The sequence below is a fragment of the Takifugu flavidus genome, chromosome 9, assembly GCF_003711565.1.
Source record: "Takifugu flavidus isolate HTHZ2018 chromosome 9, ASM371156v2, whole genome shotgun sequence".
NCBI lineage: Eukaryota > Metazoa > Chordata > Actinopteri > Tetraodontiformes > Tetraodontidae > Takifugu > Takifugu flavidus.
In genome coordinates this window covers 14,531,504-14,675,682 of record NC_079528.1, presented here as the reverse complement: position 1 = coordinate 14,675,682, position 144,179 = coordinate 14,531,504, and the positions used below count along the sequence as shown (strand labels likewise).

At 40.2% G+C, this 144,179-nt stretch overlaps 4 protein-coding genes across 8 annotated transcripts; 1 reads left to right on the top strand and 3 right to left on the bottom strand.

Moving 5' to 3' along the window:
- Window positions 1-67,370: 67,370 nt before the first annotated feature.
- Window positions 67,371-73,251, top strand: nkx1.2lb (NK1 transcription factor related 2-like,b). Its single transcript, XM_057043958.1, has 3 exons — window positions 67,371-67,984; window positions 69,193-69,364; window positions 72,144-73,251. The coding sequence occupies exons 1-3, from the start codon at window positions 67,724-67,726 to the stop codon at window positions 72,899-72,901; spliced, it is 1,191 nt and encodes a 396-aa protein (XP_056899938.1). The 5' UTR covers window positions 67,371-67,723; the 3' UTR covers window positions 72,902-73,251.
- A 460-nt stretch (window positions 73,252-73,711) lies between these two features.
- On the bottom strand, window positions 73,712-99,758 carry uvssa (UV-stimulated scaffold protein A). Of its 2 annotated transcripts, XM_057043917.1 has the most exons (15): window positions 99,569-99,756; window positions 98,977-99,102; window positions 98,169-98,322; window positions 97,738-97,914; window positions 96,641-96,761; window positions 96,105-96,500; window positions 95,180-95,289; window positions 94,457-94,585; window positions 84,170-84,284; window positions 79,266-79,467; window positions 78,796-78,909; window positions 77,956-78,139; window positions 77,765-77,876; window positions 75,711-75,885; window positions 73,712-74,644 (listed from the first exon to the last, which is right to left on the bottom strand). In XM_057043917.1, the coding sequence occupies exons 2-15, from the start codon at window positions 99,084-99,086 to the stop codon at window positions 74,551-74,553; spliced, it is 2,193 nt and encodes a 730-aa protein (XP_056899897.1). In that variant the 5' UTR covers window positions 99,087-99,102; window positions 99,569-99,756; the 3' UTR covers window positions 73,712-74,550. The 2 variants fall into 2 exon arrangements, with proteins under 2 accessions (XP_056899897.1, XP_056899898.1); XM_057043918.1 differs by lacking the exons at window positions 73,712-74,644; window positions 75,711-75,885 and adding an exon at window positions 76,979-77,061 and having other exon boundaries at window positions 99,569-99,758.
- Window positions 99,759-101,509: 1,751 nt separating this feature from the next.
- sil1 (SIL1 nucleotide exchange factor) lies at window positions 101,510-107,168 on the bottom strand. Of its 3 annotated transcripts, XM_057043951.1 has the most exons (13): window positions 107,019-107,168; window positions 106,428-106,510; window positions 106,109-106,271; window positions 105,838-105,943; window positions 105,658-105,760; window positions 104,193-104,279; window positions 103,966-104,061; window positions 103,771-103,892; window positions 102,730-102,892; window positions 102,495-102,659; window positions 101,882-102,046; window positions 101,589-101,805; window positions 101,510-101,546 (listed from the first exon to the last, which is right to left on the bottom strand). In XM_057043951.1, the coding sequence occupies exons 2-12, from the start codon at window positions 106,503-106,505 to the stop codon at window positions 101,605-101,607; spliced, it is 1,449 nt and encodes a 482-aa protein (XP_056899931.1). In that variant the 5' UTR covers window positions 106,506-106,510; window positions 107,019-107,168; the 3' UTR covers window positions 101,510-101,546; window positions 101,589-101,604. The 3 variants fall into 3 exon arrangements, with proteins under 3 accessions (XP_056899931.1, XP_056899930.1, XP_056899932.1); XM_057043950.1 differs by having other exon boundaries at window positions 101,510-101,805; XM_057043952.1 differs by having other exon boundaries at window positions 101,510-101,805; window positions 102,730-102,826; window positions 107,019-107,167.
- A 1,358-nt stretch (window positions 107,169-108,526) lies between these two features.
- Window positions 108,527-113,760, bottom strand: spdl1 (spindle apparatus coiled-coil protein 1). Of its 2 annotated transcripts, none has more exons than XM_057043938.1 (14): window positions 113,604-113,760; window positions 113,186-113,344; window positions 112,927-113,103; window positions 112,476-112,670; window positions 112,242-112,391; window positions 111,814-111,912; window positions 110,538-110,648; window positions 110,311-110,451; window positions 110,100-110,203; window positions 109,824-109,944; window positions 109,624-109,690; window positions 109,357-109,545; window positions 109,179-109,266; window positions 108,527-108,756 (listed from the first exon to the last, which is right to left on the bottom strand). In XM_057043938.1, exons 2-14 carry the CDS (start codon window positions 113,342-113,344, stop codon window positions 108,651-108,653), a joined length of 1,707 nt encoding a protein of 568 aa, XP_056899918.1. In that variant the 5' UTR covers window positions 113,604-113,760; the 3' UTR covers window positions 108,527-108,650. The 2 variants fall into 2 exon arrangements, with proteins under 2 accessions (XP_056899918.1, XP_056899919.1); XM_057043939.1 differs by having other exon boundaries at window positions 109,179-109,254.
- Between the last annotated feature and the right edge of the window lie 30,419 nt (window positions 113,761-144,179).

The following is a 144,179-nucleotide window of genomic DNA, read 5'->3' as shown; positions in this document are numbered from 1 at the left end:
AAGCCTTTAAGGACTAATGGCTTCCACTAATGAGAAAACTGCCTGTGATTATGACAAATAGGCGGGGAGCAGCAGGCTAAGCAGTGACACACAGCAGCTATTGTTACGCAGCCACAGCATCTCATTACAATGCCTCCTGATAGACCTCCTCCTCCTCCTCCTCTACTCTTAATAGACCTGCCTCCACCTCTCCTGGAAAACTCCCAATGGGTCCATCGATTACCTAAATGTGGAATGATAGGTTTACACTCTAATATGAGAAAGTCCAAAGCAAAGTAAGAAAATTAAAATCCCCTCTGACAAATAAATACATTGTTTAGTAGCAACTTTGCATTGCTGCCACTGATATATTCTACTTAGTATTTCCTAATCTTAATTTTCCTANGTGATTTACCAGTGCATCAATACTTTAATACTTCGCAGGTGTAGTTATTCATATTCTTTAATCTCCACTCCTTGCTTATGACCCCGAGCTCACCCTTTAACCTTACCTCCCACCATCATAACTGCCTTTCACCTCTCTTTCGCTCTTTTACCTTTATTCCTTCTTTCTCCATGCATGTCAGCCCCCTTCGTCAAACTCATTTCAGCATGAGATTATAAATGGAGCCTTGGGAAAATGTGCTAAATCAATTAATCATTTGTAGCTGTGTAGCTTAATGAGTGAACCGAGGTGTCATAATTAGTCCGTGCAGTATAAATCATTAAGCTGCAAGTTTGCAGATAAACATGCAGCTGATGTGTGCACACATGGCTCCAAGTCTGCAAAGTTATGAATGAAAAAAAGACAATCATATGATAACAGCACTAAATGTGAAGTATTAGTGTTTTTTTTTTTAAATATAAGGAAAATCAATAAATAAAATATATATCAAAACACACACACACACATGGACACAAACACAATATGCCATAGCCTATTTAACCTGCTGTAAACATTTATAGAAGTAAAGGTTAATTCATTCATAGTAACTCAACACATTCTGGTAAAAAGTAATGACAAAAGAATGCAAAAAGTCTACAATGTAAAAGAAAACCCCAACTTGAAGCATCAAGCAAGAATTCAATATGTTTGTGTGGCTGTGCATAGAAGAGGCTTGCTAACATTTTTGTGATGGTGTTTCTATTCTGTTTAATTTGTTTTGTGTGTTTGTGAGGTAAAACCACACGTTTTGAGAAATTAAATAAATTCAAGTGCTAACGGACGTGCGCGATGATTTCAGAAAACCTTTTCTTGTTACCAAGCTGGAAACGCTGCTGACAAGTGGCTCCACATGAAGCATATATTAATTTACTTTTGCACATTTATTAGCTTTACTTTACTCTGTGATATCCCTCAAATGAGTCAAGAAAAAGTCAATTTATCGTCCTTTTCAAAATTTACACTATGTAAAAAGCATTGATGACTGACAAAGTTGAATTCTGCTTGTCCTGTCCCCTGCCATCATATAAGCACCAAACAGTCCCTATTTCAAAAAGAGTTGTCCACCAAACATTGTGTTTTATGTCCATATTAAACAGAAAAATCAGACTTCTTGAAAAGTTTCCTACCTTGTACACTGACACGGTGATATTTTAAACACATTCCTTTAAATTCTAAATTTTGGACTCAGCACATTGGACATATTTTGTGTGGACTGAAACCTCCAGACAGTGTTGATTTAATCTGCTGGAAGAGAGAGAGATCAGCTCCCAGTTTCCCACTGCAGTACATACAGTAGATGTAGTGCTTAAGTCTGTGATCACAACGAGCTCAGGCAGAGGTTAAATAAATGGGCCGCTTATTACAGGCCCCGCTCTGAGAAGTTAAGACAACTCATGCATATATAACACTTACATTTGGCGGGGGGTCTGACTGTGTGTGTCAAAAAGAAGTAGGGTCAAGGAAGAGGTCACCAGCTCATAACATGTTTTCTGTGTGTGTGTGTGTGTGTGTGTGTGTTAGAGAGAGAGAGAGGTGGGGTATTTTAATGGTCTTTCCTCCCCAGAAAATGCCCCAGTGAGCAGCCTAAATTATTGAAATCACAACCTCTACGCTTAAAGCCATTATCAGATTCATTTGCATAAAGACTCTTTCAAATGGCTTTCTCGACATCAGGGCACACCCCCCATCCCAAATATGTGTGAATGTGTGCAGTTCCCGGATTCCTTTACATTCCAGTTAAGTCAAAAAGTGAAATTTCATCCCAATATCAGGCCCTAGAGTATTGACAAGTCACTACTGAATGAGTTGGTTCAGGATGTTAATCAGTCAGAAAGTTATGAGTGTATTTAAAGCATTCAGGCACATGACACTTGACAGGAAACAGCACCTGCTGAGGGGGCCACACACATTCCCACAAAGACATGCACCCTAGATGGTAACAAGGCACAAACAAAGCCTTAATTGATGGGCTCATTAACATCTGTTATTAGAAAAATTGATTTCAAATAGCCACTTTTGCAGGCAAAGAGAAACAGACCACAATGCAAATTGAAGCAGCTAAAGTACATAATCGAGCAAGTAATTTATAGATTTCAATTTCACTAATTAATAATTAGAGATTAGAAGGGAGTGTGTGTGTGTGTGTTGTGTGTGTGTGTGTTAGAGAGAGAGAGAGGTGGGGTATTTTAATGGTCTTTCCTCCCCAGAAAATGCCCCAGTGAGCAGCCTAAATTATTGAAATCACAACCTCTACGCTTAAAGCCATTATCAGATTCATTTGCATAAAGACTCTTTCAAATGGCTTTCTCGACATCAGGGCACACCCCCCATCCCAAATATGTGTGAATGTGTGCAGTTCCCGGATTCCTTTACATTCCAGTTAAGTCAAAAAGTGAAATTTCATCCCAATATCAGGCCCTAGAGTATTGACAAGTCACTACTGAATGAGTTGGTTCAGGATGTTAATCAGTCAGAAAGTTATGAGTGTATTTAAAGCATTCAGGCACATGACACTTGACAGGAAACAGCACCTGCTGAGGGGGCCACACACATTCCCACAAAGACATGCACCCTAGATGGTAACAAGGCACAAACAAAGCCTTAATTGATGGGCTCATTAACATCTGTTATTAGAAAAATTGATTTCAAATAGCCACTTTTGCAGGTAAAGAGAAACAGACCACAATGCAAATTGAAGCAGCTAAAGTACATAATCGAGCAAGTAATTTATAGATTTCAATTTCACTAATTAATAATTAGAGATTAGAAGGGAGTGTGTGTGTGTGTGTGTGGTGTGTGTGTGTGTGTATATGTGTGTGTGTGAGAGAGAGAGAACATGCTGAAAGCTTTAATGTAAGTCTATTGTATCTCTGCTATTATTAATTAATGAGTTTTAGTCCAATAGGCAACCTATTAGTCATTATAAATCTCTGTCTATCTTTGTGTGTGTGTGTGTGTGAGTCTGGGTGTGTGTATGTGAGTCTGGGTGTGTGAGAGATTTGTTTTTCCGATTTAAATCCAAGTTGTGTACTAAAATTTGGAAAGTAAGCTTGTAGCCTCGTACCCCGTCTGATCTCTGGGCATTGCTGAGTGCACCTGTCCAGGGCAGCAGAAGGACGCTCACACCCTCCCTCAATGCATATGAATGTGGTCATTTTACTGTAATATGAATATTCATATGGATACTAACACAACTGTAATTTCCTTTTGGGATGAATAAAGTAGGGTCCATCTATTACACCACGTTTTAAAATCTGTTATTCACGTAACGTGAACATTTGCTTGACAGATGTTACTTTCTTTACTCGATATAATATGCAAAAAGTTTACATGACTTAGTAGGTTGCTTAATGACCATAGCCCCTCCAGAACACCACAAAAAGTTAAGGAGCTCTTCCTTGGCAGAGGAAGAGTGGCTAAAAAAATATAATTTGGGTGCAGATTATCAGTGTCGATCAATGCCCATTTAAATGCTAAATGACAAAAAACGACTGAAGTCTTTTGCTCAGCATTCTTCATAATATGCTCAAGACATTTTACTATGAAGCTTTATCATAGCAACTTCAGAAAAACAATTTTTTTTGTTTGTTTTTTTAGGATCTCCAGAAAAAAAGATAATTGCCAAGAATAATTGATAATTAATTTGTCACAGCAGATGCATACCAGGAGATCATCAGGTCATGAGCTACACTGCATTGTGTTTAACCAACGAGCACCAGAGCACCATTTAATCTTTTTTATCAGACTGCACAAATGCATGCACACACATACTCTATCTCTCCCTCTCTTTTGCTCACTCCCCCCCCCCCCACACACACACACACACACACACATTGAGTGTATAATTCCAGTATTAGTGGTGGTATTAGCTAGAGTGGGGCAGGTACTTAACACTGAATGGACTGAAATCACTTCCCAAGGGACCATTTTATACAATATGTGTGTATGAGTTTGTGTGTGAGGGCTGAGTGGTAGATAGTAACCATTGTCAGCATGCCCACCTCTCTGATTTCTGCGTGTGGCTTAAGATGGAGGAAGTGTATGGGCCGCTGAGGGGTGATGACTCCCCCCAACTGTGTTGATTTAATGTGGAGAATTGGCTCCTGCTGTATTGAATCCGACTTGGGGACCATATTGTTCGGCTGCAGGGGATTACACATTTAGCAGCGAGTGATCTGGCTTCAGTTATAATGTCGATCGTGAGGAGAAGCAGCTCTTATCAGGCACTAGGAGCCCACTCGCTGCCACATTCACAAACCCCCAATACACTTTAATTGAATTTCTTTTTAGAGACAGAGAAGCTCAGACAGCTCATGGCATTCAATTTACCACCCCCCCGTCAACGTTTAGATTCCTCATCCCTTCTCCTTCTCCAGGAAAAAAGAAGGCGCTTTCTTGCTACAAAGGGGAAACTTGCAAATACCATATTTATCTCTGTTCCCTCTCTCTCCCTCACTATTCTCTCGCTCCCCTATCCATGTCAGTTATTATATCATTTCAATGAATACTTACCAGGAAATGGGCTTATCTCAATGGCAAAATATCTCTTTCTTTCAGGCGTTGATTTAGTGTGTTTAAAGCCCACGGCAAGGACAGACAGACTGTCAGCTCTTGCAGCAGTAAAGCAATGATGCTATCTGCTGTCAGCCACAATACTGATGAATGGAGAGAATGGAATAGAGGATGGAGAGATGGGAGTGGAGGATGAAAAGAAGGGAGCACCGGATGGAGAAAAAGAGACTGGTGAAAAGAGTAACCAACAAGGAGAGGGGTAGGAGAGGAAGAGGGCAGACAGAAAAAGATATGGAGGATGGAGAAGGGATGAGCATGTGAAGAAAAATGAATTAATGAATGGTGGTATGGACAGGAAGTAAATGAAATGAAGAACAGGAGGATCAGAATGAGAGAAAAGAGTAGCTTCACGAGGAGCTAAACTGTTGGATTTGTTCCCCCGTGTGTGTGTGGAGTGTGTGTGTGTGACACAGTAAGGAGGGTTTTGTTTGTTTTTGTTGTAAGGATTGTTTATTTATTAATTTATTTCCTTTCACTTGCTTCACCATTTGTGTTGAGTGTAGAAAGGTCATGAGTTCCCCCTGGATCAGAGAGACCTTACAAAGCTGATTTTGCATTCAATGTGGGGAAGTACGATTTCTTTACAACAGCATACAAAGGCCCAAATGTTCTGCGATATATTTGAGAGAAATATTTGAGAACTGCTGAGAATGTAGAATATATTGAGAATACAGCACATGTCAATATGACAAAGTGAAGTGTGAGTGATTATAATGTTCACTAAAGCCACTTTGATCAGACAAGAGCTTTATTTCGGTGGGCTTCTCACGTCTTCTCTCTACCTTTTTCTCCAACATTCCAGCTGATGCCAGCACTATGGCCGGTCTCACCAGGTTTATTGGGATAGCAAATTAGAATCCAAAAATGATGAGCAAATTATGCACAGTGGCAGACATTTACACCAATCTCAAGGATGCCAAATGGTTTGTTTAAAAATGCACAAGGTTTATATTGAGTATTTGGGAGATCTTTACTCTTAATGTTGTCATATTTAATTGTGAAGGTGATGTTGCTTGAGATAAAAGATAGCGATCCGGTTTAAGTTCCAGGGGCACCTTGAAATCAAAAACTCAAGAAACCTTTCCAACCATTTTGCTAAGAGAAAAACAGAAGAAAACTCAAATGAAAGGTAATTAAATGCAATGTCTGGACAAAAACGTACATATCAGTCAAAAACAATTTTATGAGTCTTCAAATTAGCCATTTTGGACATATTGGATTCTACTTGTTTTGTATTTTTGCAGTTTTGTTATAGCCTTCTTTATATTTTAGTCAACTTTGTTCTTAAATGAAAGATGTATAATCTGTAGTTCATTTTGCATGTTGTTTTAGCTGCTTTGCTTTTAATATGAGATATAATGTAATGCAATCATATTCATACAGCAATTTGATAAGAAGTGATGTTTTTTGCCATGTCATTATGACTTGCGTCACAATTACAAAGAGAATTTGGAATTATCGATGGTAAAACACTTCATAACACAGAGAACCTTTACAAACTAAAATACTTAAACATGACTTGTATTAGGCGCTGTTGCCCAACCACACACACACACACACACACACACACACACACCACACACACACACACCACACACGATTGAAGCCATTTTCTTCCTAGACTGACCAGCCGAGTGGCCTTGAGATACACCGACATACACAAACAAGCGTGTATGCAGCCATCTCATCTGGCCAGTTTTATTCCATTCGCCTGGTCCAGCAAGCAGGGCACTAACTCCATGAATTATTACAATCCCGTAAAGGCATCTGGGGTGCGCAGCAATGGGAGGCCTGTCTGTCTGTGTGTGTGTCCAGTGTGTGACCTCCATATACCATTTAAGTTACCATGGAAGATGAAATAGTCACACACTCCTGGACACACACATACACACCCTTCCTTTCTCCCTTATCAGAGTATGTGTATCTTCTATCTTCAAATAATGTTTGTCTCTTTCGTTGTGCTATCATACTGCTACAAATGGAAAAACGGCATCTCATTTCTCTCTCTGGGGTTTTTTAGCAGTTCATTTTTTTCAGAGTGCGAGTGTGTGTTATAGGTGGAACAGTAACAGTGGCAGACAGATGGCCATTTCTCTCCCTCCTACCATGTTGAACATTGCCTAGAAAGATCATCGGAGCAAAAAATGGATTTCATTTCAGCTCGTATTACAGGATTTAAAGTACAGAAGACCCTCTGTAATCTGAGAGCCCTTCGTATTATTCTGCAGATTGAAGTTGAGTTTTTGAAGTGGAGTCAGACTTTTCTTTTAGTGAAATGGAGCTAGAGCTGCTACACAGAGGGGAGGGGGGGTCTATGCCTGAAGCAGTATCAATGCCAGTCTGCTGAGTTTTAAAATGAAGTGAAGTGATTTCAGAGTTGTTTGACAGAGTTCAGATCTGAAACGATATAGTGGCGTCTTCAGCCCATTGGCCCAACATTCAGTTACTGTCCTGTAGGATTTATTGATCATAAGAGGTATTTAGTGTGTGTGTGTGTGTGTGGTGTGTGAGAGAGAGAGAGAGAGAGAGAGAGTACGGTAGGTAGTTCTTGTAATGCAGATTGAAATAATTTAATAAAACTATGAAAAGGTCATTATCCTGATTTATTACACTCAAGTGAACACTGAAGGTGTTTGAGTAGCAAATGAGTTTTTTTAGATTATTAGAAAGAGTAATTCTTAAATACTTATAAACTCATTTTAAATATAAATACTTATCTTACATACTTATCAAGAAGTGTTAGCCGGGCCATCAGCAGGAGGGTCCCCCTACATGAGCCTGGTCCTGCTCAAGGTTTCTACCTGTTAAAGGAGAGTTTTCCTTGCCACTGTTGCTTGTTGGGGTCAGGTCCTGGGATTCTGGAAAGCACCTAGAAACAATTCTGATTGCAACAGACATTATATAAATAAAGATTGATTGATTGATTGTTAAAGAAGTTAAATCAATGGGGCGGGGGTTTAAGGGTTAAAGCAGCTACAGGAAAAAATGAACTTCTAGGGGTGGTTTTGGTGCCTGGATCCAAACAGATGCAACAAATATTACAGCTTAATTTTCCCTGAGGGAAAACATCTCAGTAAGCCTGGAGCATGAACTGAAGCATATTTGCCTGATATAATTCATGGGCCTTCCTTTATTAGGGGTGAGTCATTTGCGCTTCATGACCGTAAATCTATTGAAATCATTCCAGCCACATGTAATGCAATCAGGTGATAGCTATGTGGATCTGCGAACCCAACCAACCAACTTAAACTACGGGGATTAAAGGTCAGAGCCAATAAATGCAGAAGTTCTTTGAATTGTATTTTCAAAAATGTCTCTTTAAGTTATAAAGAAGCTAGTAGAAGTAGGAACAACTCATAGGATTACGATAGCTTAAAGCAGAAACTGACCAGCACCTTTTTCCCTTTTTTTTCCCTCAGCACCTTTAAGTATGTTTATTTTTTTTATCACTCTTTTTAGGGGCCAGATTTACTAAGATATCTGATGAGAGCTAAAATTTGTGCTTTTGGTCAGATTTTGCATGCTCGGTTAAGTGTGTATTGGGGCAATCTCCTAAGAGAAAATTTTACCTATAGGTGCAACACGCAGTATTTAAATTACGAGTTTGCTGCTGCTTTTTCAAACATTGCATTTTTTTTCCACCAGTCAGAAGCGCTTGTAGACAAATAAACACCGAAATGATCCCCAACAGAGAAATCTAAACATTACATAATATTTGCCAAAGCAATCATAAAATGGATGAAGTAAAAAGTGGCGAGACCTGAGTTGCAGAACGACAGAAACCTGTCTTGACAAGTCAGGGGTAAAAATATAAAATGGTCTGCAGCCTTTGATCATTAGCTAGCATCCGTTGCAGGGTAGGTGCGAAGGGTGTCTATATGGCTCATGCACTCCAACAGGACACTCCATTTCTTTCTGTATACACTAACCAGCTGGTCCTTGTCGTGTCTGGCCTAGACAACTGATTAGAGCTGATTACTCTCTGTAGGCCAGTAACCGCCAAACAAAGAGTTTGGTTTCATTCAGTGATTCCCAGGTGGATTGAACTTTTATATACCTGCCATTCTGTGCATCATTGCATTGAAAACATCTGAAATCATACCTTAAATTAGTGTAGTCATTGCTCATTGAGCGACATGTTTCAATTTTTTTTCTTCCATCTTTTGTCACTGATGCAAATGAGAAAACAAATATTTTCTCTGCACCTTCGTTGAATATATACTTCCTTTATCTCTTCCTAGTGAAAATAGCAGCCATTATGCATAATGTGATTTCCACCTGCCCTTCCAACTTACTATAGTTAGATGCAATCACAACCACCTCGAATATCACCAGGATCTTCGAATATTTTTTAATCTGCATTTTCTCCTCCTAGTATTTTAATCACCCCGGCACAAACCCACTGTTAATTGCAGTGAAGCAGGCCAAAGTGGTCAATATTGTCTGTTGTTTTCTATTGATATTAGCATGAGTGCCAATCTCTTCAATTATTTCTCTAATGCACTGTTGTGAAACTCCCAGGATGTCTGAATTTTACACTTGCAGGTGTGTGAAATGCACAGCAGCCGCCGTGCACAGACTTCATTGTTATCTTGAATTGAATCTCTAGGCTGCTTCCTTTAATTATGTTGTAACCCGTGAAACAAGTCCATATAGGTCAAGTGGGTGAGGGGTGGTGGCAACTATGATGGTTCATTTGATTTCATGTCAAGTAATTAATTATATTGTTGGTATTTTGATGATATCTCCATACTCCATACCTAAAATAAAATATAAAATTATTTCCAACCGATCTTTTTCAAAGAAGAGTTTTGGCACCCAGTACTTGATTTATCACTCTTCATAAAAAATCAACAAAAAGTGCCAGTATAATATAGATACCTATGCAGCCAATCTAAACTTCAGCACTTGTGGGCAACCCTGTCACTACACGGTGGAGACTAACGATTCTTAATAGCTATGTCGTTTACACTCCTATACCCAATGCATGAGTTCAGATACCCAGTCTGAGCATTTCTGACTGAAAAGAATCAGAAATGTAATCCTTCATCTCCTTCCTCTTTGGCCCAGACAAGACTTAAAGACTCTTGAGAAGAGTTGTACTCAGAAGAAGATAAAGGGCATAGTCATTTGGGTGGTGTGATGGCTCTTGCCTTAGAGAGAACCTCTCCCTGGTCCCAGTACTCTGTGGCCATGGACCTGAGATCAGGAGTATTGGACATATTCTTTTGCCCCTTTTCATATTCAGACCTTTGGAAACAGTTATCTATTACTTTACTCAACCACCCCTCTAAAGACCAATAAATATGGGGTGATTGTTTCAAAACCCAACAGGTTTATAGCAGGGGATAATCTCTTTATGACCATCCCAAGGAATTTAACAGGGATTGTGAGTAATTGTGCTCATGACTTCAAAATGATGATAGAGTCCATAATGCAACCGGCTCTACTTGGAATTGACCCAGAAGTTTGAATGCCAAGAAAATTCTCATCTGCTCCCAAATTCAGCAAAGGTGGGTTTTGACTGGGTTTTATAGCGTGGATAGACTAACTTTGGGGCAGCAGCTAAGCGAGCGATGGGGCAACGTGGGCCCAATTACTAAAAGGGACAATCTTCAAACTAGAGTTTGTATCCATCCCTTCCATGTGGGTAGCTGTTCAAACAGGTTTGTGCTTGTGATCAAACATTAAAGAACAAATCAGACCTTGAATGGAGCATTAACTGTTAAGTGAACTTAATAAGTCTACCTAAGCACTGTGGTAATGGGCAAGTCTTTAATGACAGAGAGACACAGTGTGGATGTGAGGAGATCGAAGAAATGAAAGGCAAAAAATTAGTAGGTGGATGATAATGATCGTTAAATATTCATGTCATTAGATGGCGAAGGGCCACTCTGACTATACACAAGTGCTTAATGCATTAGCTATTATAGACATAATTAAGGCCTGAAGTTAAAGAGAGCGATAGATGAAGAAGGGTGTTTAAATTAAAGCTGGGAGCGTTTAGCTGATAAGACTTAATGGTGTATGAAAATTTAAAAGAATGTTAGCTGTATCTGCAGAAAAAGGCTTGAAGAGATTAAGAAATCATCTCTTTTCCAACGGTTGTAAAAAAAAAAAAAGAAGTAAGAAAGCAGATAAACAATATGAAAATGAAATAATAAAATAAAAACTGTACCATCTGAAACTACCGTTAGCTATTTTGAAATTACTGGTTCTTTTGCTTTATATTATTTGTTAGTCTAATGGTAGTTATTGGTATATTATAAATGGATTAATGCTAGTCATATTGAAGGTTGTAGTCACTCTCCTGGCTCTCATTATAAAAGAAAAGGTGATTCCACTGATTACTGATCACATCATCACTAATTGGTATTTTGGTTTAGCCTGCCAGACAAAGCAGATAGAATTAAAGAATCAGAATTTCTTTGCAATAAAAAATATAAAAATATAGACAAAAGTGTCAGAATCTGCTGACAATTTCTGCTACATTTGTGAAAAAATCACTTTACCAAAAAAAAAAAAAAAAATTATCTTATTTTGGGCAAATTGTGCGTAGTATTTTTGAGGAACCTTTGAGGGCAATTCGAATTACTTGTTGGAAGCATATGATAATATAAGGACAGTAATATGAAATACATATAAAATGCAGTGAAGTTTAGTGGAGAATTTGGGGAGATTTGAGTCATCGTTAAAATTACAATGTGGGTACCCAAAATTCACCTGTTCTCTCTCTATGCTACAACACAGCAAATGATGTCTAGATGAGTGAGTAATTAATTAAACTTTCGTGATTGTTTTGTAAAGGAAAACACATTGAAATATTTCAAAATTGTTTTAGGAAGCAGTAAGCAGTAGGTAATTTTGTAAGTTTAATAAAACCTATCAAAACAAGTGAAAAACAAACCGATGTGGGGTTGTGTTATCATCATTTCATCAACCGTTCATTCTCGTTCCCTCTGATTGACAGTAGATGTTGTGCCAGTGAAGAAAGAAACAGTAAAAATATTTAAGATTTTGGAAATGTTTTAACCCAGCCACTGATGTTCCAATGAATGTATTGTTTGTTGCAAGATTTTCTGCCATTCTGATTCAATTCCAAACCAAGAATAGCAGGCATTTTATTGCCAGATAAAAAAGTGTCTCCCCACATTGAAAGCAGATAAATTAACAGTTTTAAACATTCATAAATTCCACAAACACACATTGTAAAAATTATGTGAGAATTAGTCTCCATCTCCTGTTGTGTCAATCCTCCTTTTGATATGTCCTCCTTCCTCCAATATCTCTCCTTCTTTTTAATTATAAATTAATTTGTAAAGAATTATTAATTCTTTACCTCTTAGGTCCACCTCCCACAAATCATTACCTCCTCATTACCTCGCTTGCATCTCTGTTTTCTTTTTCTTCTCATCTACACACTTTCCTACCCTCTTTTTTCCTCTGCTCACTTGAGACACTTTCCTCATCATCCCACAGCTTTTCTCATACCTTTTTAACAGCTTAACACATTTCTCTTGTCCATCCTCCTGCTCCCTCTCGATCCAGCCCTCCCACTTTCTCTCCATCTGTCCTAATAGCGGTGTGACAGTGGCAGTGTTTCTAATCAGAGGTGAGGAGAGCGAATGAGCAGCCGTCCGATCCTCTCTGCTCTCTCATCAATCGGCTCTAACTGAATGGGAGCAAATCTCAGTTGGGACAAAATTAATATGTAGCAGATCTGCGGCAAGCTCACCTACCCGGGAATTGGAAATGGTTTCTGCGTTGCCTGACCCGTAACAGTCCGTGCCTTTCTATGTGTGTGTGTCTATAGGACTGTGTGTGTGTGTGTGTGTGTGTCGGTAAAGGGTTTTGGTGACAGATTATTGGATAGACAATTGGCTGTACAGCAGTAATCAGAAGAACACTGAGGTGTGTCTATCTTATGACTGCTTGCTGACAACCTCTGACACACACACACACACACACACACACACACACTCACATGCACACATACTGCATACTTTTCCCCCTATCCAATTCAATCAGACAGTCCATCTGCCCTTTGGAGCAATGTGGCACTGCCCTCGTGCATGACAGTATCAATTCAATTACCCAGGAAATGGATCCATATTCAACCCATATAAACTCATACACAGAGCCAGGAGGGGCTGCTGCTGCTGAGACAAAGAAATGCACGTTTACTCTGTAATAACTTTCATTTGGAGTGGCTTTGAAACCCATTCTCTGCTAGGCATTTGTTGCTGTCACATTGCGTTATCCATAAATCAAGTTTACAAAATATCAATTCAATTTCTGCTCCAGCGTGTAACACTATAAGAGAGAGAGAAAGAGAGAGGGGGGCCACTGAAGGGCCCCTTGTGGTTCAGGCTGATTTCCAGTCAGAACTAATCAAAAGCAGAGCAGACCATGCCAATCTCTTCAATTTCATCCTTCACACTGCTGTCTTTTCCCAGGTTGTGAACGTTCACAGGCACACATAAACACACCCACATGTGTGTTTTTACTGGCACGTGCACAGCAGGTCATCAAAATGAGATCTATATCATAAATGTAAGGTTTTATTAGTTAGAGTAGTGGATGTTGACAATAAAGTTAAAGGCAGAAAGTATCATTGATCAATAAATATTGTCAATAGTTGAATCATTCTTGTTCTGTCTTGCCAGTTTGACATTACAAGACATGCATTACTTATGCATCACAAAGCCTTTACCCATAAAGTTGAAAATTACTTTCTTGAAATTAAATCAAATGCCACATTTTCCAACTCTCCTCCATTTGCCATGTTTTTTCTGGTGTTTCATTTTGTCATTTTTTTTAATGATGTCCATACAAATCTTCAGTCCCATCCATGAATCTACGTGTTTTATAAAATCTTTATATTGTTATTATATGCCAGAAGCTTTGTTTGTTTGTTGTTTTTAAAGAAAAAATAATAAACGCATACGTCGGTCCGAGCACTAATGGAGCGTCGGTGAAGGAAATTTGTGGCTAATCTGGAAAGACAAGATTTGACTAATTTTTTAACTATTTAATTTACTGCTCCAGTGATTCGGCTATTAAGCAATGGAGTAACTCATCACAAGATCACCGATCTAGTCATCTTGCCAGTGCACTGCCATAATTGATAAAAAAGGTGTGCCATATCTCTGCCGGAGCTGCAGGTGTATGAACATTTCCTGATTGGTGTGGAATTTCCGAAGGATGATGTGCTTCATGTATGTGTTTCCAGGAAATATTATGTAGCTACATATTTTTTGTTTCTTTGATTGATTGTAAAAACAGGAAAATAATCTCTTCCCTCCAGACATCAGTCATCTGTTGACTGTCTGTCCAGTGACAAAATCTGAACGCGACAGGCAGATACATCAATGTCATCGGGAAATCAGCGCCAATTACAGGTGTGCCGAGCTGCTAATTTCCCGGGACAAAATGCCACAACTTTTCACAGTTCCAAAAAGATTATCACAGTGTAAAAAGGGCTATAGATGTTCTTTCTTACGTCTTTGTGAAAGATAAATATGAAGACATGTCAAGTTGGGACAGACGGCATCCTTTACACTAAGTGCGTTTATGTAACCCCGTGCAAGAAAAACAAATTCCTGCCTTAGTTTGATTATATAAAGATGTAATAAAATGAATGTTAATGCCTTAGCTTGAGTAAAATTGTCCCAGAGAAGCACAAACGAAACCAGACTAACACCCCAAATAGCTCAATTGTGAGTCAGTTTATGGACATGTGGACGGACAGCTGGCCTCTGCAATCTGTGCATGCGACATTTTGCTTATATTTCATTGACTTGGAAGCAGAAGCATTTCATAGAGTTCTGTACAAACAGTAACATTTTTGGAACAATGGAGCGGTCCCAGCAATAAACTCAGCCAGTGATGCTGTTGATTTAGCTGTGGCTGCTACCTTGCTGGCTAACTTCTTTATGAATTGTTGTGGTGTGACATAAAAGTCAAACAATGTTGCCCAAAAACAAAGTAAAACAGTGCAAATCGCTTCCAAGCATGGGAAAGTGGCTTGACTCCACCCATAATCGGACTACTGTAATTTGCCTTGTGGACAGAAAGTCTGGTTGCAGAAATTATTCACACCAATCAAGCGAGAATTGTAGTCCGATTTGATGCGCATGCATCTTGATGTTGAAACCTCGCTGGAAAATTTAAACTCTGTCCAACTGACCATGTACAGAAAATTGTCCATCACTGTTGACTGTTGTCCATCACTTTTTTCCTTTCTCCTCTCCTGAAAATCATTTTGATAGAGCTTAATTGCTTACCTCACTGCCTGTGTTTTACCTACTAATGTCCTGGTGACTGATAAAGCATCTAACACACACCATCGTTCACAATCAGACTACTGATGAATGCAAGGTTACAAGGAAGGGAAAATGTTATGTTTTATTGTCATTGATTGGTATTTTAAAAATGAAATAAAAATAAATTCCACTTGTTAAAAACTCAACAAAGTAGATTAATCTCTCTCACACAAATGTAGATTTTTCCATCGTGACTTTGTACCATTTTGGTAAACTTTGGTAATGTTTTTGTCCTCAGTACAATATCCTCTCCGCAATATCCTGTGTTTCTTTTCTTTTTGCTGCATGTTACATGAACAAACTATGATCCTCTGCTTCATTTGAAAGAGGGAGGAATAAGAGGAGCACCTCATGGTGCTGCAGGTGGAGCTATCTGTCTGCCATTGTGAGGTAAATTCCTGATTAAACGCTCTTATCTTCGATAATTGGACATGTGGAGCTTCCTTCATCTGGAACCTGTTAGCAACACAAATGCAGAGTATTTCATGAAATTACCCACGGATGTACACACACACATGCATGCATGCACACACAAGCAAACCAAGCGTCAGCTCTCACAGTAATTACACAGTTTCAGGGAACACTGTGGCTCAAAACGCTGTTTAACAAATCAATTTGAGAATGCTTACCTTGTAAGCTGTAGCTGTTTGTGTGTGTGTGCTTGCAGACACTTTCCTGAGCTGATCCATTAAGGCTTTAACAAAGAGCTGTGCTTGGCCACACTGCTGGAAATGTGTAATTGGAAGGATAGCTAAGGGCCTACACACACAAATACACTTTATTGATCCACAACATCTTCCATATACAGCTTCAGGCAAGCTCATAGAACCTCAGCAAGGGGTTACAATGATTTTACTCCCATTCTCTTGCCATCAGTGGCAGTTTATCAAACAATCAATAGTCTTTTATTTTCTCATATCTTTAAATGGACGAATATCCTGAATACAATTTTTACAACAGCAGGAGGCATGTGATGGAAGGAAGAGAAGTGGAGAGGAGAGGAGAAGGAAATGGGAAAGGAGGATAAAAAGGACACAATAGGATAAGGGTAGTATGGCTCATAAAAAGAGATGATACTGAAGAAAAGATAGGTACAACATACAACAAGATACAAGGGACAAAATAGAGTAGGAGAAAATAAAAAATTAAAGCTCTGGCTGTTGGCACACAGCCAGAAGACAGGAAGCCGCTGGTTGACCTGAGAACTATTTGCATGTTAAGTGGTGTCAATCTGCATTGATTCCCACCCAAATGAAATGCAATGGGTTTCAATAGAGCCTGTGCTTTACAAGGGCCTCCTCACTGCTACATCCCGCCTATTGGATTTAGATTAACAGGCTCAGTATGGCCTCACACTGAGCAACTTATCTTTAATTAAAATCACTCCCTTCACAGGATCCAGCAGGTTGAGCTAGGCTGGAATGGGCTGGATTGGACTGGACGGGTTCCTGCAGAACACATACACACACAACGGGTGCAGGGTATGGGGCGCTGAATGTAAAAATGTCTTTTACAACTAATTTTTTCATATTTAGCTAGAGGTGTCTAAATGTAAATGTGAAATGTAAATATCATGCATAATTACAAATTTTAAATGTAATGTAACACACACATCACACAATTGTACGACATTTAGTGTCTTTGAATGAAAAGAAATCTTGCATCCATTCATTTAAATTTTCTTTTATATTAATTATTGATTCTTTACTGTCTTTTAAACACATTTATTTGTAGTTATTTATGTTGGTGAAGTGTATTTCCTTTGCTTTGATTCCAATGTATAATGCCTTCATATTTATATATTTAGATTTCATATTTACTTTGTGACTATGTCACATTTAGACAAAAGTCAGTAGATTAGTTGTCTCATTTAGCCACATGTGAGAAAAAAATCTAGTTGTAAGTGACATTTTTATATTCAGCTACCCATTCAGCTTGACTAAAAAATGAAAGATTAGCCTCCAGTTCTTTGGGAACTTTTCTTCTTGCCCAGTACTGTGTCGACTGCCTGCTTAACAAGAAGTTTTAGCAAGCAGCATTAGCAAAGTCAATAACATTAATATATGAGGTTGGATTAAAAATATGTAGTCAATCAAGTATTCAATCAATCAATTTACCAATCAATCTTTATTTTATATTATAGCGTCTGTTGCAATCAAAATTGTCTCTAGATGCTAAAGAATCCCAGGACCCAGTCTTTCCCATCAAATGGAGTATCTGTGAGTAGAAATAGGAAAACGTCCTGAAAGTATTTGTTTGACTGGTGGGGTTGTTAAAATTCCTTTTCACTTTATAAGAAAATGCCACCTTTTCACTTGTGTCTGCAGTGTAAGTGATGAAGTTTTCCTTATCTGGTATAGGTTAGAGTTGATATCTGATCAGTTTTGCAACAATAATCCTCGGAAGGATTAGAGTTGAAGTCATGTCTAACTGCTGTAGGTGACACTGGAGGTTAGCTGAAAGGACAGGACAGAAGTGGCAAATGAAGGGTGAAAGTAGATTTCAAAGTGCTGGGATAAGTGATTCAAAGTAAACATTACTGGTCATTAAAAAAAACAAGGAACTTTCAACACAACACATTCACAAACACAACTGCTAAATGACTTAAATGTAAATGTAGAAATGTTTGTTGAAGTTCTGTATATCTAAGAAACAAGTCAAACATTCCATTCCAACAAATCTGTAGATTTTATATATTTTATAAATGGCAGAATAGCTGCTATTAAATACACAATGTCTATGCATAAAGTGCTGCTCACATAAAGTGTATGAACTCTACAGCAAGAGAGATCCTAATCTAACCATATAAAACATTATATCCCAACAGCGACATCCAAATAACGGATTCAAACATAAAATGGATGGGTGGATGGATGAATGGATGGATGGATGGATGGATGGATGGATGGATGGATAGAATTCAGTAGCACATTTAAAATTGTAGGTTAGTCACAAGCTAAAACAAACAAGGTTCGAATGGAAGAGGGTTTAGATAGTAAACATATACTGATTATAAAATGACTAAACATATATTAAATAAATGAACAAATGCTACTTACCATAAACCTAAATAAAACCTACTGTAAATAATACACGTCTCTGAATACCCAGAGATGCGTTGTAGAGTCGAATGGCCAGTAGCAGGTCAGAAACAGTAACTTGTTGCTAAAAACACTTCTCTGACTGTCCTGTGCAGAGGGTGGTAGGCCTAGTCCATGGACCCTATCCATGGTCCTTTTCTCTGCTACTGACACCAAAAAGTTCAGCTCTGTGCCCACCACAATAGTGCCCTCTCCACCTCAGTCCAGGCGTGTTGCATCACTCTTCTTAAAGCAGTGTCTAGAGCACACCGCAGACCTCTGTATTCTCCCTCATTTTTATTCACAATATATCCCATTATCACAGTATCATCTGAGTACTTTCACATGTGGCAGGGGTGCCCTGAGTTGTTCCGATGCTGCTCAGCATGTTGTCAGATGTGATAGTCAGATGCCATCGCCCATCTAAGCAAAGGTAGGGTTGTGCGATGGTTCTGAGAGTCCTGGGGGTGTTGAACCTGGAGTCTAAGGTTGTGAAGCATCAACCGTTCCAGTGTCTTCATTGGGCATGACATTAGAGCCACAGGTCTGAAGTTGTTATGGTGCCTTCGGTGTTCTTTGGGATTGAGTCGAGACAGGATGTCCTCTACAGGGCTGGAACTTTCCCCTGGCAAATGCTCATATTGAAGACATGGTGGAGGGGCTTCCCCAGCACCATCGCATGGGCCAGGAGCATTTTCAGGCACACTGCATTTGAATTGGCTATCTTGCTGGGAAGGAGTTTCTTCAGCTGCCTGCTGAGCTGGAAACAGGAGATATTGATGGGGGTGGTATCAGTGGCTTTGCATTGGGATGGCCTCAACCATTTTAAGAACTTGTCCATTTAGCATGGAGATGGATGTTGGACCATTTTTGGACTATTTAGCATGGGGACGGGTGTTGAGTGGGTTGAGGAGGGCGTAGAAACTATAGCAAGAGAGTGAAACCTGCTGAAAAACGGCTCTCTCTATGTCCTCTTCGGCAGCATTGCGGGTCTTCCTGCAGCACGTAATGGTCTTCATCCCTTCCTAGACCTCTCACATGTTGTTTTCCTGTATTTTATGTTCCACCTTCTTAGTATAGGACTCCTTGATTTTGTGCAGCTCTTGAGCTCCCACTACACCTGCTCACCTCTGTTTTGTTCCCTGAACTTCCTCTTTTTTCTTTGAAAGACATCCTTGAATTCAGGGCTTGTTGGGGAAGCAGCACATAGTCTTGATGGGATGGATAATAATGTCACTGCAGAAATTCACACAATCCATGAAACAGTTTGTGACCCCTACCTTGATGTCCCAACTGTGTGACTCCACCAGCATATTCAAATCTGTCTAACTGAAGCAGTCACTCAGAGCCTTCTCTGCCTCAGGGGTCAAGAAGAAACATCAAGTTGTAATCTGCTTTTCCTAGTGGGGATAGGTGGGGGATGGCCATGGTAACATGGTTGAAATCCCTGAATACAAGAAGGTTAGGGTTAGGATTAGGTTTCTGTGTTTTGCCTATGTAGCCTGGTAATTATGTACTAAATGACGTCACACGCCTTGCCATGTGCACTCATGGTGGGAAATAAACAACAATGGCAATTGCATGCAAGCACTCACGGGGAAGGCAGTATGGGTGTAGACTAACTGCACGCTCTTGGCTATTCTCCTTCACAATTACACGTCATCCTCATTTCTTCTTACCACTACATTCCTCATCTCTGCCCGTTCACATCAAATAGAATACTAGTAGCTCCACTATGGTGATCGGCATGTTGTTGCTCAACCATGTCTCATAAAAGCAGAGTAAACTACATTATCTCTAGGTTCTCTGGGTCTTAAAGAGGTATCATTTAGATAAAGATAGCCACCAACTGAACTGTAGGCTTGCATCTCTCTAATTAGCCTTAGGTTAGCCTCTAGCTTAGCTCCAGTTCGGCACCACCAGTACCGCTGTCATAGCTCAGCCAGAATGGGGTCAACGATGACAGTTCATCCTTTTACCCTTGTTTCTAAATTTGTGCCATATCCATAGAATAGAGCAAATCTGATGCATATGAGGGTTCTAGGGAGAAGAATAAAGACTAATGAACATAACTGCTGGAACCACTGCTGCTCCAGTAGGCGCCGGGGAAAAACAATGTAGAGTGCCTGTCGTAGATGCAGCAAGAGACGTCTGTAAATCTCTACATTTTTTCTTTGGGGTGTCCTTTACATGAATTATCATTTTCCTTTTCATTCGTCTCCATTTATAGATTGGTGGCCTCGTGGCAAGACAAAGAATGAACTCTCATTTTAAATGACTTTATAGCTTTCAGCAGGCAAATGTGCTGTCACTATCTTCTTTCTGAGGACCTCTGAGATCTTTCTTCCTCTCAGCATGATTGACCTGTATGGGTTCACCTGGGTAAGATTAAACTTCTCTGGTTTAGCTCTGGTTCAATCAATGATATGCAATTACTTCACTAAACACCTCTCAACTCATTGGCCCATTTCAGTGGTTGATTTACCCTCAAAATTGTCCCATCTGATTCCACCTAATTACTTACTTTTGCTCCAATATGAATTGACCAAAACTCTTGACTAAACAATTGTTTCAAACAGTACAGTAAAAGATAACTTTACACGTGTTCTGTTATCTTAAAATCAATCAATCAATCTTTATTTATATAGCGTCTGTTACAATCAGAATTGTTTCTAGGCGCTTTCCAGAATCCCAGGGCCTAACCCCCAACAAGCAACAGTGGCAGAAAGAAACTCCCCTTTAGCAGGAAGAAACCTTGAGCAGGACCAGGCTCATGTAGGGGGACTCTCCTGCTGATGGCCGACTGGGTAGAGAGAGAGAGGAGAAGGGGAGGACAGGTAGAGGAGAGAATAGGTAGAACAAAGAAATACATTATACTAATTAAAATAAGCTGCCGGTAGAGTCAGGTTGGATGGGTCAGTGGGGTCGGAGGTCAGAAGGTCAGTATACAGCTTATAAAGGCAGCGATACCTGTAGGTGAATACAGAAATGGGGGGGGGCAGAAAAACTACACAAGAAATAACAATAATTCTGTTTAACATTAATTGTGCTTATATGTACACTGCATCTATACAATGGGGGACATCCCGAACTCCTGAACCTTAACATGGTTGCTTGTCCCACTCTTTTGTTTCTTTGGCAGTGTTTTGAGTTAAAGCTATGCTTAATCACCCATCCTTGACTCTGTGGCCCAACTTCAGTGTTTTTCCTGAGGTAAGGAGGTTTTCATTCCAGATTTCACAGTACATGGCTGCTTTCATTTGCACCAGTGGCACAAAGTTTCCATCTACCCTATGCAGAAAAACTGCACCAAAACCTGACGTTCACATCTCAATGCATGAATGCGTTGCTAGTCTTGTTTCGGTCATTATTCCATCATTCAGCAGGTTGAGTAAATGCCAGACCTCAACTTTGGTTTCATCAGGGCAAAGCACTTCCTCCCACGCTCTCTCATGTAGATGTTGATTGACAGACTGAAAAATGGGCATTCAAAAAGGGGTCCTTGCAGTCACTGCAAGATTTCAGTCCATTGTGGTGCACTGGGTTACAAATTGTTATTGTGTGTGACTGAAGTATTAAGTGTTTCAGATCATTAACAAGCTTCTGACATGTGGTTCTACTCTGTTCCCTTACTTCCCTCATGGTCATCCTGAATCCACAAGGCAAGATGTTGCATGGAGCGTCAAGCCATGACAAATGATGGTCATTTTGTGTGTCTTCCATTTTCAAATAACTGCACCAATAGTTCTTACCCTATCATCAAGCCTTGATGGTTTTGTAAGTTCCACCTTATGCAGATCTACAAGCTTCTTCCTGGCATCTTTTACAGCTCTTTGGTCTTGCCAATGGCAGTAGAGAGATTGGATTTACTTTCACGCTGTCTCTCATACAATAATTAAACTTTATCTGTTCTGTGCAAAACAATCTGATCATTAAATGTTTGCATTCACAAATTTTATATTCCTGGTTAAACTATTACAATATGCAGGAATGCATGAAGCAGTTTGTTAACGTGTTGTAATCAATATTGGTAATTCACTTTTCTTCAAGTACATGTAGGTTTGGAAGATTGAAGTGTTGAGTCTTTAATGATTCTATGTTTAAAATGTTTTTTTTCCTGAAATAAATCAGAACAGAACTGAGTCTGGAATACCAAAAAACAGAAAGACAAGTGTGAATAATTCTCACAATTCCCTATATCCTCTAAATTTGTTTTACACACACAAACAAATGTGTGCATGTGTGTGTGTGTGTGTGTGTGTATGTGTGTGTGTGGATAATGCTGGGGTAATCTGGAGAAGACTCATTTGTGGCAGGTAATTGATGGAGCCTGTCTAATTAGAGCACTCCTGTGATCGAGGGAGATAATTAATGATGAGAGATCTGAAGTAGTGATCACTGCTTTGCAAGTTGCTTGTGTGTGTGTCTCTGCATGTGAGTGTGTGAGAAAGAGAATGAGAATATGTGCGTAAACTGTGGGCTGGGCATAACTTGTGATTATGCACAGACATACACAAGTCTCTTGTGTATTTCAAGTCATGCATTACGAGTATGTAATGAATACCTTCTGATTAGTACCGCTAATTAGGAAAAAAACACTTGTTAAAAAACAGAGTTTCACTCATTTTCATTATGTCACTTGGGCAGCGTGAACTGTACCACCTAAAGGTTAATGGCTTCACTAAAAATGTAAGCATCCTTTAGGGAACAAAGCCAGATGAGCAGTCTTTTTTACCAGCTTATGATAGACACAAGCAATGTTGGGCAATGGAACACGTAGTGAGCTAAGATATATTATTCTGCATTAAATGAAGCTTAATTGCACTTCAGAGAGAGATATCGCAAACCAAGCCACAACAAATTGACAAAAGTAGCTTGGACTAGATCAACGCTTTTTCCACTTCATTCCACGTCATCGCTTTTCATTGATCAATAGACAGCAATGATGTTAAGTCAATTTTAAGTCACTAAAGTAATCTCTTTATTTCCTTTTGGAAAAATAAAGTGGTCTTGCTATGAAACTGTCGGGTTGTGTTTAGTAGTTTATTTATTGTTATTTCTGAGTAACATAAACTAGTTAGTGAGTGTGAGTTGCTGTGATCCAACTTGTGACTCCCTGATCAACAGAGAATCTCGTATCGCTACACTGCAGGTGGGTCTTGAACACAGCTGTTTCATCAAAAAGCTTCAGTACAGCAGTAATACATCTGCTCATGTTTTTCAAATCTTTCTATTTTGTAGATATTCCTCTGTGACTCAGATCTATTACAGACTTGAAAATGAATGTTCTCACTCATCAAGGTTGAAGGGAAATCTTGGCTTCAGAGAATTTAACTGGACTTCCCTAAGTTTTTCGGAGACATTTCACCTCTTATCCAAGAGGGTTTTTCAGTTCTAAATTAACTGGTGGATATCCAGTTAATTTATGGAGTTATTTACTGTGCTGGTTTGCTAAATGATGCTGTTAGTATAGAACCATGGCCCTCTGGATTTGGTTCTGATTTGAAAAACACACATCCTGGCATTTTCCCATATACTGTTCACAGGACTGCTGAAATGCATTATTTCCCCATCCTTCTGTGAAAACCTAGAACTGGACCTTGTGGGGTAATCTTCTGGCTCCATGTTAAGTGTTGTGTTTTAACCTTGCTCAGATTTATATTTTTTCTTTAAACTTTGCATTTGTTTGTTTGGCTATACTTATGTCTGTATTTTTATTGCAATGTGTGTATAATTGTCTTTTAGTGTGGATGTACCTGTCCTCTCTATAATAGCTGCACTGCTATCAGCCATAGCCTCTCACAGCTTCTGCGGGACAACCAATTCCCTTTATCAGGCTACTGATAACAGGCTTTAGCTGCCCTCTTCCCACATACACACCAGCACACACAGGACACTAAATAACTAATTAGCTCCTCTCTGGGGGTGGGGTGTGGCAATGATGAGGGGGTGGGCTGGGGTTGGGGGTGACCCACCACTCTGACAAAGGCACACAGTGTTTTAATGTAAAAAAATTAAATCAATAATGGTGTGGGGCGTCGGGAACTAGCATGCGGACCCCTCTTAACATTAACAATTATAGTGATTAACAGTGATACCCAGAGCTCATTATTCACAGGCAGCAGCAGGAGAGAGAGAAGAGATAAGCTTGTTTATTGGAGAGGGCCCTTTTCACAAGGTGCAGTCGTTCATCATTTGGTCTGATGGGGTTGGTGGGATATATATAGTGTGTGTGTGTGTATGTGTGTGTGTTTGCACGTGTGTGTTGTGGGGGTGTTCAGGGAAACTGCAATTAAAAACACATTGTGACCTTGTGACAAGGCACTACAGAGGTGGAATATTGAAAGAGATAGAAGAGTGTCAGGAAAGAAGAGGACAAAATGTGTGTACATTAAATATCAAAGTTTATCATATATCAGTTTGTGTTTTAAAATATAAGTATAAGATAAATGTCCCCTAAGATAATTAAATTATCTTATCACTCAAGCTGGAACAGCATCATTCAATTATTTTCTATGTGTTTTTTCAACAGCTAAAACTTTTACATTTTAAATTTCACCTGTGAAATATATAGTCATAAGGAAATATCATTCTTGAGCATTTCACGCAATCAGGTAGAGCTTTATCAGAGTCTAATCATCAGAAATGTCATAATTTTAAATTTCACTTTCCAAGTACAAGGCCACAACAAGCAACCACAAAAATGGTTCCATATTATTTATTTCAAATATTCCAAAACTTCTGTCTTGTTTACAGTTCTGATCTCAGCAACAACATTGCTGAAAGGACTAAAGCAATGTTAATGTTAATAACAATGTTATTTATGAGAAAGGCTTTGAACGTGCCTATTACACAATTCCTCAGTTTACACATCCATGCTTTGTTCCATCTGTGGGTATAATTGGTAATAATGAAATAGATTTTTTTCATTAGTGAAATAGCCATCTTCTTTGTGGAGGCATCTCTTAATATTTCTTCACACATATTCTTACTTTTCACATCTGTTTTTCTGTCTATGTCTGAGAACTGTTTAATGGACCATAAAATATAATCTATAAATGCTGATCAGATGAAAGTGATGAAGAGGTGAGAGGGGAAAACAATCAAGTGTTATTGGTGCTTCAATATCAACAAAATCTATTTCTAAAAAAAAAAAAAGATGATCCATATGTATTATTTCAATGTTAAAAAATAATAGTTTTGTTAGCTGGTATGATCACAAATATGTTCTGGAGATTTGGGAAACAATATGCACAATAGCAATTAGTCAAGTAAAATAAATAATGTGCAAACATATGGTTTGCTTTCAGCGTGAAACATTATTCATTATTTACATAAATTCGAGATTTGAATACATCAAAAAGCAGTATTATGGCAACATGTTCTATTGGCAGGAAAGAGATCAGGGTTTATTAATAATGTGACTGCAGAAGTAAATGGCTCATTTCTGAGGTGCATTGATATTCTTTAATGTTTCAATCAGCTGATCTCAACATTAACACCATTGTGCCATCAAACTGACAAAAAAGGCCACAAACCAAAGGTGAACGCGGGTGCAGCAAAGGACTGATATTCCCCGAGACAACATTCAGGTTAGGGTGTTTATGACATCAGGGTGCCCCTGCAAATGAATAAAGTAAAAAAAGAAGAAGCAGTTTAGAGAAAATAACCAAAAGTGTGTCTTTGCTCAAATAATTCTGCCCATGACAGTGAGCACACACTGAGCAAAGAACAGACCAAAGAAAGTTAGGAACAGAGAGACAAAGACCAATTCATCTGAGCTTCTATTTCTACGTGTTCAGTGGATTCCAATGAGCCACATTACGTAGCTGAAGCCAACGATGTCTTCAGCAACATAACCTATTGCAGGGTGACAATAGAAATCTTTGCCTTTCTGACTCAACTCCGCTGCTCATGCTCAAGTTATCATCGGCCTTCATGTACTGGTGATGATGGGTGAAACAGCTCTTATTAGGTCCTGAGAGAGTGGAAGTCATACTTTAAATGTACGACTGTGCCAGACTGCCTATTGTGTTCTTTTACCTGAATATCAAGATAAATGAACAGTCAATTCAGTGCCCTTTCACAGAGGCACTAGTTTCAACTAAACCTCACTCTTGCTTATTAATTAACTTCACTGTGCTTTCAACAGTGCAGAGGCCACTTTCTAATTTACATACATTCGTTTTTATATCTTGCCTCAATCGAATGCCATTTGATTTAGCCTGAAATGTCTATAACTACTAAATAAATTTAATAAAAGATAAACATTTCTGGTTTTCCTGTTTAAACCAGTGAAAATTCTTGTCCATGCATATAATGAAATGATTAAAATGCAAAACTGTACACCAATAAATGTAAATAATGTGTGCAGCAGAGCAGTGTCAGCGTGTTTCCTCGCATTACTAAAGTGAGGACAGATAATCTTTTACTGCAAAGTTACCTGTCATTGGTCAGTTAATACTCAATACTGAGAGAAATTGCTACGCAGGTACAGCTCTCACAGCTCTAAGGAGCCAGTTTCACAGTCACTTTGTATGTTTTTGCTGTCAATCATTTTAAACACACAAGAGTGGTTTATTAGAAAGAATCACCTTCTTTGGCTCACAAGTGACTGGAAATGATTCTCAGACCAAGACTGACAACATTCTCTCCATCATAAATCACTTCATCCTTTCTACACTCATCTGAAAGACATTGCTTCTCTCCTCCTCCCTTCTCTTTTTTTTCTATCTGTCTCGGTGAAAGGCTGAGGAGAGCACAATCGCCTGCTGGTAGGCCCTTCTGGATTTCCATTGTCACACAGTCTTTCTCTATCTGCCCCATCTTAATAAGAGCAGTCATCATTTAGAGTCTAAGTCGCTCTCAGCCTCCTCGCTGTAATTATGACGTATCGATTGTCTCGTTAAGTCTAGTTTGGCTAAATGAAATCTATTGTTACCTCTAATTCTTTCTTCCATTGTCCAGCCCTGAAGCACTTGTGTGGATGTGGAACTGGGTCTTCTTTGTGCCATGTAATCAGACTGTGTGTCTTAGTGCATGTGTTTTAGCTTTGCCTTTTCTCTGATCTTATGGCTTTTGGTATGTTCTGTTTTCCCTCTCATAAGCCTTGAACTTGTTTGTATGTGTGTTCCTAAAAGTGTGTTTGACTACTATTGTGTCAATGGGTCCCTCACTCTAAAAAGCACTGCTGTCACCGTTTATCTGCTGTTTCCTGATTCCCTTCCATCGACTCTCAGCCAATCAATTCACTAAATGATGCAATTATTCGGCCTCCTTCTTTCCCCCACCACCACATTTAAAGTTGAGAGGTTTATTTTGGATCAATCCAGACCACTTTGTGTGCAAATTACACAATTCCATTGGCTTCAGATTCCTTAGGCGGCCCAATTGAAGCAAGCCCTTGGTGTGAATGCCTAATGAGAGACCCTGTCCTTCAACAAGGGCCTGTCGAAAACAGGCAGAGACAATTAGAGAAGTACCATGGCTATTCTGGGGTTTGTACAGCGTTCCACTCTACAAGTAGTCTTTAAAATATATTGGATTGGCCAGCAACTTCCATGCACCAAATAGTGAGTTTAAATGGTGCTTAAACATCGATACCTTGTCAGTGGATTTATATATGCTTCAATCAAGGGATATATGAATTTATTCTCACAAGTTTCCACAGCTAAGCAGTTTAGACCAGTTGGAGTCCACTTAAATTTGCCCAGTGGCAGGTTGGTGCACATGGAGGAGCACCTCCACATGCAGAAGCCAATAACCTCAACTGGTTGATTAACTCATTATGCATTTTCTCATTTTTAAACCAATGTGGACCATTGTGTGGACTAGGTGGACGGCCCACGTTTGCTCTACTCCATATACAATAACATTATACTGGACAATGGTTTTGTTTCCAGTGTAATTTTAAATTTTAAAAGAACACTGGAATTATGTGGACAGTGAATCAAAACTCATGTCTTAAAAAAGTAAGAAAGAGAAAGTGGCTGACTGAGCTTTAGCATTGTTCTAGCTCATTAGCTTGACCATTATTCTTTGGATCAATTTATATTGATTAATTACAGAGTATGTGTTTCATTGGACTATAATGCATTACTAGTGATCCGATCAAACTTTAGCAAAGGTCTCATCTCATATTTCTAACGCAGTCTGAGTTGAACACAGTCCAACAGTAGCTAAATATATCATTATCGTGTTATCTTACCTGCTATTTGTTTGAAAATGTTTTCCGATTCATACCTGCAACCAACAGCGTATCTAGCCTCTAAGCATCCCTGTGGATGACGCACAGCCTGATGGCTCAGCAGCAGATCCCGGGCTTTAAAGGAGTCGCTCACCCAAATCCATGTATGACCTCAGGCTTTTGCTCTTGCTTGGTCCAAGCTCTAACACCCAGTCAACTAGAAAACACCCTGATCCTTGGCCATGACTAGAACCCCCGTGTGTGTTTGCGCGAGTGTGTGTGTGTGTGTGCGTGTGTGTGCGCGTGCGAGAGAGAGAGAGCTGGACAAATCTACCAATCTATTCCGCAGCAGCAGTCTTGAGCAGTCAAATATGGCTGTGGTGCTGGCTGGCTGGACGGATGATGGATGGAGGCTTGGTTAGCTCGGCATCATGTCTTGAAAACCAAGAGTGCACAACAGCCCTGTGGTTCAAAATACACAAGTGAGAACCCAAACACCTCCAAGAAATCCTGAAAGTGTGGAGAGACCAGAACATCAACCTCCAGTGACATTCAATCAGGCTGAAGCAACAAAGGTTATCTTGGTTAGCTCCCAGTGGGCAGAAGTATAGACTGGGTTTATACTGGGCAAATCCCAGTGTGCAGAGGTTTAAGCTTGGGGTGTTCTGGCCAGGCCCCAGTAGGCTGTTGTATAGACTCAGGTTAGAAGCATCTTTTTTCTGTTAATTTCTTCTCTTTAAATTCATTATTAAAAAAAACCCCTCTTGAGACACAGCAGAATATTGGTTATAATCAAGGCCATGCGTAATACCAGTGCCCAAGTTAAACAGTCATGAGGGTTACAACAGTCAAAAAAGCAACCACCAAAAAAACCTGCTCACCTGTTGAGCCAGATGAATGGATGGGTTGTTCCTGAAGACAGGCTGATCCTTGATCCAAAATATGTCTGTATCTAATGCTGACTGCAGTCCAATGAGTATAACTGGGCATCTGTAAAAGAAGGCCTCACAGAACACAATATTTTCCCTGACAAGAACATTCTACCCGAGATGTTTTGTACAGTGTAGATTTGGGTTGTGCAGGGGTGTCTAATGACAGCTGGCTATGTGGAGACCAAGGGGCATCATCTCTCCACTATTTTTTAGTTCTTTAAATTAATAATGTTGCAATTCATGACACGGTTTGTATTTGTGAATGGTTAGCAAGAGGAATTTACCACAATGGATGTGAGTTCCACAGTGTGGGACCCTTTTGTGAAGTCATTCTCACCAGATGGAGCAACGATCCAATAAGCCTCCTGGAAAAACTAACATTTTTTTAAAGTAATTGACAAGAGTAGCACCTCAGCCCTCACCTTTTTTTTACCCTTTTTTTGGTATTTAGATTATTTATTTATACAATTTTCACTAAATTGCCTGTGCTCCTTTTTGTCTCTTGCTCCTGTTTCCTCTTTTTGCATCTACATGTTCTTCTTTTTCTTCAGAAGTGTATTCAATTACTTCAACTTTGATTTAACATGGGAATATCTTCAGACATCAGTCAGTACTGGAATGTTTTAGAATACTTCCAAAACAAAGTAATCATTATGTCATTCAGAAAAATTATTTCATTTGTATTTCACAGCACTGTCAAGCAGAAATTCTAGGCAGTTACTAGAGCTTTGGTCAGGGATTACGCTGGAGAAGATGAGCAGATGGATAACAGAGAACTTTGCAGTTTGGCCTACATCTTCCTGAGTTGCTGCAGAGGATAATTATTTTAAAAGCCCCCACACAATGATGATTAAAAACAGAAATGTAACATAAAATCAGTGCTCCAACTGTGAATACCATCTCCTCACAGGCATTGAGCTTCACATTCACTCACCCAGCACAAATTTATAACATCGTCCTGCACACTGATATTGTTTAAATTATGGACTGGAACAAAATATAAGGCTAGATCTCAAAGAAATCAGTGCTGGTTAGCTGCCTAAAAGGATTCCTTACTGTGCAATTGCATGCTTGCAACACTATTATTTATTAAGTTTTAGGGTCATGGATGTTGATACAGGTACAGAACAAATTACATCACTGTCGTGATTTGCTTTTTTGTGTATGATTCAGTTCTTTGAGACGTGGTTCTCTCCATTGATTTTCTACAACAACTTCCTTTTACAGAAAAACTGCCCTTGACTAAAAACAGAAGAGAGCAGAGATGATAGTAAAGGTGGCTTAAGAAATTAAATAAGATAAAATAAGAGAAGATGGGCTGTATCGTCTGGGGAGAAGATAAATGGAAGAGAAAAAAGGGATGAAAGAAGTAGAAGCACAAGGGAAACGTGTAAAGCCCAGAGCCAGCTGTATAAAGGAAGGGGGAGCAGAGGGAGGAGGAGGCCCAGTAAATCAGCCAGCCTCTTGTCAACACCTCCCACCAGCTCCCCCCAGGGACTTCTGAAGCCACTGAGCTGAGAATAACAAATGGCCGTCATTGGCCAGGCAAAAAGCTGTGATTATAATTATCACATCCCACACTGACCTTGCATAAACCTTAATTCTTCTCCAATGGAGCATTTAAATAGGCTGCCAACAGCGACAGAGATGAGGAGCACAGGGAGAGAGGGGAAGAAGGAGGAGGGGGGAGGCGATGAAGGAGAAAGTGGAATGTGGAGAAGAGTGCAGAGAAAGGAAGCGAGGAAAGTGAAAAGATGGGGAAGTGAGAGAGGAGGAGATAAAGCTGCACATCTGGAGGTTCAGCAGTTCAACATGAAGAACAATGAGGAGGTGAAAGAGAAACTCAGTAAATCATAAGTATAGTCTTTAGTCTAAAACAACAGGACAGAAAGGGGCTCATTAAGAGACTTGAATCAAAATGACCTCACACAGACAGATATGTGAGTTATTTTGGAATGTTGTTGGTTCTGCCCAGCTTAACTGGACATGTTTTACTGTAATGGTGTAAAGGCATATTAAGGCATTTTCATCTCAGAACTTTTTCATACACAGAAATCGACCAAGCTCATTTCCTCAGATGGTCTCTTTATTTAGGCAGATGTAAAAGCTCATCTGAACTCTGTGAGGATCAGAGAAGCAAACTCTTGTCTGCCTGAAAACGTGAGTCTCTGTTCGCTTGCAGGTGAATAATGGTGCAAGCTATCTAGCTAACTAAAGACAGGGAGACCCAAAGCGAGGAACTAAAACAAAAAAACATGCAAAGTACAATGTATTGAAATAAACAAATAAATCCCATTAAGCAAACAAGCAGACAACCCACAAGACAGTCAACAACATTTCCTCCGACACACATCATGCAGTAAAGAGGTGAATGGTTACGAGGATATTTGATATTATCAGGACAGATTTACACTTTTGTCACTCAATGAGCTGGGTTTTCCTCTTTATCATAATTTTCCCTGTTCTTCTTGTTCGGTGCTCATTTAGGGCGAAATTGTAGCTGTTGTAGCTGTATGATGTTGACCTGAAGGTTTGGTCTGCTTTCAAAGCAGTGTGAAAGTGAACTAAACCAAATCAAGCTGTGAGACCTGTGAAAGCACCTTAATTCCATGTCAGCTCAGCAGTGATTAAAATTCTAAAATTACTCTTCGAAGATTGTGATTTAGTTCTGACTGTCCTCTGACCCTGGAAGAACAGCATTTTAAATTTGCTGGTTTCTATTTCTTTTGTTGGCATATAAAGCTAATAAAATACAGTATGTATCCTGCTAATTTCATAGCATCAAATAAGAATGGAGCTATTATTCAGCTATTGTAAGTTTATTATTCCGCGTTCCTCTGAATTTGAGGGGTTTTCAGAAGTGGACCAGCAAAGCATTACCTCTCCTCAGCACTAGATGGAGTAAAACTAAAGTACTTCCACATCTCACGTTACTGGATCCTGGCCACAGATAAGTTCTGTCTAACACATCTCCAGCAGTTCTAAAGCATCAGTCCACAGAAAAATCAAAATCTGATTTAGCTGTATAAAAAAAATCCAAACATGTTTACAGTACACCTTGTTTTCTCCCTTTCTTCATTTGGGTGGGTGCAGGGTGAGAGAAACAGAGGTCAGAGGTCAAGTGGTTTGACCCAGAGGTCAATTGAGTGTTGCTGCCCTCAGTCCTACCACATTTTAGCCACATACACACTGATAGATTTGCAGGCAAATCATCATAATACGATGTGAAGAGCTGAAAATGTGTTGAAAATAACACCAGATTTCTAATCTTCCTGCTGCCGGACTTCCTCCTGAGAACATCTCCATCATCATTGTTATCTACACAGTGGGTCACTTTTTAACAGCATAAACAGTAACATTTAAACCTGCAATGCACAGGTGTGTGTGTGTGCGCTGGAGATACAAATATTTTGAGTGAAAATGGAAAGCTGCTCTTACTTCCCTTTCATAGCAGATCAAATATATTAGGCATCTAGTAAATTGAATGCTTGAATGGCCGGACCACAACAGCCAGACTATCACTAGGTATCGTCAAATCTTATACTGTTATATCTTATGTGATATATAACATCTTCAGGGTCGCAGCTGTAAACAGATGATCATTTATCGCATCAACAGAATAAACAATAAAGTAACTTTATCCTTGTTTTCACTGTAACTGTTCACACTAATTTATATCATGCACAAATGCAAACAAATAGTTATGCATGCTGTATTCTCTAATTACACATGGATAAAGCACCTTCATGTTAACATGCACACATTACACTGAACACACACACACACACATACACACACACATAGATATGAGTGCTATAGGCCACCCTGTTTTGCTCCAAGTCCATAAATCATAATGTTTCAGCAAAAGCAGAATTTCATTTCCCTGTCGCTGTCTTATCAGTTTGAGGAGGGATATACAGCCCATCGCCACGCTCATTTATTATCTCTGTGAATAGGCTGTAGCAGGGATAGGGCTATAACCTGGAAAAAGCAGGCACAGGACTGGATTAGACTATTAACTGGAATAGCATATCAGGCTTAAGTCTATTACTGAAAGCACCAATGTCATGCTCCCCTCCAGATATTCACTATCCTGCTGCAGCTGGGAAGTCCTTCTCATTTATGCCATTATTATCTTTTCAATTCCACTGATTCATCAGTTATGTGGACTGGTGTCCACTGCAAACTGGGCTTCAAACAGACCTTGTTATAACACCCAGCTTCTGCACAAGCCTGATACATACACATATGATCAAAGAGAGCCCAGAACGATGATTCTGTGCTTCTGTTCAGTGTGACATCTAAGAACTGGGGAAGGAAATGTTTGTGTGCCCTCTTTATGTTGCTCTCCTCATTCCACTCAGGAACATCAGAGAAATGCCCTCTATTTAGCACCATGACTTAGTAAATTAGCTCAAAATAATCAAAAGATACCTCCGCTAAGGTTGTTTGACAGCTGGCGTTTGTTAGCAAAATAACTATTAATGGAATTTAATTAAATTTTTAGGGAATGTTGATAATGGGCGAAAGAAGAGCAGTGCATTTTTGGGAACTATGGCAGGACCTTGACCTTCCAAACATCTTTGGATCTTCCAAAGTTCATAGGCCAAAGTCAAAGCCAAGCAAACTACTATGTTATGTAACCTTGTATTACTATTGCCTAGTTACTACATACACCTTACTCCAAGTTTGTCACAATATATGGTTGATTGTGTTCGTGTTGATCCCTCTGAATAATGAAACTAGAAAAAAGCAGTACCATGAAAACCTAAAGTATCTATAGGCATCACTGCTGCACTTGAATCATGTTGCTCTTGCTCATCTTTTCATTATAATTTTGGCTGTGGTGTTTTTGAGGAAGAGTGTTGATTACTGACCTCTGACCCCCCCTGACCCACTCAACTTGACTCTACCGGCAGCATAATTTACTTAATATAATGTATTTCTGTAAGTATTCTCTATGATCTATGCCTCTCCTCTCCTCTCCTCTCCTCTCCTCTCCTCCTCTCCTCTCCTCTCCTCTCCTCTCCTCTCCTCTCCTCTCTCTCCTCTCCTCTCTATCCTCTACCTGTCCTCCCCCCTCTCCTCTCTCTCTACCCAGCCGGCCATCAGCAGGAGGGTCCCCCTACATGAGCCTGGTCCTGCTCAAGGTTTCTTCCTGTTAAAGGGGAGTTTTTCCTTGCCACTGTTGCTTGTTTGGGGTCAGGCCCTGGGATTCTGGAAAGCACCTAGAAACAATTTGGATTGTAAAAGACACTATAGAGATATCAGGGAAATGGAAAATCCTGCTTACTATTAGTAAGCATCTATGGTATCTTACTTCCATGGAATCTTTTTATGGAATTTCACTGTGAATCCCATCACTTTTCACATTGTAACATCATTGTTTTGACAATGATGTAAAGACTGAAAATCATCTGTAAAACGATATTCCTTGAGGACTGATCGTTGTCCCACAAAAAGAAATGTTTTATTTGTATTGTATTGTTAATTTAAACATTGTGAATCACTGTGATGAATTTTTAGATTTCCACTGATTATTTTTAATGAGGTGCAAATCGATCAAAAATCATTTCAAGTAAAACCCCATAAAAAGTAATTTTCCATTCTTTTTAAGCACAACTAACAAATTTCTGTTATCATAAACAAAACACAATGTTCAGGCGACATGGAAAATCCACAAATCAATTCTTTAAATGGTTCAGATTTTGCCAGCATCATGTTCCTCACAATGATATTATACACCCAAAAGGAATTATGATCGCAACAATTTGTTTCCAGAGTTCACCACCTGCAGAGTTTGACATTAGTTCACCATCATAGCAGTGAGATGGAAGTCAGCAGGAAGCTAATAGGAGATTTTCATCGAGCAGGACACACTGCCTTTTAATCAGTTCGTTTATTAGAAATTAGGCTTGCAAACAAAGAAAATGTGTAACTCCTTCAAAAATGTGTATGGAAGAGTCTTTCCGTGCCATCCATTAGAAGTCAGCCCCACCTTTCTATCTCAAATCCAATTCATTCTTTAAAAAAGACCACGTTATAGAAATGCAACTTCAGCAGGTACCGATTATTTTAACTTGTAGATCCATCAAGCATTTAAGTGTAAATCGTCATCAGCAATTCCCTGATGATAACCATATAACACTGTACTGAATGCTGACTTAAGGAAAAGCATAATGACATAAATGGCTGTGGGCTATAAAAAAATTACATTAAGCAATTCAAGTCATTTTTATTTGGCTTGCTGCATTTAAGATTGTCGAGATATCACTGTAATTGGAAGTTAACAATGATACAACCTGGGAACAAATATTCTACTAGGAAGTTGCTAAGTGGTCATTAATTTCACCCATTGACGAGCAGGAGGAAGCATTGAAATGAATACTAATAAACTAAAATCACATTTTTAAATCTTCAATGAAAGCCAGTCGGAGGTTAAGGAAAGTCAAGTCAAAAGCTAGCAAACAAAGCTGCTAATGATGGCAATGACAACAGAGAGGAATGTTCCAGATATTTCCGAGGAGAAATTGCTCCTGTATGTTAGGACAGAGCTTATTAGGCCTGCACCTGATCAGTATCAGCCTATCCAAGACGAGCATCATAAAATTAATAAATACTTCCACCATTAACAGGATGAATAACAATTTGTTGTTGCTATTTAAGCAATCTCACCCAACTATTTAATTTAGTTTTTACTTTGAGCTGCCAGGACAATAACTTCATATTCTGCTTACAATCTGTTCTAGGTAAAGGCACCATAAAGTTCAGTCTCACTCTTAAAAGCAGACATTTTCCTGTGTCAGTAAGAAGAAAGAATTTAATTTCAAACTTAATCACTTAATCACCAGGACCCTTGTGAAGCTCATGTATATCATATGTCACGAAGATCATATTTTACTTCCTACTCTATCTGATCATGACATTTCAGTCATATCTATGCCTTTTATAGCAACTGTTCGTGTGTGAAACATACTCCAACGATATGTTTTGCGCTCTCAAGTGTTCAGGTTCTAACTGAATGCTCATCAGCCTAAGAGGAGGAGACATTCATAGCTCTGACAGTTGATTGGCTGTCTGAAGCCCCTCCAAATGCAGCCATGCGTTGGATTGGCTGCACGCCCCTCAGTCAAAGTGACATACTAATGTCATTGAAGTAGACAGTGATAATGTCATTCCAGGTAGATAATGTGTTTTGACTAGGCTGTGATCATGGGATTATTGCTGTGATAATGAATCAGGACAATGAAACTGCAGTTAAAGGGGGATGATCAACACTGACAACTCAACGATGAATAACTTTATTATTTTCTGCCCCGAATCAACCTTTTCCTCTAATTTGTCTCCTTTAATCGAACCTTTATCTACCCGGCCAGACATTTAAGGATACATTTTGATTCACAATGACAGCCAGACTGTTAAATTAAGACTGCAGAACCACCAGAATTACATTGCATTACTATGTAAAGGAGATCTGTATAGAAATACATCACAGTGAGCACTGAGTTTCCTCACTAAGACTTGATTTTAATTATATTTCTCTGTGAGCTTGTTTCTCTAGCAAATTAAAAAACTGAAGCTCAAATTGATGAATTAATTTAATTTAGGGTGCAGTCACAAGTTATACATTCCCATAATAAAAACATTATAATATATTTATAATTATATGATATTTTAAAAACAAGAGGTTGTGTGTGTGTGTGTGTGTGTGTGTGTGTGTGTGTGTGCGCGCGCGCGCGCGCACGCGTGCATGTGTGTGTGTGTGTCCCATTCGCTTCATATTTCTACCGTAATTTCCGGACTATAAGCCGCTACTTTTTCCCTACACTTTAAACACTGCGGCTTATTCTACGGTGCGGCTTATTAATGGGTTTTTTTTCATGGCGCACTATCACAACTATTGTGAATCAGTCATTTTTACTAACCCTCATCAACATGGAAAATACTAGAAGAAAAGCATATGATGCGACTTTTAAGTTAAAAGCGATCACTCTGGCGGTTGAAGAAGGAAATCGAGCTGGTGCACGTAATCTTGGCATACATTACGGTAACCAATGGCAAGAAGGTGGAGACGGCAGCATAAATAACTCATCCAAAGCAAAAAGACGACAAAAGCTTTTAGACGTAAACATCGCAGGTGGCCCGAGCTTGAAAACGTTCTGGAAGACTGGGTCAACACACAGAGAGCAGGCGGCCGCGGTGTTTCTGCTGTACAAATCAGACGGAAGGCATAAGCAATCGCCACCGCGATGAAAATATAAGATTTTAGAGGTGGGCCATCGGGGAGTTTTAGAATTGTTTGTGTAAAAAAGCTTAAACAATGTAATTTGTGTGTAGCTGATACAAACGTATATTTCAAGGTAGCTGCATTACAGACACCGTTTGAAAAAAATAGCATTTACCGGTAGAATATATTTATGTTGCTAAGCGGATTAAATTAAAAGAAAAGTTAAAAAATCCTGACGTAATGAAAATTGGATTTAAGGTCTCTGTATAAACATACAAGTGAAAAGAGTGCCTGTCTGTTTGTCACTCATCTGTGACTCGTCTCTTACGGTAATAAAAACATCTACCGGTACTGAATGTTTTCGATCTAATTTTTCATATTACTACGTGGGATACCTGCGGCTTAAAATCCGGTGTGGCTTGTATAAGTACAAAATTGATTTTCTTTCTAAAATTAGATTATGCGGCTTTTAATCAGGTGCGCTCTGTAGTCCAGAAATTACGGTATGTCTTTTTGTACGCAGCAATTTTACATATCACCCTTCTACCTTTACATCTTTGCATCAAGGTATTACTTTGTACGGGAATTTTAGTACTGCATTTATCTTGATAATTTAGAATTGCAGAGAGGACAAATAAGGAAAAGGAAAGTAAGCTTGTTAACCAGTAAATTATTAGAGTGAAGCAGTTCATAATAACCTAGTTGCTTACATTAAAACTATTATTAGGTCAAATACGAAGACAGAACAACTTGATTTTATGTCTCATTTGTTGGAAAATTACAGACACTATATAGGGACAGAGACAGATTCTAATTAAGCATATGCACACACATCCATGATGGTGCTATGGTAAGCAATTGATTCAAAACAGTGTCAGTGTGTGTGGGTTTATTGTAACACAGAACAGTAGTAAAAATCTAAACCTGCACCCTAACACCCTAAGTTAAATTCATACAGAAAATATTTCTGACAGGTGGTTTGGCCACCTGTATATAGGACCCAACCTTATCTTAGAAAAGGATTACATTCAAATATTTTCACCTCAATTTTCTGCACAACCTGAAGTGTAAGTAATGAAGTTAGCCTGTGGTCGGTACTGCTTGCTGTTCACATTTTAATGCACATCAGAGCGGAGCTGAATTAGAGGCCTGTTCTGTAATGGTTTCTTCTTTTATTCAGCTGTCTTGGGGGAATCTCTCAATTCCATTTGGGAGGTGAAACTTAGGGCTGCACAATCACACCACACATTTGTAACAGTTACTGTGGCTGTGGCTGCACCCAGAAACGTAGCAGCGATGAGCCATGGTGGACAAAAGTGCACCTATTGAGATGCAGATCTGTGCTAATTAATTCTCATGTTTAAGCAAATTAAACATGATTCTGGAGAAGAGTGGCCTGGTGAGGGCTGTTTTAATATGTAGTCTGGATAAAAGGTGGAATGTATTTTTCTTTGAGGGACACACTATTTTACATTTCCACATCCAATTTCATTTCAATATAAAACGAGGAGATTAGGTTAGAGAGCACAGAGAGGAAAGTTGGCTAATAGAAAACAATGACCAGTGTTTTATTTGCAAGAGGCTATTCTGCTGTTGTCAGACTACCCCCCCCCCCCCCCCCCCCCTACACACACACACACACACACACACCCCAGAACAGAGACAAAGACAGAGAGCAGCAGGGCCAAGTGCCTCTTCTAAAACACACAGCAGCTTATTAACCCCAACATGAACACACTGGCACACACACACTCAGCGCTGCGGTAGGCTGCAAAGAGATATCAGCGGGTAATATATTGAGGTTATATTCAGGTTGTAATGGTGTTATTTAAACAACACGCTCAGGCTGAATAGAGAGAAAATCCTATTAAAATAATTATAGAATCATTTTCTCTCTCAATACCCGTGTGTGTGTGTGTGTGTGTGTGTGTGTGTGTGTGTGTGTGTTTCTTGTCAGCCAGAATGTATTAATCAGTGGTGGACCACGTCAGAGCTGACAAGGACTTCTTTGCTGGCCTAAACACTATCAGAAGCACTGACCTACTGTATATTTACAACCTAAATTGTAATATTTTTCAGTGAAATTGTATTGATTAATTCCTAAAAGTCTGTTTCATTTATTAGCATTTTTCCTGGCTCAAATGATTCCAGTATGTATGCTATATGAACGTTAGATGTTGTGTCCAATCAGATTTCAGCCTCTATGCGCTGTCATGTCAATTTATACTGCCTCATCTTATCAAATATGATGACTCTGTGTGTTATGCTGATGTACACATCCAGGTGACTTTGAGTTTTTTGCTGCACACAGTCAATGTGATATTGTGCTAATATTTTGAGAATGCCGAGTTTAATTGAATTGGTTGTAAAATTCTGTCTGGCAAGGGTGAATGAGTTTTGTGACACCATCCTGCAAAGGAAAGTAAGGTGAATGTTACATCCCTGCCCTGACAAGAAAGGTCAGGTATTATGCTGCTGGTCTTTACCATAGCTTGGGGGATTATATAAATTATATCAATCAAAGAAGAGAATTTAGTACCAAATCTGAATCTCTCAAGGGCCATAAACTGATAGAAATATTCTATTGTATCCAAGGCTTTGTGGGCATCTAAGGAGATCACAATCTCAGGCTAAGTACTATCCTTAGCATTGTACATCACTTTAAACAGGCGACAGAGATTACTGGAAAGTTGTCTACCAGCAACAAACCTTGTCTGGCCAGGATATATTATCTTACTGATAAAAGGCTCAATTCTAGTGTCCATTACTTTAGCCAGGATTTTATAATCATAACCAAGCAAACTTACAGGGTAGAATGATTAACATTTAAGTGAATCCTTCTTTTTCTTCAGGAGTTCAGTGATATGTTTAGGGTAGAGACTCAGTCTGCTGTCTGTTGGTGTGTTGCTGACATGTCAGTGTGGGCAACATCTAACTGACATGTGGACGTAGTCAAGCACTCACTGACAGGGCCGGGTGGTGGAGCAGGCAGACCGTCAACACTTGGTTTCGGCTGCACATCAGTTGCGGATTGAACAATGCTTGGGTTATATGCCATCATCTTGTCAGCGTGCCTATTCCACAGGTGTGTTGATCCCCCAGTGACCTGGAAAAATAGCAGATCAGCCTGTGATGCAACGGTTCCAGAATTCAACTTTTCCTGTCCCTTCTTGTGTAATCTTGGGCAAAGACAGGATCTTAGACACTGAATATCTTGGCATTAGAGTGCAATGATATGTGCTATGGTGCACTGATATCTTGTGCCTTGTCCACCACTGCTGCCACACTCAGTTTTTGCAGGTCAAGGAGAGTGAGAGCTTTCGGCGCATTGAGGATAACCATTGAAGCAGAAAGGCATCAAGTCAGTTTTGAACAAATGATGTTCCCCTTGATGACTTCAGAGAATTTTTAAAAGGCTGAACAAATTATTCAAATAGGCCAATAGGTGTAGGGCGCAAGGGAGCTGAGAGCACATGCTAAAAAAACTGGCAAACTTCATCAATGTGAACGGCAGTCCATTATTGCTAACAAGCATCTCTGATACAGACACCATCTTCATGAACCTGACAGTCTGATCTAGTTTCTCACCCTACATCAGTACAGCGCACGGGCAGACTTTCCAGATGGATAGTAAGGAATGTGTCAATTTTCCTCTCAAATATCAATTGACAATTGTCTCCCTATGCTGCTTGGGAAGTGGCAGGCAAGACAGTTTTTTCAGCGTGCCATGTTTAGCAGCACGCCCATATTTTATTGTTTAATTGTGCGCCGCTAATAAGAGTGCCCATGGCTGCAAACGCACTCCAGCCTTGCTGGGCTCAGTGTTGTTAGTGGGCGCTAATCAGTTAACAAAGTAAAGTCAAGGCTGTTCAGATAGCAATGAAAATGTGTAATTCCCAAAATGATTTCCTGTCTCTTTCAGAATAGTTTTTTTTCTGTCCAACTCAATTTTCACCACTCTGCAATTCATGGGAAATGACAGCTCCCACCCCATAAGGCAAAGTAAAACTGGGAATGCTGTATCCATTTACAGGTATCCACTTCACAGCTGTCAAGTGGGCAATACCTCTTATACTGATAGCCTGTTGTAATTATTGTTTTTGCATGATTTATGCCTGTTCTTCTCTGTGTCTGCCCCTTTCTCACTCCTCCTTCCCTGGGCAGCCAGTCATCAGCAGGAGGGTCCTTCCATATGAACTTGGTCCTGCTCAAGGTTTCTTCCTGTTAAAGGAGAGTTTTTTCTTGCCACTGTTAGTTGTTGGGGGTCAGACCCTGGGTTTCTATAGCGCAAATGGACAATATTGATTGTAAGAGATGATATAGCTTCGACTTTCAGTCTCAATGCATATGGGGCTACATGACAGAACTTCCAGTGTTGGCTTGGTTTCAATATCATGGCGGTTTCCTATTGTGGTGGCAGTCCCTGAACCCTAGAAGAAAAGGAGCCTGTCAAGTTGAAGGAGTCTCATCAAGCCGGGTCGGCGTGGTGGACTCTAATGTAGCTGACGAGTATCAGCAGGCAAAGCTGAGGTAGTACTGGTGGTCACAGAAGCAAATATGTGGGTGTGGGAGAAGTTTGGGGAGGCCATGGACGTGGACTAATGGTCGGCCCCAAAAGAAGTTCAATCAATCAATCAATCTTTATTTATATAGCATCAGAATTGTACAATCAGAATTGTTTCTAGGTGCTTTCCAGAATCCCAGGGCCTAACCCCAGACAAGCAACAGTGACAAGGAAAAACTCCCCTTTAACAGGAAGAAACCTTGAGCAGGACCAAGTTCATATGGAAGGACCCTCCTGCTGATGGCCGGCTGGGTAGAGGAGGAGAAGGGGGAGGACAGGCAGTGGAGAGAATAGGTAGAACATAGTAATACATTATATTAATTAAAATAAGCTGCTGGTAGAGTCGGGTGTGTCAGCGGGGTCGGAGGTCAGTAGGTCAGTATACAGCTTGTGAAGGCGGCCTATAGCAGCATAACTAAGTTCTGGCAAAACATCCAATGCCTCAGGAGCAGGAAGCAATGCTCTACCAACACTGTGTACAGTGGAAGTAGGGAGCTGTTGACCTCAGCTGGAAACATTGGGCAGTGGAAGAAAAATTCCAAGGATCACCTGAATTCCACTCACACAGCTTTGATAGAGGAAGCAGAGGCTGAGGACCCAGGTCAATCAATGTTTCTACCCTCACCTATGGTCAAAAATTTGGGTCAGGACCAAAAGAACAAGAACAACTTTAAAAGAAGTTTCCTCCACAGGGTGGCAGGACATTCCCTTAGAGTGATAATAGAGTGAGGAGCTCTGTCACCAGGGAGGAGATCAGAGATCAGAGTAGAACTAGATGAGCCAGATGGCATCTGTATCAAATGAACCTCGGGCATTCTCAGAAGTTGTTCCAGGTATATCCAGCTGGAAGGAGACTCCGGCGAAGAGCCAGGACATGCTGGGGTGACATTGTCACTCAGCTGGCCCAGGAATGCTCCGGGATCCTCTCAAAAGCTTTAGGTCAACTTAAAACTTGTATGTTTTAACTAATGTATTTTAACTGTGGTTTTTAACTTCAGGTGTATTTTATCTTCCAAATTTTGGATTCAGGTATTCAGTCCATTTTTATTTTTGAATGTTGCAAATTATTTCATTTCTACACCTTTTACTTTTAATATCTGATTTAATTGGTTGAATTTGACTAATGTTTGGATTGTATTTGATTTGCTCTTAGTTTTGTCCTCTCTTGTGCTCAAGTTTGTTGTGTTCTGTGGTTCTGGCTTAGGGAACAGATCTTGTTTGGAATTTACAAGAAAACTAAAGGAAATGATTGAATTGAATTCAATTGAATTGAATTGATGTGTGTGTGTCTGTCTGTGTACCTACGTGTGTGTGCACGCGCATGCGTGCGGCTCATGTGTGTATGTATGTAAAAATAGATAAACTTCTGCACAAGTGTTCCTACAGATTTGCAAATGCAGATTTGGCAATTAGTTAATCAGGCAGGAGAGATACAGAGAACAGCAATAAGAGTACCGGTAAAATAAAATGGGGATAATTTGGATCAAAGGAGCAAGAGACACAACTTTGATGACAGCTTAAGCTATAACATTTATTAATTTGTGTGTGTGTTTGTGTGCTTTGTTATTCAGTACATGTAGATAGCAGTGGGTCTTGCAGCCTTGAGCATCAATAACATCAGGTTATCTGCAGTATGGTCTGCTTCTCTCCCTCTCATCTTTGTTACACAGACACATACACAGCACACATGCGCACACACCCGCACCCACAGACACACATGCTGTGACTGATAGCGGTGCCACAGAGGTGGCTGTCCGAGGTTAGCGCAGCTGTGTTCAACAAAATGTTGTAGATTTAAGACTGTGGCCAGAACATAAGATGTGAAGCAGATTCAGCTGCAGTCTCCACTGGCCACTGACACACAGGACAATCTGTGAAATGAAAAGCAGACAGCTAAGATGCTTCTCCTTATATCAGCACCATTATATTCAGGTTTCAGGTATTCTGATTTCTAAGATGTTGTTGAATAAATTTTAATAATATCCCAGATAACAAACTAGCTGTATGAGGCAGATATTTCCAGGCAGTGCTGGATGGTATCACTACCTGCTGGACCACAGAAACATGCTCATTTATAGAGATAACTACATTTATATGTATATGTATATTTATTTATTTATTTTGCTGGACTACTGTTGTCAGTGATAAAAGTGTTTGAAATTAACATGATTCCTTAATGTCTGTTGACATATCATATCATTTGATGGTTACTTTATAAGAATATTTTGCATACGGTTCCTTTAAACTCAGTCTACAAAGTCTAACAAGATTTCATGTGTTGGTTTCCACACTACTGCTAAAAATGTGTGAAATTTATTTTAGTTCATTTTAATGAATTAAATGAAAATGCATACAAGTGCATATAAATATCAAAGATTGTAATTCTAACATCATTTGAATTTGTAATGTTTTTAAGTATAACAACTAATTCTCTTACGATTTTTTTTGTTAGCATTTCAAAAAACTAAATGGTTGGTTGTTTGGTTTGTGTGACTTTTGTGTTGTTGTGCACCTCCAGCATGTTGAGTGGTGACTGACCCACAGATGGAGACCTTTAAATGTGTAAGCTTTATTTAACACTTGAGTCAAGTCTGATATGGCCACTTTGCTCAGAAAGAAAGCCTTTTGTCCTGGATAATGTGATCAGTCAGGTGCTCTAAATATGTGTTTGTCAGGTTGACTGACAACTGTAGACTGCAGAGAAAGCGAGAGAGTCAGTTATTCAATGACCATTCCATCAGTCTGGACAACGCTTGAATCACAGAGTCAAGCCTGAAAGACCATGTGAAAGATTAGTGTGTGTGTGTGTGTGTGTGTGTGTGTGTGTGTGTGCACGCGTGTGTGTGTGTGTGTGTTGTGTGTGCGCGCGTGCGTGTGTGCTCAGGAAAGAGTGCGTATGGATAAGAGAGAGACAGATGGACATAATGAGATATTTAATATTTTCTTTGTTTACAGTGCAAGAAACCTATTTATTTGTATTTTTCACATTATCTTATCCTCTTATTATTACCATTGTTTTAGCATTCTGTGGTCATATCTGGCTTTATTTTCAGTTGCATTTTGAGAGTGACCCATTTTGGATCAGTGGTCTCATGTGCATACCTATGAGACTCCAATGTATGCAGCTCTTCTTCTTTCTTACAATAACAAATTAGCAAACTCTGCTTCAGTCCATCCATTTGAAATGTACATATAATTATGAATATATACAGACCAGATCAGAAAGGGGTGATTAAATGGTGTGTTTATGTCCACACATCAAACCTTATGCAAAAAAGAAGTTTGAATGTGCAGAAGCAGTGGCTGCTGCTTCAGTGTGGCTCATACATGATATGAATTACAGTTTGTGCGGGTCTATATGACCATGTGTGTTTAGATGCTATTTTGAGTTGTGCAGGTGATTTTCAGTGATAGGGTTAAGGTTGGCTAGCTTTCCATTAGCCTGGACAACATTCAGTCACCTTCACTTTCACCCTTCCTCGGGCCATATATTAACATTCACTCCATTTCTACTCTGTGTGTGTGTGTGTGTGCGTGCGTGTGTGTGTGCGTGTTTGTGTGTGTTATTGGTGCTTGTCTCTTTGTCATTTCCCCTGTTTATTTGCTTCAGTATTTGTCTGTGTTTGAATGTGAGTGTTAATCTCCTCAATATTGCCTCCATGAAATTGACATTTGACAGTAATTGTGATCCAGGCCTTCCTTTGCTCTGATTGGATGATATTACATGCACACACACACACACCACACACACACACACCACACACACACACACACACAACACACACACACACAACACACACACACACACACACACCCACACACATTTTATTGGTTAAGTGCAGAAATACCCTTTCAAAATAAATTCCAGCAGGTTTTTGCCTGATGGAGACATGGAGCAGTTTGGAAAGATAAATAACATGAAGAAAGGATGAGAGAGTAATGTGGACATCGTTCTTCCTGAGCACATTATTTATGTGCTTTTGATACTTTCTGTTGACCATGCTTTTATGGCCATTGCTCCTTCAAACACAATGATAAGAAACTGTACTTCTTAACTATAGTCAAGGTCTTTGTGAAAATAAAGCACATTTATGGTAAGTACAAATACAGTAAAACAAATAAGAGTAATTAAAAAAGCCTGATTGAAAGCCACAGAGAATAGAATCAGCAGTACTAGTTTGAAAGTATCAAATGACTGAGCAGATCTAACATGTCATTCATGCAAATCCACCTGAATGAGAAAACGAGCTTTTATTGTGCATTAAATTAGAATTGTGACAATAATTTAGCAAATGTAAGCACCACAGTAATCTTTGTGCTAAGTTAGATTGTAGAACTGCCATGCATTACTAACATAATAAATAATATATGTCGATGATATATGGAATAGCATTACTCTGGTCACTTCTGTGTGAAATTAGTTAAATTAAAGACAATTCTCCCCTCTCTCCACATTTTCTTCCACCTTTAAGCACCTTGGACAGGACCCACAGCCATTCCTCCAGTGATTAAAGTTAATAATTAGCTCTGCTTCTGTGTGTGAGATTTTTATCATAGATTTGAGGACATCCTGTTCTTCTGCAATCATCAGCCAGCTCCCTCTGGGTAGATGCTAATTAAAATCAATAGTCTTCTCTAACTGCTGAGGGTTTAGCTGCAATGAAGAAATACACCTGACACAATATTCACTCATCTTTACATTTCACTGTCATTGCAAAGAAAAGGTCTGATCAGAACTAAATGCTGGCAAATAGAGTCAATGGCTGTGATATATAAAAACCACCAAATATTATGCCAAAAACCCTGCTGCTGATTATCTGAAAGGTGTTTCAGCCAAACAAGGTGAAAAGACAAGTGCAAGAGTAGGTGGAAGGTCACAGGGAGCTTCTTGATCTGGTGATGTGCTCCAAGATAGTAGTTTGTATGAAGACAACAGGCAAGTATGCTCAGCTACATCTCTGTGGCAAGTAGGAATGGAGATGAGTCAGATAAATGGCAGGTGTAGATAGATCGGAACTGATCTTGAGGCACAAAGAGAAAGATACATCAGCAAGCCATATGCTGATTCAAAATAAGCTTGGTCATGTGGATCACTGTAGCATTAGGGTCAAAACAATAATCTGTGCATAAGTGGAGACAGCAAGAAAGAGCAATCATAAACATGGTTATGGCCAAAAATGAGGCTCTGCGAAATTAAAGGTAACATTATGGCTGACAATGTTCATTGGGTCTCTCTATCAAAAGTGACACAAATCCTGGGGAAACAAAATTGGCATCAAATGAAACAGCTGTATCGAGTGCCTTTTGAGTGGAATTTAGGAAGGGCCAAACAGGTGTGGCTTAAGTACATGTATTGTTTTCTATGTTCTGGGACATCGCTGGGATAATATATTGTTTAGATCCATGCTAAGCTATACAATCTTACAATCCAGCCTGTATTGGTGTTTAACAGATGGATACTGATGAAATTCCACAAGAGATCATCTACAATAATTAGGCTGGGTTAAACTTCTTAAAATCAAGAAGGCAGAAATGTCAGTGGCCACAAGGCTGTAATCAAAGTCCCAATGAAGTCTGGACGTAATGTCACCCTTTGCATTACACAGAATGGGGTCCTCCATGCCAGTGTTGAGCCTTACAAAACATCTCACATTCTGACATTTTTGGACCAATAGCACAACATTAATGTGTACTAACAAGATGCGACAGCTACAATAAATAATGTGACAATATCATCACATTGCTCTGCACAGGTCCAAAATTGGTTTCAGCAGTAACCTCAATTTATGTACTAATCTTTTACCATTCTCTCCATTTCTGAATACATTCAAGGAGTTGGAAATGTTATGATATCCAGCCCCAAGTAAGGTCCCCCTCTCTCAGGCCATAGAGGAGGCATGTGACCAAATTGATGCCACAGTCAATCCAGGATGGATTTGACACTCCCTGGGATACTTCCCTCATCTTGCCGATGAAGATATCCCCTCTGAAGTTGATTGAATTCTGGTGAAAACATTACCCTGGTGGATTTTCTTTTCTGTTGAATGGATCTGTTGAAATATTGACTGATTTGGGTTTATAAATGATATTATTAGTCTGTAGCACTGTATTAGCTAAATTTTCTGTATTGTATATGTGCACTTTCTCTATGTACTTCACTTGCAGTACTTGCTGAGAAGTATAATTGCTAAAACGGGCTTAGGTTAAGAAGAGCAGTGGGTAACTGGTTGAGAAATACCGTAAGTCATATCAAAAGTGTGTATTTTCATACAGCATCAAACTATCATTTTTCAAGTAGTGTAAAGGGTTTTCAAATAGGCAATAGCTGACTATATAATGGTAAACTGAACAGCAAAAGACATTTCCGAGCTTGATCATATAATCTGTCTTGTAATGATCATTTTGAACATCTATTTTTTTCATAAATTCAGCAAGAATTTTTAATGTCTTTTAGTTTTGAACAATGTACCACTTTTTTTTTTTTTTTTTTTTTAGCTTTGATAACATTGTCACCTAATTGCAGAACACAGCTTTTTGGCAGAAGGAAGGAATAATGTTTGCTGATATTGTGAGAAGTTGTACAGCAATACTGTACATGATGCTTCAGTGACTTTGTGTTTAGTCTGCTAAATGACTCTTTTCTGTAGCGAATTGCTACAACTCCCTGTTAAATATTTCAAAAGGCTTCGCCATCCAACTTGGGTGCTCGATGTCAAAGTGATCCTGGAGTTGCTGGTAGCATACTGTCATCACTAGCACCTCTTTACCAATAACACGCAATAATAAAGCTAAAGATATTGAGAGTAATTACCTTTGGCCTCCAAAGCAAAATGTGCTATGTGCCTCTTGCACAGTGAATCCGTGTAGCACTTGTGTTAATAGTAGGATGGGTGTAGGTGATAGCAGTGTAGCAGTGTTTAGTCCCATCCCACATATTAGCAACTGGTTTCTTTTCATCCATCACTCTGCCAGAAACACACCACCAAATAGATACATTTATCAATGCCTCTCATGTTGGCACCACACAGTAACACACACACACACACACACACACACACACATACACACACACAGACTAGCCCCCTGCTTAGTGTTATGGATGGAGCTGTATGTGATGAATTGTTTATGTCTAACAGATTTCAAGTTAATTTTCTGAAGAATGCTGCCCATCGAAGAGGATGATTTTAGGATGTTGTTATACATATTAGAGATAAATATGTTATAGTATATTATAGATATTATATATGTATATCATGTTCTATCTATTTCCTGCCTTATGGTGTTTCCAAGGCAAACTGAATGCACTCTCACTTCTTTGTAGGGTATACACGACAAATATGGAGACAAATGAGGATGATTTTAGCAGCAAGGAGATGCATCAAAAAAAGACACACAAATCAAACGTGTGGCAGTATTTGGGGTTTTTCAAACAAGGTGGTAAACTTGTCAAGACACATGTAAACTTTGCTGTGAGTTAGTTGCACTGTGATAGTTTTAGACTTAAATTGAATTTATTTGGTTTGCTTCATAAAAAACAGGCTGATAAACTCTCATATTGCAACTAAATATTGATCGATCATGTCAAATCAAACGGAGTCATTATCTAAATTGCACCGTACCTCGAAGAGGAGTGAATCCTATCACAGCATATCGATGGGTGTTTCATTGCATTGTTAATGCACTCCAACATCTTACAAGTTGGCTTTACTTTTAAAAAATTTGGAAACCGATTGCCTTAAAAAATACAAGTAAATGATTAATAGTCTTTACCGTACTTTATAGTCCCTTGTTCTGTGTACTGGGTCATGGTTTCCTCTCCTCTCCTCTCCTCTCCTCTCCTCTCCTCTCCTCTCCTCCTCTCCTCTCCTCTCCTCCTCTCCTCTCCTCTCTCTTTACCCAGCCGGCCATCAGCAGGAGGTTCCTCCTACATGAGCCTGGTCCTGCTCAAGGTTTCTTCCTGTTAAAGGGGAGTTTTTCCTTGCCACTGTTGCTTGTCTGAGGTTAGGCCCTGGGATTCTGGAAAGCACCTTGAAACAATTTTTTGTAAAAGACGCTATATAAATAAAGATTGAGATTGAGATTGAAGATTGAGACTGGAAAGCTTGTTCTATGTACTCAATTCTGTTAAATTAGTGTAACTTGTGTTAAGGAAGTTCTGCCAACTTAGAAATGTCAATTAGTATCAACTTAACTACACAAAGTTATTCTGACTTACATGAGCAGTTCTGTTTTTTAATTGGAATCTAGGAAACCGATTGCCTTTAATAAATAAAGTAAGCACAACAAAAAATAGTTAGTACACAAAACCAATTCTTTATTTTGTACCAAACATAACTGAAGTGTGTGAGTGAGTGACTGAGTAAAAATGACAGCCTATGGAGGTGTATGCGTGTGTGTATGCGAGAGAGAGAGAGAGAGAGAGAGAGATGCGTATTGAATCGTCATCAGTGGTGAAGAAATCAAATTGTAGTGGAACTTAGAGTGGTGTTTAATAGTGAACCTAAGAACTTTTCCACAAGCATAATGTGAGGAGGTTGAGCCTGAACAACTTACAACAACTTAAGCCTTGTTCCAACTACGTGATTTTAACCCAAATCGAGGTGAGGCAGCCATAGGCTTGGTGAGCACCTTGAAGACAGCAGTTGCAGACTGCCTGGCTCTAAGTCACTGATGAAAAACTGTATAACTAACCTGCCTAATATCCAGTTGGGTTACAATGATATAAAAAGCACTACAGCCAATGACAGCAGACATGGAGGTTCATAGAAATGCAGTGACCAGAGCAGCAGCAGAGCAGCAACAACAGAGCAGGGCAGCGGCATGAAGCATGAAGAACAGGATGATAGTATTATGCACAAACCCAGAGGGGTCTTTTGAGCTCAACATCCAAGTTTGCAGTGAAAAACATCAGCCCATATGGTCTGGAGACCAAGTACAGCAGCCGGCCACATCAACTGATGGACAGTTGTGTGAACAGCCCTGTTGAGGGCCAGTTTTAGTGTTAATATCTTACCTACCTCAAGAGACCTAGCCAAATTCAATCACAGCACAGCAACCCAACATGTAGTGTGAACAAGTCATTAAGAAAACCACTAATCGGTGAGGCTAATCGGGGGAAAAAGGTTTGAATTTGATAGGGTGCATCAAGATTTGTCCAGGTTTACCCTGCTCCAGAGTGATCGGGCTTCAGGTTTAGAAAATAAGCAGATGAAGTTATGCACCCATCATGCTCAGTGACTACTATAGTTATATATGGGTTTTGAGAGTTTTGTGTTCAGAATCAGAATCATTTTTTAAATTTAAAATGAAGACAATATTTTTTCTTGATAAATGTCTGCAAGTACAGAAGAGCAGGAAGCAAAAAGGATTTTCCTTATTTTCTCTCCCAGCGGACCAGCTTAGAAACAACTACCTATATTGTTTTACTTTCTCCATCTCTCCATCTCACACACTTGCTCATTTGCTTGTTCACTCACTCACGCACACACACACACACACACACACACACACACACACACCACACACACACACACAGTGTGACAAAGCGCTGCTATTATCATCCCTCTGACAAATACCTCTCAGGGGCAATGTCTAGAAATAATTTTAACAATGGACCATGCCAAATGTCAGCATTTGGGCCCGCTAATTAGGCCTATGCCTATTGTTAATTAGTGTCTTAATGGGATTATCTAAATTAACAAAAAGACTGCTGCTGCCAAAAAGAAAATTGAATTAAGTGAGGTGTGTGTGTGTGTGTGTGTGTGTGTGTGTGTGTGTGTGAGAGAGAGAGAGAGAGGGGGGGGGGGGTTATCCCAGTATGAATAACAGCACATAACCATTGATGAAGATGGTAATATTAGCTTCAAATTCAACATTCAACTAGACTTCAGGTAGTTTTTCAAGGAGCTTCACATCAGACATAGTTTACCATCACAGTAATTACTATGTCATACCAATGTCATTCTGTGTAATATTTCACCTTGATGTAAGATAGAAAAAAATCAAAACCATAAACTCCAACTTGCATAGGAACGGAACATAAGGGCCCTGTTCCGTACAATCACTACAGTGTCAACTATATTGTACATCAAAACACGTTGTTATGATGTGGTGGGATGATCTATTTTCCTTTGGGGAAACTGTTATCCAAGATATAACGCGGGGGACTCCAAGTGAGCTCCTCCAGAAAGCTCTCCAGACATGGAATGTGAATTGGGGTCCTCGTGGAGATGAAAAACATGTCAGACCAGTGGATCCCCAGTCTCTGCTGTGGAAGGGAGTTTTATGAGAGCAATTAAGTTGATAGCTTTGGAAAAATGATCAACCACGGTGAGGTTGGCGTTATTCCTGTCCTATGGGGAAAGACCAGTGAAAAAGTCCACTGCGATGTGTGAACAGGGGTGCCGAGCGGTGTATAGCGGATTGAGAAGGCCAGCAGGAGGTTGGTGTGAGGACTTTCCACAGGCAAAAACTTGACAGGCTGCTATGAAAGCCTTGGCATCTCAAGTCATGGAAGGCCACCAGAAGCATTGCCTAAGGAAGTGCAGAGTCCATGAGAGACCAGGGTGGCAGGTAAGTCTGGACCCCATTGCAAGACGTCCGAATGGGCAGAATTTAGTTCAAAGAGTCAGTTAGTTGGGCCGCCCCCAGGGTCCAGAGTCGATCGCTGCGCCTCTAGGACCCTCTCCTCCACCTTCCAGGAAGCAGTTCCAACAATGCAGGAGGGGACCTGGCTCTGAACTGGAAGGATCTAAGGACAACTGATGAGACAAGGTATCTGGCTTGACATTTTGGGAACCTGGGCGGTAAGTGAGAGAGAATTTAAAACAGCCGTGGAAAAATGCCCATCGTGCTTGCTGGGACCACTGAAAAACCCTTACTGAGGAAGTTAGCTTGGTGAGAGGAGCAATAACTTTACTATAATTGGAAATGAAGCACCAATAGTAATTTGCAAACCCCAAGAACCATTGGAGCTGTTTGCGGGAAGCTGAGGTGGGCCAATCCGCCACTGCACTCACCTTGGCAGGATCAGGAGAGCGTTGTCCCTGTCCAACAATGAATCCCAGGAAGGCAATGGAAGTGGTGTGTAAGTCACATTTCTCTTCCTTAATGAAAAGCTTGTCTTCTAAGAGGCGCTGGAGAACTAGGCGGACATGCTGCACATGTTCCTCCTTCGTTTCAGAAGAAATGAGCATGTCATCAAGGTAAATGAAGAGGAAATTAACATGTGGTGAAGGACATCATTAACCAGAGACTGGAACACGTCTGGGGCATTGGTAAGACCAAAAGGAATGACCAGATACTCAAAGTGGCCCAATGTTGTTTTAAACACCATCTTCCATTTATCACCTTGATGGTAAGCATTGCGACGGTCAAGCTTAGAGAAGATCTGAGCCTTGTGTAGAGGGCCAAACACCACATTGAGGAGGGGTAATGGGTACTTGTTCTTGGAAGTGATGTCAATCTGAGTTTAATAATCTATACAAGATCAAAGGGAGCCATCTTTCTTCTGAACGAAAAAGAACCCCACTCCCACAGGGAAGGAGGAAGGGCGGTTCAGACAGTTTGCCAAGGACTCACAGATGTACCTTTTCATTGCTTCCTGCTCTGGCCGGGAGAGGTCGTATAGCCGACTCGAAGGCAAAGAAGCCCCTGGGAGGAGGTCGATGCCACAGTCATAAGGGCGATGAGGTGGCAGAGAAAGAGCACGCTGCTTACTAAAGACTGCTCCCAAATCGTGATATTCTGCAGATACTGTGGAGAGGTATGGAACCTCCTGGGATGGATATGGGATTTTAGTGCAGAGCGAATACTGTTAGTGTGGCAGGAGACACTCCAACTGGTAAGCCTACCAGCCGACCAGTCGAACTGTGGGTTATGGCAGGCTAACCAGGGCACACTAAGGACACCAGGGGAGGAGGACGCAGGAATAAGACAAAGCTAAATATGTTCCCTGTGGTTACTCTAGATGACGAGAGTTAAGGGTGCGGTTCGATGAGTTATTTTGGCCAGGATTTCCCCGTTTAAACCGAGGATGGTCTTGGGCTTGGACAGAACTTCAGTTGGAATTCTGGCCTGTGTAATTAATCCTGGTGGATGCAACTGTCATATGCACCGGAATCGACAAGGAAAGACAAAGAGATGGTGTCATGAGACCAAAGAAGCGTACCTGGCAGCATCAAATGGGCCGGAGAGAAACAGGAAGATGCTCCACTCACCCCAACTCCTGCATGCACTGGCGAGCTTGGTCCTTCTGGCCGAGCTGGACATGCAGCAATGAAATGGCCTGGTTGACCGCAGTACAGGCAGACCTTGATGGTCATCCTTCTCTGCCTCTTGGAATGGGAGAGTCTGGTTCATCCCAGCTGCGTGGACTCAGTAGCTGTGACTTCAGGAGGAGGGACATGGCTTGGTGTTGGTGGTTCAGCTGCAGTGCCACTCAACTAACCAGACACCATTGGAGAAACCGCATAACGTAACCTGACCCTGTCTCTCCGTCTTTCCCTGAGGCGATTGTCCATACATATGGAGAGGTCGAGTAACATCTCCAAATCTGGCATCTCCTCTTGAGCTGCCAGCTCATCTTTTAGTTCCTCTGCCAGCCGCTGAATATAAACCCCTCGGAGGGCGGTGTCATTCCAACCACTGTTGGCCACAACGATCTGGAAGTGGATGGAACAATCAGCCATAGTACTAGCCCCCTGGTGCAGAGTAAAAAGCTTTGATGCTGTCTCACTGATCCGGGCCAGGTGGTCAAACACACACCTGAGCTCCGTGGTGAAGGAAGGGTAGTGAGTAGATGCAGGGGTTTGATTTTCTATGATAGCAGTAACCCATTGCACTGCCCTTCCGGATAACAGATTGTTTTAAAAGCAATCTAAAATGTATTTCTCAGGTAAGTTAAAGTTTGAGGGATTACCTTGGGTGAGGAGGCCAGCACCACTCGAGGTGAGATCCTGGAGACAGAACAGTGCAGAAACGGGGAAAACATACCAAAGAAACCCAAAACAAACAGCTAGAACCCTGAAAAATCCCTTCACAACAATAACAACTCTTTGCACTTATTAAAGGTCAACTGATCTCAGTCCAACTTTAGCAGCAGTAGACAAGTCGTTCGATTCAGCAGGATGAAATTTTGAGTTGAGAATGCCCAACTCAAACAGATGGAGCCCTTAAAACCTCCTCCACAGAAGCTGTAACGACCATATAATTGAATTAACTTACCTGCCTTGAATCATCAATATTGGTCCAATATAGAACAGGTTGCACCCACATTATCAGCCCGAGCTTTTTCAGCACTCTTAAGCCAAATAATAACTGCAGCCAATCCCTCTAACGGTGCATAAACCGCAAGCCTGGGGAAGCAAACCAATAAGATGCGAACCCACCCCTGCAGCCTTGGAGGTACCCCCCAAGACAACTGCTTCAACCATTTTTTGCACCACACTAACAAAGCCCCCCAATGGTTTCCAAAAGGAATCCACTCTAAAGCCTGACATGGACAGAACAGCAATAATTGACATTGACTTTCTTTCTAAAAGCAAAAAAAACCCAAACACTATGGTGACAGAAAAAAGCCCTCAATAAAACTCACAGGTGTTGGCACCTGGGTGAGCAATGGAGGGCCACCATAAATAACCAAGGTGACCACATGGCTTTCTGCTTCTTGAAGACAAAATAAAGCACCAGAACCCTAAATGTCTCAGAATCCTTCAGGTCTGAAAACCTGATCCAACAGTCACCACTGGTTGACTGTGGCATGTGACCCTGAGGTAATCAGGTCATTTGTTCTCTCTATTACCTCTCAACTATGACCTTCTTCACTCTTTTCCGCACTAACATTAAACTTTCATATTAAGGTGGGGGCCACAAACTATCGTCCTGGGGGCCGCAGTTGGCCCGCGGGCCGTGAGCTTGAGACCACTGTTCTAAAGGCTAAACTTCTAGGCAACAGAGCCATCCAGGTAGCTGGCAGTGAGCTGCTATGAGCCACCTCAAATGATCCAGCAGTTTACAGTTGCCAGTGTGTACCACCAGGACCATACGGCATGGAATTGCAACTTTTCCCAGCTTGGCTCCCCCACCAGGATCCCCAGATGAAAGACCAATGATCAACTCCCTCCAGGACTGGTAAAACTACCTGGGCCTAGTTTAGGTAGGAAAAGCAAAGAAATTGAAACTCAGGGTCTCTTACATGCTAGACTTACTATCCTTCCTCTAACCTTGCAAATCATGAAACGAACACTGCTTATCAAATTTCACATGTACACGTGAACTCAGCCAGCAAATGGTCTTCATTCCTGGCCTCAATACCTCAGCAGCCCCTTTTCTCTTTCTCTCTCTCTGACACACACACACACACACACACACACACACACACACACACACACATGTACAAGTACACTATATGATTTTTCCTTTATTCATAAATGTAGGAGGCCCCCAGGAAGACCCAGGACACGTTGGAGAGAGGGAAGTCTGGGCCTCTCTGCTTAGGCTGCTGCCCCTGCGATCCGACCCCAGGTAAGCGGTAGAGGATGGTATAGTATGGTATGGTCATCTAAACATGCCTGCACAAAGGTAAATTCTGGCAACCTCTACACTGTCGAGATCTCCAAATTCTGGAACAGGTGTGTTTTTAGTGTGTAGGCTTAGCATATCAACAAAATAGTGATGCTAGACTATTCCAGGCTTTCAAAACAGTCTGTTTCACAGTGTACTGTATTTAAAAGGGAACCAGGGCAAAGCTGCCCTTTGTGATGTGTTCACACTTCCGTGTACCAGTCAGCAGTCTGGCTGCTGCATTCTGGACCAGCTGCCAATGTGAAAGGAAGATTTACTGACTGAGGTATAGACTGTACTGCAAGTCTGGTGGTAATTAAAGCACGTACTTTCCCAAAATCTGGTTCCATTCAGAATGGCTAATTTTGCAACTGTTTTGAGCTGGAGAAAGCTACCATTTGCTCCAGAATTTAATTGCTCGTCAAATTTAGTTCAACGTCAAAGCTCCAAGACTTTTAACCCCTGTTTAAGTAAAAGGAGTCAAAGGCCCCAGCTCTTCCTTCAGACATTCAGTTTACTTAAGGGGAAATTGTGTTTAATATCCAAATTACACTTTTTAAAGATGAGTGCTGTAAGGTGGATCCATCTATTCTAGTTTTTATTATTCTTGGGGGGGGCTCATAAACAGCCAAATACATTGTGTTGTGGAGATAAAGATTCGATTGAACAGATCAATAGGCCATATCAGCCTGCTGTTCTGTTAAATTACTGATAAGACTATTTTCTTTAGTTGCTTTTTTCTCAATTGCTGCACACTTGCAACATTTATCTGCCTGAAGCTCTGACATCTTTCTCTCTCTTTTCCTCATCCTCTGTTCATGTGCGGTAAAGTGCTAATAAACTCAGGAGAAAGAACACAAGTAAATGGTCCTAAACTCTGTCAAAACCACAAGTTATGCATGTATATTTAACCAAGTAAAACATTTTGAATGATCACTTAATTAATTGTCAATCAATATTTTGAAAATTGATGTAACCCTGGTGTTTTCCACACCCATTTCAAGTTAAAATGATATAACTTACAAACAAGGCCTTGTAATTACAGCTAGATAGCTAACCCAGCACTTTGCATTGAAATTTTGTGGTATACTAATGTAACTATTTAATTTATTTGTGTAAAATACTGTAAATATACTGTAAACACATATTGGGTTGGTGTGTCTGTGTGCCACATAAGCAAGAGTAGCTAATGTATGCACTTTTTAAAAACAACTCAGCTCTATAGTGTGTTGTCTAATACTGTTTGCATGATCATAAACAGGTGACAAGGTTTTTTTGGACTTGAACCAGATAAAGTGATTTGTAGATTATGAACAAATGTATTTCATGTATTGCCATTATACTAAGAGATTAACAGTAATTTGATTACAGCAACATCACATGTCCAGTAACAACAACTACCATCCTGAATCTGAATTTCACCCTGTTGATTTCCCTAGTGTGTAATGTAGGGGAATGTAAGAAAAAAAACTATTGAAATTTATGATTGAATTTCATTTATGATTAAATTTCAATATAAAATTTACTTTTTAGACCTATCTTCTGTATATGTGTCTTTTTTCTCCTTCCTGTGAATATACTGTATATTAAAGATAATAAATTTGAACAGCTTGTTTTGTATTGTTATATTTATTACATATTATAACAATGGTTATTATTATTACTATTATTATTGTTATCATGAAAAGCTGCTCTTCCGCATGTAATAAATAGTAATATAATAAATGTAATAAATTGTAAAGTGATTAAAAAGTCATACAACTACATTTGCAAAAAAACATGAATAAATGGACAAAAAAATTGAAACTAATGCAACTTGCCCATTTATGAATACCCTATAATTCACAACATATGAGACAGGAATATGACCACATTAAAGATGATCACATCAAATATTCTTAAAGCACGAGAGAACATGACTACTGAATGCAGTTGTAATAATTTTCAACTAAATAAAGATGTGACTAACTTTTTTCGTGCTAAAGGTGCCATGACAAAGAGATCAACTTCTGTCAATTCTAAATGTAGATAAGTTGACAGAGTGTGTGTGTGTGAGAGAGTGTGTGTGTGTGTGTGTGTGTGTGTGTGTGTGTGTGTGTGTGTGCATGCGCGCATGCACGCACTCGCGGGCATGTGGTAAAGTGTTTTATTAGCATTAGCACTAAGGTCAAATAAAGCAGATTTATTTGTACGGATTACTAACGCTCTGCTAGCAAGTCCATAAAACAGAAACCAATCACTCACACACATGCACATACACACAGCCTCACGATGACAATGAAGGACTATGCCTGAGACATATCAGTGACACTTTTAGCCACTCAGATAAGAACAAAAGTTGTTTTTTATAGGGAATAAATGAGGCTGGTCCTGCTCAAGGTTTTGTCCTGTTAAAGGGGAATTTTTCCTTGCCACTGTTGCTTGTTGGGTGTAAAGATGATTTCATTTGATTTGGTTTATTAAAGCATTTTGGCCCTAAAACGCTACTGAAGCCTCCAAGTGAATTTAAGTTTTAGTGTTGCACTTCTCAGAGAGGCAACTCTCTGACATTCAGTACAGTAGAACACATTAATAGAATATAAAAGGAGGCGCTATTGTAGTGCAAATCAGAACAACTTTAAGAGTTGGATTCAGAAGCCAACACTGCTGAATGTAGAATATAATATAATGTATTATTTTCCAGTCTGCACAGCAGTTCAACCTGCTGCCTGCCTAAATGAGAAGTAAATTTTCAGTAACATCAAAATTAAACTGAATTACCTGAATCTCCTGAGAGCCAATCCACCAAAAAATGAAATTACAACCAACTTTAGATTGGAGGACACTTATACAGTTCACACTGGTTGAATTTGTGAGATCTCACAAAACAAACTCAAGATTTCGCAAAACAAAGTTGAGGTATCACAAATGAAGTTGAGGTCAGGCAAATAAAATAAAAACAATCTTGCAAAACAAATTCAAGAGCTCCCAACAGTTTTATTACTCACTTTCTCCATTTCATTTCAGGACCATACTTGTTCTCCAGTTTGGACCACAATGCACAGTTTTGTTTTGTTTTGTTATGTTAAAAGCTTGTTAGCAAAGTTAGTATTTATCACTGGTGTGTTTCCATCATCTGTTTTTGTTTTTTTTAACATATTCTTACTTAAGTTAAAATAGAGTAGAGTGGAAAAATTAGTGTATTAAAAATATATATTTATTGTGTTTTTATGCTTCAAAATAGACATAAAAACAAGATCATAGGCAGATTGGCAGCCTCTATAAAAGTCCTGAAGAAGAGGCAGCAGCACCAAATCCATTCAACAAAAGAGCCAAGTCTTCATGTGTTACTTCTGTATGAACTGCACTGTCCACCATGCTTCAGTTCACTACTACTTTCTTCTGCCATCATCAATGATTTTCACACATCAGATGCTCTCACCCGGGTGACCCAGCTGGGGATCCAATGGGCCCTAGGTTGTGTACAGGTAGGGCTGTTCCACCCATAGTTCCCATCTTGTTATCCACAACCTCCTTCTGCTGCCTCAGTGACCTTGATTCCTTTTCTCTGAGTGCCGCTGTGATTCCTTGCTGGATGCCCTGCAGAGAGACTAGCCAGCAAACCCTCTGCATCCCACCTCAGCCACACTCACACCACATTCATCGCCCATTGTTCTAGGACTCCTCCACTAGCTTAACATCCATTGCCTCTTCTCATTGGACTCCTTGATATGCTCCTTCCAGGGTACGGTGAATTGCACGAGAATGATCTGCTCACCCATGACTTTCAGACAACACTTGAGGACGTGTTACAGGGTCCCCCTCTTCAGGCACAGTTTGCAGGCTGGTGACTCACCAATCCCCAGCTGAACAGATTGGATGGGCTTGGTAGTACATCGTAAACAGCCTGGATCAGGAATCACATATGATTTGGCTCTGATTTCCACAGCTCCACCCATGAGACTTTGCAGTCCACATGATCCCATCTTGCTCAGTTCTACCACTCCAATCATCCTGCTGGCCTGCTTCTCTTACGACACCAGTGATCTCCTGTCTTTGCCAAGCACCTTAATGTAGGCAACTATCCAGGCCAGCCCTTCCATGAGTTACTGCTCCCACCAGTGCCCTGGGCCATAGATGTAACCCACCCACATTCACAGCTTCTGCTACCTTACGCCTTTGTCCTGTCCTCACTTTAGTCCTTGCCTAGGAGACCTGGGAGGTCCTCTGACTCTCTGTATTGCAACACCTCTCTTACCTTAAACTCCTCATTGAAGTTGCTAATGGGGAGCTTCCGCTTGATCAGATCAGGGGGGCGCCGAATATCTTTGGAAGGATGCTACACCGCTAAAGGCAAGCCTTGAACTTACCAAGTAGGGCTGAACTGTCCACTGTGGATAGCCAAGCTTCTAGTTCAAGGTTGGCTTAGCTCAAACAGCTTCTCCAGGCTCTTTAATGGTTTCCCATTTTTCACCACAGGTCATCTCCTCCAGTCCATTCAGGATCCACCTGCTCCCTGGGATATGTGATATTGTCTCCTTGAGATCATCCATGAAGGCCCTGATAGGCAGCTGTCACACACCACACTTGGTTAAGAGATTCTGCACTGGACCTCTGCAGACTTCACCAGCATGTTAATGGCAAGTGCGAATAAAATCACTGAAATGGTGCATCAAGTGATGATTCCTGTCTCAAGCCTTTACCTGTCAAATGTTACAGACTAGAACCTCCAGAATGGAAGCCATCTAAACTTGACTGGGATGTGCTGCCGGTGCAGGGCCTCCTCAACCAGCTTGTGGGGCATGGATCCATGGGTGTCTGTGAGGTCACCCACAGCACCACCAGGTTCCCCTTGTTCTCCTGGGATTTCTTGAACAGCTGTGTGACCACACCTTTGTTATCCAGTACCAACAAGATCACTCATTTCTGGACCGAGTTGTCAATGTACATGTTACCCGTGAGAGAGTTCCAAACTGATCAAGATAAGCTTGGTCTGGCCTTCTTGATAACTTCCTGGATCTCCTTCCGACTGGGCTTCATCCTTTGAAGTCTAGAGTTGGTGCAGGTGGATCAATCAGATGATGGCAGTGGTCTACATTTTGCTTTCACAGCAGGTGTCTCTGAGGTGGCGGTCGATCTCACCTTCAGCACAGGTGAGCCGGCTACTCCGCTCTTTCTGGTTTCTAAGCAGTTGCTCTGAGAACCAGAAAGAGATTTGCTCTGAAGTTTGCCTGCTTCCTGGCCCTCTCTTTCCTCCTCGTTCTTTACCACTCCACTCTGCTTGTGGAAGATGTTGTGGACCTACTTGTCGAGGATGTTGGCAAAGTCAAGGCAAGGTCAAAAGACAAAATGTCTTAATTTGTCTCCCTTGAGACAAATTTGAAACAGACAAATGTGGAACGTGTTGCGTGTTGCACAGACAATGCATTCAAAAATCTTAATATCTTCAGAAATAATGAAAAAACTACACAATCAATCAATCAATCAATCTTTATTTATATAGCGTCTTATACAATCAAAATTGTTTCAAGGCACTTTCCAGAATCCCAGGGCCTAACCCCAGACAAGCAACAGTGGCAAGGAAAAACTCCCCTTTAACAGGAAGAAACCTTGAGCAGGACCAGGCTCATGTAGGGGGACCCTCCTGCTGATGGCCGGCTGGGTAAAGAGAGAGGAGAAGGGGGAGGACAGGTAGAGGATAGGATAGGTAGGGGAGGACAGGTAGAGGATAGGATAGGTAGGAGAGGAGAGGGGTAGAGGAGAGGAGAAGTAGAGTGAAGGGGAGGTAGAGGAGAGGAGAAGGAGGAGGAGGAGGAGGGGAAAGAGGAGAGGAAAGGAGAGGAGAGGAGGAGAGGAGAGGAGAAGGAGGAGGAGGAGGGGAAAGAGGAGAGGAAAGGAGAGGAGAGGAGAGGAGAGGAGAGGAGAGGAGAGGAGAGGAGAGGAGAGGAGAGGAGAGGCACAGAGCACAGAAACACACACAAAAAATATGATATACAATCACTTCAGCGGGGCCGGAGGTCATTATGCAGCTCCGAGGGCGGCGATACCTGTAAATAAATAGGGGGGGGGGGGGGCAGAAAAACTACACAAGAATCAGCATAACTAGTCTGCTTGATGAGAAGAGGAAAGGAGAGGAAAGGAGAGGAGAGGAAACCATGACCCAGTGGGGTGACAGAGGCCTGTCAGGTGATCATGTTTTCGGACCCCGGCAACCTTGGCCTATAACAGCATAGCTAAGATGTGACCTAACGATTAGACGACCCCCTAAGTATGATAATTTGTCTGTCTATGATAGTAACTGGAACTACTGAATTAGTGACAATAAGCTTTTTCAAAGAGGTAGGTTTTGAGTCTGATCTTAAAAGTAGCGATGGAGTCAGCCTCCCGTACCTGGACAGGGAGCTGGTTCCATAGCAGGGGGGCCTGGTAGCTAAATGCTCGGCCCCCCATTCTACTCCTGGAAACTCTGGGAACCACAAGTAGACCAGCATTCTGAGAGCGGAGCAGTCTATTGGGCTGATAAGGTATCACTAGCTCCTCCAGGTAGGATGGAGCTAGGCCTCTGAGGACCTTGTAGGTCAAAAGAAGGGTTTTAAAAATTATTCTAAATTTAACGGGCAGCCAATGAATAAATAAAATAAAATTCATACAAAATAAAATTCATACAAAATCTAAGGATCAAAAAAATGAAAAGCATTCTAGCATCTTAGTACATGACCTCTATCTCATCTGACTATCCTCAGCAATCCGCTCATTGATGAGGTTAACTGACAGTGGCGTGAACAAGTGTTTGTATCTGATATGTTTACTAAAAACAGCCCTATATCTTCTTCTACAATTGAGTAAAACATATTCAGAGTTGTGTCTACGACCATATTGTCTGCCATAATAGAATTCAAACATCCTACACTTTCACCCAGGTGACCCAGCAAGGATTGATCGGACCCCAACTTGTTTCTCCTGTGGTTTTCAAGAATACCTCAAAGATCTGAATTAAAGTTTGGCAATGAATTAGTGGCATGCAGGCACACAAATTCAGTTACATGTAATTTCAAGAATGATACATTGAATTATTGCAAACCCATTAAGGACAACATTGTTTGAGGTACAGCTGCACCCCTACAACAAAACCCTTTTTGATGTAACATGAATTCATTTGCTTGCTTTGATTTAAAAATGAATTTTCCAATCTATTATGACATTGAAATATACAGTATAATCGCAATTTCAGAAATGGCTATGATTTATTTGTATACTGTTTTTAAATTCTTACAGGACTGATTTTTGCGATTTTTTCTCTTAAACCAAGTAAGAATTACAGAAGCAAAAGTGTAGATTTAAGTATATTATGAAAAATAAGTAAACGGGAAGGAGGGTAGGAAGAGAGTAGAGTTTAATGATTCCAGATGAGCTGAGTGGTCTTCCTGACAACTGAAATGAACAGAAATCAATAGTGAGAGCGTCTGTCTGCAGCAGATAAGACACACACACACACAATGCTGACTATTAAAGACGACAGCTTGAGATATTACACTATTAGTTATGCTATTTTTAATCAGCTATCATATTTAATTAATTCTTCAGGTCAGATGCTATCTGAGAGAGAGCGCGCGTATGGGTGTGTGTGTGTGTGTGTGTGTGTGTGTGTGGAGGATGGGGCTATTACACATCAAAAGGGAAAAGGGGAAAAAAAAAGCTTATTTAAAATATAGCTCTAGTGTGGAGAACTTTTTTGTTATAATGTGTTGTTTGGGAATTTTATTTAATAAAAGATGATAGTAAGATGAAAAAGAATAGATTATAACGATTTTAAGCAGTAATAAAAAAGATTTTTTTTGTGTATTTTAAAAAGTGCATTTGATAAATAAGACCCACTCCTGGTTTATGTGGTTCTTTGTGTATGTGTGCGTGTATGTGTGCACATTTGAGCGCTTGTGAGTGCCTGCATGTGTGTGTGTTTGCGTAGTATTTTTTCTGTAAAGAAATTGTGTTTAAACGAACACAAACACAATAGAGAGAAGAGTGTAGAGAAGGTGGAGGTGTATTGAAGGCTTCAACATCATCACCTCACTCTAACTGGCCACCAGTTAGAGATCAGACAGCTCAAGCTGCTAATTATAGTAATTATGATTCATTACTGGCTGGAATTAATTCAATAAAGAGGAGGCTGAACAGAGCTCATTAACCTTCATTACAATAACTATAGATGCACACACACATCCACACATGCACATTTACACACATATTGTATTTACTATCTGTAAGGGGAGCCTGGTTTTGTGCGCACGCATTTTTTTCTATCATCGTAATACAAATTATTATCATAAAAATAAATGCAAACAATTTGCAAATTCCACATTTTACTGCATTTTAATTGTAGCACCACTCAGAAGCCTGTAGGAACCAAGATTACCCCAAATCCGTACCCCTAATCTGAACCCTTAAAGATTTTATTCTATAGATTCTACCTTCAGCTTCAGTCTGGACATCAAGTAGAAAATTATTTAGATTTAGAAACACACAAACATACACACACATACACAGACACACACACACATGCACTCACACAGTGTTTCTAAAGTGTTTGATCACATACATTGTTTCATTTTTAATATCTCTTTGTTTCTATCACAGCTTTGGTTGTATTCATTGTAACGTTTTTGCTGATCATTTCTGTTCTACTCATCTTCGCTTTAACATTGTGTTTGCTCTGCTTTATAGTTTTCTCCCAACATTAAAATGCTAATATTTCCCAAGGTGAATAAGCTAATGTGATGTTTATGAACATTAATATATTGACTGTTTTAAAATACTGCAATGAATCCTGCATGAGCAGAAGCAGGAAGTACATCAAAAGGCTTCCGTTAATGGCTGCGGTTCTCTGATTGGTTGACCATGTTTCATTGTTTCAGCCATTATTTTGCTCAACTTCTAATTTCTTCTTCCTAAGGATCATTGAGCAAGCCAATTACATGGAGCTGACCTTGTGTATTAGGGCCAAGGAGGAGGACAGAAAAGATGTCCCATCACTTCTTTTTCTTTCACAACAATATAAAAATGTGGCATCCAAGCTCCCATCATGATTTTGTTCTCCTCTGTGGCTCAAAATGAGAGTCAATGGAATATTAAGTCCCTAGCATTTGAATAAACACGTTGTGTGTTAAATCAAAATCCAATTCTCTGGTCTATTATTTTCTGGCATAGTAATGACTGCCAAGGATTAGGAATCAATATTTCACTGAAGTGGGGACATTACGGGCTTTATTCAGACTGTAATTGAGTTTTGAGCAGAGGCCCTGCCCTGAAATCTGCATTAAAGATAAGTGGTCCATGCATGCACAAGTAAAGCTATAGCACCGGGCAATATGTCAGCTACACGTCAATTATAGTGTATGACAATTAACCTTGTAAGCTGGGCACCCTGTAAAGGGGCAAGGTGGATCACATTTATACTAAATTTTAAACAACACTACTTAAATTTGGTAAATTATTGTATTTAAATCCATATCTCCATTTTAAGTCATTTAGAATGCCTAAATCACGACCTGTGCTGTGGTGCAGGAGCACTCTTGGCTTAAGAAAATTCAACTGGACTTCTTGTAGTTTTTCAAAGACTGCTCACCTCTTATTAACTGGTGGGAATCCCAGAGTTATATGTGCTGCGCTGGTTTACAGAATGCTGTCATGCAGAAGCCATCTGCATTATCCCAAAGAGATGGGTCCTGGAAGCAACCAGATGGGTCCTGGAAGCAACAGAATAACTGCATGAAACATTTCCCCACCAAAGTGACATCTTTGTGTCTGAAGGTGCAGTTGTGTGAATCAAGTGGTAAAAAGTGTTGAGGCTATGTACAATATAACCAAACCACCTTTGGTTCCACAGTGACCCCTGGAAGGAAAGGGGGAAAGAAGTGTTTTATTTATTCCTGCAACAGCATTGCAATAAGATGGTTGACTAATTAAGACTGTGGTATTTATCTAAACAGCATTAAAACCAAAAAGCATTTGATCCTTCTTATAGTACAACTGTGAGAGTTTACTAGAGAGCCTAACCTAAACATCCCCAGCTGTTAAAGGATAATATCCCCTACTGGTCAGTCTGGGGAAGGCTGCTTCCATGTGCGATGGTCATGAGAGTGCTACAGCCAGAGATATTAGACTATTGGGGAAAATTGGAATATGTTGCAACCCAATGCAACCAAGTAGTTTAATAGAAAAGCATAAATAAGCATTAAAACAATATAGAGAAAACAAACATACCCCCACCCCCACCTCCACCCACACACACACACACAGTATATAAGTGTGTGACCGTGGCGTCCTTAAGGGGGATGGTTTAAAATAGAGAGAGGGCGCGACAGAGAGAGAGAGAGAGAGAGAGAGAGAGAGAGAGAGAGAGAGAGAGGAGAGAGAGAGAGAGAGAGAGACCGTCGTCCTGCACCAGCTCGTCCCATCAGGCTTCTTGAGCGCGTGCCCTGCCGATGACCAGACAGATCGCGCGAGGCTGGAGGTCGGGACGGACGCGCTGTTCGGGTGTGTAACACGGGATAATGGTGCGGCTACAAGACACATATTAGATCACCGGAGACGTTTGCTTACTAAGGCAATGACTGGGAGAGAGTGTGGGAGGAGAAGCACGAAGTCTGTGTGGAGCTAGTCCACATTAGTCTGTTACACATGGAAAACTTTTGCGGACCGGAAACATTATCCCATTTTGGATGATGACGGGACTCGAGATCTGGACTTTGGTGTGAATCTATCAGAATAAATGCTCCGCAGTCCCTCAAAAACGATTTTCTCTGACTCGTTTACTGTGCTTTAATCCGGATTTTAAACAGACTCTGTAGTCTATGGGAAAGGGAGATTAAAGTGATGAACCGGGATAGGGCAGCACCAGGGCCCGTGGCAGACGCGGTTCAGCCCATAATGAGTCGGGACAGAGCAGTGGCAGCTCCGTGCGGGGACGGGGTCCAAACCGTGGTTGGTACGGACGGAACAGACATTCTGGATGGAGGCACCGCAGGGGAGAAGAGGCTCATCTCCAATGTGATGGCCGGAAGCAGAGAGGTCCAGGCTGTGGAGAACCCCACGGAACCACCGCCGACGAATCCAGTGTTAGTTGCGCCACAGCAGGTACAGAAGTTTAAATTGTCCCGAGAAAATGGGTTGTCAGCCGAGATGGTTACCACGTGGATGAAATAACATTCGAAATAATTTAAAAACTGACATTATATCAAATAGATCCATAGAAATACGTAAAACTTTGAATCTTAAGCGTTCCGCATTAAAGATCGAACATGCGCCTTATACAAACGACAGCCGAATGAGGCCTTAATTATGATTAATTTAACTGGCATTTATCTGGAATAATGTGCCTGAAAGAATAAAAAACAGTAAATGTTTAGTATAAACTCGTTTTATTGTAATACGAGCTATTATTCACTTTTTGCGCTGAAATATTTTTTGTTACATAAAAACACAGAAAGTAAGAAATTTCAAAACTTTGGATGAGAATATCATTTGCTGGGATTTCCCTTACCAATTTCAGATAGAAAAATTAAAAATTAAAACGCACTCTTGTATTTAGAGTGCTGTATAATATGAATATGATTGACAAGACAAGAATTAGTCTTTGAACATAAAATTGGTGTAGAAAATCCCCAAATTTAGGGTTATTCCTGTGAATCGCAGCGTGGATCAGGGAATGCTGTCATTATTCTTATCGTAAGATTTCATAAGACCCCTGCACGGATGCTCCGTTGGATTACATTCTAGAAATACAGAATTATGATAGTAATTATCATGGGCCTGATCCCATCTTTTATCTGTGTAATACAGGTGGTAATTTTATTTACTTGGCATAAATATTAGGACTATAAATCCGCTGCACATATAGGCCTACTGTTTTTATGCAGTAGAACATGTTTAAGCCAAAACTGACAGCAATTTATGGACCTCACTCTCTCACAAAGAGTATAAAATATTTCTTTTTATTCCACAGATCGAAATAAAGACAATCTCATTTACACTGATTTACAGGGGAAAAATGAATGGTCTGTAGAAAGAGGATCGATTTCCGGAAAGAAAATAACAATTTATGTTATGCTTGTACAGTTACGACCCGATATTTAACTGTTCATCAGTATATTATTATTATTATAATTATTATTATTATTATTATTATTATTATTATTATTGATATATGGCTTAATTGAATACAGTTCTATGGTTTCTACTTATTCCATGAAAAATAAGCAGAAAAATCACACATTTTCATATACATTTGTAACTCTATGGACTATGATAAAAACGAATATTAATGTACCGCATATGTGCACCAGGGACCCACCGGACATCGGACCACGTCCTTCTCCGTCCTGGACATTCTAGACCCCAACAAGTTCACGAGCAGACGGAAACAGCAGCTGGACGCGCACGGAGCCGAGAAGCCGAGAGGAGTCAGGCGTGAGCTGGAGGCTGGGATGGAGCCATGCAGCAAAGAGGAATACCAGAGTGAGTCCGGCCTCGGCCTCTCACGCTGTGGCACTTATCTTTTTATCACCACTTCTGCTCTTTTGATTTTCTAAATCAATGTTATTTTGCTATTATTTTAGTTATTTAATCTATATTTTCGCTGCTAAAATATTAAATGTTGGTCCTTTTTTTTAAAATCAATATCATATATTATCATCGAATTGTTTTCTGTGGCCGTTTTGAGTCTGAGTTTTCTAAATTAAAAAGTAATCGTATACAAACGTAAAAAGTTAAGAATTTAATTAGACGGGCGGATAAAATGTTTACCGGAGAAAAAAGTGCCGGGCAAAAAAAAAAAAAAAAAATCTAACCATATTTCCTAAAATAAACCAAAAGAACAGAAACGGCAAAACGTTGCAGCTACAGAATTTAGAAACATTCAGTCTCGTCTGCTTTGACTGTTGCGAAAAGCAAATCGTCTGTAGTTGAAATTTAATTTAAGAAATAAGATGTAATTGACCACGGTACATGTTTGTGTTGCGTGTGAAATCGATATTATTGATTGGTGAATATCAACTAACAGCTCAAGTCAAGTAACATCAAATAACACGCACGGTGACTCAGTTGGTCCATACGTTTTTTGTCTGGTATAATAATACGATTTGTCTCATTCATCCAGCTCACGTCATCCATTAAATGTATTACATACGCTACGTTAAATGCATTTAATTGTATTCCATCCAAACATGCTGTTCCATCATCTTATTTAACTTATTAACTTATTTACATCAATTTCCCGATTTAATCAAGATACCCTGTAAACGAGAAAGTATGTGTGTGCGTGTGTGTGTGTGTGTGTGTGGTGTGTGTGTGTGTGTGTTTGTGTATGTGTGCGTGTACTACTTAAATTTTAAATCAATATTAAAAAAAACTCTAACATGAAATCTTGTATTTTTAAATATTGACTAAATTACCGTTAGCTTTACTTTAGCAACGGAAAAAGTACCCAGCTTACTTTTTCTTTTTCATTACATTTCAATATATGTATTTAAATATCAGTCATCATTCACTTTTTCGACAGTAAAAGCTAGCTTTATTTTTACAAAGTACCCCTTTCGATGATTTTTAGAAACAATTGCTATGAATTCAAACATTATTATTATTATTATTATTATTATTATTATTATTATTATTATTATTGTCCGAGAGATGGACAAGGTCCAGCAGGTGAGGACCCTATTCTAATTTAGTGTTTAACATTCTGCAAGGCACATGGGTTAGTAATATTAACATTTAGCAAATGCTTTTATCGAAAGCGGCTTACACATGAGGGACACAATCATGCTACAGCAATTCTACTAAATCCAAGTGCAGCTACCACTTTACAGTGCAGAGCTATGAACAGGAGAGAGAGGAAAAGGAGATATAGATAAGAGCTGTTAGGAGAACAGGTGCTGTCAGAAGAGTTGGGTGCAGAGGAGCTTTTTGAAGAAAGACCAGTTTGCCCCTGTTATGACACTGCTCAGAAGATTGTTGAGGAACAGGGTATGAAAATAGTCCGGATTGCTGTGCTTATACAGAGGACTCTGCCATTTGTGTGTCATGTGGCGGACCAGGGTTATATTTGGTCTAACTTGATATATTATTATTGTTGTTGTTGTTGTTGTTATCCACAAGCAATCACATTTTCACTCCTTGTCAATACATGAAAAATTGCAGGTAAACCTTGAGGAGAAATTTGATCTTTTGAGAAATGGGGAACTGGACATCTGAAAATGCCTTAGCAGCGTCCCTTTTTGGCCAGTTTGTAGAGGGACAGTGGAAGAGGCAGGTGTAAATTATATGCACCCCATTGAGATCTTTATAAAATCATTGTAACCCAAGACCTTAACATCAACAGGAAGTTGACTATTTGGGTTAGAACAGTCAATTTTGGCTTTTTTAGGCCTATTTTGGCCTTTTCCACTGAGGATCTCAGCATGGGGTTTATGTCCAAAGATGTGTGGCTGTCATTAAGGGTTTCTCTGTGGAAAGTCAAAATGTATTAAATGACCCTAGGTTTTTGGTGATTGTTTTTTTAGTACTGATACAGGTATTTTTTTATTTTTGAGTTGTCAGAAATGTTAATTTCTTACATCTCATACAGAGCCAGGGGAAAGGCTCACAGAGGAATGGCAGCAAGGACCTGTTCCAATTGCTTGGAATTTGTATTGTTATAATGATAATAATAATACCGCTGGCATTAAGAACATGTACTAATTTAATCTTGGACCAAGGTTTTGTGTGCGCATTTTTAAATGTTTCACATTCTGGAGAATTTAAAAGTTGTTTTTAGAATAGTTACATTGTGGTGCTTTAAATACATTCAGGTTTATTAAACCCAAGTAAATAAACATAATTTTATCCTTCATATGTACGTGTCACAGTAGTAGCTACTGTACTGTATATGTAAGCTAACTTAATGTTTGTAGGTCAATATGCTCCATGTGGCGCAAAAGAATTCCTACATAAATAACTTTTTTAAAAAATGCTCAATTGAACTGAACTAAAATTTTGAAAAAAGAAATTGTTGTATTGAGAAAATACATATTCTTCTCACCGTGTGTTGCCTTCCAATTTACTGTTGTTAAACTTCACAGAAAAGTGACGAATCAAAGCAGATGGCTTTTCAGGGGCAGAGATCTAAAAATCTACCAATCTAAAAATAGCAATCACCGTCATTATTACCATATAGGCCTTTCCAAAAAAAATTGTGTAAAAAAATCCTGGTAAAATAATAAAGCGTGTGTTATACTTACACAATGTGTTTTGTTTTCAGAGCAAGGCTTTGTATACAGAAGCCCAGATGAGGATGACTACAACAGATCTGGGACCCCAGACTCAGAGGTTCCAGATGGTCCCTACAGCAGCGAGGAGAGCAGCTCAGCTCTCCCCATTAATGCAGATAAAGATCTGGAGCAGCACAGTAACCAAGACCCTAGCAGAGACACAGTAAGCCCTGGTGGTGGCGGCCCTGCAGGACAGATCACCCACATCCAGAATAATGAGGTTCAGGGATCACAGGGTAAGCCCAAGAGAAAGCGCTCTGGCTCAGACTCCAAGTCAGGGAAGCCCCGCAGAGCCAGGACTGCCTTCACCTACGAGCAGCTGGTTGCTCTGGAAAACAAATTCAAGTCCACACGTTACCTCTCAGTGTGTGAAAGGCTCAATCTGGCCTTGTCCCTCTCTCTCACTGAGACCCAGGTAAAGATCTGGTTCCAGAACCGCCGGACCAAGTGGAAGAAGCAGAATCCTGGAGCTGACACATCAGCCCCCACTGGCGCTGGAGGAACAGGAGGTGCAGGAGGGGCAGGGAGTACAGGAGGGGCTGGAGGCCTGGGGAGCCTCAGCCCTCTCAGCCAATCCCCACCAATGAGTGGACACCTGGCCATGCATGCTGGGTATGGCGGTCACCACCACCCCACCACAGGCGGCCTAGTTCAGCTGCCTTTCCTTACTGCCAGCCATGTTCTGTCCCCCTTCATGCTGGGTGCCCAGAGCTATGCGGCTCCTGCCTTCTATAGCACTCACCTGTAGACCTCCACACCACACACACACACACACACACACACCGAACTGTTCCAGAGTGTGAAGGATAAGCAGCACAGCAGCGCGTCCTGCTTGGCTCTTCTTTCTACTTAGAACATTAAAAGGCTTTAAGTGGATTATTTTGATAGATTGTGAATATCTACAAAAATGTATATAAATTTAGCTTCCTATTCTGAATGCAGTTTAACACCACATAAAAGACAATTAGTCCATTTGTTAGAAAATATGTATAAATATTGGATGGTTATTTGTACGGCTTGGTCTATTGTCAGTACTGTGTAACAGCTGTGCTCATTAACATTATTGTTATTTATTCCCTTTCTTAACAGTTTCCATACAACCTGTGAATGTACTGAATCCTCAGCTCAGCATATTATTGTGTTTGATATTAAAACAACGATAACAACACATCAAATCCACGTCCCTGAGCAGTCATTCCACCGGTGTCAAACACACAATCATATCCAACTGCTCACAAATGACAGTTTTTTAGGCTGTGGTATAAAATATGGTTCATTTACACCTTTGCTGATTAACAGAAAAGAACACATTAACTGAAAGTGAAGCATTTTCATACACAATATCATTACCGATGTATGTTTGCAAAAAGTGGCAATTTTTTTCAAAGATTTCTAGATTTTATGGTTGATAGGTCCTTATATCGTGGAGTCGACCTTCAGTGTTTTGGATGGTTAAGCTTGATATTCTCGCCTAATTTCTAATAACAGCAAAACACAAGCATTCTATATAAGACTTCTCAATCCACAGATATTCAAATCAAGTTTCACAAATGTGATATTTGAGGTTGTTTCCATTAAAAAGTTCCTAACAATGACATTTATTTTTTTAAGCTCCTCAAAAAATACATTTAATCACATTTGACTAAACAAATTGTTGAATCAAACTAATCATGGCAGGTAACAGCTAGTTATTCAACACAGTCTAACCAAATTTTGAAATATGTATGACACTGTGGAGGTTTGAAGCCTTATTAAGTGAAGAGGATGGCAAAGATGGGGCGGACAACTCAGCCTTTACTGAAGCTGCTTTGTAAAAAAGGTCAGTTTCGAAGTGTAATTCATATGTAATTTAAGATTAAAGGCACAAATTTGTAAGAAAATACTTGCAAATTGATCAGTAAAAACATAAATAAAATGCACTTGTAAGGAAAAAAGACATGATCATGTTCACACACTGATTGAAGTTGTTTTCTACTTTGATTGAACTACTTTCATGTTAAACCAGCAGTTATTCCAGTCCAGAGTCATAACATCATAATTAGCCAAGAGTGCCAGTTCCCTTAACTTCACTTATTTAGAAGCAATGACGAGCTGAATTTATTCACAGATCTATTTTTGTAACATCATAAATTTCCTTAATAACCAATCCAGCTATTGTTTCTTAACTTAACATATAATGCTGTAGTATATCTTAAATAAACACTGCAAAGTAGAAAATACTAACTCTAACTTCTAAAAAATGTACACAGATTTTAATTTGTTTTATATTAAGGAAACATACATTGTAAAGGTTTATGCTGCATTTTTACAATCTTGTACAGTAAATGTGTGAGGAAATGTGAGGTTAGAAGAGGTCAGTCCATCTTTCACAGGAGTTCATTTTAGGCAGGCTTCAGGTTACTTGAGAGCATAGTTGAACTGGTTGGAGAACTTGTCATGTTTTCTGCTGTCAGCTTTATTCATCACCTGAGCAACTCGCCGCATGGCGCTCCTGGAGGAAATTACAGAACAGAGCAGAGAAAGGAAGACAGAGAGAATATCAGCACAAATCCTACTCTTGGACTCATGTCTGAATGGCCCTTTCATCACTGCATATTTTGATAGGAAATACATCGTCACTAGGTAAAGGACTTTCTTCTACTAACCCTAACTAGAGCTGTCTTTTCATTTTTTTGTTGGTAAGAAGATAATTGATCAAGCGATAATTGAGTCTCCAGGAGGAAATAGTGAATTTGGGCATTTGACATGAAGTTGTCCTGGCACCTCACATACTAACAGAATACCTCCCATGTTTTGTCTACAATGGGGCTTGAACCAGAATATTAGAGGATGACTTTTTATTGGTTGGGCAGTATGTAATCTTCTGATGTTAACTGCATAAATTAACCCTTTTCTCCCATTGGATCAATTTTCTGCAAACATTACTTTCAACTTTGGAACTTTGGACTGTCATCTATTGTTGGCTGCATTGTTAGCCACTTTAAACCCAGGGCTGTTCCTAGCCTTCCCTTGGAACATCTCTTTACTAACTTTTAGGGGCCAAAATAATTAGCAGCCACAAGAATGATGAAATTCAACTAGCAACTCTCTATATTCAAATCTCTAGTTTGGGAGGTTCCTCTTTTTTCATAGATTTGAAGTATCTAGCGTGACAAAAACCTATGTCGCTAGAGCATTCGAAACTATGATCCTGTACACATACACACACGTTACAAGACAAAACTTTGAGCTGATTTCAGCATTTGGTTAATATTACTCCTCCTAAATAAGAGACATTCACTTCGAAAACCAGTAAAACAATGATATGATATCTTAGTGTTTCATTCAAAAGAGACTTTATGCATTAATAGGCTATATCACCTTATCTATTTTATACAAACTAGGTCTTGTATTAGATCCACTAAAAATTTGCCCTTTGGTCTGTTCCAGTGAATAAACAGTTTCGATTGCAGCCGCTTAGATTGAAACCTGTTGTAAATCTATCTTCAGCACCATAAAATAATATTTTTATTAATGAAATCTCAACTGGCTCACAGACAGTAATATAAGGAATTTACTTGTTGAAGATTTTCTTCTCCAGCCTGAAGCGTGATGTACTGGAACTTTGCTTCAGATCAGTGAGGTTTGGGTATTTCTTTTTCTTCCCTTTGCCTTTTCTGGCTGCCCTATCAGAACCCAGGTCTTCTCCTGTTGCCAGTTCGATGTCTCGCATCAGTTCTGGATCCCGCCAGTCTGCAGAAAAGGTATTTTTCCAGATGAAGTTTAGTTTTCAGGCTAACTGTGTCCTGCTGCTGCTCAGTATGCTCATACTTATATAGAATTATACAGCATGAGCTCATGGGTGTACTGGTATGCACATACACACACCTATATATATTTCTATGGGCTTTCATACATATGTGTACAGACTTTTCAAAGTCACCTAACCTTTCCATCCTAATTTGTAAGTAATTAAGTCAAGCTCCTAATTCTTACAGTATAATGCACAATTACGAACAAACAAAAAGACATGTCAATGAAAAATGTAAGAAAGTAATTTCAGCTGATTACTCAAATGAGCGCATACTGTATCAATAGTAAGCAGCATGAGTCCGACTCATTTGATGATGAGTAATAATGATGGTGTTAATGAAAAGTGTCATGTCAAAATTCTGGTTTAAAGTGACTGCAGTGCAGAATAGGGATAATCTAAATACACAGACACATTCAGTTAATAAGACGGTGGAATCAAGGATAACTCTGCAGTAATGCAAAGTAATTACACTGTGACTGTGATGGGATTCAAGTAAGGCTTTACTATGTCAAAACACTGACCCCAGCTCAGCGTGGGGGTGGCCTGCTTTTAAAGCCCGTCTGATTGTCCGTCTGGACCGTCAACCATCCCACCACAGAAATGAGCAGAAGAGCAATGATTGAAAAACAGCTGTTGTATTTAAGCAACTCATTAATGCTAAAGGAGAGCAGGCTGCATTTGCACTGAGCACTGTGGTGTGCATTAAATGTTTGACATTTTCTGTGGTGCTCTGAGATGAGGGTTAATTAAAAAAGGGAAAAAGAAAACAAATCGAAAAGAAAAATAAAGAGGTAAGAAAGATGAAAGCTAGTCATCTGAATTTAATCAGTGTTACATCAGTGCTCTCTTTTCTGTCAGCACCTCTTAGTCCTTCCAGCTGGGGTCTGTGTGTGGGGGGGTGGGGAAGGCAGGCCACACACATTTACAGAGACATCTGAGGGAACTGAAGTTTGTTCAAACAAACCCCTAAGATTATATGTATGTGTATTATTTTAAATGAAGATCAGATACAAACTTGGGTTTTTGGCAGTTTAAGCACCCAAAACTTTATCTGGTCACCACAGTGGAAAGAATGAAAACAGGACATTTTCTTGAGGTGCTGGATCTCTTCTGTTCTGCACAGGCAGGGATAAGGATCGCACTTGTTAGAAGTTCTACTCCTGAGCCAAAGACGGAACAAACCCTTTTCTCTTGCAATGGCTGATGGGATGCAGTATTCAGTAAAAGTAAAACAGTCAGTGACCATGACCATAACCAGGGTCCAGATCGTCCTGCGTTTAGAGAGATGGACATCAGCACCTGCTCCCATTTATCTGTCAGCCTGCGGCTATATCAATGCTCCATCGTTTACACTGATCGTATATTTAATCACTATCCAACCGGTCAATACTGGATTAAAACCACAAAACCCTCTGCAGTAAAAAAGGAAATTAAGTAGATTCAGTTTGGTTTTTATTTCTACTGCATATTAAAGCAATTAGCTTTTATACTTTCCATTTCAATACATGTCAAACATTACTATTCTTTTACCCTCTAGAAAACAGATTAGGGTCTCAGCTGCTACTGTGAGACTGATGTGTGTGTATATCTGCGCATGAGAATGATCAGCAGTGTGGTTGCTAACAAAAGATGCTGTTTCAGAATTCACTGGGCTGCGTGTCATAGACAGACAGGAAGACAGGAAGTGTGGGAAGAGAAAAGAGTTGTTTGGGCGAGATTGTGCTAATGTTTTAACAATGCACTGACATTAGTATACAGGCATACCCTGCAGACTTTTTTGTAACATGTAGGCAAGTGTTTGCTGGTGTGTTTCCTCACCAGGCTCCTCTTCCCTTTTTCTTCTTGCCTCTCGCTCCTCCCTCAAACGGTCACCCTCATTGAGTGGTAGTCCTGCTGCATCTCGAGGAATGATGCGACCATGAAATGGACACTGCAGAAAAGTAAGAAAATTAAGGTAACACTGTTAGAGAAAGATAATCTCTTTGTTTGCCTCTTGTTCATCCTGTTACCTTAAAGCGGTCCTGTCTCTGACACAGCAGCCCATTATCCAGTCGAGCCCGACAGAAATGGCTGACAGGAGTGAAGCTCCCTGGAAAGGATATATATCTACTTCTGCTTTCTGCCAAGAGCTCTTTGTTTTCCACCTCCTCCTCCATTGGTGCATGAGCCCAGAACTGATGCTGAGAAGATGACCTGCACAAGGTAATGTTTAATCAGAGTCTTGGTGAATTGGGATGCTGCAAATATGGATGCTCCTATCTAAAAAACCTTTTGATTTTTTTCCCATTTAATTTTATTTTCTTGACCGTATCATCCCTTTCAGAGTCATGCGAAGAGTGCTGGAGCCAATGCCAGCTGCAGGGCCCTATGTGAGTATTTGTGGTACCTTGCTCAAGGGTACCTGGGGGTGCTCTGAAGGTGTTCTTGCACCTCCCCCTTCTACCCCCTTCTACTGTTTTGTCTGCACTGGGACTTGAACCTAGAACCGCCCGCGTCTAAGCCTAGTCCCGCACAGTCTGAGCTACCACGACCATTAGGTAAAAATTGTAAAGTGCAAAATGACACTTCTCAAATAGTAGTGTGGGTAATGTTCTCACTAGAAAAATATCTGCAACTATTCTAGTGTAATACAATGAGTAATAATATAAAAACACCTATGCAGAAATAAATGAAAACAGCCACATTCCTCTGTCAATTCCCATTGATACACCAGTAATTACCTTTGACCAGATTGAGTTTTTGAGAAAATAAAATAAACTCTATTAATAATAAATCACATTGTCATTTAATTAGAAGTAAAATCATTATGTTGATAGAGATAATTTAATGACAATGGTCATGAGTCATACTTGAAAATCTTGCCAACATTGGGCTGTTCTTCACCCCAGTAGTAGAGATCCAACCCAAATGGAACCACTGGAGCAGCTTTAGAAGATCTCGTGCTAGAAGTGGACTGGAATGAACTGGTTAAAGTGAAAACAGAGACAAACAGGGTAACTTTCAACATATTTCAGACATTATTTTGCGTGACGACTGTAAAATGTAGACATGACATTTATTTGTGTTCAATCTATACTAAACCATAGTGGGAATAATTACTTGATCCCCTGCTGAATTTAAGCAGTGTTTATAAGTTTTCTCACTTTAGTTCTTTTCTATAGGTTTTTACTGATTATAATGACAGAATACCACTCAAAATAAATGAAAAGACAGTATATAAATATACACAACATTGCAGCTACATTTTTTAGGCAGAATTCTAGGTCCCACAAATTGTAGCTCCAAAGAAGGGAGCCATACCAAGCCACAATATACATGCCTTTGCTCTAATTGTCGTCTCAACTGCAATGTGGCGGCTACACAGGTTGGATCACTCTGCTCTTCTAGAAGTCGCTTTAGTCGTCTGGCAGAGGCGGAGGAAGAGGAGGAGGAGGAGGAGGGCAGAGGAGTTGAAGAAGCCATTTGTTTAGAAGATTTGGTAGTGACTGGTGCTGTGGAGGTTGAAGGAGATGGATCCAAGCCTGTAAAAGAAACAAATAAGTATGTGTTCTAAATTTGTTGCTGCAAGATGCCTTTGCGCTGCTGTTACTATGTTCTTACGCAGTACACAATACAACGTTTACAGTAAAATTTATTATTACACCCCAACAGAATGGTTTAAAGAGCTGGAAAAAGAGCCCGCAGCATTGAGCAGAGCAAAACATCAGATTCCACATAATGCAAATCAGTCACAGACAACCCTAACCCAAACCCTAACCCTAACCTAACCCTAACCCAAACCCAAACCCTTTAACTAATGAGTGCCGAAAATGTACACAAAATGTTCTGGCCACATGTCTGAAAAATCTGTGTGTGTGTGGTCAATCACCAGGTCAACAGGGGATTAAGGAGACAGGCATGGCGACATTCTCAATGATATGAATGTGAGATCAATGACTAATGCTGATCCTCAACATTAGAATGCTGACATTACTGCATGTTCTGTTGCATCATGTGCAAACACACACTCACTCTGATGAAAATGGAGGACACATTTTGTTAATCCAACATCAGATTCACTCACAGCAGCTTAACATGTCAAGCTCATAGCCACGAGATCATTTCATTATTATTGATAACCAATCAACAATTCTAAATTAAATGCTCTCTATACACCACAAATCCCAAAATGCAGTGCAACAGCTCCGTAACACGAAATGTAAACTTCATGGAAGCCGAAAGTTCACATCACCACCAATTCCAATCTTTTTTGGAGGTAATACACTCTCAATTTGTTGGCGTTCCACATTAAATAAAGTTGTAACATCTTAGTCAAGGAATTATGCTTAGTTTAATTTCTGAGTCACATAGGAAAGTTTGTCAGGTCACGGAAAGTCAAGGCAAAGACTCCACAGTGCTGTGGGATTAAAACTTAAAGTTGGGGCTGGTTTTCCCCTGGAAATTAGCTATGCTTCTCTCTGAGCTGAAATCTTCAGCTTCAGGTGTGGGACCAAGTAATCGGGCCCATTTAGGCTTTTCAAGCTGAGCTGCACTTGTGGGAGGCTGAGCACAGAAACTTGGTTAACTTGTGTGAGCACTTCTGGACATTGGTTTAGGTTACAAATCTTACCAATGAATATTTCTGGAGCTGTGTCCACAGATTCATCCTTTATTTGCCCTTTCCTGTTTTGAGATGCTCAGTATATATATTAATAAACTAAGAAAAATTTAGAACAAATGTTTTTTGTATGTGAATTTTAAAAAAAATCATAAAATTTGAGTCCAACTCAGTTCCAGGATTCAATTTGCCAAACCTGAAAACTCAACAGGACCACATTTGAAAAATTTGGAATCATATTCATTAATTTACCCATTGAACCAATTTGTAAATATCACGGCACCTTTCTAATGTGAAGCGTTCCAAAACTCAAGCATGTTTAGTGTCCACCAATCATTCATCGACAGGCATTAGAAGAATAATTGTTTAAAGCTATATTAAAACAAAGAGAGTAATGTTTTAAATCACATTAAAATGGGATGCATAACAAAGGCAGTTCTTGTGTTTTTTCAAAAACGTCCCTCGTGGATTCACTTGTTTCGGCGACATCATCACTACATCACGTTTAATGCCAAGGTTGTATTTTTGTTGGAAAACTCCCCAGTCTGATAATCAAACAGTTGCCCTGTCTATACAATCCTGCTGCTTTTAAGTGACATAACTCTAGTGTAATGGCACAGTCACTGTGCTCTCTCTGTCTGTGCCAGTCTGGAGCTGCTCTACTCTGGAGCAGTGTCTGAAGTTAGCACGGCTGCCGTTCCAATATGCCGAGTACGCCGAGTGCACTTATCAGGGAAGACCCACACAATCAAGGTGGATTTTAAAAAAAACATGATTATATAATAACATTACAAAAAATAGATCAATTACTTATGAACTGGCTGACCAATGACGTTGTTTTTAAAAATTGTGTATCCCATCACAATCCAGGCAAATGTTTTTACCTAGTATATGAAAGAGGGTTGGGGCATTAGGCATGAGGGCAGTAACAGGCCTATTGATAGCTACATGTACATTTTCACATATACATTTATTCATTACATATATAAAGACGTCAAAATTTAATGTCAATGTTTATATCTGTTGGGGGGGGTCTCAATGGTGACATTCTAGATTTTAAATTTCTATTTAGTACAGAACATTGCAGCTACAATTTGGCTTTTTCCTGGAGTCTCTATTTCTGTCTGATTTGAAATGCAACAGTCTGGAGAGAGAAGGATTTGTGTACCCGCTGGTCTTTAATAACTGCAGACCTGTCACCACATCAATTCATCTTCACTTGCTGAGTTGTCATGAATTAAATCTGAATGCTGATTAATGGCAATGTTGCTTTCATACATTGTGGTTACTTTACACTTTTAAAAATTATGTTTAGCCTCGAGGAAGCATGCCTAAGCTATAGGTCAACTGTTCAGGTCATTGAATTGCTATATTTTTTTGCTTTGTCAGCTTTATTATCTATTTTCATGTATATTAGATTGTAAATGAATGTTGATAATACTGTATTGATTCATTATCAGTAGACAAGTAAGCTTAAAGCAATCAATGGCACTACTCTGTCAGTCACAATTCTGCTTTTAACATCACTCAAAACATCTTGCAGAGCACACTGTTATTGCACAGTAAGCCTTGTCTTTGTGGCTGAGCAGTTGACCTTTGACCCCTGGTGAATGTTCCCTCGCAGCCTCGTACCTCGGTTACATTCAGACTGAGCTGCTTCCTTACCTGCAAGCCTACCCATTACTTCCACCTTAATCCATTACTAGTCAATTAGATGGAAAATGAATTAGATGCTATCGGTTGCAAAACAGTATTGTGTGTGCGTGTGTGTCAGGGAGATTAGTGGACTAGGTAATGATCTGTTGGGTCACTACTAAATTAACAATGCAACCTCTTAATGAGCCCCCATTAGCCCTGCACCTAGAATTTTACAACACACCAATCAACCCAATCACACACACCCTCACACAAACATTGACTTCCATCAGACCTATCTCTAATAATGTCCTCAAGATGTTAAATCATGGGCAAAACATTATTTAGAAATTACGATGTTTCATATATTGAATGCTTGACAGTAAATCACTTTAATGATATTTCCAACCATCAGGGTTTAGATTACACTTTTTTTCCTTATTTTTATAAGTATTATAGCTTAAAAAAGGACACTCCTCTGAGTGTTTCTCCTATTTATCTACAGTATCTCTCTTCCTCCCTCAGCATTTTGCATCCCATTATGCATTCTGGTTATCAGCCATCTTATCCCTCCCTCTGCTGTCAGAACACTATCTCTCTCTTTCTCAAATTAACATTTTAATTACGGGCCCTGTTTAACCTGGGAAAATCAATATCCCTCTCTGGCTTTCCTGTCTTGCTTTTGTCTACGACTGGAAAAGCCATTTTTTCCCCTTTCTTCCGTTCCCCCACCACACACACTCACACATGCATATAAGCACGCGTGTATGCATACACACAGAAATATAGCAGTTTTTCTGAGCTTAACCTCGGACTAGATACATATATATATAATTTTCAAACTGGGAGGCACGCACCCAGGGCTGGTTGTTATGATGGGTGGGGGGAAGGGGGGCAGGGGGGCTATCAAGTCATGTCCACAAGATGGCATTACTTTTGATAGTAACCACCAAAGAGGGTTATTTAATCATTTAAAAAATACACAGACATTTATTCACTGCTAGTAAGTGATACACTTGTGAAAGGATTACTAATTAAATTTTAAAAATCTGCAGCCCAAGGCAAGAACACACCAGCCACTGAAAATAACTGACTTTAAATTCTCATAAGACAGAATTGAGAAAATACATAGAAAGCTACAAATGAGAAATCTTTTTAAGCACATAGTTTAAAAACCTAAAAGTGACACTTCCTCTGTTTTTCCAGTAAGATTAAAAGAGAAAATAATATAATTGATAAAATACACTAATATTACTGTGAAGGTTCTCAGCCATCCAGGTCAGATTCAACTACCAGAATATACTAATACTAATTATAACTGTTGCTGAATTGTATGTACATAGTAGTCCACTGAGTAAAAATGTTATGTTGTCTCACAAGTTCTACTCTGGACTTCTGCAAATTGCAAAAAAGAAATATTTGCTTTGTGAAACAGCTCATTCTGAAGCAGTCTTTGGGTGGGTTTATGCATTTGCTACTCATTGACCCACATCTGGCAAATAGTAACATGTGGCATTTATTACAATATTTATTAGAATTATAATATACTTATCATAGAAATACTGTTAGTTAATTATCCTTTACTGTTCAGTCTCCCACGTTGATACTGTGGTGGTGTCACATGACCAGTGGTGCGTAACTTGATTGGATGGATGAATTGAGGCAGGGATCAATTGTATCTCCTTGGTTAATGGGATGTTCGCAACTCAATTTAATTGCAGCTGAAGTTGAATTTTTCAATTTAAAAAAAAAAATCAGTTGTAAGAATTACAAATTCAAACTATGATGGCACAGATGTACTTCCATATTCAGGGAGTTATTTTTAAAGTATTTCAAATTTAGTTAACCTTTGCATGTTTGCTAGCAAAGCACATGTCTGTATTTATTTAAGAGCTTTGGGTTGGTGGCATCAGCAAAGGATACACATTGGGATACACTGTCTATAAAAGCATCCGCAATTGCTATGCCTGTCTTTATGAAGATGAACTTACCATACTCAGCTCTTAAATGCTCTGGGATGTTTGGTTCATATCCTTCTTTCTCTGGAACCTCTTCAAAATCATCATCATCATCGTCGTCGTCCTCTCCATCTGAAGAGGCCTTCATCTAAAGAAAAATAATTTAAAAAAATTAGCTATTGTTGGTCTTTTAGGTTGAATTTCAGCTGTGAGATAAGACCAGGCATTTTGATGGCAACGAGGAAACATTTCATTAGTAAAATGTGTTTATTATGTCACAGAATCTTAGAGCAAACCATGACTATGACTATGACCTCAAAACAAGCGCAATATATAGTGACATAAAAATGTTGCTTGAGGAGGCCAGTGTGTCTAGCAAGCATGCTGCACAGTTGTAAACATTGCTGGACACGTCACAGGGAGACAAGCTGACATTTTTCCACATATTAACAACTTTAAACAAACTAAGCCATCAATGATTTTTCTGATTTTCGGATTGTCTTTTATTAACAATGGTTAACAAGAACCATCTTACGGTATAGTGACAAATATTGACATCATTTATTATAGTAAAATGTGTCCTTTTGGAAGGTGTGTTGACGACTGAATTGAAAGAATCTCCATATTACTCTTCAGATACGTGCACATTCGCGCAGAGACACACCCAGTCCACTATTCAGTCCAATATTAAAATATTAGTGTATTAGGAACAACCTCAATTTTTCATTAATGGTTAATAACTTTGCATGTGTCAGCGTGTAAGAATAAGGAAATAGTAAAATTGTGTTAAAGTTACAGCTACACTGTACCCCAATGGTGTCTTTTCTCACTAATAAAAAGGAAATGAAAAGTGGCCTTAATTGTTCCCTTCAGGATTTGTAGACCATCAGTGAAAATATTTTCATGTCTGAAATCTGTCTCATATACATACATGTGTGGCAGTGAGGATTCTGTGACATATGGAACTCGAAATAAACAGACAGACTTATCGAAAAGTTAAGGCCACTGATAAGAGACTGATAGATTATATTTGAAGTGTCATCCAAAGATAATAAAAGAAACTGTTGAATACAATACTTGTGGTCAAAAGGACAAATCCATTCCTTTCTAAAGTACTTCATACATGACCAAAACACTCAGCGTTATCTGTCACAAATAAAAGGGCCACAAAATGGAACACACAAAATCACAAAAATCACGCTCGCAAAATCATTTGGACTGATAATAAGAAGCTGTTAATATGGCAAATGATACTTTTAATCTCAAATGCAGATTGTGTAACTTGATATTGCAACTTAATCTCATCGTTTTTTTTTAAATAAAAGGGGGAAAACTGCATCTAAACTAAAAATGTAACATTTTAAACAATGCGGCAAACTTTTGCCATTATTCTGCTTCTAATGTACACTTATTCATCATCACAGCACAATACATCCAACCACAGCGCACCAACACGTAACAAATGGATGTGGAGGGGTAATTTCTCGGTTTTCTGCTGTCTGTTTAATCCTTGCTGCTTTAGTCTGCATTAATCAATGACAGAAGACTCAAAAGTGATCACCTACCTGCAGGAAAGTCTTGCACTAACATCATTCCTTTACCCCCCTCTTTCTGCTTCTTGGTCTCTAATTCACCTTAATTTAATCCTGATAGCATCAAGTGCTGTCAGCATGCCTGGGGGAGTTGTAAGTCTCAGTAAAATTAGCCTTTCTTCAGAAACATTTTGGTGACGGAGAGAACAGCGGAAAATATGGCCTCTATTTTTCATGGTTACATGAGGAGGACTCCCTTGCATTTTAACTGAGAAGAAGAGAACAAACACATGGCTACATTTTTGTCCCTTTTTACCATTTGGAGATAAAAATGTCTTAAAATGGAATTCAAAATTGACCAGACAAATTAGATGTGGAAGTTTAAGTAAAGCAAAGCCATGTGTCATTGTAATGGGAAAAAGGCAATACAGATATCGGTCTCCCTAAATAAAATAGTTACACACACACACACACACATGTATATACATACATATGTGTGTGTGTGTGTACACGTACAAATACATACATACATACATACATACATACATACATACATACATACATACATACATACATATATACATACATACATACATACATATTACATTTTTAAAATGTATTTATTTTTTCACTTCCTCCCCCTCCTGGGCGGTGCCTCCTTCCTTCAGACTCGGGTCCTCTACCAGAGGCCTGGGAGTCTGAGGGTTCTGCGCAGGATCTTAGCTGTTCCTAGGACTGCACTCTTCTGGACAGAGATCTCTGATGTGGTTCCTGGTATCTGTTGGAGCCATCTACTCAGGTTGGGTGTTACTGCCCCTAGTGTCCCGATCACTACTGGGACCACTGTTGCCTTCATGCCCTACGTCTCTCTATCTCCTCTTTCAGCCCTTGGTATTTTTTCATCATCTTGTATTCTTTTTTGTTCTTTCCAGTGGCCAGGGTATTATGCCAGCAGGGTATCTGATTACTGGCAGGGCGTAGGTGTTTATGGCCTGGATCTTATGATTACTATTCAGCTGACTTTTCAGGACCTGTCTTAACCTCTGCAGGTATTTGGCTGTGGCTGACCTCCTAGTTGCCTCCTCATGGTTACCATTTGCCTGCGGGATCCCCAGGTATTTGTAACTGTCCTGCACATCTGTAATGTTCCTTTCAGGCAATTCAACCCCATCAGTTGCGATCACCTTTCCTCTTCTAGATACCATCCGCCCACATTTATCTAGTCCTCATGACATCCCGATGTCTTTGCTGTAGATCCTAGTGAGGTGAATCAGGGAGTCGATGTCACGCTCGTTCTTGGCATACAGCTTGATGTCATCCATGTAGAGGAGGTGGCTGACGGTTGTTCCACTTCGGAACTGGTACCCATAGCCGCTCTTGGTGATGATCTGGCTGAGGGGGTTTAGGCCTCTGCAGAACAGCAGGGGGAACAGGGCATCTCCTTGATATATGCCGCATATGCTCATGTATTGATCCATGTGCCTACTGATCTTAGTTGCTGATAGGAGCTTCTATGTGGTGCTGAGGCAGGCTATGGGCTGGTAGTTGGATGGTATTGTGCCCTTCATCCTCCAACCTGTGGGTGGTTTCCCGATGTTAGCAGCTGGTTCATCTGTGCTGCCAGGTGTTCATGGAGTGTAGTCAGCTTCTTAAGCCAGTAGGTGTGAATCCTATCGGGCCCTGGTGCTGTCCAGCTCTTCATTTTGGAAATTCATGTTTGGATGTCTGCTAAGGTGATGACTACTGGTTCCTGTTGTGGAATGTAAGCTGTGCTCTTGCAGCCATTGGGCATTAGTGTTGTGTGTTGCCTCTTTCTCCCAGATAATGTTCCAGTATTGCTCAGTCTCACTCTCAGTCCTGGGGGTGGGGGGAGTCTGTTGTCATCCTGTTAAGTAGACACTAAACACTAATCACTGTGATTGTCTGTCTATGTTACGGCCTAGCGGGTCACTTTATCTCCTGCTGTCCAGTAAAAGCCTGGGCCCACCAGTAGCAGAAGTACAGGTGAGCCTAACCGTTGAACTGTTCCCCAAGAGAATCCCTCTCTGTCACACCTGCTTACTGCTGACAGGGGATTCACATACCGTGGCTACATTCATCAACTTTGAAGCAGGTGTCTCCATCATCAACGATGAACTGGCACGGCAGCTTACCACTGACACGATTCCATCGCCCCGACAGCAGCCTGGGTGATCATCTTCTGAGGATTTGAACCATTGAACAAGACCTGTACAGATGCTCCTCTCCGGGAACCATCAGGATACAATTAGGTCAGCCCACAATTAAGCCACAGGTCTTCAGCAAGGCCCAGTCCACCTCGCTTCTTCCATTGCCACCCCTACGACTGCACCATCAACTGACAACCTGGCACCATTCCATCACAAGGTCATCTGTATTCCCTGTCTGCACTCAAAACAGAGGCCATGGAGAAATACATTAACAACTCTCTAGAAGCCTGCATCATCTGCCGCTTGGCTTTCTTTGTGGAGTGGAAGGATACAACCTTGAAGCCTTTTCATTGACATTATCAGGGCCACAGTGAAGAACTGTCTCATCTTGTCTGCCTTCAACCTCCTGGAAAGGGGCACTGTCGTCACAAAGCTAGGCCACTGCAGGTCGGTAAGAGGAGAACCGATGGAAGACGGCTTTGAAACATGCCCACTGAGCACTATGAATACCTAGTCTTGCCCTCTGTCCTCACTAATCCTGCCTTGCTCTTTGACATGTGCAACAAACATGTCCTCATCTACCTGGATGACATCCTCAACTGCTCCCAAAACGAAATGGACCATGTCCACCATGTCAAGGTAGTCCTCCAAAGGCTATGTGGGGTATGTGGTTGGTCAGGGGAGCATCCAGATGGACCCAGCCAAGGTCTCCACCTCGACTGTCTGTCCACCTCTGAGACCCAGAATTGGCTACAGAGGGTCTTTAGTTTTACCAATTTCTACTGCTGCTTCATTCAAAGATACAGCATGGTTGCAGCCCCTTTCATCATCATCCCCTCTTCCAAGATGCCCTCCTACTTGTCCCCTGCCGTCACCTTCCAAGCCCTTAAACCCCGCTTTACCATGGCCCATTCTTTGCATGCCAGAGCCTGACAGACAGGTTCTAGTGGAGGTGGACATCGCTAACGTTGGGGTTGTCCTCACCTAGTGGGCAACTGATGACCAGAAGGTCCATCCCCGTGCCTTTTCTCTGCGATTGTCCTCAATGGATATGAACGACGGCATTGGGAACTGTGAGCTACTGGTAGATAAGATGGTGCTGGAGGATTGATGGCACCAGTCTGGACTGACCACGAGAACTTAAAGTACATTTGGCCGGCCAGGAAACTGAACCCTCTCAGTGGTCTTTATTCCTCACATGGTGGAACTTCACTCTCCTCCCAACCCAGAGGCTCACAACTTGAAGCCCAAAGTCCTAGTTTCTGAAGGGGTAAACTGGGGAATCTCCTTCTACTGCCTCTCCCAATGCTCTACTGCCTCTCCCATCATCGTCGGTCACACATCTTGTTGAACTCTTTGGGCTTTGTCACCAGCCTACTACCATCTCGGGTCATACTTCCATCCTGGCTGCTGTGGACCGGTTCAGCAAGATGGCTCACTTTATTCTCCTGCTCAAGGTCCCTTCGGTGAAGGGAGTGGCTGAACTGGTACTCCAACACGTCTTTCACTTCTATGGCGTTCCTCTCAATCAGGGACCCCAGGTCTCTTAGTATCTGGTTGACTGGGAGTGGTATACTCCAGAGGAGGGGCCATGGGTTCCCAGCAGTTTCATCCTTAAGCCCTGCCTCATTGCTTTCATCAGCACCCAGATCAGGAACAGGGGATTTCCGGTTGTCAACCTTGCTTGTCGTCTGAATCCTGAGGGGAACCATGAGTTCTGCTTCTGCCCTCCTTGTTTCAGTCTGCTTGTTGCTATATCCTAATTTTTTGTGACAGTGTGAGTTTCTGTGCCCTAACCTGTGACTCCCTGTTTAACAGAGACTCTTGTATTGCCGCACTGGTTTCAGTGTATATGTTGTGTGGATTTTCGCCCAGTGGACATTTCCTCTTAATTGCCCTGTCTCTGCTGCAAACTTCATTCAAGTCACTACCGAGTTTTAGTTCTCAAACACACCTTTTTCATGTAACACCTACAGCCCTGCTGACCAACACGGGACCCCAAACCCACTTCTCAAATACTTTGACCACTTCTCAAACTCATCCTCTGACTGTCTGAGATATTGTTCCTGCCACACACACATCAAGGCCATTTCCCAACCACTTGGAACCTTCACCGCAGAAGCAGTGAGAGCAGACACATAAGTCCAGGGAAGTCTGAGCCAATAAACATGTGTGCGATTGTCACTTTAGATATTCATATTAAAATCTGGAAGTCCACATCTTTTGCATCAGTTAAGTAACTTTAAGTAAGATTAACAACTGAAAAGAATCCTGCCTAAACATAATTGGGAACTAATGTATGTGCTGCTACCACAGGTTTATCACTTATTTGGCTTTTTAAAGAACCATCCTATTTCTACCTTCTAACTCTCACCCCCCCTCTTATCCTTTATAGAAACAATGTGAGGGCACCACCTCAGACAACTGCTCCCATGACTTCATTTGTCTCTTGGCAAGTTTGAGGGTGCTACATTTAAAAACCCATTCAATCTTATAAACCAAAAATTAAATGTAGTCGACTGTGATAGGCACTCAGTGCATCTGCTATTTATATGCTAATGTACACTCAGCCCTGCCAAGGCCTGGCAGATTATTAGTGCACAGCCATAAGTCAGCTGTATGGCAGGTTAACCATCACACACAGAGGGAGAAAAAGGGTGAGAGGAGGAAAGTAAACTGGATGGAGTAGTGAAAAAAGGGTAAATGGAGAAAAAAAAACCACATGAGATGTCACCATTGTCTTCCTGACAACTTATTTTAGCCCTCCACAATTGTTGACCACATTATTTTATTCTATACACTTATTGTGTAGGAAAACACTGAGTGTCTCATGCTGCTGTTATTTAATGGCAAACATGCATACATAAACGCACGCAAACACGCACAAACACAATCAGGCACAAGACAACAACAGCACATACTAGTCAAGAATCCAAGTCTAAAAATAATTTTCGACTGCTACTTATTTAGGACAGGGTTGGAATTCTAAGAGTTGAAGCTTGATTAGACACAATTGATTTGATATGAAGTATGATGTCCTACAACTTTGTGGTGAATCTAAATTGAATAGGTAATGGTAGCAAAATGGTGACAAATGCTTCTAAACAGATTTAGAAGATTAGTCAACCTACAGGAATAAAACTAATCAAATTGTTTTAGGCAACAGAGATTTTATCTGAAAAGTCTGTAACTGATCCAAAAGCACATTTATTATCTACAATAATTGTGCATTTAGCTTTTAAGATAATGAATTTTGTATTTAATGATCACATAATCATGCATTCAATTTTACAATATTGTATTTTTAGCTTTATGTTGCCACCAATCACTTAAATTGTTCTTTTTTCCCCCCACTACATAATATATTGGTCTTTGTTACTTGTAATTGGGCTGAAAGTTCACTGTCACTGAAGAATTTTAATATATTGACCAATTAATTAGGCCAAGAGCTTCCAGCAGAGTCTGACCAGTTTGGTCTTGATTTGCTACATCTCACATTTCTATTACCACGTTACAGGATTCATTACGATCAAGAAAGGATCCCCCGGGATCCCTTACTAATGAGGAAAAAAAGCTTTTCACGCCCCTTTTGAAGCATCTCTTTTGCTTTGGTTTATTATGCAGCTCCGCCTCATCAGCCAACATCAACATACTCACAGATGCAACCTCTTTGTGTCTGGGGAGCAGTCAGCTAATATGATGTATAAGGTGACATCTTTATTTCGCTAACCTTGCCTGGCAGGTCTATTAGCAAGTCCAGAGCTTCCTGAATTTTTTTCTGTCAGTGAGCTTATTTTCAGCTGTCCTCTTCAATTCCCACCGTGTCTCAATCTATGATCAAAACAGTCATTATTATGCATTCCTGGCTACTGCCAAAGTGAATTTACACATTAAATTCTTTATTTTCGCCTGAAGGCTCTGGTGTAACAGTCCTGTAGAGACCACTGTGGGTTTGTTAAGATCAGCTGCTAGTTTGACCCTATGGACTGATGATAGAATTGTGGTATATAGGTTTCCCCCTGTACCCCTGTCCCTGCTGGAACCTGACTATGACCAGTCAGTAACCGCACTTTGAAAAATAGTGTTTCATTTTGCATGAGCATTGTTTAATATGCTGTTAAACAAATGCCAAAGCTCATAAAATGAGTTGTTACAGTTTAAAAAAAAAAAAAAAATTCCAGGGCAATTTTCTCTGCATCAGTCATTGTGACATTTTTTGAAAATAATGTCATTTTCTAAGCTAAGATGCCCTTGATTTTAAACAATGGTTAATGATCACATTTGTTTTGGTGAATAAAAGATCCTTTTACAGTTTCAGGTTAAGAATGAAGTTATATCCTGTAATTGCATTAATTGTTGGTTGATTGCTTGATGTAATGATGCGGTATTCACTTTTTAGGCTGAACAAATCTGTATTTAGAAGTGTCATTGAATAAGGTTCTAAGTGTTCAAAAAAAGTGAAACGCAAAAATGTGAAATCCTTCAGTAGTTTTTGGTCCAATATATGTGTCTCTTATTTCCAGCATTTACTAATAGAGCAGGCTAAAACTGTATTAGCAGATTGAAAGTAAGTAGAAATGAAAAGAACGGAGTTGGAGGTTCATAAATAAAGGCATTCATTCTTGGTTTATCTTCAGTTAGGAAGAGGCGGCAACATCCATTGTTCTCTGATAAGATGGGTTATCAGCAGTAACAAGACTTGGAGCTGTATGAATGGAACCCTGCCTGACTGAATACACTATTCCAAAAAGATATGTTCAAATAAGCTTGATTCCATGCTAAAACATTGCTAGCAGTACATAATAGATTCATGTGAGATTCTCATGGTAATAGGTTTACTGAAAACTTTCTTACAAAAAAACTTACACCTCTAACCATTCATGTGTAAAAGGGGACTTAAATTGGACTGAATAAAATAAATTGTCATGCAAGAACTGGAATAGTGTATATCACAAATAAAATAAAGCCTTATCAATAAGTTCACCAGTGTTGATAGATAAAAGAAGGGTTTTTAGCAGCAGGAGGGAAAATTTCTCAATACATTCTCCTTAATCAACATACTGAACACAAATTGCCGTGCATCTTGGATACACGCACGTAAAATGGTTCCGAGCATTACCAAGCAGAAACTGCTGCCATCAAAATAAATTAAATCAATTCCAAACATACTTCACATGCCATCTGTTAGAGGTATGAAATTTAGACAGTGTAAAAGAATTCATGTCAAAACAGAAGAAATAGAATTTATTCCATTATTCCATTTCAATCTTCCTCTAATTCAATGTCAGGTTCATCTTTTAATCCTTTCCCTGTCTTTACTCAAAATAATAAAATAATCTATCCCATTTATGAGGGAATATATTGAGATGCCTGATGAGGGAAACAAATTGTGAAGTATATCAGTAGTCTGATAGAGTAGGACCCTGCACGGGAAGGTCTTTTAAGGCTAAAAAAGTTAATTATGATAAAGGGGCTGTAAGTTGTATGGTTATCGCAGCACTGGGCCTGCTGGTGCAGCAGGATGGTCCCTGACAGTGATAACCAGGCAGAGCGAGACACCTTGCGCTTCGTCACTGTCAGTCTGGTCTTCAGTTCAGATAAAAATGGATTCACAAGCTGTAGCTTTTATGTCTTTTTCCCCTAAATGCATATAGCACTGTGCATTCATTGATTCTATAGAGCTTATAGTTGCTCCTAGAATTGTCTCTGTCAACATTGGGCTGACGTTTTTCCTCAAATGACAAGTCGATGATATTTTGCCTCAAACAAAAAGGAGAATAATAATTTAAGTTAGATGTATAGGGGCTTCCAGCTATATGCATAAGAGCATATTAGTAGAAGTCAGGAAAATGAATGGGTACTTTCTCCTCCTTTGTTTCCAAATGCCTTTTGTTTGTTTCTGTTGCATTATGCATTATATGGATGAGCTTTGCTATGTCAATTCGATATACATGTTCATGACATCATTCCTCTGGTTGCTGAAAGAATTGAACAAATAAGCAGGAATGTTTAGATCCAAAAAATGTAAAGGTAACTTATGACCACAATACCAATGGGAAGTCATTTCATCCAGAGCTTGTTAAATTACTTGCAGAGTATATGTGGGCAGCTCAGTCTTAACTACATCAGGTTTCAGCTGAAAAAAGGCTAATTCTAATGATTTCCATTTATCAGCAAGTAGTAGTTGAAATATAGTTATTTGAATGGACTCAGAGTTAACTATCACACAGAAGTCCTCTGCAAGTTCTGTTTCAACTATTATCACTCCACCAGAAATAGAACTACACTACACTATCACATTACAATAGCTGGCCTAAATCATTTTTGTACGACGATGCCATCTGCTGGCCAGTTTTATTTATAGTAACAATGGACCCAGTAAAAGTTGGGCAAAGGCAAGTAAATATGGAATTTTCATAAACTCTGTAAAACGCCAGTATGAAAAAAAATAATTCCTTCATCAAACTATTTCCCCAGTTGCTGCGTATAGTCTAATGATTATTACGTTTTTCTTTTTAAAATAGGGAATTAGTCACTGTAAATTAAATATGTACACATGTACAGTAGTTTTGTGTAGGGCTGGATGTAGTTCATAACATGTCAAACACTTTAGAACTCACCACTCTGCGAACTCTGCTCTTGTAATCAATGTGAAGTTCTTCATGTTTCTGCAAAGCAGCTTCTATAGACTGCTTTAGATACAGAGCTCTTCTTATAAGCTGCTGCTCAGCACCTGACTTTGTGAAGACCTAGACAGACAGACAGACAGACAGACAGACAGACAGACAGACAGACAGACAGACAGACAGACGTTCAGATAACCATCTCTGAACCTGAAGAGCCAGAGCCATCATTTAATTAGTTTCAGAAAGGTTCCAATACACCCTGTTGCCTGCGTTGTTTGAATTCCCTGATATAAAGTCCTTCTGAGAAAGAGGTTATAAGCACTGTTGCGTGGTCACTGTTTCCAGATTCGATATGTTAAAGTATGAGACCAGGAGCTGTCCATTTTGAGGAAAATTACTCCATATCTAAGATGCATTCCAATGTTGGTCGCATTCATCTGCTTCACAGATTCATGAAGGCCGTCCAAATTATAGCTTTATATAATGCAGTATCAAGATGAATTCACATCCATTCCCCTCCTATTCCATTATATAATGAGGAAAGAAAACATTATTCTTCTTTATCGTGATCTATAAAAACAAGCAATAATTATTTGTAAAGTAGCTGTAAAGTAACCAGTTCAGTCAGTCAGCAGTTGTTTAGTTTTGTATCATTTTATCACAAATTCAAATTATAAGTGATAAACTTTCCCCATAATGAGGCTAATGTGTCTGTACCTGAATCCAGCCCTGTACAGCAGGGAGGTGTTTGGAGGATAGTAGTCTGTGGAGTTCTATCAGTGTGGAGACCACTGCCTCATTATCCTCATTTTCTTTAATACGAAGATCTGGAATAGAAAAGCATATTAGAAACAGATCCAAAACAGTATTCCAATTTATTTTAAGGTACATTTACACTACATGCAAAAGTGACCAGGTCAGATTTTTTTGTGGTAGTGAGCACACTCAAATTTATCCCAGACCTGATATTTTCAGATCAGATTTTTTAAAGTGTGACCGCAGTGTGAACCACCAATGTGGATTTGGCAACTTTGACATCACTCTAGAAAGACATTTGTCAGAATTATCTTCGGGGTGAGACAGCCTATTTTCAAAATAGAGGACAGCTATGATACTAAATTTACAACCACAGCACCACAAAGAGACAAAATATAATATTTGGCTTTCTTTTTCTTCATTTTTGCCCTCTTCAGCACCTGCTCACACATTTTCTGGCCTCCACAATGCTCCGGACCTCCATGCTTATTTTGGTGTAAGCATGACGTGAAGCATGACACTATTGAGGGACTTTGACCTTTGCTCTTATATTATAGTTGATGACGTAGCCAAGTTCTTGCGACCTAAGGGTCTATGTTACAATATGTGGGGAAATGAGCAGCTTGTTTTTTAAATTGAACAACCTCCATTAAAGGAAGACAACTCAGATCTCTCTCTATGTGACTTGATTCTCTAATTGGAATCGCAGTCTATAATCTGCTACCTTAATCGGCAATTCTTTCACTGAGGCTCTCCTTGAATACAAGATGAGCAATACACGATGGCAGACAAACTTATTAAAGGTATTCCTACTGATTGCTGCTGGTTATGAGTCTGTTACAACCTTTTAAAATGTCGTGGACTATATATTAACCATTAAACCCACCAGGGTTGATGGTGAGGTCTAAACTGTAGGAATGAGAGATGAGTCCAGAGCTCCGAATAAAGGAGTAACCCTCATCTTCATTGTGTCCTTCTTCTTCCTCCTCATCATCTTCTTCCTCCTCTAACTTTTTTGCAGGTCGATCTGTCATGTGATCATCTTCGTCTCTGGTTTCCTCTGCACAGATTTTCTCTTCTTGCTTTTCTTTTATCATTGTTTCTTTCCCATCTTCTGCCAGGTCTCTGCTACAGCAAGGTTGTTCATCTGCAGATTCACATTCACTGGCTGATTGGAAGATTTGAGGTCTGCTCTGGATGTCTGTGTCGTCAAACTCAGGGAAAAGAAGCTTCATACAGGATTCCATCTCCTTCAATGTCGTCTCTATTTCTTGGTATAAATCTGACAATGAAAGAACGATGCAATATAAATACATTATCAAATAATTTATCTCAATTTACTGAGTTTGTGTTGCATTTGAAGGCAACATAAAGTTTATCAGTATTTCAATAATCAATAGTGTTCATCTCTTCAGTATTTACCCTCCATGTCTTTGGATGCTGCTTCCACTCTCTCCTTGTAGATGGCCTCCATTCGTCTATGTCTCTCTGCCTCCCTTGTCCTCTCCACTTCTGTTCTTGCCTCAGTATCCTGGAAGTCAACCTAAGAGAATGGACAAGTGTCATAGTTCCAGAAGGTAACAGTAGTTTTAGATACTACTTAAATTGAATGATCTGAAATTGCAATCTATTCATTAGAGTAAATCATTCCACAGTAAAGAAATTCTTGAGAAGGTGGTGGTGACTCAGTTACTGGAGCACCTGCAGAGGAACAGCCTGTTTGAGATGTTTCAGTCAGGCTTTAGAGATCACCACAGCACAGAAACGGCTTAAAGTTACTAATGATCTTCTCATAGCTTCAGATCATGGATCCAAAAACCTGATCACCTGAAAGACCTCTGTCACCCCACTGGGTCATGGTTTCCCCTCCTCTCCTCTCCTCCTCTCCTCTCCTCTCCTCTCCTCTCCTCTCTCCTCTCCTCTCCTCTCCTCTCCTCTCCTCTCCTCACCCCTCCCCTCCCCTCCCCTCCCCTCTCTCTACCCACCCCCCCATCAGCAGGAGGGTCCCCCTACATGAGCCTGGTCCTGCTCAAGGTTTCTTCCTGTTAAAGAGGAGTTTTTTCCTGCCACTGTTGCTTGTTGGGGGTTAGGCCCTGGGATTCTGGAAAGCGCCTTGAAACAATTTTGATTGTAACAGAGGCTACATAAATAAAGATTGATTTAAGTATTTATTGAGAATTATACTGGAATAGTTCAGGTATATATCGCTGTCTCTAAAAAAAGCTCAGAAACAGTGTTGCAAAAAAACCCTCTTTGAATGCCTAACTTTTGAGAATTTACTACTGCAACAGTAATGCACTTAAGCATTTGGAAACTAATATGATGCTATTTAAAAAGCAACATTGTGTTTTTTGGTATTTTGGTTAGTTGTTGGATTTTGTGATGTGATGAAAAAATTCAATGACAATTTAAGGCCATAGGGAGCCAGACTGGCAACAGCCACAGACTAACATTACAACCTATCCCTGGTTGCTATGTGTATCCGGTGATTCATTCGGAAAGAATGTTTTACATCTTACCTTCTTAACTTTTTTGAGAAAATGATAGCCCAAAGCTAACTTTTTATAAGCCTCCCCGTACGAAGAGTACCAAGCCTGGACAGTCTGGATAGCCAGTGCCCTCAGCTTTCTGGCTACTTCTTTTGGAGGGGGGAGGGGCTGTTCTGAGTCCGTCTCTACCGTCAACTCCAAAACCTCCTAAGGCAGAAAAAACAGAAGTAGTGCCGTTTTTATTTTATTACAGAACACTCTTTTCTTTTTTTATTTAAATATAGGCTTAAATGAAGGTTTCAAATTATGTTGATGTGACAAATTAAAAACTTGTGACTAAACATAGTTTTTTACAAACTCTCCATGTCAAATGCTTCAGCTCACAGTTCTTCATAAAGTACCTGATGTGTAATCTCATAACAAGACTGACATAGGCAAGTATGCTTTGACATATTTCAAACCTGGAAGTTGTTCACCACTAATGTCCTGAAGTGATGTGATCTGGAGAAAAGCTCACTGGTTATCTGGAGAGCTGAGAGTCGGATCTCAGAGTGGTCCTGGTTGAGTTGGGACATTACCAAGTGGTACACATGGTCTATGCAGTCATTAGACATTCTGTGAGGAAATACAAATGATAAAATCTTATAATTGTACATATTGTATCTAAAATGATCATAAACATATTTTTGACAGTTCAAAACTAAAGTTGTATGACATAAACTGAACAGTAAATCAAAATCAACATTTGAAAAAAATGTATTTTCAAACTGATTTCAGTTAATTCATAAAAAAATAAAATCTGAATGTTGTAAATATTATACTGACACCTTACTTCTAAAATTGAATTCCAATACTAGCAGCACTGTCAACGATAAATTCTTTTAAAAATAATTACTATAGTTGTCTTAATAATATTAACTTAAGCAAGGAAAAAGATGATCAGTTATTATATTAGTTATCAACATATCATCTTTAACCACATAGGGGCCTGGGATGAACTGGCGACTCATCCAATGTGCACCCTCCCCGTGACCATGACAACAATAAAGCGACAAGATAAGATGAGAGAAATGTTTTCCACTCTTTCTCAACCCATACGGTCAAGGCATATGGTCAAACATAGAGCTGAGGTTGTATTTGTATTCCTTTCCAGTGAAACTATGTGTGCCTAATGTGACTAGGTCTTTCTTGTAATATGTCCACAAAAGCTTTTGCCTTTTTGTACCGATGTGTCAGAAAATAACCATCACTAGCCAGACTGTGACACACTTGCAAATCTTCTTGATTTCCTTCATCTTCTCCTGGTTGAGCTGCAGCTGTCCTGACATAGTCAGCTCCTCCACCAACTGAGACAGCCTGTCCCGCTGAGATGGATCCATCAGCCGTCACACACACCTGTCAACATGAGACATTACACATATTACCTGAAATGGTAATTACACACGAGATATAACAAATGTTGGCTCAGACTGTTGTGAACTGGGCTGGGAAGCTCTGGGCCAGACAAAACGTGGAAGATGTTCTGGTAGTAGGGGGAGGTGCCAGAACATCTTCAAACCACTGCTGAGGTACCCTCGAGCAAGGTTTCGAACCCACAAATGCGACTCATTCAGGACAGTCGCCCTTCGTACCCTCCCCGTCATCCCGGAAGGGATAAAGCGGTTAAGAAGACAAGATAACAAATGCTACATATTTCAACGTTATTTTATCATGCTTTATGTTCATTAAATACGGGCGATGGAAGATTAAAAATCTTTGTCAGTACTAACATGCTGTGCTTGTTGGAACGTTATAAAACTACACAGCTATAAAGGTAACAATGCTAACAAACGTAAACACGTCTCTTTGACCGGTTAGTTACCTGCTAATAGCTTAGCACTAATTGAACTGCTGGAATAATAAACCATCCGCCTAGTAACTCCGACTGTCCAAGCCAAGCCAGAAGTACTTTTTTAACAAAAATGTCCTTAATTTGAGCTAAAACCTTCGTTTTGTTTACAAATGAGCCTGCAATCATGGCTTCCTGACAGTGACTAACATTTATTTCCGGTGTCTGATAGTTTTTCCGGTTTAGGTTTTCAGAATGAAGCACTGATGAATTCCAAATTCAAATAATTTAAAAATCACACATCCCATTTTCTTTCAGTCGTTACTGAAAAATCTAAGACAAAAATAAATACAAATTACAGATACATTATACCGTACAATATAAATTTTTGAATAAGGTTTGTCTTGAAATGCTACAACAGGATTTTCTGAATTTCAGTAAAGAACGTCTTGGGGTCGTTGAGTGAAGACTATGAAGCTTCCCAAAATCGAAAAAAAAAAATTCCCATAATGTTCTCATCGTTCCCATATTTTTCACTTTGGTATACATATTTATTGTTGAGATTAATATTCCATGAACAATTTCAGAATTACTGAACCAAAGAAATTCAAAAGAAAGCCGATAATGCCACGTATACGCAAAAAAAAAAGGCGCCGGGGGGTGGGGGGTGTTATGATGTAATTTAAAATAATAAGATACTTAGTCGAAATAACGACTTAGTTCGCTAGCAAAACAAACAAAAATATCCCATCGTATCATTAAGAATATATGCAAGTCATGCGAGTTTGCTCCGTCCCACCAGTCTCAATTCGACGTTTTAACTTGAGGCATAGCAGGATTTGTCTAAGTACAGGTGAAAAAATTAAATAGTATTGATTTTTTGTTTTTAGGTTAAGTTGTTAGATTAAAGTTATGCTTTGGACGCTTGTTGGTGATATTCTTCCACATATTTGTTGGGGGTTAGATTCACTGGACTTAATTGGTCAGCAGGAGCAGAAATTTGTTTTACATTCATCTCCAGCTCACAATAATGCCATAATAAATAATAAAATGGTAAATTATTAGATCGCAGTTATAGGGTGTGTTTTATGTCCTGCTTTTATTTTGGCACGTGCAGATTTTAAGAATTGGCAGTAGGTGGCAGTGTTGCAGCAATGTATACACTGTCGTTATTTGTGCCGTTATACGCATGTACATAAACGTTTTTCTTTTTTTTTTAAATTAAAAATGGCTAAAATCCCACGCAGATGCATCACACCTGGTTCTCACAATTAGGACACAACTTCTAAATTAGGACTGTCCTCTTTATACTTCAGGCTTTTAGTTTGGTGTGCTCCTGACTGTTGAGAGTGGACCATGTTGAGATTGAAAGAGCAACTGACGACATCAGAAAGAAGATGGTTACAGTTTATGAGTCTGGTTAGGGATTTGATAAGTTCTCAAAAGAAGCTCAAATCAGTCATTCTAGTGATTGGATAATAGTCCACAAATGGTGGACCTTGAAAATAACTGCTAACATTCCCAACTTTAATTGAAGGTGTGCAGGGTAGGTTGCACTATAAGAAAAGTATGAGGGTCAGTCTTATGTTTAAGACAGAAGTAGAAAAAGACTGGAACTTCTGGAGTCATGTTCCGTGGACAATTTAGTCTAAAATTGAACAATTGTAACACCAATTAAAATAAATGCTGAAACCACAGGGACTCTTACAGTTGGCGCCACCATGCATCAAAAAAGTCCTGTTAGCATCCACGTCAAGACCTTACATATTGTTCCCCATGCAGAACTCATCCACAGAGAGTAAATACTTCAGTCATCAGTCGTGTAAAAAACTTATGTAAATACAAATGTTTTTCTTTTGGGTAAGGCCAAAAATGTAATTTTTAAATATATATTGACCTCAAGAACTCATTAGGTTCAGATGTTCCTTGATATTCACATGCAGCAGTGTGCCCCAATCCTTATGCAGAAGGTAATGTGCTTCAAAATAGATCTTTAATTTTCACATGAAGTGATGCTGTGTGCTCATCTCTGTTTCTGTACCCATATATATGTTACTCTACCGCCCTCTTCATCGCTTTATTTGGACTTCTAGGGCATCTATAAGTTCAACAATCTCTGAGAAATAGCCATCATCTTCTCCCATTATCCTTTCTGCCTGCACCATTCCATGGTACTGGTCTCCAAGAGATATCAGGGACTCCAGCAGAAAGTCATCAGACCGGTACTGGTCCAAGCATACAGGAGCCATCACTAACAAAGCCCGCAGAGTCTGCAAAAAAGTGACACAGTGCTGGTTTACTCAATTACTGTGAATTTTCTACAAGTTAATGGCTTCAAATAAGCACCTTCTCTCTGTAGTCATGTTCAGAAGACTTTAGTTGCTGTGGGACCAAACTGCACCAGCCATTTTCCAGCAGATCTCCCTTTAAGGACACCTCAGCATACTGACGGACAAGTTTGTCATGAGACGGGTCATGCACAGTTTTCTGTTCAGCCTGGGAAATCAGTTCCTGGAGATGCAGGACAATCACTGTCATGTTGTTTAACATGTTCAGGTAGGTAAAGGTCCAGAACATTACAAAAAAACATTATTACATCTAGCTTTTATTAAGCTGGTCAAACATCCCTAAAAATGCCTGATACAAATATGGAAAACATGGTTAAGCAGTGTGGCCTTATACCTCCATCCCCACAGAAAACACTACTACTAGTTTCTACCCAATGAGAATACTGTATATACTGTATATACTGTACTGAATGGCATATTTCCTTAAAAACACTTCACAACTGTAAAAGTGGGCCATTTTAATCCATTTAGGCCTGTAGCAGTGCCATCTAAACAACTTGTTTAAATACATGCATGTTACATCAACGTCAGATCTTAATGGAAGCACTAAAAATTGAATGTTACTTCAAACATAACATAACATCGATAGACTGGCGGGTGTTTTTTTGTACCTTTTCACTTATCATGTCATACAACATAGTGACAATGCGTGTACGCAGAACTCCACCTTCATCTGCCCTAAATAATTCTGATAGGACTTGAAGCCCTCCATGTGACAGGAAATGACTCTGTGCATACGGGAAATGACGTAGCAGAGATGCTAAAGCAAAAAGAACCTGAAACATGAAAAGACAAAGAAAAAGTTAGTGTTTACTTTTAACTTCAACTGTGTACAGGTTTACTTACCTTCTTTTTAACTTGCTGTGGGTGGGTAGTGGCCAGCAGAGTTAACAATGTCTGCAAAGCTCCACTCTCCACAGCCCTCACCTGAACCACAGGGTTACTGCAAAAGAGAAACATGAGGCACATTCCCACTGTGGAAGTTCCTGGTAAATACTGTGGGTAGGAACTTTATAGGAAGTGCCATACTGTTATTCTCACTTGTCCCTCTCCATAGTCATGTCTCCACTGCGGGGTAGAACCCCTCAACGACCTCACGAGTTTCAATCGAGGCATACTGATTTTGACTTGTAATTGTTGTAATTGTGTACACAGCAATGTGTTAAGAACTATTAGCACACATGTTGCATTGTGATACTTATTAAATACAAAACAGTACAAGGGATTGCCATGTTTCTGGCCTGAGTGTTTAGGTAAATCGTGGTAAATCCTATGAATGAGGTGTCTGCTAGACTAATGCCCTTCTTCTCCTGGGTTCCAAGTCAAATCTTGCTCTGGATTTAGCCACTCAGTTCTGAGTATACCTCAAGTCCCCCCAGGTGTTTTGCAAGGACAATTATCGCTCCTATGATGGAGCAGGGACTTGGTTAGGCCCCATAAAAGTTCTTGTAAATGGCCGTTGGGAGAAGGCTGCTACAGTGGAGACACACACCAATGACCCCATAAAATTACCCTAAAGTTCCTGCAATGGAAACACACCTTAAGCTGTTACTGGTTACAGAGGGACTTGACATCTAAGTAGAGGTACTTAAACTAAAAGAAAATAGGCTGACAAAACCCTGACATAAAATAATTAAAAACAGAAAAAAGTTCAGCAAATGGTCAAAAATTCAACTTTTGTAATTATAAATTGAATGTCCAAAACATCCCTAAAAGTGACTGTTAGCAGTAAACAAAACAATTCAATAAACAACCACATGGTTAAATGATTGCATAATACTTACTTCATAAAAATAAGCAATTGTCAATATTACTATGGATGGGTAACACAATTAGGCTGATATTAACTGCATAAGTTTATCATTAAATGATCCATTCATAGTTTACCTGGCTAAGGCAGATCCCAAGACAGATGCAGAACTTTCCTGTAGTTTGACATCAGAGCTGTTCAGACACTTTAGAATTAACTGGAAACCTCCCAATGTACACAAGGTCTGACCATTGTCCACCTAACACACACAAATAAGAGTCAGACACACCCATGAAGACTAATATGACTTAGCTGTAATTGTGTTACTTTACTTGATGGACCAGGTACTCAAGCTCATGCAGGATGTGGAGCTTCTGCTCTGTAGTTGACAGACTGCTGTTCAGCTGCTCCAGCAGGCGTTTTATTATCTAAGCATTTCAGTGAACAGATTAAATGAATGCTGAACATAGATGTACTGAATTGGGTTGAGGGAATTAGTAACACGAGCCAGGGTGTAAAACTAGCCAGGGCCACCACTGGCTATGATAGTCTACTGTACCTGAAAATCTGTCTCCACCAATAGATCCAGCTGAGCGATGTCTTTCTTTAACTCTTCCAATGAATGAAATTTCGTAGTCATGCTACCCTGCAATGCAAAAGCAACACAGGAAGCTTCATTTACAAGCAGGAAGAAAGTGCACAGTAAAAACACCACATAAGAATCATTTGACCCCATGCTGTGATCAGGTTGCAGTTCCCACGTGTTTCAGTACTTGTGTAATTAACGTTCTGTAATTAACGTGAGTAGCAAACAGATGATTCAAATTATGAATCAACTGTCATCTAATGCTCAAGGTTTCACAGACAAGGCTCAAGCTTAGTCCCAGAATAAAATGCCTGTTTAAGATGTCCTATTATAAAGCCATTTGCAAGAAGGAGGACTTGTTGTGGTTCAGTTGTTTTCTGCTTTTTGTGAGTTTTTGATTCACTACTTTTCTGTTTTTTTCTAGGAGGTGCGGTTGACTGATTCTCTGGCTCACATCGGTGACAGCCATATCTAAAGATTTTTACTTAATTCTTCCTTACGTGCTCAGTTTCATACATGACACAGTTTGGACAGTGCATATGGTCAGAGTAACTTTTTTTTCATACATAGATAGATAGATTTTTCATACAAAGATACAATAGAGCTTATATCTGCACCAGAGGGCTGGACAAGAACATCTTTAAAGTTTAACAGTAACATTATTGTTATTGATTATTGTTAATTTTACAAAAAAAAATTATATCTCTGCAATTTGGTTCTTAGCTGTGTTGATCGAAAAGTGCTGAGAACAGTTAAATGCACTTTTTGACAACTAGATCTGCATGCATTTTCCTCCTCTCCTATAGCTTGGAAACGGGCCGACCAGCTGGACCGTGATCTGGCGAGGTGCAGGTGGTTCAGCATCCAGTGTGACGAGTTGGTGGATGGCAGCAGTTTGAACTGTCAGTTGCAACTCAAAGGTAAGACTGTTGTTGATATAGTAAGTGCTTTAAATGTTTCTAAAGCCAAGATGAGCTTTTTCTCTGTGCATTTAAAGAGAAAAAAGGTGCCGCACTTTCCCTCTGCAGATGGTGCTGAAAGACAATGCTTCTGCATCTGAGGTTTTTGACAGAGTTGCAGAAAAGTACTCTCAGGTCATCGAAAGACTTGGACAAGAGTTTGAGAACAGGTTTTGTGACCTGGGTCAGCTTGAGCCATGTGTGTCATTCGTTTCTAATCCTTTCATGGTCATGGACAGTTAATTATTTTAAACTTTGACAGTTTTTAATAATCATTTATGAATTATGCCCTAAAAAGCAATCTACAAAAGCTTAAATGTCTTCATAGTCTGGGTTCTCTTTAAAATCTCAGACCATTTACAGTGATGTAAAAAAAATAAATCATACAGACAAAATTCTGTTTTTTTTTAAGTTATACTAACAATCAACCTTCTACACACCAAAACACATAAAAGATAAAAAGTTCAACATTTTCTCACCCGTTTCTCTGTATCTTTGTCGGCCATCTTCATGTCCTCTTTTATTTTCTTCATTGCTCTTTTCAGTTCATTGGGACTAAATACATATGTCTTCTCTCTTTCCCTGCAAACAAATCCTTTTACTACAATTTTATTACATTTATTATTAATCTGTATTAATCGGTTACTCTGAACACAGACCTGTGATCTTGTGTCCAGTATTTCAGCTGCTCTTCTCCCAGCCTCACCTCCTGCTGACCAGTCTGCAGATTCAGCTTAACATGGGAACCTGCTGGCACTGCCTGGCCTGTATATCAGAGAGAGATGCGCACACACACACACACACACACACACACACACACACACCACACACAACACACACACACACACGCACACACAGAAATAAAGTAGAAAAATCAACCAGTTGACCTGACTTTATCAAATAAAGTGCGACACATGAAAACAGCAGTACCTGGTTTAAGTGTTTGCCAAACATCACTTGGTTGGACCACTTCTAAATGTCCTTCACTATCAGGAACACTGGATTGTTCTTGTTCATCACTGCCTGCTTCGACACCATCTACATTCTCCACCACTACTAATGAGGTCAGTGGACTTTTGGTGGCTGAGGCCCTCTGAAACACACAAAATATAGTCATATTTTCTCCATTCTTATTATTATTAGCATATAGTATGACTACTTGTAATAGTCGTAGTAGTACTACTACTACCACTAATAACAAGAAGAATAAGAATGATGAGTGTTTGACACAGAGTACAGCAGGACAGACCTGTTCTACATTGCTCTCACAGTAGTGCAGCAGCAGAAGAACGGTCAGGTTTATACAGCTGAATATTGGCTTCGTCATCGTGACTGAAAGACAGAAATGTAACGCATAATGTTTTCAATCATCCCACATTTTCAGTTTAAGAACTGCAGTCGTCTTCTGTCTCCGTGCGTTTACAGGACAGTCTGCAATACGGGTGAATGTTGGAACTCTGGCTCGGAGCCGCACTGCAACCGGAGCGAAGAGGAGGTTTGCCCATAGGGAACGTCTGTCCAGCAGACAAACGTCTGTCCAGCAGACAACTAAGTCCACTGCGTTAATAAAATAAGATCAGAAGTTGTCTACCGACAAACGAAGACGTGCGTCTAGCTGTGCTGTTCTCCACCAATCAACTTCCTGTTTATCTTTACAAGCTTCTTAAACTATTGTCAAAGATGTTTAAACCCAATTGGTGCAATTGGTTCAAAACATCTATTCATAAAGATGACTTGTCACGCACAAAATAAAAATTTAAACCGGCTAACCGAATGTGATTATACATCAAAAATTGATTTGTGCTTTTAAACAATCAATTTACCAAACGTATCAACTCACATGTTATTCAGTTTGACACCAACATGCCGCGGTTATCTTCTTTTGCGTCATCATTTTCTAATATCTCGTTATGCTACGTAAATCGGTGACCAATCATAACCCGGAAGTGATTTGTTATTTCCAATGATGACGTCAACGGATCTAATAAATATTCGTGAAAATCGTCATCGATTGGCTCGGCGAGGTCCGGGGATCTCATAAATATTAAATAAAAACGCCATGTGATTCTCCTAAAATCATAAATATTCATAGTATTTTCGTAAAACGATTGGCTGGGACGATAATCCCGGAAGTCGCATAAGAATATATACGACAGGCATGATAAACCCAGCAGATTTATAAAAAAATATTGACTATAGCCAAGGAAATGTAAAACCCATTCTTCATTCGCAACAAAATTCTAACCTTAGTCAGTTAATGTCCTGAGTCTTTATAACTGAAAATAGGTATCTTAGCAAAAGAGCAATGTAACAGTGAAGTTCCGCTTGAGGAGGGAATTCTTACCGTTGTCAGGTGATGACACAAATGGAAACAAATATGTCTAAGTATACATATATGTCTGAATCAACCCTGCTACATTCACCCACTATAAATAAACAAAATCCTGGGCAGTTAAAAAAAATGTCAGGCACTGGCCTGACTTTACAATATGTGCACAATCAGCTAAATAAGCATCCCCAATAAAGGAAAGGAGATTCAGAGATTCACTTGACACCTAGCAAGTCCAGAATATCCCACTTACAAACGCATACATGCCAATTTAACCCCATGACAAAACAGGAGTTTAATTTAAATGGAAGTGATTTTATATATATATATTTAGAGAGAGAGAGAGAGAGAGAGTGAAGTATACAAGTATATAGTGAGGTGAATCAGGGAGTCAATGTCACACTTGTTCTTGGCATACAGCTTGATGTCATCCATGTACAGGAGGTGGCTGATGATTGTTCCACTTCAGAACTGGTACCCATAGCCACTCTTTGTGATGATCTGGCTGAGGGGGTTTAGGCATATGCAGAACGGCATGTATGCCACATCTAATGCTCATCGCCGTGATTGGCTTTGAGTTGGCCTCCAGTATCCATGACAGTGCCGTGTCCTACAGTCCTGGGCGATTGCCCTATCGACCAGTAGCCTGTGCTGTGAGGTTGCTGCACCTTCTCCAAATACTACTCTTAATTTTGTGATACCTCTCAATGGTGCTTTACAAGACAGAATCAGGTCCCTTACCACTGTTGTTTATCACTTCCCATGGTTTCATTGCATCTGGAGCACTAGTTCACATCAACAACTCTACGTCAGCATTGATAGCAGGAATGTTCACTGTGTTATTGAGAGCAGCCCCTCCAGCCCTGAGAGCTTTAATGCCGACAACTCTAATGAAAAACAACATGAATTTGTCATTTCGTCTTGTTTCAGGCAGTACAAAATACCCATACACTCAAACATCCATAATAATGGTTTGAAAACATGGGTCCTAAATTGAAATAAAAAGCAAGGATGCAAAATATTTCAAAACATTTTTATATACCCATCATTTAACAAGTTTGACGGAAAAATGTCAGCTAAAGTCACCTTAAATTTATATAAACCAGAAAACTCCAAATGGATCAGCCAATATCAGGAAGAGCATTACTGCTGAGCACACTCGTTCTCCATAGTGCTGACTGAGCCCACATGGATCATCTCCACTTTTTCCTTCCTTTCTTGCTTCTCTTTACAGTCATTTACAGGAGACCTGAGGCAGGATGAGCAGAACAATTGTTATATTCATATACTAAGGATACATGTCTCCAAAGTCTTGTTGATTGTGAAGATTACATTTTGTACAGTGCATATAAAAATTCTAGTTTGTGATGATAAAAAAAAAAATTAGACCAAGTAAAATCATGTCCGAACTTTTCCTCCTTTGCATGTAACTTATGGAGAAAATTCAAACAAGACAAATATTGCTTTTTTGTGGGGAAAAAGACTTAAACTAATACTATATTGCACCTTGCAGATAAACCTTTCGGATAACTTCTCCTCTTGTGGCAACATTGGTCTGATTTTTTAACATCACAATCTAATGACCCTGCACTCAACCTGGGACAAAATGCCACAACAACCCTTTCAGAGTGTCACATCGTCCCATGTCAACTTGCTATTTTCGATACTAACCTGGGATTGGGAATCTCAACAGGCACATCTGTATTGGTCTTTACGCACTTGGAAGGACGTAAGCCAGATTCAGAAACTGGAAGAGAAACTGACCACATTATATATTATATGAATATTTTGTAGTGGCCTTGCTGCTATAATGGATAATGGAAGAGGATTTCACACAGCGGAGTCACACCTTGGGTGGAGCTCAGTATTTCAGTCTTCGGAACACATTGCACCTCCGTGTCCGTAGTCTTTGTATTTGTTTCCTCCATCTCCACAGAAAGAACCTGCTCAAACCTCTTAAGCGGCTCCTTGGAAGATGGCGCAACATCAACAGGGAGCTTCACTTTTTTTCTCTTCTCAGTCAGATTCCTTTTGGACTCTAAATGTAAAAATTGATAGCAGCAGCTAGATCAGCGTTATATCATGTTGCTAAGTCCTTCATTAGTAGCATTGTTACCTTTTGGCTCATATTTGTGCTGGAGCTCCTCTACACGTAACTGCAGTTTCATCTTATCACTTTGAGCCTGCAGTATTCCAAAATGTACAAATATATGAATACATGTTAGACACACAGTAATATATTTTAATTAAAGAAATATTAAATATTAGTCTTTTTAGAAATTGGCCCACTGTACATGAAGCATGCTCTTATGTCACCTGTTGGAGCAGCCGTTCTGATGAGAAGAGTTTTCTCTCAAGTTCCAAAGCTCTTTGGCTTTCTGATAACGATTTCATCCTCTGTAATGAAAGTTCATCTCCTAAACGCTCTGTATCCTTGCTGAGAGACAGACACAGAATATGCAGATTTTTAATAAAACTAACCCAGCACGTAATGGTGATTAATAATAGAAGCTAATGTTGGAACACTTTTACTTGACAAACAACTTCCACATAACACACTGAATGAGTGCACAGTGCTGCATTTCTACTCACACAGCGTTATCCAGCTTCATTTTGAGCAGGTCAGTGTAGTAAGTGTAATCAAGGCCATCACCAGTTTCTGGTGTAGGATTGGCAGACTGAACCTTTAAAGTCAGCTATAAACAGAGACACAAACTAATTTAATTTGTTTTATTTACAGAAACTGTCCAATCTGAATGGGTTTTTTTTTTTCTAATTTTTCACTATTAAAACGCGCCCTTACCTCCACTTTCTCTAGTCTCTGCAGTTTGACCATTAGATTTTGAATTTCTCCATTTTTCTCAGACAGCATGGACTGGAGTCTTTCCACCTGTGCAGAATCAGCCCTGGATCCCTGGAGCTGCATCAGAGTGGCTATCTGGACCTGCGCCCAGCCATCCACATGCAATTGAATTCAATTCATCTTCATTTGAACAGGAGAAGCATGATATTTCCCTTCAAACACAGTACCTTCATGCGTTGTAGTTGCTGCTTGCTGAAATCTTGCTGCTTTTGCAGTGATTGATACTGGACCTTCATACTAATGAATTGTCTCTCCATTTCTGCCCGCTTGTCCTCCAACTGTAAGTAAAAAAAAACAAAACTATGACTTTTAAACCAAGGTAGTTTTCTGTGTCAACTGGACTGGGTTTGATCAGAACTCTCCAACACCGGGCCAGAGAAATACCCACCACATCCCAAGGCAGAAAGAAGGAACAGGACCACATTAAGACAGCTCTCAAAACATGCGGTTACCCAGACTGGCCCTTCACCAAAACCTCAAGAAAGCGAGACCCCAGCAAAGGAGAGGAGGAGAGAAACAAACGCCGCAGCATTTCCATCCCCTACCTGTCCGGGGTCTCTGAGAAGTTTAGGAGGATCCTCCAGAAACACGACATACCGGTTCAGTTCAAACCCAGGAACACTCTCAGACAGAGGTTAGTACACCCAAAGGACAAGAAACCAAGACCCAAACAAAGTAATGTTGTTTATGCTGTACAGTGCCAGGAGAAATGCAAGGAACTGTACATTGGGGAAACCAAGCAACCTCTCCACAGAAGAATGGCACAACACAGACGTGCCACCTCTTCGGGTCAGGATTCAGCAGTCCACTTACACCTAAAGGAGAGTGGGCACTCCTTCGAGGACAGCCAAGTACGGATACTGGCCAGAGAAGACCGCTGGTTTGAGAGGGGTGTCAAGGAAGCTATCCATGTCAAATTGGAAAAACCATCCTTAAACAGAGGTGGTGGCCTGAGGCACTTCCTATCACCTACGTACAATGCAGTCCTCCACTCCTCCCAACAACAAACCAAATGTTCACACCATTCCAGGAGACCCAGTGACTCACCACCATGTGATCCAGCAGACAAAGGGGAGACACCTCAACAGAAACTAGGTGAACGACCCGACCAATGACCCTGCTAACGACTCTCAGGTGACCACCCAGATCATTAGCATGCAAATGGTCCACAGGGGCTATATATTTTCAAGCTCTCTCCCCAGCGATTTCAGAACTGAAGAAGCCTTCTGGATAGAAGGTGAAACGTCTTCAAGAGAAGAAACCCAGTCCAGTTGACATAGAAAACTACCTTGGATACAATGACCTGGATGATTGAGAATCTACACAGACATGACTTTTAAACATTCATTTAATTTATTCATTAAATCTTCAATGGCAAGACATTTTCCTTTATATGTACGTATGTACTGTATATTTATATATGTGTGTGTGTAGGGAGATTACCTCTGCAAATAAGGAGTTCCCTTTGCTGTTGGGGTCTTGGGCCTGCTGCAATACCTGGTCTAACTGGATTTGAAGGTCCCGGTTTGCCTCCCGAGATTTCTGTGAAGGAAGGTGTACTTACGTGTTTGGAAAAATTTGTGCACAAAGTTAATATCTGAACTCTTTCACCATCTATAGCTACAGTACATGCCACCTCTTCAGTGATTGCCAACATAAAGCAAATGAGGATTGCCTTTTCTGGGTAGGTATTGGTGTGCCAACAATGTGACATGACATAGTTCACTCTATGGATTAATAGCTGTACTAATTTAATGGGAATGCATATTGACAGGAAACCATGCACACAACTCACTTAACTTGTAGCTCACAATAAAAAACACTGGATGTACAGAATATCCTTAGTCCAGTTTAAATGGATGCTGTGCTACCTCGAAGGCATTGAACCAGGACACAGCCTCTTTCTCCCTCTTCTCCTTTTCTTCAGTGATGTGTTCCAGGCACAGCTGGAGGTTGCTCTTGGTCTGTTCCAGCTGCTGCTCACTGTATTGACATTCCTGTAATTTCTGTTCCAACTCCACCTAGATAGATCAAAATCACAAGTGACTATTTTGTACATTATTTCTAAAAAAAAAAATTACTTTAAAAAAATTTCTTCTGCCCACCTTGGCATTTTCCAGGTCGATGATTTTTATTTGCACGTCCATCATCTCAGACGCCATGGAGCTCCCAGTTCGTTCATTCAGAGCACGAAGCTCTTCCAACTTGTTATTTAGTGTTTCTGTCTGAGTTTCAAGCTTGTGTTTTAGCTGTTTCTCATTCAGCTTGGATTCTTCCAGAGACGACTGCAGCCTCAAAATCTTAAACGTGCAGGACAATTCAATCATCGCCAGGTTACTGACTGCATTTATCAATATTTATTTTACAACAAGATTATATTCAGTTTCTGTTGTTCTCAGTAATGGCAGAGGAATAGAAAATGAGGGCAATTTACTTTTTATAACAAAGTATTTGAAAGGTTACAAAGCATGATATCATAGAAAAAAAATATATATTAACTGTCTACGATAAGATTGGAATTTTTGAGAGATATGTGCTGAGGATATGGTGTTCAACCTGGTTGTTGAGCTCACTGAGCGCTGTGCTGTGGAGCTGCTCTCGATGCTGCTGTTGTTCTTGAGCATCCTGCATCTGCTGCTTCTTCATATAATCAAAGTCTGACTCTAGAGACTGCAACATTCGAGTCTTTAACTCCAGTTCCTTTTGCAAGGAATACTTTTCTTGTTCTAGAGCCTTAAACACAGATGACATAATGAATAAGGCATACATTCCAATATTTATTTTGTTGTTTGTTTTTCTAGGACAGTATTTCTACCTCTAGTGCACTGGTCATCTCCACCCTTTGTTCTTCTAGCTTGTCCTGTAGTTCCACCTGCTGGTTTAGCAGATCTAAACCTGCTTGGGCAGCCTTATGGACCTGCTCCTCCCTCTCTTTGAGCTGTGCCCTCAGCCGCTGCAGCTGCTCTTCTGCCATCTAGAAAACAAAACTGATGTTTTTGTTCAGTGTCTCAACAATGTCGTTGGCCTGGCTGGGATTTTAACATTCGTACAATAGTGTTTTAGCAACTTTAGCCTAAACGTAATTTCGACGACAGCGGTGGTTTGACAAACTTAGTTCTGCCAAAACTTGCTCCGAGGGAGGAGGCTAATTAAGAAACTTAACGCATTGTTAAGCCAGGCCATAGTTGAAAACGCCACAAAAAAGAGCAACAAATAAACCAATATTCAATCACCTTCAGATAATAAACCAGTCCGCCGCCGCAATTTGAATCAGAAACTTCCCGCGAGGTTTGAGTCTGACTCCGCCTTCTTCCTGGTTACGTTCTTCCTGCTGTCTCGGGGGCCGAACCAGGAAAATTCTGAAGTTTGAGACTGGCCACCTCCTTTATGCGCCGTGGAACAAGAGTTTCTACAGATACATTTTCCGTATAATATTATTACTTCCATTTCTTTGTCATTTACCTCACTACATCTCCGTCACTACAAACGAATCCCTAAGATAACAAGAAATTTGAAATAATGATCATTATGACGATAATTATTGTTCCTCACTGGACGTAATTAACATTTAAAATAGCTACTATATGCGAGTCTTTAAGAAACTTGATAATGCTCTGATGTTAACTTAGAAATTGGAACAATTCAATATGGACACTAAAATTATACTTTATTTAAAATTACTACATTACTTGAATTATACAACCTCATACTGAGAGTAACCCAGTGTGGGGGGCTTAAATAGAAGAGTTAAATGGAGCTATTTATTACATGTGTATTTCCCAAGTATTGTACATGTCTATGATTTGAAATGATATATGTTCATGGCCATTGTTGATAAATTAAAATAATGTTTTCATTTATTGACGTGTGTTTTAGTTGTACATCGCACCCATTGAGGTAGAGAAACCAGAAAAAGACTCTACTTGTGGAAAATGGCCTCAGGAGAGACTCATCAACCCAGCCACAGCACACTTTCTCTATCTGGTGGACTCTCACCCAACTGGAGCCAAGACAGCAAAAAGGCAAAGCAGAAACCTTTTCTAAACTCTGCTCATTGAATACCGCCAAGTGAAGGTTAAGTGGAAGTACATTGGTAGTAAGAGAGAGTATTCTGCTAAATATAAAATTGATTGAGGGTTATTTGACACCCATAAACTAGTTTTAAATCAACCCAAAGGTGGGGGGTATGCTAGGAATTATTAAAAAAGCAAAAGAGGAAGAACAACACCAACCCCAGGGTACTCTCAGTGTGAGGTTGTAAAATTCTAAGAGCTGAGATGACGCCTTATGCTCCTGTTCGCTCTCTTATTCCCCTGTTCGCTCTCTTATGCTCCCGTTTGCCCTCTTAAAACTTCCGCATGACGAGCTGTGCTTTCAAAATGATGAAGCAGGGAAAGTTTTTCCGTCCGAGCTGCACTTAAAACTCTTCAGCATATGCTTATATGGAACTCAGTTATGGTGGTTACATCACATCATCATATGCTTACATAGAACTCAGTTATGGTGATTACATGTGCAGTTATTAGTAATTACATTTGATTATATTGGATAAAATATATGTGGAATCGTATCTAAAACCATAGTCATAGATGACTTGCATATGTCACTGCTGGAAGAAGCTCAGTACATCAACTTCATAGATGGCTGCTGCTACAAAACATCAACGGGTGAAAACATTGTATTCTTTGCAATGGTAAAACTGAGCAACAACAACACTATATTGCCAAAAGTATTTGACCACCATCCAAATGATAAGAATCAGGTGTCCTAATCACTTGGCCCGGCCATAGGTGTATAAAATCAAGCCCTTAGGCATGGAGACTGTTTCTACAAATAATTGTGAAAGAATGGGCCGTTCTCAGGAGCTCAGTGATTTCAAGCGTGGAACTGTCATAGGATGCCCCTGTGCAACAAATCCAGCGGTGAAATTTCCTTGCTCCTAAATATTCCAAAGTCATCTGTCGGCTTTATTATAAGAAAATGGAAGAGTTTGGGAACAACAGCAACTCAGCTACGAAGTGGTAGGCCACGTAAACTGACAGAGAGGGGTCAGCGGATGCTTAAGCGCATAGTGCAAAGAGGTCGCCGACTTTCTGCACAGTCAGTTGCTACAGAGCTCCAAACTTCACGTGACCTTCAAATTAACCCACATACAGTACGCAGAGAGCTTCATGGAATGGGTTTGCATGGCCTGGCAGCTGCATCTAAGCCATACATCACCAAGTCCAATGCAAAGTGTCTGATGCAGTGGTGTAAAGCACGTCGCCACTGGACTCTAGAGCAGTGGAGACACGTTCTCTGGAGCGATGAATCACGCTTTTCCATCTGGCAATCTGATGGACGAGTCTGGGTTTGGAGGTTGCCAGGAGAACGGTACATTTCGGACTGCATTGTGCCGAGTGTGAAATTTGGTGGAGGAGGAATTATGGTGTGGGGTTGTTTTTCAGGAGTTGGGCTTGGCCCCTTAGTTCCAGTGAAAGGAACTTTGAATGCTCCAGGATACGAAAACATTCTGGACAATTTCATGCCCCCAAACTTGTGGGAACAGTTTGGAACGCTTTTGGAAGAATGGTCGAAAATTCCTATAAGCACACTCAGCCTTGTGGACAGCCTTCCCAGAAGAGTTGAAGCTGTAATAGCTGCAAAAGGTGGGCCGCCATCATATTGAACCCTATGGGTTAGGAATGAGGTGGCACTTAAGTTCATATGTGAGTCAAGGCAGGTGGCCAAATACCTTTGGAAATATAGTGTACCTTGAAAGTGATGACCTGCATGCCGAGGGTCGTGGTGTAGAAGTTGACCATGTCTAGCACATTTCACACAGTTAGAACTAAATGATCCAAATGGCTCACTTCAACTGGGCAGGTCTTTTTTAACCTGAAACCCCCAACAGTGACTGTCTATAAAGGAAACAATGATTAAAATGTGCGCCTTAAATATAGCTGTCAAGAAGGTAAAAAGGGAGTTAGCGAAACGACGCTACTCGGTGGCCAAAGGAAGTACAGACTGCAGCCAGTATCCATAAATCTGCTCCTATCCATGTATAAAAATAATTGATCTACTTTATATGACATTACTTTTCAAATCTCTGCCGATATTTTCAATGTTAATAGTTAGCTGCGCTTTATCTTTAATATAATAAGAATATAATGTTCGGGATCTTAGGATTGGGGTTAAATGAATTAAGGTTTGGCTTTTATTGCATTTGAATTTCACCATGTGACTCAAATCATCACAAAACACAGGAGCAAATTCAGATTTTATTCACAAATACAACAAATATTCCTGAAGTTCAGGAAAAAAATGGATCATTTAAAATGAAGTAATTCAAAAAAGAAAAACTGATTAGGCCATTGCCACCCATCGGCTGCCAAACAATCTGAACAGGCAGAGTCCCTGTGGGGTCATCCTTATTTCTTCGTCGTCGTACTCGTCATCCATGGTGTATTCACGCAGTTGACGCTGGCAGTTGCGACGACGACGACGGGCGGGTTTTTTGACCTTTGGAGGCTTGGGCTCCACTAGAACACATATTATAAAAGTCTGTTAGTGTTCAGAAGTTTCTCCCTTCCTGGGACTCGCATTCATTGCACAACAAAGCCAGATACTTACATTTCAGAGTCCAGACCGGCTGGTCTTCGTCGGTTTGCCACAATTCTTCAGTGTGTTCCCCTGTTCAGAAACACCATCCTCATGATCATCACCATCTAATCTATTGCTTTCACATGTGAATTATGGGTTAATTTCTTCTCACCAGAGTCTGGTGGCTGGCCGCTGTTGGTCTCACTGCTCGGACAGTTCTGGTGTTGCAAGCTCTTGTCTTCTGTCGCGTGGGCCCTTTGCTCGCTAGAACCAGCATATTCAGTTGGGTGACCGTCATCGGCTTCAGTCCAACAGCCCTGATCCTTGGTCTCTGCTTGTGCGTGGCACTGCTCCTCCTACATGGCCAGGCAGAGGAAGACATGGATCACATGTGTTTGACAGCTGTCAAAGCCAGCACTTTCACATCTGCTTGTGCAGTTCTTCGTGAGACCTATGTGGAGCGTACGCTCTGAGAGCTCACCTGCAGTCTGACTCTTGGCTCTTCTAACCAGAAGATCTGCACAAGCATTTCTACGGTGCAGAAAGTGTTCTTATTCTGATTCCTGATGGACCCTGATTTGACAAACTCCTGGAATCCATCCATGTATTCAATCAGATACCACTGGGAAAAGTGTAAGAAAGGAAGCTTTTTTATTACCATCCCTCTTAAAATGAATAATTATCAGTCAAGCTGAATTATTTGTTGTGCGTTTTTTTAAATAATCCACTCCAGCTTCTGAGTGAGGGCTTCTGATTCTGCAGCAACATCTGAATTACCTCTCCTATAATCATTTTGATCTGTGCCTGCCACCAGCCAAATGGTTCCTGAACACTAAGCCTGGAGAAAACCTGTGAGACAATGGACATAAAAACTGGTAAACTACAACTACCAGACCTGAGTTAATTGAATCATAAGTTATACTGGTAGTTCTCACCTCCACCTCATCTCCAACAGCCACGTTACAGTTGAAATGTTTACCTCTGGAGCTTTGCTACTTTACATAGGCCAAGGCTCTGACCCTCATTAAACAAATTTACTTTGATCGTTAACCTTTCAAAAGGTGCATTGACAAAGGCCATACAGACTCTGCCCTTTTATGTTCTTTGAAGATTCTTTGAAGAGCCGGGAATCCTGCTAAACGTCCCTATTCAAAAGAAGATATTCTTTTAAATACAGAAATAATTAATGTGTTTGTGTATTCAATGTTCGGCCATCATATGTAGACCTGTATTAAGCTCAGCATTGGCGGCACCACGGGGAGAAAATGGACACCTTTTTAGGCTCCGTGCGAAGAACTGGCAGCTGGTATTGCTGCAGTACCGTAACCTGACCGATAGGTGAAGGAATTTACCACAGTGCTTCTATTTCAAACAAAACTGTCCTGTGTCTCCTAATACAGTGTGTCACTGTGGAAGCTGAAAACTTCTCACAACCATCCTCAGCGCAACTGGCAGTAATAGTTGCTTTAACAAGAGCTTTGAAGTTGCTAAAAGTGAAACATCAACACAAACTCTGCATATACTAATGCAGTCGTTTGTGTTGATGGATCCCAGGGCCTGACCCCCAACAAGAAACAGTGTCAAGGAGAAACTCCTCTTTATCAGGAGGAAATGTACTAATGTGACTGCATGGTTATTATTGGCCCTTGGTCTTTATATTGGAATAGAGGTTATTAAGACATTATCAAACTTTATACAGTAAGATCAAATAAATAAATCAGCTCTACATCCTCCGGAAATAAGATTAATTATGTAAATGACTTTGGTTTAAAAAAAAATATTGTGAATAGTAAACAAAATTTGCTAAATGGTCTTAAAACTTGTCTGTATTAATTTGTTAATATGAATCGTGTTATGTTTTTTTTTTTTTTTTTTTTTAAACAGAATCCAAGAGCAGGCCAGGACATGGTGGTAAGAGGGTCAAAGTATTTTATTTACAGGGGGTTAACACAAGGAAGACAGAAGCAGTCCTCCAGGACTTCTTGTCCTCCAGACAGTGATTAAGCCGTTGCTTAAAAAACCATCACTGGATCCTGACGTATTAGCAAATTATAGGCCAATATCCAACCTTCCTTTTATCTCTAAAGTTCTTGAGAAGGTGGTGCTGACTCAGTTACTGGAGCACCTGCAGAGGAACAGCCTGTTTGAGATGTTTCAGTCAGGCTTTAGAGCTCATCACAGCACAGAAACGGCACTTCTTAAAGTTAGTAATGATCTTCTCATAGCTTCAGATCATGGACTGGTCTCTATGCTGGTTCTGCTGGATCTCAGTGCTGCTTTTGATACAGTTGATCACAGCATCCTGTTCCATGGACTGGAACATGTGATTGGATTAAAGGGACAGCACAAGACTGGTTTGGATCATATTTATTTGATAGATACCAGTTTGCTCATGTCCATGGTGTTCCCTCCTCATACAGTAGGGTTAGCCACGGAGTTCCTCAAGGTTCTGTTCTTGGACCAATCCTCTTCACCTTGTACATGCTTCCCTTAGGGAACATTATTTGGCAGCATGGGATAAATTTTCATTGTTATGCTGATGACACTCAGCTTTATTTATCCATGAAACCAGAGGAGACAGAGAAGTTAGTGAAGCTCCAGACCTGTCTTAAAGACATAAAGTCCTGGATGTCTTCAAATTTCCTCCTCCTTAACCCAGGAAAAACTGAGGTCATGGTGTTTGGTCCTGAACCTCTCAGGGATAGATTAGATCATATGATCAATCTAGATAGTATCTCATTAACATCTAGTCTCTCTGTGAGGAATCTAGGAGTAACTTTTGATCAAAATCTCTCCTTCAACTCACACATTAAATTAGTCTCTAGAAGTGCCTTTTTTCACCTGAGGAACATCACAAAGATCAGGAAGCTACTGACCCACCATGATGCTGAAAAGTTAATTCATGCTTTTGTTACTTCCAGGCTGGACTATTGTAAACCTTCATTATCAGGGTATTATAGAGGGTCGTCTAATCGTTAGGTCACATCTTAGCTATGCTGTTATAGGCCAAGGCTGCCGGGGTCCGAAAACATGATCACCTGACAGGCCTCTGTCACCCCACTGGGTCATGGTTTCCTCTTCTCTCCTCTCCTTTCCTCCTCCTCATCAAGCAGACTAGTTATGCTGATTCCTGTGTAGTTTTTCTGCCCCCCCCTCTATTCATTTACAGGTATCGCCGCCTTCGGAGCTGCATGATGACCTCCGGCCCCGCTGACCCGCTGTATAATGTATTTATGTGTGTGTTTCTGATCCAGCAGCAACCGCTGGTTGACTGTGACTGCCTAATATAACCCTCATCACCAATTGCAGTAACAAAGCACGGGAAGATGATAGTCTATGGAAGTAATCACTGGATCAATATCAGAAGATTTTAAGACAAAGTGCCTGTAATTTAAACACCAATAACAAGAAAGAGAAATTGTTTGAATTATTTCTTCACATTGGGAAACTCTCTATATGGCAAATGGCAATCGAGCTCGACGGTGCCGGGCAGTGAGCACAGGGCCCGCTACAGGACGTTGGGCCCTCAGGCCACCCTCATGGAGCCTGTTTCTGATTGTTTGGTCAGAAACATTCACACCAGTGGCCTGCTGGAGGTCATTTTGTAGGGCTCTGGCAGTGCTCACCCTTTTCCTCCTTGCACAGAGGAGCAGATACCGATCCTGCTGAAGGTTTAAGGCTGTTCTATGGCCCTGTCCAGCTCTCCTGGAGTAACCACCTGTCTCCTGGAATCTCCTCCATGCTCTTGAGACTGTGCTGGGAAGACCCATTAAACCTTCTTGCAACGGCACGTATCGATGTGCCATCCTGGAGGAGTTGGACTACTTGTGCAACCTATAGCGTCCAGGTACCACACCATGCTATCAACAGAGATGTTGATCCAAGCCAAATGAATAACTACAGCAGTAGAAAGTCAGTCAGTAAAAAAAATCAGCCAAAAGAGATGAGGAGGGAAAAAGTATCAGTGGCCTCAACCTGGAAAGCCATTCCTGTTTTGGGGGCCATCTCATTGTTGCCCCTCTGATGCTTCTGGTGTTGATTTAATTAACAACAAAGCAGCAGAAACTGATTAACAACCCCCTCTGCTACTTAACTGACCAGATCAATATCCCAGAAGTTTAACTGATAGGTTGCTATACTCTGATTAAAAAGTGTTCCTCTAAATCATATCACCCGTGTTACAGTGCTTGTCCAAAGAGTTCTACTTTTCAATGCCTAACATTATATCTAGTGGTGTATAATGGTCTATGCAGCAGGGCATAAAAACTTGGGCCATTTCTACACCTGAGTGGTTCCAAGATCCCTAAAGGCTGCTGATGGTCACTTTTGCTCAGAAAAATCTGGTCAAACCATGGACCCAGCGCCTATGTCTTTTGCATAAAGCTTTTCCGAGATGCTCGAGGGAAAGTTTCTGCGGAGCAGAACGGGAATTGCTGGTTTCGCCTCGGCGAATGGTCGCTCTTTCACTGCCCGGGCAGAGACCATTGAGGAGCTGAGAGCCGAGGCACGGACAATTCTTGAAAATCGCGGTGGCTGTGACGCGGTCCGCTGGTGCGGTTCTCTCGTCCGTTTCTGCGGCTCCTTCCTCGTTGCCCGGAGCGCCAAAGCTAGTGACAATGGTGCATGTACTGAGGAAAAGCTTCCACAAGAGGTCAGATGGTGCACATGATGGTTTGGGGAAGAAAGCAAGAAAGAAGGAAGGAAGGAAGGAAGGAAGGAAGGAAGGAAGAAGGAAGGAAGGAAGGAAGGAAGGAAGGAAGGAAGGAAGGAAGAAGGAAGGAAGGAAGGAAATAAAGAAAGAAAGAAAGAAAGAAAGATTTAATTTTTTGATTTTTACACAATTTGATTTTTACAAATTTCACACCCTGTTGACAACACAGTAGTGACAGTAAAATAAATAGAATTCCACAAAAAACAGTAACTCCACAAGGAGTTTATTCAATGTGCAATTAATATTCAACGTTCAAAAAAAAGTGCAGTGAATCTCTCGTGCTCATCGCACACTTGAAATATTGTCTTTCGCTCAGAACAGAAACGTCACTGGTCTGACACAGAGATCCATCCTCGAGAGGGAAACGGTGGTGGCTCGTCATGCAGGCTCCAGCGGGGGGCGCTCCGTCCCTTCCCAGACGGACAGCCTACAAGCTTTTGCTCTTGTTGGACAGTTCTCTGAGCTGTTTTCTTGTTTTGCCCATGTGCTTCCTCAACCGAAAGATCTCGGGATCGGTCAGGTCCGATGCAGCTCTGTGTTTTATCCAGTGGCTGGCCGAGTGGATGAAGAGGAGCTTGTCGGGGAAATATATCCCCAGGTCAGGGCCCCTCATGCCTTTGGTCTTTATGAGGAAGGTCTTGATCATACCTGGGGAGTACACGTCATCCCTCTCACTGTCTACCACCGTGTTTGACAGTTCACTGCCATCAGACGTGTACTCCTGGTCACTGTCTGTGGCAGCGGCTGCATCCTCCAGCCACCCAGCTTTTTGTCTTCACTGTCCTTGGTGACATTTTTTTGCTTCCTGCACCGCTTTGCAGGAGCAGGCCACCATTCAGACACCCCCCCACTGCCCTCACTTGTACCCGCACCTCATTCACCCACCTCACCTGTGCTCATTCCTCCCTCACCAAGCTCGCCAGCCACCATCCCTGGCGCCCCATGCTCACCTGTCCCCCGCCCCACTTCACCTACCGCTACACCCTGTTCACCCATGTCTCTCATCTCTCCTGCCTCACCCAGTTCACTTATTTCACTCATTCCATCCCCAGTCTCACCCAGCCCACCCAACACTTCAAATGCCACCCCAGTTGGATCCATTTCCTTCCCCGCCTCACCACTCTCACCAGTCACCTCGACCACCATCTCCACATTCTCCCTCGCTCCACTCACCTCAGTCACACGCCCTGTTGTTTAAGATCATGTGGACCTGCCTGCGGTGAGACACTACGTGTCTCAACAATGGTGACCGACAACTACTTCCTAATGGGGGACACCAGTTTCCCATGTCGGGACAGTTCTTTCGTCAGGAACTCATCGCTGATGAACGGTGGCACGTTGGACAAGGTAATCCGTGCCGCGGGCTGCGTCAGCGGAGTCATCTGGACGAACTGCCCCCCCACGGTGATCCCCGTCTCCACCAACCTGTTCACCTGATCTACGTTCGCTACGAACAGCACCACCGCCCTGTTCATGCGGGCGGCGGACTTCATGGAGCTGTGGCCGATTTCCTGGCCCACAGCCAGAGCCACCTCCTCCACACTGAGCACGGAGCCCGCTCCCACCTTCACCCCGTGTCTCCAGGTCAACCCGGTCAAGTTGGCGTTCGCCGCCATGACGGCCGCCCCACAAACTCACACACTCACCAAACCAAGAAGCAAATAAATAAATACGAAACGCACAATCAAACAAACTATGTTCACAAACATTCACACTCATACAAAAAGGTCAGAAATAGGAATAAACGTGTTTTTTTCAGTCTCTCGCTCTCCTTCCACCACCGAAAGAAAGAAAGAAAGAAAGAAAGAAAGAAAGGACGAGCTATTATAAAAAAAAACTTCACTGAGCTGTTTGAAAGCTATTTTTATTAATATATAAAACATATCATATATGAAAACATTTATTCTTTTTAATACTGTAGAAATTCCACCTTTACACATTGTTGACACTGGTGAGGCTTTCTGAGACCGATGAGTCCAAGTCTCTTTTATCCCACAGCGATTAGAAAAAGAGAATCATTGCAGAATTTTGTTTACAGTTCAATTTTGTAATTTGTTGTTTATTGCAGGAGGGAGAAAATTAGAGCTACAGCCTTCTAAAGGTTCAGCTTTTGTTTTATTTCATTTAATTTTTACATGAGCCAGACAGAGGTTTAGTCTCAGCTGACTACAACAGATGTCATCACCATGAGACAGTATGTTTGGCCTAATTTTTATGCAGCCATACAGGTTGTCAAAAATGTCTAAATCAATTAGCTTTACTGTGTGGACGGCAGTTTGTGAACTGAGTGTACATCACACGGGTGATGTGATGGACATGTGGGTTGCGCTGTCCACTGTCTTACAGTGACCACATGAGAGCGTTAGTTTGTTAGACTCCATGCTGGTAGAGGATGGCATCCTGCTGCTCATTCCAGTTCCCCAGTTCTGCACATCAAGGCTCAGCACTCCTGCAGCCTGGAGTTGGCTGGAGTCTCTAGACTCATGTCTCGTATATTTTATTCAGTAGCCGTCTGTGTGTGACAGTCTGTGTTGTGCTGTTGTTTTTCTAGCCTGTCAGTTTCTAGGTTGGAAAATAAAGTTTGGAGAATTCCAGAGTGCTAAAGATTTTGATCAGGATTCAATTTGAATTTAGAGTCAAAATTAAGGGATGCAACTCAAACAAGTTTTGAATCAGGGTTTGAATTTAAAGGTAGGTAAGAACAAGGGAGTGAATCATTTTTGACGTTCCACTTGAATGATCACCTTCTTAGCTACTGGAAAATAAATTTGAGAAAAAAGATGGATTAAAAATAAAGCTTCAAGGGCCAATTCCAGAGTTTTCTCAATATGAAAATACAATCAGGTATAATGGCTCTGCTTTAGCACTTGCTCGAGCCTCCAGATCAAACACTTTCTCAGCTTGCAGTTGATTCAGCACACTTCAACGGCTGCCTGGAAGGTAGGAAATCCATCTAAAACATGTGGTATTCTTTAGAAACTAGATGGCAGTTAAGTTGAGGTCAATTATGCTTTAGGCAAAAAAAAAAAAAAGGAATGAATTGGACATGACTAAAATGTGTCCCACTGTAAAACTGCCAGGTGAGGATGTGCCAAAATTCATATTCTTACTAAATATTACTGCCTTTTTTAAAAATACAATAGCTCACATTCTAGGAAATGAACAGATCTAAATGAATTAAACAAAAAGTATAATGTAGTACAGGGGATAAAAGTGGAAGAAAAGACAAAAGACAAATCGATTTTATGCTTAAAAAGATTTAAATATTGTATCAAGACTTCATCCCATATGAGGTTTGTACAATTGAATTGTCTGTGCATGTGTGTGCATGCCAGCAAGCCAGCCTGTCTGTCTGTCTGTCTGTCTGTCTGTCTGTCTGTCTGTCTCGATGGTATGGCTTGCTGAAGTAGCAGGTTTAGAAATGAAAATACTTTTTATGTTTATGGATTATTTTTGTTGTCCATGCTTTGCTGTAGGATGTTATGCAGGCTAAAAAGTGGAAGTTGAGCAAGAACAGGAATGATGAAGTTTATCCATAAAGCCCCAAACCAAACAGCTTTTTAGAAAGGTGACAGAGGAGAACTGAGATAAAAAGATAGACAAGAAGAAGAAAAGTAGATAGGATAAGTAGATATTTGAAAGTGAGGATATTGAGTTGGGAATATGGTGTAGTCCATCTTGTTGCTGTGTTCCCAGCAGAGGAGTTTATCTGAAGTATCTGGGATCTAAGTGAATTACTGTAGGCTATCTCATGGCTGCAGATAAGCAGCAGGGGTTGTTTTCAGGACAATCTGATTTGCATCAAGGTCTCAGGGCATTTTTTATTGAAAATGTGAGGGTCTTTGTGGAGTTGATACAGCGGTTGGATTTATGTGACCATGTGTTTGTGTAGCTTTTAATTTCTGTTCTTTCCAGGTGGTTGCTAAGTTACTCTACCCCAGGTTTACATCAACACTTTTTATTGGCAGGAGCAAACATGCAACAAACTGGTGTCTGTAATTTCAGACTATAGCTAGCAGGGTATTGGACAGTTGAGATGCAAGGGTGGAAGCTGGTAACTTGTAAGAATATTTAGGGGTTATTGTTAAACTTGTGAACTTCTTCTCAAAGCCTTTTAAAGTGTGGCTTCACACTTGCAGTACTTGACAATTTTTGGTGACAGTTTCATTACACATACCCTCTCTTGACAATTAGAGACAATTAAAAGAAAAAAAACAACTTCCTTATTTCATGGGAGTTAAAGTTGAACCACAGTACCCAATTAAAGACAGCACGTGAGGGTTTGACATTCCTAAAAATTCCTTTTGCATAGAACTGTTAAAGATCTGTACTTCTGCTACAGGCTGCTCAGTTTACTATACAAGGGAAAACTAGGGAAGATAAAACATCAACCATATTTTTTGCCAAAGGAGAGGAATGGTTCCTGGAAAGTTCTTGCCCCTAGTATTTACCAGGACCTCCCACAGTGGAAAAAAACCTGTGTTGTCTTTGGTCAAAGCAGGTCAAAGACATGCATCCATCAGCAGGAGGTCAATGTTGTCAATGTGAAAATGCCCAAATGCCAAACAAAGGTGTTGATCTGTGTTAGAAAATCATACATTGATGTTATAATTTCCGTATGAATGCTGTACAACAGCGTTTCTGTTACCTTCTGAAGCTCAAGTGTTCGAGCCCGGCTGTCTCTGCAGCTGCTACACTGTTATTTCATTTCTTTGTTTTTGTTAAAGTACTGCAATTAACCCATCACCAGCTACAGCTGAAACAAAGGGAGAACCGTATATTTTCCAGTAGCACGATAGGAAAAGTTTCAGGAGAGTTTTATGGTATAATTTACTGATGAATCTGTGAAAATCTGACAGTCTGTTGCAATGGCGTGTCAGCTGCTTATAGACGCTGGGCCACAGGGTGTGTTTCAGATGCAGCCACACAAACACACACACACATGCACACTCTATCACAGCTGTGCTCTTCAGGGTGATCTCTCTTCCACAGCGTCACCTGAGGGTGAGCTGCTGTAAGGGTCAACAGTCTGTCAGCTGTCAGCCTTCATCAGTTTTCAATCCTCATTTGCCTCATATACGAGTGTACACACAGGTAATACCGTATCAACAAGGCAGGGAATTATCTTATTCAGTCAATTGAACATTGTAAAGGAGACTTGGGGTTTGGGCAAAAAAAGTTCATTCACAAATATAGTGACAATAATTTATCAATCTGAGCATTTCTACAGGGAATATATTGTGGTATCATGTGACAGTCTGATTTCATTAAAGACATTTGTGCAAGCTTGGCCTTGCACATGGACAAATTGGAGTTACCTTTGTGTAAATAAGTCTCTTACATTATAAGGTTGTTTTTTTCCCCCCAGTAATAGAGGTAGAAAATAGTAGATCAACAGATTCATTTTACTGATTTTTAGAGAACAAATAACATGTGGCTGAGATTAGTTGTAGGTTATAGATGCTAAAAATGTATAACGTGACCACACACTAGACAAATCCAACCTCAGCCCAGAACAGATCTGTGCTCCCTTAAACCTTTGTCTCAACACCACTTACTGTACTTCCAATACAGGGAAACCTACTACAGGCAGAAAATGGATGCCTTGCCATGGGTTTAGTGTTCTCCCAAATAGCTGCCAACCTGTATATGGAGGAAGTACAAAATGGATGCTTTAAAAACCTTTAAAGAAACATCTCCCAACATATGGTAAAGGTATGTGGGTGATACTTGGGCAATTATCAAAAAGCCAGAACTCGAGGCATTCACAGCCCACACCAACAGCAACGTGCACCACAACATCAGCACCATCCGGAAGGATCTGAAGGACAAGTGGGACTTCATTAAAAAAAAAATACAAAAAAAGAACATAATAGACCAAGAAAACAAAGCCAAACCATTGTCATTCCCTATGATACAGGGGTAGAGGATCTTTAACAATCATCACATTAGTGTTTATTTCAACCCTGGCAACACTCTGAGATAGAGGTTGTCCACCCAAAGGACAAAACACCCATGAAAAACATGTTGTGTCTACAGTCCAGTACAGTGAGGAATTCATTGACTTGTACATTGGAGGAACAAAACAATCAAGCACATGGCTCACCACAGAAGAGCCATGTCCTTTGGAAGGAACCAGCTGTTCACCTACCTCTAAACGTCTGTTACGTGTCAGGGGAGTTGTTGGTGTTTCTTTATGTTCTTTGTTGCTGGTGACCGCCCAGAGTGGCGCCATCCAGAGGCTGAGAAGTGGTGGAACACCGAAAGGCAGTGCTGGTGACGAGGAAGATAGACACCACCTGTGGACTCCGGGGATATCTTAGGATTGGCTCCCCTGTGTCTATCTGACCAATCACCAGCGGAGTCCCGCTTTAAAGGCTCTCCCCCCTAATTTCATGGGGGCTCGCTCTCTCGCTCAGTGTTGGACAGGAAGAGTTTGTGGAGGGCAGGTGGGATGAGGTAAGGACGGGGTACCCCATACATTGCTGCACGTAGGTTTTGATTGTTACACTAGGTTATGGGCTGTGGCCACCATTGTGTTTTTGATGTTTTAAGATGCCCTGTTTTTTGACTTTTGTTTTGGCACAGACCCGTTTGTTCCACCTCTCCCTCCACTCTTGACGTATGCACGTGTGTTAAGAAATAAAGCACAATCTTGATAAACTGTTTTGGTCCTTCCCTGGTGGCTTGTTAGTCTCTACGTTAACCACCCTCAAAAGGGTTAAACGTAACAACGTCAAACACCTGAACAAATGGTTTCAATGGGCCTCTGTCAAGCTGATGAGCCTTAACAACAACAATTCAAGAAAGCCATTCCCCTATAATGGTTTCATATTGCTTTAGTTTAACCAAACCACTGAACCAGTCAGTACTGAAGATGCCTTTTAGTTAAGATGCAAATGTCTTCTGATTTTATGGGTATCTTCATTTGATTTCAAAATCCTTCTTCTAAACTACAAGGCCTCTTTAGAGGCTTCTCTACTGTGTGAAATGGACTCCCTGTACAAGTCCTGCTCAAGGTTTCTTCCTGTTAAATGGGAGCTTTTCATTGCTATTGCTTTTTGAGGGTTTCACTAAAGCACCCACACACTTTTGATTCTAACAGATTCTATAAATAAAATTGAATTCAACTGATGTTTGATTCATGTCTTGGCCACTTGTCTGACATCTGTGATTAAGAGGCAACTGCGTTAGTGTGCTCACCCCAGTTGTGAAACAGCTGCTGCATCATGTCCTAATTGCATTTAAAAAGATTTAACTAATGACATTACAAAGAAACCAAAACCCAATTAGCATTTTCCTGAGACAGCTTGAGGGCTTTTAATTTGATGGGTGAGAAAAGGTATTTCCTCAGAATGTTCTTGTTTGCGTATTTCATGCAGTCCTTTTTATGTATCACTTTTTAAAACAACTTCAAACAGTTTTAGGAAGTGTGTTTTTTACAGTATACTGTATTTGCATGAACATACCTTACACTGCTTTAATACATAATGTATAGTAAAACTATTAATACAGTATGACTGGATAAGCCCTGATCCTTTAATTGAAAGTTCAGTCCATTCGGCTATATGTTCTGATTGCAGCAGTTCATTGTTTATTGTTAAAAGGCACTATTGTGTAAAGCAGGGGTGGGGAACCTTTTTCATATCGAGGGCCATTTCAATTTTTATAAAGTCCTCCGAGGGCCATACTATTACGAACACATACCTAGGGATGCAAAAAAAAAGACAAAAAAAAAGTCTATAACCACTGTGTTACTAAGTCTCATGATTTCTGCATTTGAATTATTTATTTACCACACATGCATATAAAATCACCAAAAAAAATGGAATAAAATGACAAACAAGTAAAATATGTTTACATGATCATACAAAACAATTTTTAAAAAAAGGTGCAGAGTTGAGGCAAGAGACCCGTGAGGGCCTGTTCGAGGCCCCTACTCAGAGCACAGACCTCTGCCAAGTGCAACAATTCCTGGCATATTGTGATTTCCACCATAAATATTAGTCCCACATATACTTTGACTACATATTTAGATTCCTTGACCATAAAAACATACCGTTAGCCACTGGAATCATAATATATGTCTTAGTTCAGTAATTCACAAAAAAAATTCACGCTTTGAAACAATTTTATTTTGTCTGGCGCGAGCACCTCAGCGGTGGCTACGAGGCACTCCTTCACGAACTCTCCTTCGGCGTGAGGTTTCAGCTTCGTGGTTATTAATTCACTCACCACAAAACTTGCACGCGTAATATTCTCTCTGTCGGTACATGGTCGTACGTAAAGCTGCTTGTTGAGCCTCCAAACTCCGACGAAGAGCTTTAATTTCATCCAAACGCATCTGTCCTTTCAACTCGTCGAGTTTAGCGTGTTTCGAGCTGTAATGGCGCTCGAGATTTGCCTTTTTCATCACTGCCAGCTCCTCGCCACAAACTAGGCACACTGGCTTGCCTTTTACTTCAACAAAGAAAAAAATCATTTGTCCATTTCTCCTGGAATACACGGCATTCTGCATCCACCTTCCTTTTCTTGACAGTCGCCATGATGCAATTTTTCGTCCGTGTCAATCAGTCCAGCCCACTACGTACATCACATGCTGTGTTCACTGACCCTGACATAACTGTCTGTTTTATCTCAGAAAACGGGAAAATATTTCCTCGTTACAAAAGAAATTTCAGGATACGAAAGGCAAAAATACGCTACCGCTGCTACTCGCAGCTCGCGGAGTTTAGCGAACGGTCCCACTGTATAAGTGCACATATAAAATATAAAAATGTTATTGCGTTGCGGGCCGGTAGAAATGGTCTCACGGGCCGTATACGGCCCGGAGGCCGGAGGTTCCCCAGCCATATACCCTAACAAAATCTAAAGAAAAGTGTAGAACCCAGCATTTGGCTGTGATCCAAAGGCGTTCAAATGACACTTCATTGAGTCAGACATGATTCTTTACTAATTGAGTGGCTGAGTCCCGTTTATACAACAGCATTTTTCAGTGAAAACAATTGGCCTCATTCACGAACCGTTCTTCCGAACAAATTTGTTCTTAAGTCCCACTTACGAACATTTTACAAAGATTGGGCCAGATTCACGAAGCGTTCTTACGAACAAATTTGTTCTTAAGTCCCACTTACGAACAGTTTACGAAGATTGTGGCATTCACCAATTTCTTCTTATCCTGGATTTATGCGTAGGTAAGAACAAATCCTACGAACACTCAGGAGTACTCTTGCGCACATTTCAGTGCCGACATGTTGGCATGGTTGTGTTTTCTTCTCTTGTGCAGTTCAATAAAATTCAATATTACAATGATAATTCTGTCATATTTATTTATTTATTTGTTTATTTCCTATTTTTGGTGATTTACGGAGAATTTTAAAATTACGTAAATGTGCCAATGACTTAACATTAATCAACCAAATTGGAAACCATGCCAAAACTGTCTTTTTATTTGATTTTATCTTGATTTATTTTATTAGGGGATTGAGGATATGCCCTGGCTCCCTGGTTGTTGACACCACTGACCAACCCTCAGACTCCACAGGAAATTTTATTCAATCAGATGCATGCGCGCAGTCGCTCCACTATTGAACGCACCATCGGCATTTTAAAGGGACGCTGGATGTGTTTGGACACAGAGCCACAACCCCGTGAGGATGTGCGTCCTGACGCAATGATGGGGTCAGACTGCAGGCCCGCGGTTCATATTCGAGCGCGATTAATTGCCCGTTTGTAAATAAAATGCATTAGTGTCACAATTTCAGTCTAATAGTCTTGATTCACTTCAAAAAGAAAAAAAAAGAGAGACCGGTTTCAGAGCACAGCTTTTACACGTTTATTTTTTTTACATTCTTGTTGATTTCTTTTAGTGTGTTGGCTATAGACATCAAGCGTGTTAGCCATCCTTTCTTGATTGTTCAACACGGCGTCAGAAATCAGGCGTGGAGAGGCAAGCTTTGGGCATTTTGCTACTTTTTGCTCTGTCTCCAGGGTCCTGCTGCAGTTCCTTTTATGGGCATTAGTGGGCGGTGACTTATGCTAATCGTATGTTAATTATACTCACCTGGCACGCGCTTTCAACTTACAAACAGATGGCATTCATCAATCTAAGAACACAGCTGCGAACAATTCTGAGGCTTACGAACGCGTTGATGAATCTGACGTAAGGATTTCTTAAGAAACTTCTTAAGAACAACTTAAGAAAGAATCTAAGAAGATTCTTAAGAACATATTGGTGAATGGGGCATTGAGTACAAGAAGAACCATAGAGCAACAATGGCAGAATCCAAAAGGTGGTCTTAACCACTCTGAACGCTGCAAGGCTTCTTCTATAACAGTTGGTTTTCAAATGCTCACTGTTGTGATCAGGTGCTTCCTTAAAGTTCCAAGGATGAAAGTGCCACTCCATGTATGCACGTCTGGCTCATTTCTACCACCTACTGGTCTGTTGTGTACACAAAACATTTTCCAAATCCATAACGAAACAGGTCCCCATACAAATGGGCCCTGAGCCTTCAGCTAGCAGGTCCTCAGCTGTGGAACCACCTTTCAGTCCAAGTATAGGAGGCTGACTGTGTCTCTCTACTTTTACGAGTAGACTAAAAACCTTGCTCTCGTTTCACTTATTTTGCTCTCTCTCTCTCTGTGAGGAGTGTGGTGTGAGTCAAGAATGTTCTCAGTTGAGAATTTTTCAATCTTTTCTAGCTGTTTTTTTCTGTTTTCTTGTTTTTGACATTTTTGAAGGTATAATTTATTTAGATGTAGGTGGTTTCTTATGTCATTTTTCGGTGTTTTTGTGGGGAACCAGCCAGCGTTTGTCTGGCTGATTGGCATCTGACGCCATGGTGGTTGTTGGTGGTAGCGGGGATCTCTCCCGGTTAACACAGAGACATGGCGGTGGGGGCCAGGTCTCTGTAAACTGTGGAGGAGGTGGCCCTGGGAAGGTCATCGGACATGGGTCCGTCAGCTGCCCGGATGAACGGGGCCGTGGTGTTGTTTGTTGAGAAGGTAGAGCAGGTGGACCGGCTGGTGGAAGCCGGTATCAGTGTGGTGGAAGGTTCGAGGCAGTGCTGCGTCTGAGCCAGCCGGCCACCAAAGGTGGAGGACTTTGATTATGCCCTGTTTGCCTTGTTGGTGCAAGTGTTTCGGCTGTGGTGAAGCAGGACATTTAATTAAAATGTGTCCACACGCAGCCAAATCGGCTCAGTCGGGCTCAGGGGAGCGGCCCGGTGTGGCAGAGCCCCGCGTGACGGAGCCCAGAGCCACTGTTGACCAATTCGTCATCGGAGCCGAGGGCCCGGGGGCCGACGGGGTGACAGCCCCGGTGAGTAGTGACGGGAACACAGGTGACTACAGGTGGCGGGTGAACAGGTGGGTGAGAAAGGTGAAGTGTGTGTACTGGAGGGTGAGACAGGTGAAGTATGTGTAGAGGTGGGTGAATGTGTAAATGAGCAGGGGGAAGCTGGACTTCAGGAAAGTGAGGTGTGTGGAGCTCTGGTGGAGCAGCTGAAGCTGTGGAGCTGATGGAGCAGGAGGCTGGTGGTCTCCACCTCCGTTGAAGCTCCGCAGCAACAGGCCTGGTCATATCAAAGCTAAAAAGAGCCGACAAACAGGTAGAAAACCTGAAGAGTCAGACAGCAGTGACAGTGAGGGCTGTGTGTTCAATGATGGGGACCTTCATCAGAAGACCATGAGTGGTCAGGATGAGAAGTTTTTCTCTCCTAAAATGTTAAAAACCTTCCTACAAGAAACTAAAAACATGAAAGGAGTAAATATCAAACATTACTTTCCTGACAAACAACAGTTTTATCTTTCTGCCACACGCCACATTAGTACAAGGCTGAGGTAGATTTTATTGATCAAGAGATTTTTAGATGATAGAAACTGATTGTAAAAGTTAGAAATATTTTAATTTTGTTGGGAAATGCACCTTTTTATCTTTTTTGTCTCCTCACTGGTTTATAACTAACCCTAACCCTTATCTCCCACTTTTAATGAGAAATTTTAAAATTGGGAGTTTAAATATATACGGAGGCAGAGAGGGGAAAAAAGAGTTTTAGTGTTTGAAACAACGACATCTAAGACGATTAATGTCATGTTTTACAGGAAGCTCACAGTGATGATTTTAATAAAGCTGATTGGTGCAGGAGATGGGAGGGGAGGGTGTTTTTAAGCCACGGCATGGCCCTCAGTGCTGGGTTGGGGATCCTCTTTTCTAAGAGTTTTAACCCAACGTCTTTTACCGTAGATCATGTTGTTCAGGGAAGGTGTCTTAATCACGGCCCAGTTTGACCACTTCAGTGCTGCTTTTATGAATGTTTATGCTCCCAACAGCGGTGCAGAGAGGAAGATCTTTTATGGAAGAGGAGGAACTGAGCCCGACCCCACAGACGCCTTCCCTGACCTCCAGCTGAGCCCTGGGTCTGAGGAGTTCAGTGGCCCTCTCCTGAACGTCTGCTACAAGAGCAAACCTCAGCATACCTCAGCAGATAATGAAGTAGAGTTGTTGAGGAGCTGTACAGGTCAACAATTTTTGAACCATGACATCAACTTCAATGCAGGGGTTGCTATTCTTTTCTCAAAGCACCTCCACTTATCAAATGTATTGATCAATAACATGGAACAGAGTAGAATCCAAACAATCCAGTCAAGCGTTGCAGAGTAATATCTCTTGTATTTACAATGCATATGCACATAATAGTGCTTCTGATGATGTAGGACTTGATGTAGGGTTGGATGATGTAGGACAAACTGAGAAAGTCTAACAGCAGCTCAGTCAACACATCCTACAGTCTAGAGAAATATGGAAGAACAGATTTCTCTTTACAAGTACCAACTCAACACTGTTCATACTGGCATTTCAACACAAGTCTGATTAAGGATAATGTTTTCTAGCAGCTTTTTTCTGACTTCTGCACTCAGTGGACATAGTAGCTTGGTGATGGGAGCTAGGTAAAACACAAATCAAGATCTTTTGTCAGCATTGTCTGAACTATCAGGGTGACTCAGAAATAAATTATGTTTAATAGTCTGAAAAATAAGTTAAAATGATATGGGATTAAATAATGACAGTAAAAGAAAGTCAAAAAAGTACATTTGGAAAATTCCTTAATGAGAAAACAAAGGGTGATTAGTTTAAAGCTAGAATTTTTAGCATTAAAGATCTCGATGCCCCAACCTATAATTTCTCGCTTTCAAATTGAACAAAGACAGCAGACCCAAGAGAGATGAGGAAAGTAGCTATGAACTACTCTGATCTCTTCTGTGATGGAAGTCCTCCAAGAAATGAACTCTTTCCAAGAAATGACTGCAAGAGGTCAAATCTCCAAAGCCTCATTCAAAACATAAAATAAAAAAAGTGTCTTTCAAACGGGCTCAAGGAAAATATAGACATTGAGACAACTTGTTATTAGTTAGGGATATAATAATCTGTTATAGGTTAAGGATACTGAATGTGCAGCTTTTTAATATTGATCAGGGGAAATTCTTTGATAGAGTCACAGATTTGAACCTAGACTTTTATTTAAAATATTTGAAGGTTTTGGGTTTGGTAGAACATTTCTTTCTTGGATTAAGTTGTGTTCTAAAACTGGTGTTCTTTTAAAGGTGGGAAAGGGACTCAGTTGACCAGTTGAGATCCTTTGTCTGGGATATTCCATTCTTTGGCCAATGAGCCTGTCTTGATTACAAAAGGTCTTTCAGGACTAACTTTTTCTGAAAATACTACCACCAAACTCAGTCTACCAGCATACCTTGATGACATCACCATTTTCTTAACAAGTGAATGTGAAAGAGCCACTGACGTCCGGTAGAAGAGATCCCACAATTTATTTGAATACATATATTTTTTTTACATTTACCGGTGACACTCTTCCTTTATGGATTCATGAAGATTTGTCAGTTCATGATTGTTTCAGTTATATACGGTGATCTAAAACTGTGACTTAAATGCAGCAGGGAAATTAAAGGACCCTCCTTATGTCTCCAAAGGTGTCACATCTCAGGTTGATGATTTTATTTCCTGTGGCGAGAATTTGTAGAAGAAAAGAAAACGGAAGACGAAGGTAAAATGTTAGATTAGCAGTTGTATGAGCAGGCAATATTATATTGAGGAAACGGTTAACTCAGCAAATAAAGACAAGATGTGTGATTAAACTGAGTGTGCCTGTTTCATAACAACTGCAACATAAAGGTGATGTAAAAATTCTTAAAACCAAAATTGGCTGTGTATGAGAAAGCTTCTACTACAAGACTCCAGTGGTTGAGGTCTGAAGGGGTGTTCATGGATAAGTGGAAAACAAAAGAAAGTACTACCAGTTAGAATCCAAAGGAACACGGAGGGGATGATGTTCCTTGGTGTTTTTCTGAGCAGTAAGAGGTTCCTTAATAAAAACTTGTACTTGCTGTATAACAAATGACGACTATGGAGTGAAACGGCATCAGCTTTTACTCCATAAAATTATGTATCTTAAAAACAACATTTTTTTGCCAGGAACTGTTACCAAATCTAATGGAGTGTCTAAGAGGAACATCTTTTCTATAACTCCATAATGTGCTGCAGCGTGCTAAGCACAGTCAGTATACAGAGACTTCTAATAAAGGCTGGAATCACTAAAATTGCTCATCTAAGAACAGGAAAACATTGGAAAACAGCTGCCACATTAAGTGAGGAGACAGGTGTCCAAACTGTAAGGCCAATGGAATGGTTGATATAGGAAGTGATGAGTGCACTCCCTGGGTCTTTTAGAAAGTCATTGGCAGAAGAAAGTGAAGAGGATCAGCGGGTTTCATCACCTGATTTCCCATCTGTGACTGTCTGTGCTCCTGTGGAGGAACAAGTGGAGCAAGACAGAGTGCTTCTGTCTTTAAGAACATCAACACTACTGGCTCTGTTAGGAACATCAAAAAAAGGACTGTATTCTGTCTCTGTAAAGGTTTTAAACAAAGCACCCCTTGATGGTGTTCTGGAGTTGATGTTGGGTTTGTTGACACCAAGGCCATCTCCCACAGGCAGCAGGTAGGTCCCTGCACAACTAACTTCAACAAAGCTGTGAACGACCTGCGAGACAAGGGAAGTAGACTGTTTTTTACTATCAGAAGGAACTTTAATTTGGACATTCTAATTTAGATCTGGCTCAAAATATTCTGTCATAGAACCCATCTGTCTTTCTGGGTTTGAGGTCTTGGTCCACTTGCCAACCAGGAATTTACAAAATATCGAAGGAATAGCACTAACCTGAACCGGACTGGGAGTATGCCCCCTGGATGTCCTACTCCCGAACTGAAGAAGCTGCTTGGAGAAGAGGTGAAATGTCTCTGAAAAATGAACAGAGGTCCATCTTAAGCCACGATTCTCCTCAATCTGGATGACTGAGAGCATTCATCAACATGTTGCAACTCCAGATCTTTTTGCACTACAACAATTCTGTACGCGCTTTAAAAAAAAAACCAGACACTTAATTTAATATTCAAAACAGCAATGCAAATTATCATGTGCCATAGCCCTCCATATATCATATGTATATAGACCTTTAAACAATATTTGTAGCTAAAAAAGCTCCCAAAACCCCTTAGTGTTTTCTGCATTTTATTTTATTTTTACACATTACATTTGACATTTATCTATATTTTTATTGTATTTTTTTTGCATGCCTGTTTTGCATGTGTGTTTTAGTCATTATATTGCACAACTGACAACAAAAAAACAGGCAATGCAGTAGTAGCTATGGAAATTACAAATAAATAAATATAGTGATTCATGCAAAATAGAGAAGGCTGTTAAAAGAGAGGTTTTTGACTGAAATGCCGGACAGCTGTTCTCTCTGTGCATGATTTGATGGTGTCTTACAGACGGAGGCTAATTCACCAGGGTGATAAGCCATGTCGGGGCTCTGGCTGTTGCTACTGTGCTTAATTTGACATGTAACATGTTGCAGAACACTCAGGTAAATATTGGCTCTGCATCCAGACACCAAAGGATATTTGTTCACCATCTACCTCCCTTCCACAATAGAAAACAAACACTGCACACACATACACACAGACGCACACGCATTGGTGATTGCTCTGACAATAGAAGGGAACATTCAACTGCCAAAGTCAACATCACAACCTGGCAGATGTTTTATAACAGAATAATGCTCAAAAGTTGTCTTTTCATTTTCATTCAGTACATGCCTCCTGGGGGTCTGTAAAGGCAGAGTGAAAAGTGGTGACATGCTTTTCCTCTGCTTTAACAGCATTTTTATTTACATTTGTGTCAGAAATATAACCATTTCTCATTGTATAAGTGTTTGCAGCAACTTACCACTAATGTGCAGCATATCAGAGCTACTGATACTCAATTATATTTAACAAAACCTTTAATATTCATTGAATCCACAACACAATATTTCTTGAGGTAAAGCATTAAATCTTAACTGTCTTCCTGGCAATAAATAAGTATTGCAATTTATCACTGTGAAAATCTTTTAAGATTTCCACACATAATATCCATTGAATTCTTAAATCACTCAGTCATTGAAAGATTATTCAGTGAAAATTGTGTTAAAAATTTATATTTAAACAAAAAATAGAAGCTTTTAGCATTCTCTATTTGTCTTCATAATAAAGAGGAATGGGGGGTTGGAAACATCATCACAAATTTCTGCTTATTTCCAAGCTGGCCGGAGCGGCTTCCAGACTCTCCCGCGTTTCTCCCGTGGATCGCCCATCTCAGACGCCTGTCCGTGCCGCCCATCCCGCTATATTCGTATCTGCAGAGCCTTCACACATGTCTTAAAGCTTACATAATATACACAATATAGTCTATTGCACTGTGGAAATATAAATAATTACCTGCCTTTTATTTTAATTGGTTAAATTCTTACCTTATGATGTCATGTTTCAGGTGCTAGTCTTTCTTCAAAATTGGTACTTTAATGAAATTTGAATTGTTTTATGCTATTATCATGAAAGATCCCATAACATGATATTAATAATAAACTCAATATAAATGTTGGGTGAATGTAAATAATTTTTGAGCAAATTAAATCAAAGCTGAGGATGAGATCTGGGAGTCAGGATGCCACTTAAAAACATCAGCTTTGTTTTGCATCACATCTCTGCTTTTGATAATGTGTCCTATGAAGGTTTATGGTGAGTGGGTGAGTGCGGACTGAGCCGTCGTTCCAGCTCATATCCTGTTTTTCCAAATCTGCACCTCAGTCAAGGCACTAAAGAAGCGGCTCATTGGCTCTAGATTGTTTGTCATTTGACATTCGAACTGGAACTAACAAGTCTATAAAATGGCAACAAGCAGTAGAAAGGAGGGGGTGGAGAAAAAGGTGGGTGCAGCATCGAAAGAGAGAGATGGGTAAGAGTGAAAAGGAAAGGAAGTGAGAAAAGATCATGATGAGACAAACAGGTGTAGGTATGACTCATAGAAAGATGTCAAGTTGGAGAAAACATGTGTGCATTTGTTTATTTGACTTGAGAACAACCATTTCATGCTTGTGTGACCAACCGTTTGATTGCTTCTCATCATTCAGCCTTGGATGATCTACCTAGTCCCAAAGACCAATGGATACCATAACTGTACAAAGGCCAGAAATGATTAATGCCTCAGTGGGTTTTTTTTTTTTTTAAATACATTTTTACACCTACAGGTCTTGGCTATGGATGATTTAGCTCACTTTATGACGCACCTTTAGGGTTTCTACCTAAGATACAAATCTTTGCTTGTGACTAATGATAAAACATCAATTGGCCATTATTGTAATTAGATATTAGTACAATGAAAGTAAAATATTTCCCAAACATTTTAATTTAATATTTTTAGGACATGAAGTATGACCTCATTTTGAATTGGCCTCTAGACTTATGATATTGGCATTTATTATCAGTGGTCATCAGTAGGAAAGTGTTCTAGACATTTGGAAGTAATAGGGCTATAACTTTTTCAAAGACAGTCAACCCAAGGTGGGATTAAACAGGTCAGAGAAATGTATAGAGGGTGAGAGCATTACATTTCATATTTGGAAGTTTCATTTCAATATTAATACCGGTATTTGTGTGTCCTTAACTTCTCCCGTCTTCCACCAACTTTGATTACATCTATAAAGGTGAAGGTGTTAAAAAATTCCACATCTGCTGACATTTAATTAATTGAATTTCACTAAAGATATTTTTAAACTGAACTCTGTGATTTTCCTCCAGTGTAGATATCAAATATGTTCAGCTTGCCAGAATAGTTTGGGGTCCTTTACCTTGCAATGACATGACAAAAATAACATGTACAGCAGCTCTATATGGACAAGTTATATTGTGGACGAGAACAAATTATCAAAGCTGGATCCACAGACATGTAGGCTGATGGTTGGTTAATGACTTTAACACTAAGGTAAGAGCTGGAGCAGGGTCACGAAGCCGGAGAAAGCAAGGGCTTTCAATGCAGAGACGAATATGACTGAAGCTTGGACACAAGGCTGAGCAAGGCTATGCAGAGCAGGAGGCACTGATGAGCTTTAAAATAGGGGGAAAAAATAAGACAGGCAAAATACAAACACTAAGGATGCAAAAATCTTCCATTTTTAAGGGGCTGAAACAACTACTGATGCAATTTGATGGAATGAAAATAAAGTGCTTTAATCATTCATGATGTTAAATTGGACATTGACACCCAGGTTTATCAGAATGTCCAGTATTTCCATACTCCCACACAGTTTTTATCCTAACTGTGTAAATGTCCAGCCAAACAGAATTTGTTACATCGCCACAGGGCCTAGGCCTCTGGACAATTCTGGCCGTCCGGACACATTTAATACCTACACAGGAATGCCAGAGAGTTTTAATTTAAACCAGAAGAAATGAATCTGAAAGAAAAGAGAAACACATAACAGATGCAGGCTGATTCTGAGCTGCAGATGTGGCTGTGAAGCTACTGAGGGTGAAATCTTTTGGGAATTTAGATTTGTTTCGAACTTTGCAGAGGGTTGCCATACTTGGTAGCTAGCTGAAGCACAGGAACTGAAAACATATTAGCATACTGGTTATATAACATGGCTTTTACTGACCCAGCTGATTTTACAAAGAAATGTGGAAAATTTTCACTTTGATGTCACATTTTCCTCATTCTGGCTTGTTCCGCCACATTACCAGTACCAGGGCAGAAATTCACTCAAAGCCAAAACTTGGACACGCTCTGGCCAAACGTCCTCCTGCCAGTCAAGTTGTTTCAGTTGTCTATTGGTTGAGATGATGAATGATCAATTTCATTTGAAATGTAATGTGGTTTCATGTCGGTAGGAAGTTCAGTCAGAAGTGATGGGTAATTAGGCCACAGTGAACAACTGAGACACAGCCTGTGAGATGAACCCAGGGAACACGCTCTGAATGACTGAATGAGGTTGAATCAGCACAGTCACACATTAAGCATGCAAACTACATCTTTAAAAAAATAGATTGTTTTTGTATGCCATATCTCCTTTGAAGAACATTCTTTTTAAAAAGTGATTACATTACCTGAGATAACGTGCTTATCATGGACTCAAATATAGAGCTATGATTTTCTCAGCAACAAGAGTGTCATTTCCACAAGAAACCATCATTGTTCTGAGAGTAAAAATCATCTTATGACCTGAACATCTGAAGCCTAACTCAAATGGAGCACTGATACACCTGCAAAATCATGATTTCATCACACTCCTGCATAATCATGGCACAGAATTTTACAACACTGAGAAACAGTACCCAGGGGTATAATTATCGAGTAACCCGTTGCACTGCATGACTGAGTGAATTTATCGTGCTTATCCTCTGTTTTCATAGTATTTTGTTTAATTTTAGTTAGATGGATAGAGACAGTTCTAACATATACTGTACATACACTGCTTTGTCTCTCTTACCTTATAACAAAAAAATATTTCAAAACAAATATTTTCTTCATTTATGGAATAGCGTCTGATACTTATTTGAAGGATTTTCAGTTTCATATTTATTTTCTTTTTTTAAAGATAAAATAAGACTGGGTTTGTTTGATCTTCTGTTACTTTAAACATAGTAAATTTATCACTTTTTAGTAGTCGTTTTCACCTGTAAAGATTATGAAATTCAGTTGAAGTCAGCTGTGATTTAACCAGATATTGGAACTACTTCATCAGATTTGGCCGTATTTCCATCGTCACTAATGAAGCAAATTTCCAGAATTCATGACGTAAGAAAAAAACAACAACTGACAAATCCTGACATCTGTGAAAGCCAGTCATTTTTTAATTTTCACTGTTTATTCCTAATTGGCATTGTGGGGGAACCTCAAGCAGTTAGAGTCTATCCATACAAGATGTTTAAATGAAAATGGGCACATAAACCCCCTGGATTTAGGTAGAAGAATTTAACATTACCACAGCTACTCTTGCTGGGTTGGAAAAAAAGGTTAAACAGAATTAAACACTAATGATTTCTTCTTATACATTACCACCTTTTGCATCTCATCAACACGTCTGCCATTGTCTGATGCCATTAAACATGATCAGGCCTCCAGCTTCAGGTTGGCAACATGATTGAACACTCACAATGTGTACATCATCTTTGGAGGTGATGGAGCTTCTTGTCTGCACATTTTTACAGAATCCTTTGACCCATATGTTGTCAGCTAGCTGGGAGTGGTTTGGCGGCTAGTGATGGATAATAAAATGTGACTAATCAAAACGGGGAAAGGGCAGGGTTTTGATGCTGCTTGGAATGTTGTATAACTATGAACCAAGTGGTCACTTTTCCTACTTGTAGATAAAGAAAACATTAATATTAATTTCTTGCTAATGAGTTTGTGTAAGCCTTATTTTATTTTCCTGGAAGGAGATATTATAGATACCATATAATAGCTGCATCTATCTAATTGGAATGTTAGAGTTAAAATTGGCAGGGACTGTCTCAAAGGATAATTGCTTAAAAAGATGAAAAACAAAAGATTAAACAAAAAGGGCTACCAATATCAATGCTGTGTCCAAATTTTTTATAATTACCATGAATAAAAATATAGAACTTATTTAATTAATTATTCTTTGAGAGTTTCTCTCTCAAGGCACCTCATAAAGTTGTTTCATTCTTGCTTCAGAATGTGAGCCAATGTGGACAGCCTGACTAATTAAATGTTGTTGAATATGATGTTGTCTTGTATGATATGGTTTTGAATTTCTCTTAATCAGATTTCAGTATTTTTGCAAACCAAGTTTACAATGGCAGCTTCCTATACCCTGGTGAACATTTGACGCCTTCCTCCATAGTTGCATCTCTGTCCTTCAGAATAACATAAAACACACAAATATAAGGCTTGGGCAATGCAGCCTAAAGATATTTCACCCACAGTAGAGTAAATTGTACAGGAAACTTGTACAGTGCATGACATCAGCAATTCATGAAGTGCACAGGTGTGCCTCAAGTGATACTCTATGAAATGGGTTGTACTACATCAGTCACTTTTCCAGTGTGAGTTCCTGGTAAATAATGGGGGCAGGAAATTGTGCAACAGTTTCAATCATGCGTCACCCAACCAAGCTGCCAAAAAGCAATAATCATAACAAAGAAAAATATTTATGTCTATTCTCCCTTCTATTTGTCCTCCCCCTCTGCTGCTCCTTCTCTGCCAAAGTGAACAGTGGAGTAACATGTTGTTTGTTCCGATCTATCGCTGAAAGTTGTATCTGTGTACACAGTGTGAATCTTAAGTAAACAGCAAATGTTGTGTTGTGATACTTCTAAAAGCCAAAAAAGACAAGCAGTTGCCAAGTTTGTGGTCTGTGTTTGTGTACATGTTGCTGGATACAATGAATGAGGAGAAGTCATGGCCGCCAGGCTTCTTCTGCTGGGTTCCGTCTCACATCAATCTCTAGCTGTAGCCAATCAGTGCCAAGTAAACCTCAAGCCCCACCGGGAGTTTTTTGCATCCTATCTATATACCTACCCCGGAGAAGCGACTCGGTTAGGCCCAAAAAAGTTTCCTACAAGTGACTGTTCAGGGGAGGTTTTCGCAGTGGAGACACTGGTTCCTCTCGTTGAATGTCCAGATGATAAACGTATCCAGTCTGTCCAGCCTTTTGCTTGTTTTCCTGGGCTATTAAAAAAAAGGTGTTCACTGTGGTACTTTCACTCACTTGCTGATTGAAGTGGTCAATTAACAATTGTGGTCTTTTACCAGGTGGCACATATATTGGCCAATCAGGCAAACATCTGACTTTATGTCCGATTGTTGTGTCTTGTGCAGAGAACCATGTTCACTTCACAAGACACTGAGATTTGCTCTTCATTTATCAGTTTAAAAAATTGTGTTATGCATGTCATTTTAGTGTGTTAGCAATTGAAAAAAAACTGTAATAGGCAGCATTTTCCCAAATGTTTCTTCTTCTCAATTTCCTCATGTTTTCAGTGATCAGTTGTAGCTTTTCACGGTGGCGACATGTGGTCTTATACATTTTATGGCGCCAGTGAAAAGTTTCTTTGAGATGTGACAGTGGTTGCTGTTTGTTCTGATGATATGTTGTTC

What these genes read in the sequence shown, in the direction of transcription:
- nkx1.2lb (XM_057043958.1), top strand. Translation starts at nt 67,724, where the DNA reads ATGAACCGGGATAGGGCAGCACCAGGGCCCGTGGCAGACGCGGTTCAG. An exon ending in TGTTAGTTGCGCCACAGCAG is followed by an intron (nt 67,985 to 69,192) that starts GTACAGAAGTTT and finishes TATGTGCACCAG; the next exon opens with GGACCCACCGGACATCGGAC. An exon ending in CAGCAAAGAGGAATACCAGA is followed by an intron (nt 69,365 to 72,143) that starts GTGAGTCCGGCC and finishes TTTTGTTTTCAG; the next exon opens with AGCAAGGCTTTGTATACAGA.
- uvssa (XM_057043917.1), bottom strand. Translation starts at nt 99,086, where the DNA reads ATGGATCCATCTCAGCGGGACAGGCTGTCTCAGTTGGTGGAGGAGCTG. An exon ending in AATGTTGGCAAGATTTTCAA is followed by an intron (nt 78,140 to 78,795) that starts GTATGACTCATG and finishes TACCTTGTGCAG; the next exon opens with GTCATCTTCTCAGCATCAGT. An exon ending in AGAGACAGGACCGCTTTAAG is followed by an intron (nt 77,877 to 77,955) that starts GTAACAGGATGA and finishes ACTTTTCTGCAG; the next exon opens with TGTCCATTTCATGGTCGCAT.
- sil1 (XM_057043950.1), bottom strand. Translation starts at nt 106,505, where the DNA reads ATGACGAAGCCAATATTCAGCTGTATAAACCTGACCGTTCTTCTGCTG. An exon ending in GTGAGAGCAATGTAGAACAG is followed by an intron (nt 106,272 to 106,427) that starts GTCTGTCCTGCT and finishes TGTGTGTTTCAG; the next exon opens with AGGGCCTCAGCCACCAAAAG. An exon ending in TTGAGTACCTGGTCCATCAA is followed by an intron (nt 103,893 to 103,965) that starts GTAAAGTAACAC and finishes TGTGTGTGTTAG; the next exon opens with GTGGACAATGGTCAGACCTT.
- spdl1 (XM_057043938.1), bottom strand. Translation starts at nt 113,344, where the DNA reads ATGGCAGAAGAGCAGCTGCAGCGGCTGAGGGCACAGCTCAAAGAGAGG. An exon ending in TCAGTGAGCTCAACAACCAG is followed by an intron (nt 112,671 to 112,926) that starts GTTGAACACCAT and finishes TGCACGTTTAAG; the next exon opens with ATTTTGAGGCTGCAGTCGTC. An exon ending in GTTGAGATTCCCAATCCCAG is followed by an intron (nt 108,757 to 109,178) that starts GTTAGTATCGAA and finishes ATCCTGCCTCAG; the next exon opens with GTCTCCTGTAAATGACTGTA.